The sequence below is a fragment of the Salmo salar genome, chromosome ssa10 (assembly GCF_905237065.1).
Source record: "Salmo salar chromosome ssa10, Ssal_v3.1, whole genome shotgun sequence".
In the NCBI taxonomy this organism is placed as follows: Eukaryota; Metazoa; Chordata; class Actinopteri; order Salmoniformes; family Salmonidae; genus Salmo; species Salmo salar.
In genome coordinates this window covers 88,649,830-88,763,891 of record NC_059451.1, presented here as the reverse complement: position 1 = coordinate 88,763,891, position 114,062 = coordinate 88,649,830, and the positions used below count along the sequence as shown (strand labels likewise).

At 41.0% G+C, this 114,062-nt stretch overlaps 9 protein-coding genes, 1 long non-coding RNA gene and 1 pseudogene across 28 annotated transcripts; 5 read left to right on the top strand and 6 right to left on the bottom strand.

Annotated features, from left to right (window-relative positions):
* Window positions 1-917: 917 nt before the first annotated feature.
* LOC123724611 (uncharacterized) lies at window positions 918-2,415 on the top strand. The gene is made up of 2 exons (XR_006757157.1): window positions 918-1,163; window positions 1,464-2,415. It is a non-coding gene; the product is annotated as an uncharacterized lncRNA (long non-coding RNA).
* Window positions 2,416-3,032: 617 nt separating this feature from the next.
* Window positions 3,033-7,228, top strand: fam169b (family with sequence similarity 169 member B). Of its 9 annotated transcripts, none has more exons than XM_014124126.2 (9): window positions 3,033-3,220; window positions 3,500-3,642; window positions 3,907-4,009; window positions 4,112-4,197; window positions 4,536-4,710; window positions 5,121-5,303; window positions 6,072-6,197; window positions 6,459-6,524; window positions 6,909-7,228. In XM_014124126.2, the coding sequence occupies exons 1-8, from the start codon at window positions 3,184-3,186 to the stop codon at window positions 6,506-6,508; spliced, it is 903 nt and encodes a 300-aa protein (XP_013979601.1). In that variant the 5' UTR covers window positions 3,033-3,183; the 3' UTR covers window positions 6,509-6,524; window positions 6,909-7,228. The 9 variants fall into 9 exon arrangements, with proteins under 9 accessions (XP_013979601.1, XP_013979599.1, XP_013979600.1 ...); XM_014124124.2 differs by having other exon boundaries at window positions 6,882-7,228; XM_014124125.2 differs by having other exon boundaries at window positions 6,838-7,228.
* Window positions 7,229-8,868: 1,640 nt separating this feature from the next.
* arpin (actin related protein 2/3 complex inhibitor) lies at window positions 8,869-11,782 on the top strand. Of its 4 annotated transcripts, none has more exons than XM_045688208.1 (6): window positions 8,869-9,172; window positions 9,464-9,539; window positions 10,040-10,223; window positions 10,464-10,670; window positions 10,790-10,953; window positions 11,121-11,782. In XM_045688208.1, the coding sequence occupies exons 1-6, from the start codon at window positions 9,081-9,083 to the stop codon at window positions 11,127-11,129; spliced, it is 732 nt and encodes a 243-aa protein (XP_045544164.1). In that variant the 5' UTR covers window positions 8,869-9,080; the 3' UTR covers window positions 11,130-11,782. The 4 variants fall into 4 exon arrangements, with proteins under 4 accessions (XP_045544164.1, XP_045544163.1, XP_013979611.1 ...); XM_045688207.1 differs by having other exon boundaries at window positions 9,989-10,223; XM_014124136.2 differs by having other exon boundaries at window positions 8,870-9,172; window positions 10,091-10,223.
* A 36-nt stretch (window positions 11,783-11,818) lies between these two features.
* anpeplb (alanyl (membrane) aminopeptidase-like b) lies at window positions 11,819-27,741 on the bottom strand. Its single transcript, XM_014124135.2, has 21 exons — window positions 27,070-27,741; window positions 26,923-26,961; window positions 25,482-25,624; window positions 24,248-24,390; window positions 23,801-23,927; window positions 23,393-23,547; window positions 23,144-23,257; window positions 22,875-23,018; window positions 22,669-22,734; window positions 22,394-22,459; window positions 22,100-22,248; window positions 21,588-21,673; window positions 16,546-16,679; window positions 16,102-16,157; window positions 14,153-14,300; window positions 13,954-14,033; window positions 13,756-13,866; window positions 13,345-13,512; window positions 13,111-13,251; window positions 12,674-12,755; window positions 11,819-12,458 (listed from the first exon to the last, which is right to left on the bottom strand). Exons 1-21 carry the CDS (start codon window positions 27,657-27,659, stop codon window positions 12,297-12,299), a joined length of 2,904 nt encoding a protein of 967 aa, XP_013979610.1. The 5' UTR covers window positions 27,660-27,741; the 3' UTR covers window positions 11,819-12,296.
* Window positions 27,742-29,173: 1,432 nt separating this feature from the next.
* LOC106560811 (uncharacterized) lies at window positions 29,174-35,023 on the bottom strand (annotated as a pseudogene).
* A 60-nt stretch (window positions 35,024-35,083) lies between these two features.
* Window positions 35,084-41,960, top strand: kmt5b (lysine methyltransferase 5B). 6 transcript variants are annotated; one of them, XM_014124131.2, is made up of 12 exons: window positions 35,084-35,208; window positions 35,398-35,449; window positions 36,155-36,381; window positions 36,730-36,915; window positions 37,077-37,224; window positions 37,443-37,608; window positions 37,703-37,812; window positions 37,924-38,090; window positions 38,199-38,218; window positions 38,314-38,450; window positions 38,557-38,753; window positions 39,072-41,958. In XM_014124131.2, exons 4-12 carry the CDS (start codon window positions 36,783-36,785, stop codon window positions 40,943-40,945), a joined length of 2,952 nt encoding a protein of 983 aa, XP_013979606.2. In that variant the 5' UTR covers window positions 35,084-35,208; window positions 35,398-35,449; window positions 36,155-36,381; window positions 36,730-36,782; the 3' UTR covers window positions 40,946-41,958. The 6 variants fall into 6 exon arrangements, with proteins under 6 accessions (XP_013979606.2, XP_013979608.2, XP_013979605.2 ...); XM_014124130.2 differs by having other exon boundaries at window positions 35,093-35,285; XM_014124133.2 differs by lacking the exon at window positions 36,155-36,381 and having other exon boundaries at window positions 39,072-41,959.
* A 182-nt stretch (window positions 41,961-42,142) lies between these two features.
* Window positions 42,143-61,015, top strand: LOC106560813 (choline kinase alpha). Of its 2 annotated transcripts, XM_014124138.2 has the most exons (12): window positions 42,143-44,204; window positions 44,624-44,732; window positions 47,366-47,419; window positions 51,530-51,643; window positions 54,301-54,434; window positions 54,986-55,090; window positions 55,394-55,452; window positions 56,342-56,429; window positions 57,849-57,957; window positions 58,061-58,167; window positions 58,588-58,669; window positions 59,090-61,015. In XM_014124138.2, exons 1-12 carry the CDS (start codon window positions 43,969-43,971, stop codon window positions 59,147-59,149), a joined length of 1,257 nt encoding a protein of 418 aa, XP_013979613.1. In that variant the 5' UTR covers window positions 42,143-43,968; the 3' UTR covers window positions 59,150-61,015. The 2 variants fall into 2 exon arrangements, with proteins under 2 accessions (XP_013979613.1, XP_013979614.1); XM_014124139.2 differs by lacking the exon at window positions 47,366-47,419.
* A 13,219-nt stretch (window positions 61,016-74,234) lies between these two features.
* LOC106560814 (synaptotagmin 1) lies at window positions 74,235-77,933 on the bottom strand. The gene is made up of 7 exons (XM_014124140.2): window positions 77,715-77,933; window positions 77,083-77,338; window positions 76,820-76,899; window positions 75,977-76,387; window positions 75,776-75,895; window positions 75,568-75,679; window positions 74,235-75,472 (listed from the first exon to the last, which is right to left on the bottom strand). Exons 2-7 carry the CDS (start codon window positions 77,231-77,233, stop codon window positions 75,165-75,167), a joined length of 1,182 nt encoding a protein of 393 aa, XP_013979615.1. The 5' UTR covers window positions 77,234-77,338; window positions 77,715-77,933; the 3' UTR covers window positions 74,235-75,164.
* Window positions 77,934-78,524: 591 nt separating this feature from the next.
* si:dkey-12e7.4 (SDR family oxidoreductase) lies at window positions 78,525-82,316 on the bottom strand. Of its 2 annotated transcripts, none has more exons than XM_014124141.2 (6): window positions 82,039-82,316; window positions 79,943-79,994; window positions 79,662-79,849; window positions 79,403-79,561; window positions 79,181-79,291; window positions 78,525-79,008 (listed from the first exon to the last, which is right to left on the bottom strand). In XM_014124141.2, exons 1-6 carry the CDS (start codon window positions 82,252-82,254, stop codon window positions 78,895-78,897), a joined length of 840 nt encoding a protein of 279 aa, XP_013979616.1. In that variant the 5' UTR covers window positions 82,255-82,316; the 3' UTR covers window positions 78,525-78,894. The 2 variants fall into 2 exon arrangements, with proteins under 2 accessions (XP_013979616.1, XP_013979617.1); XM_014124142.2 differs by lacking the exon at window positions 82,039-82,316 and adding an exon at window positions 81,638-81,980.
* Window positions 82,317-87,787: 5,471 nt separating this feature from the next.
* LOC106560816 (aspartate aminotransferase, mitochondrial) lies at window positions 87,788-93,429 on the bottom strand. The gene is made up of 10 exons (XM_014124143.2): window positions 93,222-93,429; window positions 91,519-91,675; window positions 91,195-91,323; window positions 91,042-91,101; window positions 90,533-90,694; window positions 90,301-90,405; window positions 90,038-90,188; window positions 89,753-89,918; window positions 89,513-89,663; window positions 87,788-89,365 (listed from the first exon to the last, which is right to left on the bottom strand). Exons 1-10 carry the CDS (start codon window positions 93,299-93,301, stop codon window positions 89,243-89,245), a joined length of 1,284 nt encoding a protein of 427 aa, XP_013979618.1. The 5' UTR covers window positions 93,302-93,429; the 3' UTR covers window positions 87,788-89,242.
* Window positions 93,430-98,907: 5,478 nt separating this feature from the next.
* Window positions 98,908-112,350, bottom strand: LOC106560817 (calretinin). The gene is made up of 11 exons (XM_014124144.2): window positions 112,106-112,350; window positions 108,562-108,638; window positions 107,376-107,465; window positions 107,017-107,097; window positions 105,848-105,904; window positions 105,164-105,241; window positions 102,548-102,603; window positions 102,399-102,438; window positions 102,153-102,206; window positions 99,661-99,732; window positions 98,908-99,531 (listed from the first exon to the last, which is right to left on the bottom strand). The coding sequence occupies exons 1-11, from the start codon at window positions 112,197-112,199 to the stop codon at window positions 99,415-99,417; spliced, it is 816 nt and encodes a 271-aa protein (XP_013979619.1). The 5' UTR covers window positions 112,200-112,350; the 3' UTR covers window positions 98,908-99,414.
* Window positions 112,351-114,062: the final 1,712 nt, after the last annotated feature.

Sequence of the window (114,062 nt, the reverse complement as noted above, 5' to 3'; positions counted from 1 at the left end):
GCAATCTTCCTCTGTTCTTCAGAAATGCAATTACAGTTTTTGCCGATTGCTTACACACTGAAAGTGAATGCTTAAACAAAAGCATCATGTCGTAAACAAAGGCACCACAAGTACAAATGCATTTTCTGCTTTGCACTTTGTTTGCAATTCTGCACACACTAGCAAAACACTACACACTGTTTCTTACATTAGACACTTTGTTCAAGAATGAAATCTCTTGCAATCATTGAGAAAACACTTCTATTGAAAATGCAAAACATTCCTGAAATTGGCAACACCCACACACACATGAAAACACTTATACAGTAATTGAACACCAATTAGTCTGAGCCTTAGCACTACAAATAGACCTCAGGTACACTCACCTCTTTTGTGAGAACTTTGCAAACAAGGAGGCAGTGAGAGCGAGAGGAAGAGGTAGAGGAAGATGAAGATGAAGAGGGAGAGGAGTAGGACCAGGACAAGAACAAAGAAGGGGACCAAGCAATAGACGGAGACATATTTCTGATGACATTAGGGCCACTTTGGTGGACCATGTCATAAATCATGGCCTGACGATGAGGGAGGCTGAGAGTCCAGCCCAACCTGAGTCGCTACACGGTAGCATCCATAATACACAACATTTAGACTGGAAAACAGTTATTTCTTCAACTTTCTACACTAGACTGTACCTATGTAATTGTTGCATATCATTCTGCATCACAGTACAATACAATGTAGTCCTACAATATTTAGGTCTATGCTCCTCAGTGAACAAAAAAATAGGTATAGTGCTATGAAGTACATGTAATACAGTTTTGATGTTACTGTGTACAGTATGACAGTACAGTTTGTAAAAAAGAACCTAACCAATGACATCATATTCTTGCATTTTCTACAGAACTGCCAGACGACCTCCTGAGGGTGGAAGGAAACGTCTGTTCACCCATGAACAGGAACTGGCCGTTGTCAATCTAGTGTTGGCGAACAACACCATCCGCCTACATCAACTACCAGAGAAAATGATCGCAGATCACACAACATTCCATAATATCAACCATGTCAGTAGGTCGACACTCTGCCGCATCTTGCGTCAACACCAATTTATGATGAAACAGCTGTACAGGGTTCCATTTGAGAGGAACAGCGTTAGAGTCAAAGACCCTCACTATGACTATGTGCAAGTAAGTGTCATTGTACTATACTGTAATACAGTAATGGCAGTAGATTGTGTCCTATTGGCACTGCATAGATACATTCAGACAAAGCAGTATGTGACCTAGGCAGTGGGGGAGGGGGATATGGGCAGGGGGGTGTTGTCTGTGGGGGCACCTGCCTTGCCTGTAGTTTTGACTGAATGTGCCTGACCCAACCCAACCCAACCCACCCCCTACCCCCATCCTTGTATGAAAATGTAAACATTGTAGTCCTGTGTTTTGAGTTACACCATGTTCACTGTACAGTGTATGCATTTTCTGTTACAGAGAGTCCTGGACTTTGATGCAGCTGCACAGCCTCATGAGTTTATTTCATTGAAGCTGGATTCAATCTAGCTAAAACCAGGCGTCGGGGCCGAAACGTTATAGAACAAAAAGCCGTTACGAATGTCCCTGGGCAGCGCGGGCGAAATATCCCCTTGTGTGCCGCCATTAGTCCGCAAGGAGTTCTCCATCACCATGCCACCATAGGTCCCTACAATACTGCACACATAATCATATTTCTGGATACACTACATAATGCAGCTGTACAGGACGGACCAGAGCAGCCCAGGTTTGTTGTCATCTGGGATAATGTTAGTTTCCACAGGGCTGCTCTGGTCAGGGACTGGTTCACCAACCACAATAACTTCACAGTTGTATACTTGCCCCCATACTCCCCATTTCTCAATCCGATTGAGGAATTATTTTCGGCTTGGCGTTGGAAAGTGTATGACCGCCAACCACATGCTCGCCTGCCTCTTCTGCAAGCAATGGAAGAGGCATGCGGAGACATTGAGGTGGGGTCAGTCCAGGGTTGGATATGGCACACGAGGCAATATTTTCCCTGTTACCTAGCCAGGGGTGACATTGCTTGTGATGTGGATGAAGTGATGTGGTCAGACCCTAACAGAAGGAGGGATCCATAAACCATCTACCCCATGCCTTACAATCCCTTACAATACCATTTTTTGTTTACCATTGCACTGTAATTTTACTGTAATTTATTTTGTTTCCATGAGTTTACAGTAACATATTGTATTGATTACTGTACTGCAATTCTACTTTTCTTTGTGTTTATTTGTTGTCGTAAAAACCTGCAATGGCAAAAACATAAGCTGTCTACATTTTTTTCTGAAGCCTTTCTATTTTGTGTTCATTGAAATGTGAGTAGATGTATTGCACTGGAACAATCTTTCACAGAAGCCTGTATGAGAAAATTAAAAAGGTATACAAAGTACTAAAGACAGCAGTGTTTTGTATAAAGTACATCAGTGTGTTGCTGCTTTGAAAGAGTAATTCAAATGGTGCATGTGTGTATCATTTTGTGTAAAAAATGCCATTTTGAAAAAGGATTGTTAGGTTTTGACTGCAGATTTTCATTTTGACATAGAAGTGAGATGTTTATCTCCAAGTTTTGACACAATGAGCCAAAATCCGCAACAAGTATGTAAGCAATCGCAAAAAACTGTAATCAAATAAGACCACTCCTGGTCACTCTGTGACAGACTCCTGGTCACTCTGCGCAATACTTCACAATTTTCAACACCTCAAACGGATCTCCCACATATGCATCCTTACTCAACAAACGCATCCCAACAAGAAGTGATTCATTATCATTCATAAACGTATCCTCCACTCCAATTTTAGACAATTTCCTTTTTGTTCCAGTTTTCGATACTACTGTTGTCCATTCAGGACATTCGTCTTCACCAACTCTGTTCAACGTGATGCTTGATTCGAACTCAGCATCCACTTCCGCCATCTTCTCCCCTCCTTCCGGCTTGCCAATTGGAATTGCTCTTGATCCTCCCATTTCTTAAACCCATTGCTCTCCAACCCCACACTTCTCTCACACTTCTCTCAAGTCACTCCAGCAATGCAGCTACCTATGACTCGCTTGAAGTGCCTCTAAAAAAACAATGTTTTGATGTAAGTTTTCCCTGTCGCCACAAGGTGGTAGTGTTGCATAACATTCGTCGTCGTCCAGTTGACAGAATTTTTCAAGATGGAATCCAGTCGGACCTCGCAAACACAAAAGACAGGTAAAAGAGAGTAACGGAAGCCCATTATGTGACACAAATGGCTAGAATGTTCAGTAGACGATTTATTTTTCCTTTTTTTTATACTCTTAAGATGTTGCTGACAGTCAAACACGTTACACAGTCGTATTCCAAGCGTCTTGTAAAGTTCAGAGTTCATTTGCGAGCAGTCATAGACGCTAGACAATGTTTCAAGTTACGTTTAGACCTTGCTAGAATTAAAGTCAACACGGAGAAAAGATCACATGCGGAGTTTAATGTTATGTTTTACTTTTGCCCAAGGGGAAATCAAGGAAATATATCCCATTGACCTCCCAGATCTAGATTACAGGGCACTGAGTTCAACCTCTGAAAACATATTGACCTCCCTGGCGTCAAACACCTATGAAGGGGAGCATTGGTTTATACCCTCAAATGGCTCAAAGGTATGTTTTTTTAATGATGAGTTTCTGGTTACACTCACTCCAAATAAAACATCATGCTTCTGTAGGCTACAGATGAGCATCTCCCACCTTAAAAAAAAAGATTACAGTCAGAGTGCAGTATAACTGCAGTACACTGGAAATACTGCATCCAAAATAACAGTGGACTGCAGTTTTAAAACTGCAATCTTTTTTTGTAAGGGTCTTACAAAAACATACAATGTTGGTGACAGATCTATCACCTGCCAAATTGAACCCCTTCATCAGGTGGAGGTGACACATGATAACGTGGGCAGACTCCAGCTGTTCGGTGATGATGATCCACCTTGCACTCTGCTGACTCTGCACATGCCTGCAGATGGAACTCAAGGTTGATTCCCTACAGAGAAAGGTTGCCTTTCAGATCCGCTGTGTTTGGTTGATGTTATATAGGCTACAGTATAATGTTACATAGAATGTTATGTTTTCACAGTGGTGGCCCTGAACCTGCATGGAAAGTGGTGGTCTTTAAATGATGTTTTGAAGACATCCATCAAATCCAGATCTGGTCTTGTGATGGTACGTTCTTTACATTTGCACTTGTGTCCTCCATGGTAAGAGAGTAAAGGGCATCCCTCTAAATGTAAGCCTATACCATGACTTCCCATTACCTTCATTTTGAGATGGAGTAGGCACACATAAATGAAATATGCACTAAATTAAATGTTTTTACATGGTTATTACATCTAAAGGGTGTATTATTACATGTAATAACATGCAAAGACCCCTCCATACCTTTTGATATAATTTGATTTAAATACTAGTCCCACAAATACATCCAATTAGGTTTTAAACCAGTGAATGTGGCTTTTGTCAATGTATTTAGGATAAGGCTTAGATGTGTAGGTAATTCACAGGTGCAGTCTGTTATGGAGAGAGTGATACTTTTCCTGCTTAGTCAAATCATTTCTGGAGTTTTGGAGAAGCCTTCAGGGGAAGAGATGTACTTCTCACCTCACCCAATGAGGGAATTTGGCAAAATTCTATGGCATAATGGAGAGGCAGTTGGATTCTACACCATTAAAAAGAAAGGTAAGGCATTGTGTTAGTTTCTCATTTTCTGCCAGTTGACAAAAATATTGTCTTACAAAAAGATTCTCATCTGCACTCAATTTATATTTAGAACAGGGAGGGTTGCTAGGTCAACACTGTGCATTGCAACAAAATAGTAAGGCTGCACAGGCAGAAAATCAACCCTCCAAAATATAAAAAAATGCATGCTCTCGGTTTACACAATAGGCTCTGTATTTGTATGTGTACATGTTGAATTTGGGTGAGTCAGAATTAAAGGAAAGTGTCACATTCAATCAACCCATTCCTGTTTTCAAGTCAATCATTTATAAAAGCTAAACAGTGCAGGGAGGAATTTATTTTCTTTTGGGGGTTGCATATGTTTTTGATCATTTGGTCAAAGCAACATAATGTATAATTGGCTCTTTCAGGAAGTCTGTGTGATGGATTCACTCATCGAAGCTATCAGCTTTCTGTCCTTGACACTGTGTTTGTGAGGACTCAGTGGAGGAGGAGTGGTCTGGCACTGCAGATCCTGGCAGACTTCTGTAAATCCCTCCCCAACGAGGAAGTGATAGGAATCAGCTGTCCCATATCCCCAAGCATGATTAAAGGTGGGTCAGTCAGTATTAGAAATTCAAAGGTTAATTACGTCAATGCTGGTTGTACCTGTTGTAGTCATCCATGTAAAGATTGCTGAATTTATATAAGGACAAAGTCAGATAATATGAGGTGCTTCCAGTCAATTTGGAGATGGCACACGCTATCACTTGGTTGGACGCACAACAATTTATGGTGTGTTATGAAGGACTGTTTACCTAGTCAGAGATCTATGAGCCAGGAGAGGGTGGGGTGGGGTAGGGTAGGGTTTCACACTAGCTGTACTTTATCTTCCAGGATATGATTTACTGAGTCATAATGTATGTAGCCTAATCTTTAGACAGATCCACACTTTTAGATGACACTACATTTTAAATAATGCTAGCCACCTTGTCCTCTTAAAAAATAATTGGGCAACACTTTCAGATAAAATGTAACCGCGATACCCATACTATACTGTATGTCTGGACTCCAAAACATTAATAAGGTAATGAGGTTTTTAAAATGAGAAATTTGCTGCAGGAATTGTCAAGAAATGTACCTTTTAAACATTATAATGTCATGTTTATGAGCACAATTTACAACGAAACAAAGGAATGTTACTAAAGTAATGATGTCTTATGGGCAATTCAGGACAACGTCAAAGTTGCCCCATTTAACCCACAGTGATACTGTATTCTAAGTCAAATCTCAATTCCAGTGAACTGTCCATTGTAGATCTCCAACTTCCCCTCCAGTCATTTACTGAAATGTACATGGTATGTCTCCAACTCCCTCTCCAGTGTGCAGCAAGTATCTGCTGATGCACCAGGACCAAAGGGACCGGCTCTATGAGGTGGAAGCTCCTGGAGGCTGGGGCCAGAGACGGAACATATGGCTCAACATACAGCTCAACCGAAGCACAAACAGTGAGGCCCTCCCTAGGTTTGGATCAGGGTGTACCAATGCAAAGGTTGTGTGATAATGAGAGACAGACATATCACTGTAAACATCATAACATGGTCTGTGAATTGTAAGACAAGAAAGCACATTTTGAAAGCCTTTCACTTGTAAATAGGGTTCATGTTTGATTATATGATGTCAGGATTTTAGAGCTACTTTATTTGAATGCTATTTTCATACATTTTAAATGTGAAGTACATCTTTGTAAAGTGGGATTGTCTTTGTAGGCTCAAGTGAGGAGCAATGTCCAACAACATTGAACAAGGAGAAACTATAAATAATCATATCATCAGGTGAGGTCATTTTATTTTCTATTTCATTATGGTTACGGAGTAGTAGTTAGGAGGGACTGTTTATGACCTTGTTTTAGCTTTGGTCTCAACCTCAAGTGACTTTTAGAGTCCATCACAACAAATTTAGTAACCACTGGATATTGTAACTAAGACAATTTATAATATGTAGGAGTAAAATAAGCGAACGTATCCATGGGTTAGGGAAATCAATGTGTAATCAAATATATTAAATCTGATTTAGCCTACTCACATTGTCTGAGGAATGTGTATTTATAACTGTACTATCTGCCTCTTGCCTAACCCTTCCCTCAAGATGTCTCTTGATTATTGGTTTTCTGATGGTTTGTCTGCCGCCAGTGACGCAGCATCTTGTGATCACCACAGAAGTAAAAGAGAGAAGCTACCAGCAGATGAGGCTGAAGGGAGGGCTAATTCCAAACAGGCTGGGACATGATATTAAACCTCAGACCACAGATGGATCATGGTCCTCAGAAGACTTCAAGTCATGTTTTTTTATGTCATTTGTAGCAGGACGTAGAAGGGCATTTGTGTCAGCTGTTAATTTGAGCAACTATAAGGTGCTGACTAAGGCTAGAAATAGTGGATGTTCAAATCGTTTAAAATTTTGGAACCTGAACTGCAAATAATACATATCAGTTTCATATTCTGCTTAATAAAGTGATAACATCATCACTGTGGTTACATGGGTGTCTGTTGCAATGTGTTTACTGCTTTGTAATCATTCTCTCCTTCCATTGGATGTTAAAGTAACTGCCCAGTGAAAATCTCACTTGTAAAAGTTCATATTCTGTTAACTACTATCCAAAATAATGTTGTTGACTCGTCCTATACTCGTATTGGTGGCCAAAGCATAAATTGGAGAAAAAACACTTTAAAACCCCCACCTCAAACTTGGATCTCAAACAGACCATTTAAAAAATGCTTTCCATTTCCTCATAGAAAATTATGTCATCTCCTTGAGGAGGGAGGATGAGCTGGCAAATCAGCGGCCTAGAGGAGAATGAGCTAGCCAATCAGCGGACTACTTGCGTTCATATTTTTAATGACTGGTATACGCCCCCACCCCATTCTGTTGTTGGGGTACACCCACCCCATTCTGTTGTTGGGGTACACCCACGCCATTCTGTTGTTGGGGTACACCCACACCATTCTGTTGTTGGGGTACACCCACCCCATTCTGTTGTTGGGGTACACCCACACCATTCTGTTGTTGGGGTACACCCACACCATTCTGTTGTTGGGGTACACCCACACCATTCTGTTGTTGGGGTACACCCACACCATTCCAACTCAGAAAATCTGTTTTTTAACATACTGTAATGACCTGACTAGATCATAAAAGAACAATTGTCCAGACAGAGGATTGAGTTTACGAATTGACGGTTTATTAACCCATCTTTACACAGGCTACTGTTTGGCCGTAGCCCACGCCAAATAAATGAAAGATACCCCACAAACCAACTGTGACCTTCTCTTGTGAAGGCCAGACGTAAGAGATAGAACAATGGCTAAACCTGGTCTTAACTTCCAATGCTCCATCCCCCCCCCCGCCACTCCGCTAACCACCAGGATGCCCGGCATCAGAACGTTCCAGGCATTGGCAGATTGGCAGATAGCAGGTTGATTGGCATGTCGGACCCCGTGAACACTGGTAAGTACAACACAACCCACTAATAGCCTAACACATAACACACAGCTGTCTGTGCGGGTCGCTACAATACTTAATAACTATGTTTTTGGAAGGAAAACTATTTCACTCATATTGTATTTATAAGTCATATTTCTTAGAAATCTGTAAACACTGGGCAGTTACTTTAAACGTATGTGGTTTGGCAGGGCAACATGAATACACACACAGGTACACATTTTCAAAAATAGGATACATGAGAAATAAAGAAAAATACACAGGGGGCACATGCAGAATGCTTAGCAGAACTCCAGGCCTACTGCGTAAGAAAACATTAGTGGTGGAGAGTCCTGGACCTAGGAGAGGTAGTAGGCTGCTGCCCATCAGAGGAGGCTGGTGGGAGGAGCTATGGGAGGATGGATTCATTGTGATGGCTGGAATGGAATAAATGGAATGGTATCAAACACATGATACATATGGAAACCACATGTTTGACTCCATTCCATTAATTCCAATCCAGCCATTACAATAAGCCCTTCCTCCTATAGCTCCTCCCACCAGCCTCCTCTCCTGCCCATTCACATCATCATAGACCGTTATGGGTCAGCCTATTGGAATCAGAGCCAATGGTCCAATACCAAACAGTATAATTTAATTTCACTATCAAACATTTATACTCCTGTTTTTTCTGATCTGATTGATGATTTACTCACCTGTTTTACTCAGTGCTGTTGGCCGTCAATTCCAGTGCTATGCCGTTTACATAATTTCGGGACACACCGACTTTCAAAACGAGCACAACAAAACTTTTCCCCCATTTGACGTAGAATCAGGAAGTCACGGGATAGTTTTGCTTCGGGTTTTCGAGTATCAAAACAGTGTGATTGTTGCTTTCTCTAGAGTAAAAAATGAGCCGAATTTATAACAATACGTCCTTGCAGAATAAACCTGTTCATAATGAAAAGATTGAGCACGCGTGGGCACCCTCCTCATATCAGAGGTATGATGCCGTGATGCAGACTAAAGCTATTACGCTGCCTGCGGAGAATGTGTGTAATTCTGCATAAAGATAAACTATAATACTGCATAGAGATACAATATAATACTTAAATATGCCTAATGTTCTATTAAATGCAGTAGATGGCTCTCTGTGTGTGTGTGTGTGTGTGTGTGTGAGAGAGAGAGAGAGAGAGCGAGAGAGAGAGAGAGAGAAAGAAGAACTCGTGCATATAGGCTAAACTACAGTCCTGAAAAATGGTTTACTGGAGCCTACAATCCTTTTCTCCCACAGTGGTCTAGGTGTCATATTAGAGGGAAAGTTGGTTGATGTCTCACGCCATGTTATCACTGACGTCAACAATCAGAAGGTAAACTGACATCATGGAATAACCTCTTCAATCAAAAATGATTAGGCTATTTGATTGTTATTAGGCTATTTTATTTATATTTTATTTATATTATATCATTGTTCTTCTCTGCCTAAAGTTGTTCAACTGCTGGCTAATTGTACTAAAATGAAAGTGATGACCACATGAGGAACTAGCCCTACTTGGTTTTCTAGGACTCCTAATTTAAACAATCTAGATTACCACATGTTGTGCTGTATTGGCAGGACCGTTTCTATGTCCTATACAGATTACCACATGTTGTGCTGTATTGGCAGGACCGTTTCTATGTCCTATACAGATTACCACATGTTGTGCTGTATTGGCAGGACCGTTTCTATGTCCTATACAGATTACCACATGTTGTGCTGTATTGGCAGGACCGTTTCTATGTCCTATACAGATTACCACATGTTGTGCTGTATTGGCAGGACCGTTTCTATGTCCTATACAGATTGCCACATGTTGTGCTGTATTGGCAGGACCGTTTCTATGTCCTATACAGATTGCCACATGTTGTGCTGTATTGGCAGGACCGTTTCTATGTCCTATACATCAAACCTAGTCGAATCCACCGAAGGAAATTTGATGCTAAAGGAATGGAAATTGAACCAAACTTCAGTGATACCAAAAAGGTCAACACAGGTTATCTCATGTCATCATTCAGTGAGTATTGTTATCCACTTCTTCCATATTGTGAATAGGCCTACAGTCTGTCAGATGATTCACAGATGATTTAGTTAGAAGATACCTTATTGGTAACACCTTACATTTACTCATCAATGCTTGTTCAAGGACTCTCAAAATGATGTAAAAACTTTAATTTACCACCGTACTATATTCTTTGTAAAAACAACTCTAGTGGTGCTATCTGAACTGGTGTGTTTGTTTGTTTCTACCATGCAGAGGTGGAGGCTAAAGGAGAGACTGATTGCCTCACTGAGGTCCAGCTGGAAAACCTAGTGACCAAGGAGGATCTGGTGAAAGTGACAGGGAAACACTGTCTAAGTGGGACCTATGCTTTCTGGTACCCAGAGGGAGAGATGAGCAAGACTGAACTAGAAACAGGCCAGGACATTCGACTGAAAACCAAAGGCGATGGCCCATTTATCTGTAAGTTTGATGTTCAGCAATCCCTTGAAAATTAGCCTAAACCGAAGTTCCACTCCCAGTTTGATTGTTGCTCTAGACAGGATCAGCATTATGTACTTAGTTTTGGTCTGCTCTTTCAGTTTCCTTGGCCAAAGTCGATGGAGGCACAGTGACCAAATGCAATTTTGCCGGAGACAAAGAAGCAGGAGCATCTTGGACAGACAAAATAATGTCCAATAAATCCGATGCCAGCAGTGCAACGAAGTCTGAAGGCCATGGGGAGGGAGCAGATGAGGAGGAATGGGTAAGAGGAGTGGGAGATTCCTGAGGCATGATTTTCTTCCCCTTGCTAGTTTTTTAAGAACTTGTAGAAAATGATCTACATACATTATAGCATTTTCTCTGTACTGTATATTTTTTATGACACCCCATTTCAATTTTGAAACCCCTATCACTGTGTTTCTATTTTAGGATGATTGAGGAGATGAATGGAATTGCACAGTAAAACCTCCTTATTACTGTGTTGGTTTGTACGCCACGGTTCCACCCTCCAACAATGCTTGTGCCGCATATGCACACAAAAGAGGAAGAGGGTTGTTTCATTTTTTATTCAGCACTCCTTTTGTAATATAGAGTTCTCTACAAGAAATTGACAAATCTGGCTATTGCAGTGTATCTTCGGTATAGGGGTGTACATGTATTGCTTTGAACCTGTCTTTGGTAAACGTCATAAATGCTTTACTTCTCTACTATCTCTCTATTGAAAATGTATCCTTGTTTGTAGGAGGGTACAAATGATATGTACTGCACATATTAACCTTGTAATAAAACAAATGGCAATTTATCTGATGGGGTTGTTCTAATGATGTGTGTCATCCAAAATGTAAACAATCAATTGGGTAAGAGTGGTCATGCAAGGGCAGAGTTATAACTTTTACTAGTAGAGTAGCCATTGTCTGCTAATCAGAATATCAGTGTGTGCAAATGTATGAAGTTGCCAAATAGATGTAGGCTACAGTAGGTGATTTTAAATCATGCATTCTCCCCCAAAAAATTGAAACTGTTTGGGTTGCCAACATGAATGAATACATTACTTGTGTACATGTAACAAATAAACTAAATGTCTCTCAGTTTTTCTGAGTCCTTTACTAACAAATAATACACTTAGAAACAATTATGTATATATTTATTGTTGAATATTCCTCACGCCTCCTGACATGATAGCCCAAACATTTACATTGATTTAAAAAAAAAAAGGAAAATTACAAAAAAGGAAAATGGCAAGATGCAATACTCTGGTACATAATACTTTTACAAATACATAAAGACATATTATTGCTATAGTTGCGTGTTGTTTGATAGTCTTAACAGAATAATTGTAGTTATCAATGAACCTGAGAAAGTACTTTCTTTGGATTTGACTTTGTCAGTGTAAACAATATTGGCAAGTCTCAAATATAAATGGTGGATTTGTTACTTGTTGAAATAAAACAGAATTTCCCGTTGAATTAAAAGTGACGTAATTCCTTTCAAACATTGAAATATACATATTTATTTTAGAATAATATTGCATGTTGATTATATGGAACCTGTTTTCGCATGTAATTAGAATGAAATAAAATCTGTTTTTCATCCCATCAGCTCAGTTCAGCTGCTCTCACTTGATTCTTTTCTAAACCACTCCAGAACAGTCTGCTTGTTTTCCTTCACCCATTTAATGTTGGCCTGGGTTCTCTCAATGGCTTGCTCTAGGGCCCTGCTCGCAGAACCCAATTCCTCTTCATTATAGTTGCTCTGGAACTGCCTCAGCTGCACAATAACAATCAGGAAAAAGTTAGAATTAGGGCGGAAACCAGTAATTAGTGCTATGACTCAAAATTCAAATCCCACCAGTTGAACCTAGTCTCTCATCCCCAGACATTACAACTTAATCACTACATTCTATTTAGTCATTGAGGCAGAGGAGAGGTTTGTGACTCAGATATTGTTTTAGGCCTGCCTGTTACCAATAGGGAGAAGCTCACCTCTTGGAGCTCAAAGTCCGTGGAAAATCTCTGCGTCACTCCCTCAATCAGGCGGCCAAATGACATGATCCCTCCTCCGTACCTGAGGAAGAGGGCAGAGGTGAGATGAGCATGTTTGCTCAGCAAGCAGTTTGATAGAAGCCAATTTAGATGACTCCCTGGCAACTCCAAACAAATGGAAGATAAATTAGAGCAGAGGTGATTTCCTCTGATTGCCCAAGGAGATCTTAGTACCAGACATGGTTGATCGGTGTACGCCTTCCTTATTGGTATATTGCTTGAGGTTTATTTAGGTGATTTTTATGAGACACCATAAAAAAAACATAAGCTAGTAGATCATGAGTCCACTTTTTCAGTTGGAAAGGAACTTGGTTCTCTGGCTTGTTTGTCGTAACATTAACCCTATGTACAGTACTTAACAACAGAAACAAACATACTCCAAGCTGATGTATTTCCAGTTGGCGCGTACAAAATTCCAGGCTATTGCTTGCCCTGCCACATTCCTGGCTATGTAGTTGATGGTAGAAACGGCATCCATTTTTCTTATCAAGTCAGGGTTCAAAGTGTACTCAAGGTATCTGCAAGATAAGAAGGAAATGTCTGTTAAATGGTTGCACAGTAACTAAAGTTAATGTCCCAGAAGAGGGTGGTACAGAGGGAAACAATCTAACCTGTTCAGGAGCCAGATCTTCCTGGTGCATGAGAGGGCAAATCTTAATTTGTCTTTCTCCGATGCTGTGGTGGCATTCTGGAACATGCCCCAAGCGAATTCCCATTCCTTCTCTCCCCCAGCAGCTATAGCTTGGCAGTAGATGGTGGCCTTCAGGTTGGGTTGTATGCTGTGACAGAGGGGATAATCATAGAGAAACAGTATCTGTTCATTAAAGTTAAAAGGATCAATACACTCAATATTTCAAAAATAGCATATAACATTCTGGTATTATGTTATTGAATCAATATCATGCATATTACAGGTTATAAATGTGTTATGTTTGATGAATGATATGACTACCCCATTCAACTGTGGAATACAGTGCTAAGTGCATCTGGCTATGTTGGTTTGATGAAACTCAATTCCTTACGGATTGCTAGTTTTGTTTGTCATCCAGTTGTCAAATAGCTTTTTTGTCATTTTTTGGCAGTCTTCAATGTCATTGCTGCATGCGACTGAGATGGCATTAATCTGGTTGTACCTGGGAACAAATAAGATCATACTTACAGAGAGGAAATGTTCATGGGAATGCAATATCAGATGATTATGGGAGAAGAAAAAATCTCACTGTTCAGAATGATCCTCGGGGACTGTAGTGACATTTTCAAAATGTTGATATAGGCCACCAACTTGCTTTCGCATGTATGCCTGGGAAAAGCATGGGAAAAATACTATTACACTCTTATTTGTCACTCAACTGTGTAGTAATACAGTTTCCTATGATAACAGGGTGCTTTAATGTACAGTATCTGTATTTGAGTACTGACCTGCATTGGGCCATAGACCTCGGAGCGATCAAACATGAGAATGAAATAGTCCAGGTTTCTCAGGGCTGATTCCCATGGTATGTACTCTGTGTCATTCCGGAGGTACTTGGTAGTCCTCAGAGCCAGTGTCACATTAATATGTTTGGCCCTAGATAAACATTTAATACATCATATACAGTTGAAGTCGGAAGATTACATACACTTAGGTTGGAGTCATTAAAACTCGTTTTTCAACCACTCCACAAATTTCTTGTTAACAAACTATAGTTTTGGCAAGTCGGTTAGGACATCTACTTTGTGCATGACGCAAGTAATTTTTCAACAATTGTTTACAGACAGATTATTTCACTTATAATTCACTGTATCACAATTCCAGTGGGTCAGAAGTTTACATACACTAAATTGACTGCGCATTTAAACAGCTTGGAAATTCCAGAAAATGATGTCATGGCTTTAGAAGCTTCTGACAGGCTAATTGACATCATTTGAGTCAATTGGAGGTGTACCTGTGGATGTATTTCAAGGCCTACCTTCAAACTCAGTGCCTCTTTGCGTGACATTATGGGGAAATCAAAAGAACTCAGCCCAAAAAATTGTAGACCTCCACAAGTCTGGTTCATCCTTGGGAGCAATTTCCAAACGCCTGAAGGTACCACGTTCATCTGTACAAAAAAATTGTACGCAAGTATAAACACCATGGGACCACGCAGCCGTCATACCGCTCAGGAAGGAGACGCATTCTGTCTCCTAGAGATGAACGTACTTTGGTGCGAAAAGTGCAAATCAATCCCAGAACAGCAAAGGACCTTGTGAAGATGTTGGAGGAAACAGGTACAAACGTATCTATATCCACAGTAAAACTAGTCCTATATCGACATAACCTGAAAGGCCGCTCAGCAAGGAAGAAGCCACTGCTCAAAAACCGCCATAAAAAAGCCAGACTACGGTTTGCAACTGCACATGAGGACAAAGATCGTACTTTTTGGAGACATGTCCTCTGGTCTGATGAAACAAAAGTACAACTGTTTGGCCATAATGACCATCATTATGTTTGGAGGAAAGAGGGGGAGGCTTGCAAGCCGAAGAACACCATCCCAACCGTGAATCACAGGGGTGGCAGCATCATGTTGTGGGGGTGCTTTGCTGCAGGAAGGACTGGTGCACTTCACAAAATAGATGGCATCATGAGGGAGGAAAATTATGTGGATATATTGTAGCAACATCTCAAGACATCAGTCAGGAAGTTAAGCTTGGTTGCAAATGGGTCTTCCAAATGGACAATGACCCCAAGCATACTTCCAAAGTTGTGGCAAAAGGGCTTAAGGACAACAAAGTCAAGGTATTGGAGTGGCCATCACAAAGCCCTGACCTCAATCCCATAGAAAATGTGTGGGCAGAACTGAAAAAGTGTGTGCGAGCAAGGAGGCCTACAAACCTGACTCAGTTACACCAGCTCTGTCAGGAGGAATGGGCCAAAATTCACCCAACTTATTGTGGAAAGCTTGTGGACGGCTACCCGAAACGTTTGACCCAAGTTAAACAATTTAAAGGCAATGCTACCAAATACTAATTGAGTGCATGTAAACTTCTGACCCACTGGGAATGTGATGAAAGAAATAAAAGCTGAAATAAATCATTCTCTCTACTATTATTCTGACACTTCACATTCTTAAAATAAAGTGGTGATCCTAACTGACCTAAGACAGGGAATTTTTACTAGGATTAAATGTCAGGAATTGTGAAAAACTGAGTTTAAATGTATTTGGCAAAGGTGTATGTAAACTTCTGACTTCAACTGTAAGAAGACCTTAGCAGTCCAAAGAGGATATTAATTGCATCATGAAAGCATGATTTCCATAAGATTTCAAACCAGGAAAATGCAATCCCTGTAATGTGTAAGACATGTGTACCAGGAAAACCATGAATTTATCAGTCTTAGATGAGACTACCTTGCCAGGTTGAACGCATCATCAATAAGCTGTCCCCGGTTGATGAGTGGAATTTCCTGTGAATAAATCAAATGAATTCTAATTATTAAAGCAAACTACACAAGGGAGCTAGCATATTATCTTATTTGACTTATTAAGGGTCATGCTCCATGGTCTGTGACAAGGGGTTTCAAATAGCTGATGCATGCCAGGTGTCCGGCATTCTTCAATGTACTCACAAGAATGTACTTACAAAACCTTGTCCAGAACATTCTCTCCAAATATTTCTTACCATAACAAAATATCACCTAGTCTCCTTAGAAAATGCTACATTGTTTATTCTGTCAAGGACAGTTCATGATTGTACACAAGTGCAGCCTTCTAAGCACCTGCAATAATGTGCTGTTTTGTGTCTGACTAGGACTGTATGAACAATACTGTTCCACACAAATGAGGAAGACTTACATGAATATTCGTTTCCAGCTGAGAGAGCAGTCTATCCCAATTTGCTGGATCGTAGTTGACTCTGAAATATCCCATACAGTTTATGTTGGCAAGCACCCACTTGCCATCTTCAGACTTGAACGCTGACTTCCGCTCTGTTGAGCAAATACAGAACATGAAAGTAACATTTTGCCTCAATTAGGTTTTTATTGACAGAACTACTGACTAGCACCATTTAATTAGTTGGGTTTGCTGTTATCATACAGTATACAGCAGTGTTGTGCTCGAGGCCACCTAAAGGGAGACCAATTCAAGACCGAGACGAGGGGGTCGAGAACGAGTCAAGACCAAGGCGAGGGGGTCGAGAACGAATCAAGACCAAGGCGAGGGGGTCGAGAACGAGTCAAGACCAAGGCGAGGGGGCCGAGACCGAATCAAGACCAAGGCGAGGGGGTCGAGAACGAGTCAAGACCAAGGCGAGGGGGCCGAGACCGAATCAAGACCAAGGCGAGGGGGTCGAGAACGAGTCAAGACCAAGGCGAGGGGGCCGAGACCGAATCAAGACCAAGGCGAGGGGGCCAAGACTGAGTCAAGAACGAGGCGAGGGGGCTGAGACCAAGTTAAGACTGAGACCAAATCAATGCGAGTCCAATTTAAGGACATGATTGTAATTGTTTCAAATCACCTCCATAATAAGAGTCAGAATTCCTAGTATTTCAGTGTTCATATTTCAGAAGAACATATGGATTTTTTTGACATTCAGAATGGTGAAAAAATGCAAGCAGATGGAAAATAGAGAGCCACTCTACAAACAATCACTAACCCAAACGGGTCTCTAAATAATAGATAAAAATACTAAATATGTAACAACTTCCTCGTTCTACCCTTACCAGTGGCGACCTGTCAATCAGCCCCACATTTTTAGCACAAAAAAATCTATCTATATATAAAATCTATATATTTTTTGAGGGGGTTAACCTGTTTTGCGTGTTATTTTGGAATTAATTTGTGTCACATATCAGTTTGCAAACAATGTTAGCCAGCAGAAAATACGGAGCATTGCGCTGTGATTGGCTCAGTGTTCTGTCACTCATTGGAACAATACGTCACTGCCAAGTCTAAGGGTATAGCTAGAAAATCCAAGTCCCTTGGGTGCTGCCATAGAGTTACATTAAAAGTGCCCATCCAAGATGGCTCAAGATCATCGGACACAGATAAAAGGATGTCAAATCACATTATGTCTACAATAGCTTTGATTGGACTGATCATGTCAAAATCATACTTTCAAAACCTTAGCTAGCAGTCATCATCATGAATCAAGTTGACAATCTACTGGCAAATCCTTTCAATCGTTGTCATATGCAGATAAATAATGAAGAGAAATTATAGTTAAAACGTATCGGTGCTCATCAGCCATTGCACATAAACATTACACAACAAGTTGGAAATCGCAAATTCAACAGTGAGTGGTTTGGAAGGAATCAGTGACAGTAGCTGTGTGGTCCCAAATCTGGGTCTCTTTTCCAAGTTTGAAATTATAAATATTCAACATTGGCCATGCTGTCAATGAAGCATGATTTGTGCCACGCTCAAAACAACTGTTAACTCGGAACTGTGAAAACTTGACTTCAGTGTGTTCAAGACAACTGGGAATTCAGGAATAAACGAGCTCCGACTGGGAAAATACATTTTGAACAGTCATCCAACTCGGAATTGTAAATCTGGCCTCTTTCTAGAGCTACGACCTGAAGATCAATGACGTCATCATGATTTGACCTTGTTTTTTTTCAGAGTTCCTAGTTGTTTTGAAAGCACCATAAATCTAGATAATGCCAGACTTTGATGACAAAATTTGCCCATGAAGGACTGCCACGCCACCTTCCTGTTCAAGTGAGCATAGCACAACAAGGTGAGTCCAAAAATGTATTGTATGCTGCTGCATAAATTCTGTAATATGCCAGGGAGATATGTATACTGTAACTAACAAAGTAATACTAAGTGTATGCTGTGAAGTAAGATGTTAGTAGCCCATGTGCCTCACCCTAATAATTTGGTCTATTTACCCCTCTTAATTTCACCTACTGTTCTGACTTGGTGGTGCACATGTAGTCTATAACCTGTTTTAGAGAAATGCAATCATCAAATATTGTAAGAGCTTTCATTGTCTGCTTATATGCCCCCTTTATTTATCCAACGGTTCTGACTTGGTGTACAGGGAGAACACTGTAAGAACGGCTCATGTTCTGAATTCTGTCTCTGTACATTTCAAAAGTGCTAAACAAATAGTTATATTAACTACATCAGTCCTAGCTCGCTCATTAATGTCTTAATCTAAAATATGGATTGCCCTCTTATCTGATTCTCATCCCCTTGCGCCATAGTTTGTACCGCTCAATTGTCATTAAAAACCACATTTGTTTAAGCAAGTCAGCCATATCAGCCATGTTTTTTTAAAGGCAGTAAATGAGGCTGAATGAACTGTTTCGCTGCCAGACAAGGCTCTGCTGATAGCCAGGTGTAGCAGTGGTAAGATGTTGGGACTGCTGTTGGGACAGCTTTATGTAGGCCCTAACAGTTTGTGGGCACCGTTTGTCACCGTTATAGTGCAATTAATGTATTGTTTAGTGTTGTGGCTTTTCTGGCATACATCCCACTTAATTTTTTTTTGGACCCACCAAGATGTACAGTCGTGGCCAAAAGTTTTGAGAATGACAAATATACATTTTCACAAAGTCTGCTGCCTCAGTTTGTATGATGGCAATTTGCATATACTCCAGAATGTTATGAAGAGTGATCAGATGAATTGCAATTAATTGCAAAGTCCCTCTTTGCCATGCAAATGAACTGAATCCCCCAAAAACATTGTCACTGCATTTCAGCTGTGCCACAAAAGTACCAGCTGACATCATGTCAGTGATTCTGTCGTTAACACAGGTGTGAGTGTTGACGAGGACAAGGCTGGAGATAACTCTGTCATGCTGATTGGGTTCGAATAACAGACTGGAAGCTTCAAAAGGAGGGTGGTGCTTGGAATCATTGTTCTTCCTCTGTCAACCATGGTTACCTGCAAGGAAACACATGCCATCATCATTGCTTTGCACAAAAAGGGCTTCACAGGCAAGGATATTGCTGCCAGTACAATTGCACCTAAATCAACCATTTATCGGATCATCAACAACTTCACGGAGAGCGGTTCAATTGTTGTGAAGAAGGCTTCAGGGCGCCCAAGAAAGTCCAGCAAGCGCCAGGACCGTCTCCTAAAGTTGATTCAGCTGCAGGATCGGGGCACCACCAGTACAGAGCTTGTTCAGGAATGGCAGCGGGCAGGTGTGAGTGCATCTGCACGTACAGTGAGACGAAGACTTTTGGAGGTTGGCCTGGTGTCAAGAAGGGCAGCAAAGAAGCCACTTCTCTCCAGGAAAAACATCAGGGACAGACTGATATTCTGCAAAAGGTACAGGGATTGGACTGCTGAGGACTGGGGTAAAGTCATTTTCTCTGATGAATCCCCTTTCCGATTGTTTGGGGCATCCGGAAAAAAGCTTGTCCAGAGAAGACAAGGTGAGCGCGACCATTAGTCCTGTGTCATACCAACAGTAAAGCATCCTGAGAACATTCATGTGTGGGGTTGCTTCTCAGCCAAGGGAGTGGGCTCACTCACAATTTTGCCTAAGAACACAGCCATGAATAAAGAATGGTACCAACACATCCTCCGAGAGCAACTTCTCCCAACCATCCAGGAACAGTTTGGTAACGAACAATGCCTTTTCCAGCATGATGAAGCACCTTGCCATAAGGCAAAAGTGATAACTAAGTGGCTCGGAGAACAAAACATTGATATTTTGGGTCCATGGCCAGGAAACTCCCCAGACCTTAATCCCATTGAGAACTTGTGGTCAATCCTGAAGAGGCGGGTGGACAAACAAAAACCCACAAATTGTGACAAACTCCAAGCATTGATTATGCAAGAATGGGCTGCCATCAGTCAGGATGTTGCCCAGAATTTAATTGACAGCATGCCAGGGCGGATTGAAGAGGTCTTGAAAAAGAAGGGTCAACACTGCAAGTATTGACTCTTTGCATCAACTTCATGTAATTGTCCATAAAAGCCACTGACACTTATGAAATCCTTGTAATCATACTTCAGTATTCCATAGTAACATCTGACAAAAATATCTAAAGACACTGAATCAGCATACTTTGTGAAAATTAATATTTGTGTCATTCTCAAAACTTTTGGCCATGACTGTACATGCTAAAATCGCTACTGGCCCTTACTAATAGTTATCCCATACTTCCCTACTAGCTGCGCAGGTGACTTTTATTGTAATGAATGTTGTCCTGGAGGCAGAGCTAAGCGATTTCCACTAGATTGGCCAGTGGCAAAGTAAAAATTGTCTTTATATACAAAAACTTCATGAAAACAAACATTTGATTTTTGGTCTTTATTTAAGATCAGTGTTAGGCATAATGTTATAAGCGTGGTTAGGTTTCAAATCAGATTGTATGACTGTGCCAGCTATTGACTACCCTGCAGAGCTTCCTCCAGTACATGAGTCATCCCAACAAATGCCAACCTGCATTAGCGGAGCAAAGAAATTCGGTCCGTGCTATAACAGAATCCTTGGGATGTTCCACCCCCCATGTTCCATTAGGCGACAAGATATTAATGTATCATGAAAGGAGTGTGGATATTTGACCTGTGGAAGCGTTTTAATCCGTTGACTGAATGGGAGCTGAAAATTATGCGTTTTCTACTCTGCTGGTCTCGGGAAGAAATAACGAGTCCTCACGGTTCGAGACCGAGTCAAGACAAGACCGAGACACTCAATATGTGGTCTCGAGACCGGACTCGAGACCCACAAGACTGGTATACAGAAGGATATTTGCCATGTTCAGTCTATCTATATTAATGGAGAATTACTGTACATAACATAGCTCATCCGATCAGATCTCTCAATTACCCTGGGGAAAAGGTTATTCATTAGGTGATACTAAGAAATACATATACATAAACAATTGTACATAAGTTACGTAAGTTAATTCAATGTAATATTGCTTACCTTTAGGAACAGCCAGTACTTGTGTATCTAGTGCTGTGGGAGCTAAACCTTCCTTCATCACTTTGATTGGGACATGCCATGTAAAACTAATGAAAGAGATAAATTCATCAAAATCAATGGCATACTATTATGACCTACAGCCATTGATATTTACATATGCGAATAAAAAGCTTCAATGTAGGCCTAATTCATTACTATGTCATCCAATTTAAAGGATAATAATATAGTAACGTCTTATTTGAAATATACATGAGAACAGCATCATAATATTGTCATAAACATGTCATAACTGAATGTTAAGGCAGTGTCATTTTGCATGTATTAGAAATAGTTATGACAGGTGTTTGGACATATGTTGAATTTTTTGTTACAATTTAAGCTACAATTTTTCAAGTTACGCAACATAAACTGGGGGGCTATATAAGCATTTAATTCTACATGGAGGAGATGATTGTTGGTTCAGGAAACCTCTTCCATTTGTTTTCTCTCTCTGTGGTGTTTCTTGGCCTTACTTGTAGTCAGATGGTTGAATTAGGAGGAAATGTTCTTGAGAAACGTCCCCAGTGGTGGTGTTGATGGTGATGACTGGGTAGCCCATTTGCATTGTCCAAGTTTCCATGACTTCAGCAACTTTAATGTGGCCGCTGTCGTTGTCCACCGCCTAGAAAGTTATTGTCATTAGCATTTTAGACCACGTATTCATACCGCTAAAGCATTCTATACTTTTTTACGTGCTTGAAAGCACAGCAATTCATATATGAGTTTTGTGTTAATAGGCCTAGTAAAACTACTGTATCATCTTTTACCTCTTGTAAACATTCCCACAGGTCCTTGTGTACAGCATTACTATACTGGAAAGCCTGAAGGTATTTCTGAAACAATTTGAAACAATATTATTTACACACACTCTTAAGAATTGGATACAAACATGTAATTGATTATTGATCCACAAAAGGTTCCCATTAGTTTTGATACATCCATATGGAAAATTGCAAAAAAACAAATATACTAAAAAGATGTTCCACACACTGACAATAAGTCATTCTACACCTTTAATGGACAGAGACATATTTTGACTTACTTTCAGACCATCCATAAACACCTTATCCTTCAGATAATCTGAAAGCATTCTCAGCACAGCTGCCCCCTGAAGATTGGAAAGATATGTTGCTATTCATAGAGTACATGAACTCCTTGCATCACTATATAAAACATTACTGTACAATGTTAAACAAAACATTTTTGATATCGTCTCTCTTCCCCCATTGGGCTCGGTCGCATCCAGACCTTGCTGTAGGTGATGGAATCAAAAAGCTCAGTGATGTCACTAGGAGTTTGAACATCGTCCTCATTAGAGCTTAGAGGATGGGATGAGGCCAACGAATCCACTTGAAATGCAGTCTGGATGTCATTTAGAACAAACAGATCTTTCTGAAAAAACAAAACATTTGAAACCTCTTCAGAGTGTGACCACAATTTCCAATCTTATGCAATAGATGCAGAACAAATACACTGAGAATGGGAAGTCAAATTATTAAATGTTGATGGGGACATACTATGTTCCATTTTGGCTCAATGTGATCCACTCCCATATAGGATATATATGTTGCAAATCCCTCATTCAGCCACAGGTCATTCCACCATTTCATTGTCACCAGGTTTCCAAACCACTGAAAAAAATTATATAAGTGGTGTTACAGTAAATGCCACTACATTACAAGATCATGTTTTAATGAATTGTAGTTAACTTTACATTATACATCTTTTACTACATTTTGACATACAGTAATTACGAGTTTTCATACCTGATGGGCAAGCTCATGTGCAATAACTGTGGCAATCCACTCTTTGTTTGATGTGGAAGACACCCCTTCCTCATATAGCAGAGCTGTCTCACGATATGTTATCAAGCCCCAATTCTCCATGGCACCTGCACTGAAGTCTGGTAGAGCAATCTGATCTAAAGTAGATATGAAAGAGGTTATTTTATATTGCATTAGTTGTACATAACCGTATGCTGTTTGAATACATTTCAGCTGATGATTTCATTGAATTTCACAACATTATCAGTGTTCTTCTTACAATGTTTTAGACAGGTAATTTATGGAGTAAAGAATTAAATTGTTTAGATGGATTTTATCAAAATGAATCGTTGAATAGTGATGATATACCCAGGCTTATTTTAGATTGTTATGGTGCAATAGTGCACATACCTAGCTTGCTCAAAGGATAAATCATGCCAAATACTTCTTTACTCTCATAGAACGCCAGTATATTTCCAGTGATATCGGCAGCATATTTTGCATGTCCAGCTTTTATGGCCTCCGGTCGAGCATATGTCTTTAACAAACCAAACAGAGAATAAAAAAGTGAGTTTTAGTATCATATCAATATGATTTGGTGAGTAAACACATCTCTACCATGAAAGTCAGCAGTGTAGTCTAAACTGAATACATATAAATAGCATGGTGGTTTGCTTGAAATGTAGCTGGAATTGACATTCATTTTTAATTTACTACAGTATCAACTTTCTTTGACATGGCCATTGAAATACAAACCTTTTCACATGGTCCTTGTTATACCTATGTTACAAAATACAAGTCATTTTGTTTATATCATATAATACACTATTACAGCTATGATTCAACAACTATACATACCTTAATGTCAACTCTTTCATGTGTAGAAACTATGGAATCAAAATCAGACACTGTGAAAGCTAAGAGGTATGTTGACATTTTCTTAGTCGTTTGAAAGCGAGTGACTTCCCAGGTCTCTCCATCGATATCCTCAAGGGTTGTACCTAAAAGTAATAAACAAATACTTATTGTTTACTTTGAAAGTAAGAAAGAAAATAGCTTTGTTTTGACACAATCTACAGCAAATAGTCTACTCAATGTAAGCAAAAAGAATAGGAACAGTATATGCATGCATTAGCCTCATAATTAGTGAATTAATAGCTACAGTAGGTGACACATTTTCATGGGAATATCAATCAGTATTCTAAAACGCGCATTTTCCCACCAGTGGTGTTTCCACCAAATGGACTTGTTGAGGATAAAATGGACTCAGTGATGACATAGCAGACACAAACTGTACTTTTCCGCTTTCGTTTTCATGTGCCGAATAAAAATCTAAAGTCCAGTGTGTCTCCAACGCATTTTAAAAAGTCTAACGATAGCGTTATTTATGTCACAAAAACTGTTGTGTTAAATAGCAAATGTGCCTACTCTGGAACGTGCACTCTAGCCAATAGCTCGCAGATACAGCGGGTAGGCTGGGCGGGTAGGCTAGTCTACATGATGAGATTATTATGGATAAGAGCAAAACTGTTTTATTTGTCAAACGGCAGTCGATCAATATGTCACCAGAATTAGAAAGGAGCATCAATATCACTGTGCACATTCACCACCCTGTGAAGTTCATAAGTTATTTCATCTGTAGCGTAATAAACTGTGGAGTCGTAGTGGGAGGACCACACCAGGTATCATCGCGTGACTCCCAAGTTTACTTCGATATGATGGTTATTATATCAACATTTGCGTATAATAGCTTTCCACCACTATTTCTCGCATAATACATTTTAACGAAACAAAAAGATCCCATCTTGTCTAACGTATTTAGTTTTGTCAGCATTTGTAAAGTATACAGAAAAATGTGCTGTTTCCATCAGGCCTGTCGTGGATTTTCTATCTGATAAGTACTTTACCCGCATAAAAAGGTTGGATGGAAACCTTGTTATAGTTTACAAAGTCATGCATATAAAATGATGAATTTATTAAGAAGTCATAAGTGTATGTCTATATTGTTGAATATACAGTATAGCCTACATACGGTATGAATGTAAGACAACGTTTGGCCTTTTATGACAATAGAATGAAATGTGCTTCTCACCTGTGACTTTCCCATTTGCTAGTGCGTGCGTGCTTAACCTATGGATGATAGTGACTTTAAATTCAGCCTTCATGGCTGGCTCATCGAAACAAGGAAATACTTTCCTGGCATCTGTTGGCTGCATTTGGCTAGTAGCAATGAATCTGTGTGGAAAGTATATGTTGAAAAACAGGATAAATATTACAATTAAACAACAGCAATACAATACAGAAAATAGTTGCTTGTTATTTCATTTTGATTCGATTAGCTTTTCAGTTTTTAAAGTACCCAAGCATCCAATGTCTACAGTATAAACTGTGATGGACATTTATTGTGATAAAGTAGTGTAATTGTAAAGCCAATGAGGAAGTAACAATTTGTGTCAAATGACTGTCCTGATCTATTCAAGGAATGAGAAGCAAAGCTGTTGCTGAAGTGAACAGAGGAAAAATGTGCAACATTCTCTCAGGGGGTCTTTTTACAATAAACACTTTTAAGTGGAGCATATACTGTAAATACGAGCCAGGACTAACAACTGCTGGGTGATTTGATATGTCAAGAAATAAGGAAACATATTCCCATTTCTAGGGACATGTATTTCCCTAGAAAACATGACACCTTGACACACAATATATGATCGTTACCATGCTGTAAATCAGTGACCTGCTAGTTTACAGACCACTGAGCTTGAACAGAGAGCAGACAACGTTTCTCATGATTTTTATTCTATTGTACTCTCATGTTCCCCTAAAAAACATGATTTGCTTGCAGCTGGAGCTCCTAATTCTTATAAAGAGACAAAATGGTTTCATCAGAGGACATGGGAAAACCCATACCTGTACATGTATCCACTGAAGAGGCCACTTGGGGCTCTTTTTTAAGAAATTGGAATTCCATCTGCAAGCAAATCATGTTTTTTAGAGAAACGAGAGTACAATAAAATACAAATCATGAGAAACTTTGTGTCCACACTGTTCAAGCACTGTGATCTGTAAACTAGCAGGTCACTGATTTACAGTATGGTAACGATCACATATTCATGTGTGTCAAGGTGTAATGACCAAGTGGTTTCAGAACCATTAATACATTGAGGAAGCACTGCATATTAAAAGAGTAAGCTACTACTGCCTTACCTAACCCGTCAGGACTTAAGAGACAGAAACAGAGTAATCTTTCATACTATAGACTCCTAGATGTAACCATAGAACAGCCTTCGCCAAGAGGTCTGGATCTAATGACACAGTAGGTCAAAAGGTCTGGACATTTTACAGGTTCAGGAGTTAAGTGTGCTTCTCTTATAATCAGAGTCGCTGGACAACTATTACCTGTAAATTGCCTATGCCTTTATCATACTGAAAGCTCTATCCAACCAGAGCACTGTTTAGGGTGGTGGTTGGCGATCAATCCAGTTATGTAATGCAGTAGATGTAAACATATATTATCAGATTTGTACAAGTCTTACCTTTCGTCAAGATCGAGAGTTGTTTCATTCCCTAACCCCCTGTAAATGGGTTTTCATATGAGTCAAATCTAGCATTCTTTTCATATTTGTTTGACAACAAATAATTGATATTTTTCATTTTTCAGCAGTTATCAAAGAAACACTTACGTTTTAGTGTCATCCTTTGTGCGTGGTTCTTTTTTGTATGAACTCATGTAAAAACCAGCCAGATCATTAAGGAGCTCTCCCTCAAATGCAGTAAACAGACTGTAGTTCCCATCTTCCTCTAAAACTCCTTCCAGTCGAATCTCTAAGAAGTTGCTTTCATTATTATACAGTATGGTGTTCTTAACGTTGATGGTCCTTTTATTGTCAAGATCTTTCACTGTTACATCAGTCACATTCTGTTTACTGTGAAGGAAGATAGCTTTGGTTTTCTCCACACATCTAAAATACACAGTGGAGTTTCCAGTGAAGATGAGAGATTGGTTGGTAGCGTTGGGTATAACGGTGTAGAGGTGAGGCTGTAGGACGATGTCATAGCTCTCTGGAATCAGGTTTCCAGGGAGTCTCAGGTTGGGTGGTGGTCCAGTTGGATACAGAATAGTGGCATTAGGTGTTGGTGGTGGTGTGGGATTTATCTTGATTCTTTCGGTCTCATACACAATCATCATTGTAATTATTCCTCCAATAGATGAGACGGTCATTACCACTGTGGCTATGGCCAGAACCTTTGAGATATACACTCCTATGGCCATGTCCAGTCCTTCTGGGAGAGCCTCCCGCCTCCTGTTGTGTTGGTAAAGCTTGAAACTCAGAACTGAACTTGAAACAGAACTGAGCTGCTTTTAATTGGCTCTGTCTCCCTCTGACCTCCCATAAACATGCACACGGCTATGGGCATGTGCTAACCACTTATTGCTCATAGATTAAGCATTAACTTGCCATTGCGAGCAAAGAGTAAAACTGAAGGAGGTCGATGTTCATTTAAATGAAATCAGTCAGATTGTTCTCCCACACATCTGGCATTGGTTATCCTCTCATACCACCAATCCTGGGTTAGGTGAACCTCAAAAAAGGGACCGCTTTGTCTCCCAACCATCCCAACCATCTCAATAAGTGCTGGGTACAAAAAGTGATACTTTATAACGCGTAAGCTCCTCTCAAAAGAAAAAATGGCATTTAAGAGCAAGAAAAAAAGCATGTTGGCCCTCTGGTGTCTATGTTGATCCTCACGGTTCTAAGTAATGATAGAACCAGCTGTGTGGGACAGCAGCAAGAGCTGCAGCCCTCTAAGTCCTGAAGAGTTCCCTACCAGTCTTCCAAACAACGTCAGAGTGTTCTGGTGGGTCTGTCCCACCAGCACTGGATTACTACGTATTCAGGGAAAATTAGGAGCATGTGTTTGCGCGAGGAGGGTGAGTTATGGGGGAAGGGATTTTAGCATATTATTATTTGGAATACACCCCCCCCACCACCACACATTCTTTACCTCATGAGAAAAAAAATGGAAGAAAACAAAACATTCTGGGAAATTGGGTCTGTGACAAATATAATTACACTGTAGGAAATCTATCTGCGTGGTAAACCAAGATTCTACAAAAATAGATGCATAGGCCTACTGTATATACAGTTTATAGATTGAAGTACCTGTAGATGCTTTTATGATAGCAAATCAAAGAAAGCTTGTAAACCCTCAGACTATTTTGAATATTATTGATATAAACTACTTTGTTTGTATCAATACTTGAGATTGTTTTCCTCCTTTCCCTGACCAAATAAATCCAAGCATGACAATACCTTGCCAGACATTATGGTATGTGTTTACAATGGTTTCCAGTAGTAATTCATGTTTGTATCTAGTCATGGTAGAAAGTTTAATGTGCTTGATTCAGAGAAACAACTTCCTGCTTTTTTTTTTACCAGTTCCTGATCATTGCATAGAATAAAACAAAGAACGTGAAAAGGTTCCCAAGTTTACCATTAATATATTCTTTGCATTCTGCATTTTAAAAGTTAAAATACTGTATTTGGACACCCCCTTATTCAGTGTTGTCTTACTGTGAACAAGGTGTCTTATGTTAAGCTGTGAGAAACATTGCCATTAGGCATTTTATTTCCCGTGACAGGAAAGGCTCACTTTCAACTAACCAACCCTACATTAGTTAATGGTCCTCCTTTAAGTAAAATATCCCTAGGCACATATGCAATCACACATACGGTAAATGATATTCCCTCCACCCCCTTAAATTACAAACAATAGAGCAGAAAACACTGTACATGGGTCCTTTAATGGATCCATATTCTAAAATCACAGCAAAGGAGTTTTATATCAACAAAACAATGGTAAAAAGGAAATGTCAGCATACAATTCAGTGACTTGTTGGAACGTCATTAGCCCTCAGTAAATAGGCTTAACAACATTTCTGGTTACAACCTGATTAACGAGAGCACAGGCATTACTCATTTGCCCTAGATTATGTTTTACAAGTGCAGTTGGAAATACAGGCAAATTGCACCTTTTAAGATAAATCTTTAGGGTTAAATGAAAACATTACGGATAAGGTCGTCTCATGGTTAAGGGAGGCACTGCAGCATCACTAATTCCATTCTTGAAATAATTCATATTTGTATTTACTGTACTCTGCACGTTACCTAAAAAAATATATACTTGACAACATACACCGAGTATACAAAACATTAAGGACACCTGTTCCTTCCTTGACATAGAATCAGCAGGTGAATCCAGGTGAAAGCTATGATCCCTTATTGAGGTCACTTGTTAAATAAGGATCAAAAATGAAATGCACCATAATTTGGTGCAATGGAATGGTGAGGGAATGAGCTATAATGTTCCAGCTAACATTGGATTGGAGCCTGAGCATTTCGTTTACCAGAGCCAACTGTCCAGGTGTTGGAGGCAATAGCAGGACTGCTGGAGGATAGATGACAGTTCTCTGGAACTCTGCCCTCTCCAATCAGGAAGCAGTCGCTCATTGTTGAGGGCCTGTAGCTTGGTGGTCCCCTCTCTTAGGACCTGGTACAGACAGGGCCACCTGCTCTGTATCCTAAGCCTGGTTTGACGGTCTAAAGTAATGCCACGGGCAATCTTTTTGGCCCTTAGCTCCCGTAATGCTGGCAGATTAAGACGGGAGAAGACTAGACCATGACTAGGTGATACATCCAGGAACTCTAGAGACATGGACTCCAGCATGTAAGATATGCCAAGGTTTCTAAACGGCAAAAATATATGCAATGTCAGGGACTTAAGGTTGGGCAGTGACTTGGTCAGGATCTGCAAAGTGCTTGGGCTCATCCCTTTGAAGACCCAAAAGTACTTGAGTTCAAGGACACGGAGGTGCTGGAACTGAGTGAGGAGTGACACTGCTGTCTCAAACCAGTCAAAGTGCAGGCACATCTAGGTGATCTGAGGGCAACTGTGGGACAGTTTGTCCAGTAGTACCTGAAAGTTAGTGAACTGGTCCATCTTGATCTTGGTAATGTTGTGGTGGGAAATGGAGCCAACCCGCAGGTCCAATGGCTCCAGTAGTGCGAATGTCTAGTTCAATTCCAGTTGGCTGAGATCCCTGCTGTGGACATTTTATAGAAGGTCAGAGAGAAGCTCCCACCACTTGTTGCACTGGTCCCCCAGGTCAAAGCTGGCTTTTAGGGTGAGCAGGCTTGCACCATGGGATATGAGGTGGTGGGTGTAGTGGTGAACCCATGCCTTCCAAAGCTCAAACTCTCTGTTGGACACCAGCAGTCCTACCTGTCCAATGTTGAGCACTCCATGGCGAGAAAAGTCTGCCACTCTCCAAAGCTTCTCTGATCGCACAAGGCAACTCCAACTGAAGCATACAAGCGCAGAATTGGACTTGTCAACCTCAGGAAGGAAAGCACACAGAGCTGGCATTCCACTGGCAGAAGATTGAAAGGGAAGAAGTCGTCCCCTGCTTTGGCCATTCTTCTTCTACTGACAGGGACAAGCTTCTTCCTTGGGGACATGGTGTTCACTGGTGAAGGTCAAAATCTCCACAAGTCTGATATAGCTAGCTATGCAATAAATATTCTGGTCCGGTTCTTCTCAGAGCTGAGAAAGAGAATCAAATGTTTGTCAGCAATCATCTATAGTATACTAACTATTGTAACTATAACATTAGTCTTAACTTAACAATTCAAATAAAATGTTATTTGCCACATCCACATGGTTAGCTGATGTTAATGCAAGTGTAATGAAATGCTTGTGCTTCTAGTTCCGACAGTGCAGTAATATCTAACAAGTAATCTAACAATTCCCCAACAACTACCTAATACACACAAATCTAAAAGAGGTGAATGAGAATATGTACATGTAAGTATATTGAAGAGTGATGGCCGAACGGCATAGGCAAGGTGCAATAGATGGCATAAAATAACAGTATATACATGTGATATGAGTAATGTAAGATATGTAGACATTATTAAAGAGGCATTATTTAGAGTGGCATTGTTTAAAGTGTCCAGTGATCCATTTATTAAAGTGTCCAGTGATTGGGTCTCAATGTAGGCAGCAGCCTCTCTGACATAGTGATTGCTGTTTAGCAGTTTGATGGCCTTGAGATAGAAGCTGTTTTTCAGTCTCTCGGTCCCAGCTTTGATGCACCTGTACTGACCTCGCCTTCTGGATGGTAGCGGTGTGAACAGGCAGTGGCTCGGGTGGATGATGTCCTTGATGATCTGTAGAAGTGTCCGGTTACTGGGTTCATAGGTTCTATGTGTTCATGGAATAAAAGTCATATTCCTGCGTTTGCGAAATAGTACATCCTAGCTAACCGGCAGCACGAGAGCTTGTATAAAAGTAGTAAGTTCGCTAGATAGCTTGAGAAAAACACCAACGTAAATGCCTGAGCTTGTCATCGATGTGGAAACGAAAGAATGGAACAAATACGTTTTTACCTGCTCGAAATCTAACGTTATATAGCTAGCTAACAACTGGTGTGTTGTATTGAACCGCTTGTTAGCTAGCGTTATTTAATCATGTAACTTAGCTAGCTAGCTTGAAATTGTATGCAAAAAGAGACTTAGCTAGCTATAATGCTAACGTTAAAGAGCAACCTTGGTAGTTTGTCTTGGTAGCTAGTTAATTATATTACATAGGCTGCCGATATCAAATGTGTAATTATAAGACCAATTGGATACCAGCTAAGTCAAACACAGTAGTTAGCTAGATACAGTAGCTAGCTGTTTGAAAACTGTGAATGAGTTGGGTCAGGGCTAAAAGGGATACCAATTTTGTAAAAGTTACGTCATAGTCCCGTTCACTACAACGAGAATGCGTCTTACACAGCGTCGAGTTCTACCGCAGACTGGACTTGATTTCCATTAGCACTTGCTGGCTAGCTGAACCACTGGGGAAAAGCTAGCTACAATTCGGCAATAAATACCATTCTACAGAGCATTACATGATGTAAATACAAACATGAATTTCGCTATCAGCTAGTAATGTTGCCCTCGTAGAACTTAAGAGGACAACTGCTAGAGATCCGTGTATGGAGGTTCTGAGTAGTGCTGTTTTTCTGTTTTACTTGACAATTAATTATTGCACCCACGTGCTCTACGAGTTATTTATTTTCATACTAACTGGCCACCAGACTACAGAAACTATAGCAATGGAACTGAAGTAATGGAATAGCAATAAGTATAATGTTAGCAATGTGAATATATATTTTTTATTTAATTAGGCAAGTCAGTTAAGAACAAATAATTATTTACAATGATTGGCCTAGCAGGGAAGAGTAGGTTAACTGCATTATAGCGGAACAACAGATTTTTACCTTGTCAGCTCAGGGATTCAATCCAGCAACCTTTTGGTTACTCGCCCAACGCTCTAACCACTAGGCTACCTGCTTCCACGAGATAGGAAAAAAAACGTACAAAGTCATTGGCTGCTTAATTTCATTTTTATTTTTCCCCTTTAAAAACAACAAATAACTGGAAGTCTTTAAAAGAGTGGAACCCTCACTCTCCTAATATAAAGTCGTACCCTATCCACCCCTATTCTCTTCCTTTTTTCTCTCCCCTCCCCTCTTTTGACTCACCACTCCTCTCCCCTAAATGTTCTCGCCTTTCTCTTCTGAAAAGTAAAAAATGTGTGTGAGGATGGATATGTTAGAACTACCCCCTATGCACTTATGGAGATTTTTTGATAGGTGTAAGTATTATGATAATGGTTGATGAAATCAAAGTTTATTTGTCACGTGCGCTGAATACAACAGGTGTAGACCTTACAGTGAAATGCTTACTTACAGGCTCTAACCAATAGTGCGAAAAAAAGGTATGTGTGTGTAGGTGATACAACCCTAACCCTTGTTTGATTGGTTAGAGTGTAGTCCTAGACGTGTTTTATCTGCTGTATTTAGAGTGGTGTTTTGTATGTATGTTTGGATGTGTTATGTATATTTAGATGTGTGTGTGTGTTAACTCCCACTGAAGTTCATTTTTTATATATTATCCTTACCTTGTTCTCAGCCTCTTGGTTTTGTGCTTTTCTTCTCGGCCTCCTGTTCTGAGACAAACCATAATACAAATACAATATAATTTTGAGTTTTCTTTGTCAAAGGCCATATTGTAGAATGGAAATGTTAAATGTACCGTAGATAATCATAGAAAACAATCTTTATTTTGATAGTATTCTGGAATAATCTCATTGTCTAGAGTATGGGCTGGTTTCCCAGACTCAGATTACACCTAGTCCTGGACAAAAAAGCATGCTCAATATAAATTCAATATAAAATAGTTTGTGCCCAGGACTGGGTTTAAAAAAGGAGAGGACAGAAGAGGAGAGGAAGAGGGTAAGATGGAATACTCAGTATTTAGCTTAGGTACAAGCATGCTAGGGAGTGTGGGGAGGGGCTATGGGTAGGCATGCCCAGGGTTCTCAGCCAGTCCCGGTAGGCTTGGGCCAGACACTTTCGGGAGTTATTAGATGTAGAAAAGGACAAAAGGAGGGGGTTTGTGGGAGCATGCTTAGGTACATCAGATAAAGACAGTACAGTACACCAGATGAGACAAGCTGACCATGGCCCCTAGGCAAATAAAAACTGAGTGCAACAAGCCAGGGACTCAGCCCATGTAATAGAGTCAGTGGTATGGAATCCCAGTTGAGAGTGAGGAGTCAATCAAGCAGACAGCAAGGATGGTTCATCAGTCCAGTACCTTCGGACCTGATGCCTCTCTGTTTGGTTCTCAGCATTAATGAATTAGGGAACTAGCGTCCTGTCCAGGGGGTATAGGCTACTTGTACCTCAAGCTGCCTTATGTGACAGAAACAGAAAATAGGCTTCTGCCCATATGGGTCGTTCATGCTCAGACAAGGATTATTTGACCAAGGCTTAGCTACAAGTTACTTACTTTAACTTACAAGACTGAAACCAAGTATGATTCTCTCAACATAAAAGAGGCGCTCTGTAGCCATCTGTTTTCTTAGATATTGGGGGAACAAGGAGTCATGCATCTTCTGTTTTCCCTTTCTAACACATACCCTTCTCAACCGACATCCCCTCCTCCCAATATCAGTCAATCATAATCACCTTTATTGTGCATCTTTATAAACATTAGCCAATTTCCCATTTCTGCTTCCCTCTTCTTATCACGCGCATGTTTATCCTCGCCCTGGTGTCAGGCGTAGGTTCTCCTCCCGACCACTAGGAAGGGGGTTCCGTCATAGAGAACATATTTTAGTTCCTAATGCAACTTTTTTCATGATGCGAGATCTGAGAAGTTAAACAAATGACACAAGTTAGAATGGCAGTTCATCTCTATAGTTAGTTTGACATCAATTAACGTTAATAAACACACACGTCTCTCTACTTACAGCGAACTAGCTTTCTAACTAACGTTACTAGTCAACGGAGTTTGCTAGCTTGCTATCTAGTTTACTAACGACCTAGATTCATATCACTCCTTGATTAAATTCGAACTCACCCTTCTGTGCAGACAGTTTATCATTTTTGTTTACAACAAATGTGGTCCTTGTCTCCTGTCTATAATGGTTCAGACTGTCTTCTAAATCTTGTAGACAAGTGAAATACTATACCTGATGCAACTCGATTGGCACAAACGGAACTGTGACGTCACTTTTATAAAATCGTATCCATTCTAGCAGTGACCGGTGACGTGGTGTTATTGTTGACAACGTCATCAAATCGCGCGCCAAGGTTCTCTCAAATGTTCATGTGTTTCAAGTTTGAGTAAGCAGTGCGCAGGCTACTTCAATTTATAAAGCGTCGGCTACTGTGGTGTTTATTTTATTTTTTACAATTTAGTTAGGTAATACAACAGTTATTAAACTTCATGCACTCATGGATTAATCTCAGAAACTGTCGTAACATCAAACAAAGCCAATTGTATGTCCAGACATCTTTATTCCCATCTTCCCCTGACCGCCATCTTGAAATGTAAATGTTTGTTTCCTCTGATTGACGTTTAAACTAAAGGTAGCAATTTATATTTGTTCAGATCTCGTCGTGCAGGATGGATCACATAGTAGTACAAACGCAAGAATAACAAAGTGAGTATTTTGGACAGTGTGTCTCATCAGCGACACTTTTTTTTACGGAGATTTCATGGCCTTTGTTTTGGTGGAATAACGTTAGCTAGCTAGCTGTGGCATTGTTCGTTATGTCTTGGCCCAAGCTTTAGCATTCGTTAGCTTTCATTTATATATCTAACGTTAGCTAAGTGGGAAGCACATATTTTCAAAAGCAGAGTAAGTACTAATAACTGCATGTAGCCAGCATGAAGCCCCAGCTAACTTCGTAACTAGAACGCGCATAGCTTCTGCATCAGTCCCGAGGCATGTGGTGTTAGCATGCTAACGTTAGCCTAGATTTTTATTTCGAGTGGGATCTTGCATTAGCTAGTTGAGTTGATTGTTGTGCCACGTTACACTGGCTAAGACGACCCTATGTGTGTAGGTGTAAAGTTGCCTGTCGAGAAAGACGAAATTAATAAATAGACCAGATGAAATACTATGCTATGAAAACTCATGAAAGTTGACATGCAACCACAAGGTGTCAGCCTTTGATAAACCATTAGCTACCATCTGTTCAGGATCTTTGTTAGGCCCCACTTTCTGCTTAGTTGATGCGCTTGCAGTTTCTCCTTCAGGAGTAACTATCGATAACTCAAGGGGCTTACAGTTAAGCATTTCACTGTACTGTTTACAGCTGCTGTATCCTGCGTATGTGACAATAAAATGTGAAACTTGTCTTAGGTTCTCAACTGATGGTATGGAGCAGGGGTTCCCATACGTTTTCACTCAGGCCTCCCTTCCTGAATTGGGGAACATCCCGCACCCCCCTTGTGCGCACCACGTCTATTTCTATGGGCATAAACACTGTTCATGACTGATTGTTCACACCCCTCTTGTTGGCGGAGGGCAAATGTTGCAGGTTTAAAGCTTATTCCCTGCAATTCTACACATGTTGTCATGTAGTGCAGGTAATTGTTTTTGCAGTCTTAAAGCACATTTTCTTTCTCCATGTATAATGTGTATTTATGAGATATTTGAGTGACTCCAACATTACCAAAAAATATATGGGCTAAAAACCTAGCTAAAAATCGTTAGTTGGCTAGTTAATCAGGACATTTCTGACAAGGTATAACTAGTTCTCTAAGGTATGCAATGACTGACATGACGAGGAAAATTACACCTTGTACATTCTACTATTACAACTATCAACTGTCAACTGTTGTTTAGGTCCAGAATGCATAGTGCTCAATCCCTGTCAGTATCAAGATAAGATTCAACCACCCTGGCCTCCTAACCTCCCCTCATCCTCACTGCAGATCTTCAAGCACAGACTAGGGTAAATGCTGCTGGATCTGGCGTAATGAGGTAGATGGGGGAATCCAAGAACATGGTGTTGAATGGCAGGCGGCATTGCAGCAGATTCTCCAGTGATCGATCCATAACCTCGGCCAGGTCCCTGCGACAGAGCAAGGGCTCCTTAAGAAGTAGGAGATGTAGTCAACGTAAGTGCTGTTCTCTGGCAATGCTCACCACAAAATGACAGAACCATAAATGACCCCCTTCAGCTTCATTAAGAAATTACACTGCACTATTGGCAGATTTTTTTTATTGTACATTTTTTTGGGGGGGCTCAATCATTTATTTTTCAAATATTTCACCTCAGGTGTCATCAGTTCTACCCTTGAGGCAGAGAGACGTCATACCCCGTCGTCGGGTATGACTCCAAAGGAACTCTGTGAGAATGATGACTTGACTACAAGCCTTATTCTAGACCCCTACCTTGGCTTCCAGACCCATAAGATGAATAGCAGGTTTGTCTCTTTCTGGCTCACAATTGTCCACATTTGTCATAATAGCTTGTGCATAAGTCAGCAGCCAAAGTTTCACAACATCTGGGGAGGCGGTTTACTCGTATGCCTCAGACGAACTTGCCTATCACGATAGGTTATGACTCGATGCACCAGCTGCATAACATTTGTATTGAGAATGGTTTGGAAAGTGGTTAAAAATTGACTGATGGTGTGCTTAGGTTTCGACCCATCAAGGACCGACAAGGACATTTGAAGGAGGTGCTAGAGTGCTTTAAAAAACATGACAACCTCGAGAAGGCCTTCCATGCCTTGACTGCTGGGGACTGGTCAAGACCCCACTTTCACCACAAGACGAAGGCTCAGGGCAAACTCTTCAAAGAGCATGTAAGTTATCTAGAAATATCCGTTGTTGAGCAAAAAGCATGAACCATCAAAACAAAAATATGTGAAAACTATTATTTTGTGTGTGTTTTGGCAGGTTTTTGTTTACCTACGAATGTTTGCAACTAACAGTGGGTTTGAAATACTTCCCTGCAATCGTTATTCCTCTGAGCAGAATGGAGCCAAAATTGTAGCAACAAAAGAGTGGTAAGGATCTGAATTAAATTGTAGTAGGATACATTTTGTTTAAAGAAAATGTTGCACTGAGTATATAGTCATTTTACAATCTCAAAAATCCCTCATTCATATTTTCCCAAGGAAAACCAATGATAAGATGGAATACCTGGTGGGCTGCATTGCTGAGCTATCACAGCATGAGGAAAGCATTTTACTGCGACATGGTGAAAATGACTTCAGTGTGATGTACTCCACCCGCAAGAACTGTGCTCAACTGTGGCTGGGACCTGCAGCCTTCATCAACCATGGTATACATCCCCATGCACTTGACAATAACTATCTGCCTCATTCAACCCACTTATGATAGAATTCAAATACCTATATTAAGAGATTAAACATATCTGTTTGTTTTCCAGATTGCAGGCCAAATTGCAAGGCAAGTAATACCAATGCCTGAAAATCAAAAGTATTGTGTAAAATGAAGTGAATTGTACAAATGGCTAACAAATGTTTATGTATGTGTTATTACAGTTTGTTTCCACTGGGCGAGATACAGCATGTGTCAAGGTTCTGAGGGATATTGAACCTGGGGAAGAGATCTCCTGTTACTATGGAGATGGCTTCTTTGGGGAAAATAATGAACTCTGTGAATGTTACACCTGTGAAAGGTATCATTTATTGATTTAATATCAAACTTGTAGTTACTTTATATGTATAATAATGAGTCCTACTTTGGCTAGGATTTTGCTATTTCACATCTTCTGGTCCCTTCAGACGCAGTGCTGGTGCTTTCAAACCAAAGACCGGGCAGTCTACGGCCACTCCTATTATCAACAGCATGTATGGCCTGAGAGAGACAGACAAACGGCTCCATCGACTTAAGAAATTAGAAGACAGCAAATGCTCTGACAGTCAGTTGGACGGCTCTAATATGGATCCAGATTCTCAGGAAAATCGTGACACACATTCATGTAAGTGCACCTTTGAGGTTGAGCAGGGATTGACGTTAAGGTTTGCCATATTGCCTAGGCTAGGGCGAGTAAACTGAACGCACGTTGAGCCTGCTCTGTGGTTGCCCCATTGAGCAGGTGATTTCAACAATAAAACTGAAAACAACCAAAATGCAAAGAATTTCAGTGGCCTTAAACTGAGCTTTTTAGTTTCTGCTACATAATAATATTCTAATACATTGCAATTTTGCAATGATTGTCATTAGGTTTAGTAATGTTTGTCCAAATTTCTGATGACTGTTCTGCTGTTATTTCTTATTTTTCCGGTCCACATCTTAGCAGTAGGGTGGACAGCCTGCTCCAGTGTGACAAGGCTCAGTGACGCACAAGCCCTAAGCAGGCAAACTCTGTCCAAAATGCCTATGCCTACCTCATCATTCAATCAAAGACACTCAAAGAACTCCAACGTGCCAGAGAGACTAAACTCAAAGTCCGTAAAGCCTTTGCACAAGCTAGGAAGAAGGTGTCAGGTAACTGCTCACAGGTTCCCCATTGAGATGGAAGCTATGGGTTTGTGCCTTAAGGACCCCACAGAATTAGTCAGTAACAGGGTCTCACGAAAGAGTGCGATGGATAAGCAAGGACCCATGCAAGTGGTGGGAACAAGGGGTTGTCTTGTGCACTACACTGTGAAGGAACACAATCAGAACTCAATGAAAGATGGTAGTAGGTGCCCAGATGGTTTAGCTTGCACTCACAGAACTCGCAGTTCAACCAGAGCATCAGTTGGCACCCAGGGGTCTGACAACATTAAACTTGAACCAAACTGCGGTGTGGTTAGAAAGACCAAGCCTACAGACCTCGGAGAGTATGTCACAGATGGTCACTGGATAATCAGCCCAAGCCTGGATATCAAGTGTCCAAGTGAGACCTGTCCCAGACAGAGGCAAATGATAAATCAGGAGGAGCAGCACTCTTTCAGACCAGCATCCCTTCTCCAGGAGGGGGTTCCAGGCCTGCACCATGCAGCTCGTACCCCAGACATAGCTGAATGCAGGAAAGAGTTGCAATGCCTGCCTGATGGTCGTGAGTACTACAACAATCTGTCTAAGGGAGACAAGCTTCTCCACCTTGGCAAGGGGAAGAAGAAACAGCAGATTACGCGCTATGATTCCCAGCTGATCCTAGCCAACAACAGCTCAGGCATTCCCAAGTTAACCCTGCGGAGACGAAGGGACAGCGGCAGCAGTAGGATTGAGCCTGGTGAGTCTGACCCTGTCAAGTCCTCCAGCTCCACAAAGACCAGCATGAAATTTGGGAAGAACCATCACCATGCAAAGACCAAGAGGAGCTCTTATGCAGCCAGATGGAGTAATGGGACTTTCAGTCCTGCTCACCACATCCGCTCCTCCAAACATGGCCTCAGTCCTGTGGAACACATCCGCTCCTCCAAACATGGCTTCAGTCCTGTGGAACACATCCGCTCCTCCAAACATGGCATCAGTCCTGTGGAACACATCCGCTCCTCCAAACATGGCCTCAGTCCTATGGAACACATCCGCTCCTCCAAACATGGCCTCAGTCCTGTGGAACACATCCACTCCTCCAAACATGGCCTCAGTCCTGTGGAACACATCCGCTCCTCCAAACATGGCCTCAGTCCTGTGGAACACATCCACTCCTCCAAACATGGCCTCAGTCCTGTGGAACACATCCACTCCTCCAAACATGGCCTCAGTCCTGTGGAACACATCCACTCCTCCAAACATGGCCTCAGTCCTGTGGAACACATCCACTCCTCCAAACATGGCCTCAGTCCTGTGGAACACATCCACTCCTCCAAACATGGCTTCAGTCCTGTGGAACACATCCGCTCCTCCAAACTGAAGATTCAGCTGCAGCATGAGTGGGACAGCAGGAGGCTCAGCCAGTATCGCCATGGTAGTGGGCCCTTCACAGGTATAGTAGAGAGGGAGGCAGGGGAGGTCTTTGGGCCCACAGTAGCAACATTTGGAATGCATGATGACACAGAGGAAGACTCGTCCTCTTCAGAAGAAGAGGATGAAGATTTATCTGACCATGAAGAGTTTGACGATGATTTTATTCCACTTCCACCAACAAAACGCCTCCGGCTCATTGTTGGTAAAGACTCTATAGATATTGATATCGCATCAAGGAGACGTGAAAATCAGTCACGAACAGTCAATGCATGAGCTCTATGAGTCTTTTTTTAAGTCAATAAAAGTAAAATCACATGCTGTTGTAAAATGTTAACTATTTTTGTACATGGTGGAACTTGGTTCGTTATTCATATTGTAGAATGTGTACATTTTACATGGCATACAATGTGTTGGCAATTATTTTTATATCTTCAGCTTTATTTTGTACAATTGTTAATTATATTTAAAGCATTTTTTAGTTTGTGTTGGTAAACATGCTAAATGTCGCAAGAATGGAACCTTTTAGGAACACACTGCAAACAAAATGTTCTTTGTCAACATGGCAGTGTATACATGCATATAAAATAATATGTATTTTATATATTGTTTTGAGAGCTTTTAAAAGGAACAGAATTCTTGTTTCTTGCTGGAGGTATGTGAAAATGTTTGACTTCCAGTGATTCCTGGGAGCTGGTCTCTGATGTTTTAGTCCCGTTGTAATCACTCATTCCTTAATCAAAATGTGTTGGTGCTTGCATAATGATTCTCTTGTTAACTTTTTAGTTTGTGCAGATGTGGTTATTTTGGATGTTATTTTATTTTTTGATCACATTTTTATTTTTCTATTCATTTCACTTAAGTCACTCAATTCTCCAACTGTGTAATTTCTCAGTATTTATTTCGCAATCACAAATTCAGAACTTACTTGGTCTGGCTTAGGTGGTGTAGATATTCAAACACTTTTCTTACTTTGCTATTTTGTTCACCATTTGATCATCAGTTCACCTGAATTACTTTGTCTGCTGTGTCTGAATTGTGAATGGTGTGGTGCATGTCTCAACTTTTTAAATTGCTCTTTATATACAGGACCAGTCAAAAGTTTGGACGCACCTACTCATTCCAGGGTTTTTCTTTATTTTCTTTATTTTATTTTTAGCGGCCCAAATAAATGCTTCACAGCGTTCAAGTAACAGACACATCTCAACATCCAACAGTTCAGAGGAGACTGCATGAATAAGGCTTTCATGGTCAAGTTGCTGCAAAGAAACCATTACTAAAGGACACCAATAAAAAGAAGAGACTTGCTTGGACCAAGAAACACGAGCAATGGACATTAGACCGGTGGAAATCTGCCCTTTGGTCTGATGTGTCCAAATTTGAGATTTTAATTCCCACCGCCGTGTCTTTGTGAGACGCAGAGTATGTGACGGGACGATCTCTGCATGTGTGGTTCCCACCGTGAAGCATGGAGGAGGAGGTGTGATGGCGTGGGGGTTCTTTGCTGGTGACACTGTCAGTGATTTATTTAGAATTCAAGGCACACTTAATCAGCATGGCTACCACAGCATTCTGCAGCGATCCGCCATCCCATCTGGTTTGCGCTTAGTGGTACTATAATTTGATTTTCAACAGAACAATGACCCAACACACCTCCAGGCTGTGCCAGCATATGTGAGAACTCCTTCAAGACTTTTGGAAAAACATTCCAGGTGAAGCTGGTTGATGGAATGTCAGGCATGTGTAAAGCTGTCATCAAGGCAAAGGGTGGCTACTTTGTAGAATCTGAAATATATTTTGAATTAACACTTTGTTGTAACTACATAGTTCCATGTGTGTTATTTCCTAGTTTTGATGTCTTCACTATTATTCTACAATGTAGAAAATAGTTCAAATAAAGAAAAACCCTTGAATGAGTAGGTGTATCCAAACCTTTGACTGGTACTGTATATTTTTTATACTAGGTTGATTTAAAGTCTGTTGTACAACTTTGGACCTGTCACTAGTACTGTGTGCTGTCATATGTAGGCTACTGTCTGTAGTCTTGATTAAGCTACCTTTTTTGAGTTGCTTGTATAATGTTGAGAATTACAGCTGAATTTGATAAAACATGGCTGTGTTTTCTATAACTTTGTTTTTCTTAACATTCATCTACTTTGGAAAAGAAAAACAATAGTTAACTTGTGCTTATTTCTGGTGAATGTTTTTATTTTACAGTTTGAGTACTCAATTTAAAGTTTTCTTCCAAATGTAATGTCTTCGTGACCTGATGCACTTCGCTGCTCTTTAAGAGAGACGTGGTCAAATCCATGAACTTTCTGGAACTTTAGTTTTCATTCTTAATTGCTGCCCTCACATAGATCATGTGAATTCCCTGAATTGTAGGATATGTTTTATTTATTTAACCAGGTAAGACCCACTGAGGTTAAAAACCTATTTTGTGAGGATGACCTGGCAAGGCAAAACAGATATGGCTGCCCTACATTCTTTGTAAACTGTAGGGGGTGTCTTGATATAGTATGTAGTATTTTTTTGGGGAGACGTTGATACTTGAGAATGGGTAATGGGACAAATAGCATTTGAACTCCTTGGGTACACAGACTCGACCTCAGCTTTTGCCATATTAATTGACCCTTTTGTGCACACAGATCAACACAAACATTACATAGTCAAAACATTTGTTGGAAATGCATTGTGAAAATATGAAATTCCCAGAAGTCTCCCGTTGATGTGTAAACTGTTTTATGGAACGTCTTGTTGAATTAGATCTTGAATAACAAAAGCATAATTCATAGCATGGCATAAAGTCAGTTGTCTGCCCACCACTCTGGCAAACAGAGAATAATTGTTTTTCACGGATAAAAGCAATAGCAAGAGGACAATGGTTTGCTATCTATCATGTGTGAAATAACTACAAGGAGGCTTTCATTATGCATGGGACATGGTGCTGGGTTGGCTTTGTTTGCTCGTGAAAGGACGTGCCCGTGCCAACCAATGAGGGGAGAGAATGAGTGCGGTAGTATGACGTGTAGATGCAAATCCCCTCGATTTCAGCCTATTGCCTGACTCAGCCAGTGTGTGTCTTCAGTCTTCATTCCTTGCCACGGAACGGACCTGTTTATTCTGCTGTCTGAACAAAACGGACGCGTGTTATTGTTTTGCTGGGGATTAAAGAAACATTGCTTGAAATCAAATCGTATATTTTTCTTCCTCAACGCAAGACTGCTTAATTATAAATTTACTTTAAAAAAAAATAATATTCATAACTGTACGCTATTTAGTATTCATTTGAAGACAAAATGAAGACAAAATTTATCAACGGGGTGTCATCCTCCCCTTCTATGGCCTTGGGTTTGTTGGTCACTGAAAACGCACTTGAGGTCCAGCCAGACACTGAGGATGAATGCAAGGAAATCATCCGGCCGGATGAGCCCGACCAGGACACGAAACGCAAGGCGTATTTATGGTGCAAAGATTTTCTCCACGGTGCGTGGAAAACGGTGACAGAAGAGGATTTTCAAATCAGCATAATAAGGTAGATATGTTCTTTGAGGACATCCACCATTATTTATCACAATTTATTTGTCATATAGCCTACTACCCAGATAAACAGTTGCTGCGTTTGCAACTGCATATAGGCCACATTTTCTCGCCCTATAATTTAAATGAATGGTCATGATGGTGCCAGTGGCATTATGGGGTTAATAAACAGAGAATTTGATACTGGGTTACACCTAATGTTATTTAAAATTACAATGGTAGCTTTGCCTTACATGGGATTGTATTGTGTGTGTTTGTTTTTAAAGCATTACTTCTTATTTATGGGCTTTCTACCTTAGAATAAAACCGTAATTTAGGCCGCCACATCCATTGGTCTAATGTGTACACGCTGGAGACAGTGAAATGTGACGCTTTTATGAGCTTCATTTGTTTTTTTTTGTGACGTTGTGACAGGGGTGGCCTCAGCAACAAACTCTTCCTCTGCGCCTTACCCGACATCCAAACCAGTGTTGGTGATGAACCTCGCAACGTCCTCTTGCGTCTGTATGGAGCTATTCTACAGGTGTGTATGACAACAGACAATGCAATGTTGAGTGAATCAGTCCCATCTTACCTTTTTTCTCTTCAGTTTAATTGAAAACGTCCAGGTTCTGAATCTGAAAATGTAATCAATGTTCTTTAGGCTAAATACGTAGCCTACTGAAAGGTCCACTCTTGGACCCTTGAAAGTACAATTTGATTTACTCAGATTTTCTGGTCATGCTTTAGAATATAATAGAATGTGATAATATAAAAGTTTAGGAAAAGACATAGCTTACATGTATTCCCTGGGAGGTTCTGAACAGGCTGAAGGGGTCTTTGCTTTGCTGCTGGAATTTGGGGTTGGACAGAAGAGAAAGGAGATATATCTTCTTCCTCAAACATCTTTGAAATGCCCTTTGTGGCAAATACCCACCTGATGGCATGGTCTAGGGTGGCTCAAGCTGTGTGTGTGTGTGTGTGTGTGTGTGTGTGTGTGTGTGTGTGTGTGTGTGTGTGTGCGTGCGTGTGTTTCTGTTGTTGTGGTGTGATGTACCACCATGGCTGTACATGCGTATGTTTTTTGCCGTAGGCCTTCCAAAAGGAGCGTGCCTTGAGCACACTTGTTTCCAGGTGATTCCACCATACCATACACGGTACAGTATGCGATCCCTGAAGTCTCAGTATTGTCCTCAACAAAGTTCACCCACATTGTTATGGAAGTCAGCTTGTGAATTGATGCACTTGTGAAGATATGGGGGGAATGTATTTTTTGACCTCTCCTATCATTTTATTTTCATATTGGAAATAAGTTGTCAAATACTATAGATGTTACAAAGGAGAGAACTCCAGTTGAAAATCAATAAATTAATTGGAGCAGCAATTAAAATGTGAGGTGTTGCGCTGTAATGATAACAGCTAGTGATGTATTTTGGTTTATTGTGTGCATCATGAGCTACAGCCAAAGGACACAGGATGATATCATTCCTGATGATGTGTCAGTAGGTCCAACCTACATTACTCATAGGTCACATGATGGTAGGCTAGTTAGGGCAACCCCAAGTTAACCTCCTGACTAAAATTAGATGACCAGATAATCCAGGTCAAGATTCAGTCAAGCTGACAAAGAACTGGATGTTCCTGTAGTTGGGGATGGGGATGACAAAAGCAACTGCTCTGTTCTAAAACAGTTCAGTGATAAATTATTGAAGTAACACTATGAAATAGAAAATAAAAAGAGACAGGCCACATTTCTAGTAAGAAGTAATACACCATTTGGAACTGGAGGACCCATTAATTAACCATTTACAATAAACCAGGAGATGTAAAGCACCCACGACTATTGTAAGAATCGAATAGAATGGAATATTAATATCTATTCATTATAGACTCAAGTAGTTTCTGAGTTTTTTTAATTGATAATACATGTGGTAAAGAGATCAATTGAACTTGACCAAAACAAGGAAAATGCCATGGAAACGCATGGGGGAAAGATCCCCGAATCTCCTCATTGCCCCCCAGCAAAATTAGCCTACATTTAGGCTATTGTTTATATGTCTATTTCACACTATGTTGAATAGTATAATGCTTGTATAGATGTCAACCCCAATACATGTTAATGTCAACTTCATTACAGTTAAAAATGACTGACTACCACCACCGAATTATGTATGCTAGCTATGCTACCAGTTTATACGAAAGGGAGTTAGCATTTAGCAGTTATTTCTTCTAAACCTGTAAAGAGAACACTTCTAAATGTTATGCAGTGAAACCAGACAAATATATCCAAATCGGACTTTAGTTACCACATTGTGGGCCTGTTAGAATACATGAAACATGATGGATTTGACGAATATCCACTTTGTTAGATCAGATTTGTTGAACGTGCGCCAATCCGGCGTATGAGTGGTTACCTGGTTACATGCACACAATAATGTGATTATTGTGGATAGTCAGATTAATATCATAGTTCGATTAAACCGTTTACATGCTTTGCAAGAAGAACGATTTCCCTAATAATCCTGTTTACATGGACACATCTGAAATTAGGCTACCTGGTGGCACTCTGATAAATGCAGAACATTGGCAATCAAAATAAACCTTCTTCCACATCGACAAGGTTATTTTTGGGAAGAATATTTGATTCTGAGTTTGGACATGTAAAGTTTATATGTGAAAACGATTTCTAAGACGCACGCATACCTTCAGTCGCGCTATAGAGGGAGGCTCGCTAAACTGGTGCTAGCACATGCACAGATAAAATACACTGCTGTATTATCAAATATCTAATTTAGTTAATAACTCAGAAATTCGTTGAGTAACTGAGTTTCCGCAGAGGAAAAAATATTAAAAGTGCTAGTTCATAGATAGGACAACAATGTCAATACCAGCATTTTATGCCAAAGCATACAGTCAGTGCCAGCTGCCTTGATCAGGAGATAATATATGCCTTTCAGAGATAGTGAGAGTTTCTTTCTGTTTCTACAACTTTACTTTCTCAACAAGAAGGTTGTTAAAGGCACTGAGAGTTTTCCTATTGCCTTTTTGGCCGTCAGACTTGGGGACTATACTGTACTCTGTCATTGTCTCTTTGTGAGAATGCTATGTAGCATGATGTGTCTTTTGAGAAAATACATGTACTCATGGTTAGTTTCTTGCTTTTTCTTTCATTGATAGATGTCCTGTAATAAGGGGGAGCCCAGACAGTCAAACAAAGAAAATCTCTTTCAAGTAAGTAACTAATGGCAAAGGTGATTCACCCAGACTATTAGTTAGATTTGCTATCTGATTGTGAAAATGACCCCACAGCATGTGTCATTGTTCTAGCCTCGAAACTATGTTTTTGTATACATTTTCTGGAGTCTGTGATCAAATTAGTCTGTATAGTTTAGCATCAAAGGTTTTAGTAATTGCCAATGGACTTAGTTATCACTTAGAAAAATGTCAATCCCAGACCTTTCTCCCAACTGGATGGTGTAAAATGGTGTAAAAAATAGCACTGTTGAGTCATCTCTTTGGATTGAGGTGACCTCTGTTAGTCAGTTGATGATAAGGGTAAACATTAATATTCATGATGTTATGGCGTAAATCTGCAATTACTATCTTTTGCATGAGAGTCACATAGAGTTTGATCCCATAGAGGCTAATCCTAGCTTGGCTAGCCAGTCTGTCCCCTCGTAAACCTCACTGCTCCTTAGCCTTCATTTGCATGTTTATGGCCTTTTCCCTATATTGTCTTGAAACAAGTTCAAATTGACAACAAGATTGCCCATTAGGTTTTCAAAATACAGTTTGAGACCAACGTGGCATACTTCACTATAGACTCTCACCTTTATATGATGACTAATTCCAGTAATAGTGAACACACCACTCATAACCAATGTTCCCTCAACATTTTCTCAGCACTGAGCAAATTTGAGATCTGCTGAGCGCAAATTTGAACGTTGTGAAAATTCTGTGCAACTTCCAGTGCGCGTTTACTGTGAACACTGAGGCTGTACCCACTTTAAGTTACAGTTTTAACAGTGGCCAAGCAGGCTACTGTGGCTATTTGATCATAATGTAGGCCTAAACCATTATTACAGAGAATCAGACAAATCATGCTACCCTCTGCCTATTGGCTACTTAGCTTATTCAAGCCTGTGTTAACATACAACACTGCCCCTTTAAGACAAAAAAAACTCTTTAACTGACTTGCTTTTCAAAGATGGCTAGAAATGTAGCAATCACTCCCCTATTGCTGACTACAAATGATCTATAACTGGACTAATAACTCACTAACTACCAAAGGATATTAACAAAATGTGCACAAGTGGCTACATGCACCTCTCTCTTTAATCTCAAAACAAGCGTCTCTACTCAGGACCACTCATGCTGTAAACAGTCCAGTTCAAAGTAAATGTCATAAGACCATTTATGGCACTGGTCTATTTGCATATAGGCCTACTGCAGCTCTGATTGGTTATGCCGCACCGGTCTGTGTAGATAGTATGGGTAGTAATGAATTCTACTCCGATGCGTTCTACCTACAACAAAATCTCTTGTATAGTTAGTTTTGCATACTAAGTCTTGCATAGTTCGTCTCGTTTCGGTATGTTACATTGAAAGTGGCGAATATTGCGTTGATTTGATCACAATTTCCACAGTAAAGGGAAACGTTGATAGTGTTAACTAACAGGGAAAACTCTAGAAAGTTGAGTGAGGTTCAATCTTGTGCTTCTCTAGGTGGTCTGATATTTATTCTGCTTGCGCACAGTAATGAGGGAACATTGCTCATAACTGGAGCTTCAACTGGAAAATCCCCACAGCTGCTGTGCCATGGTCATGTGACCGTAGCCATGGTACACAAGGGGTAGAGGGAGGGGAAGTGGTATTCAGGGGATGGTACTGTGACATTGAACCTACTGTTAATGTGTTTTTAGCAGAACTTTCAAATTAGCATTGAAACTATTCATGCTTCATTTATATTACAGAAGGTGAGAGCATTGTGAAACTAAGGAGTTCATTCACACATTTGTCAACAATGATTTTTTAAGGTGGTGGAGTATGATTAATCTTATTTTCAGTCAATGGAGGTACTCATTACCCATGGCCATGGGTACTACTGATTGAGTTCATTATTGCTATCTGTCTTGTTATCCGAATGCACAGATATCCAGGTCTACAGGGAAACAAATCTAAGGCTAGACAAGTGACATGATTTTCCAAATACATTGTTTTGTCAACATTATGAAACATGGACCTCAGTAGTGTTTTTGAGGAAGTGTGATTTCCTTCCATTTCTCAGGATAGTAGTGCTAACATTAGGACAGGCCACAGTGGACTATGGGATCCTGCTGAAAGGGACACTTCAATGTTTCCCTTCCTGTTTCACAGAATAAATGTAATCAAGTTTTTAAATTTACAAATCATATATTGGGTTGCAACAAAGGAAGTGATAGCTATTCAAAACATTTCTTTTTCTTTTTTTCAACAATGAGGAAGGTTGGCGGAATGGAATGTTGAACAATTCCACAACAATGTCAACAGACCAGTAGATAGCATTGCTGATTATTAACCTGAAAAGTAGGCTACTTAGCCAGTTTAATTTGTCAAGCCTTGACCAGCAACCTGTTAGGGATGTAGGTCATAGAAATAGGTCAAAGAAAGTTAAATAAAAGTCATTGGGAAACTGAGGCTGGCTGCTGACCCACTTTTAGAGGGACTTTCTGGACATAGAAATGCACTGAACACATAGATGGCATACAGGCTGCAAGGCCACGGTGTGTGTCAGGATGATCATGATGATCAGGATGATCATGGTAACAGAGATAATACGTTGAGCAGATTTGCATTTGGCATCCATCAGCACTACAGAGCCCATCTGTAAATGTGTCAATGTATATGAATATTTTGCAGAGTTTGGCTTAGTTTTTTGGCGTAGTTTTTTTTTTAGGTCTGCCAAACCAAGGGTCATTATGGTTTCATATATGTATATTGTCTATGGTTGATGGATCTCACCCCTTTTAAGGCAAGACATCCACACAGTGGATATACTGTACCTAAAGATGATCACAACATCTCTCTTGACTAGAGGGAAAGCTATCTTAGATGAGGACTATAGAATATCCCCATGCTGTCACTGATTATTGACTAATAATGTTTTTCCAAAGTCTATAGTCATATGAGGTCAGTCCACAGTGCATACAACAGGTCATAAGCAATGCACTACTATAATCTGTTTTCCTCCTATCTGGTTTCCGAAAGGAAGCGCCAAGCCACTTTGAAGTGCACCACTTAGCACATTCCTTGGCCAACTGTCAGAGTCCACAGGTCACTGCCAGCTCATAGCAGGTTACACTAGACCTAGATAAGGGCACCATTTGGATTGCACCCAGTGCTATGGGTTATGATTTGAGTTACTACTATACAGTGTAACATTGGAAATAGTTTTTATTGGCAATAGTTTTTAATGTACTTTCATTAATAACTACACAGAAACAAGGACCCTGTATTTCTAAGTGTTAACATAGATTTATTTGTAAGTTAACATTATTTTTTGTGGGCCTATCTTTTGAATGCTAGCTATATCAGAGCTCTGGCCTCAGATAATTGCTCCTGCCACCATTTTTGCTCCCCAGTAGAAAAGCCCAGGTGTCTTCTTCGGTTAAGCAGCCACAATTACTGATTGATGCTATTGGCAGGCTCTGCCTCTCTCAATACAATTGGCCCCTTGTTTAATCATTCTCATCATGTGGAACGCAACACAATTCTCCCGTGTCTGGTCCAAATCTGCTTATAAACCTACCACCGGGACGGACAAAAATATTCACTGACAGAGTTGGGAATGTAATTTCTTTAATTGAGGTAGCCATTTTACAGTTAACATGCCTCAAAGATCTGGATCTGAATCTGGATCTGTGTATAGTTGATTTATCAATTGTGAATGCTAGATCCCTGGAAAAAATACTCCCATCTCTTCCAGACAGCCGTAAGGTCATGTGCTCATCATCAGCTTCCTCTGTCTAAGCTGTTCCTAATTTAATGTTATGGAATTGAATGAGTTTCTGTCCTACACCTGATGGTGGTAGGTGGTAGGTGTGGACAGTTCCAGCTAACAATGGACCACAGTTTGGCTGCAGTCATCCAGCTCATCCTATTAATTGTCATCACGTCCGGTTGCCATGAAAACATTAACCAATGACTAAGTCATTTTACCTCATCATTTCTAAGGACGGGGTTGATTGTGCAAGGCAGTGACTGACAGTCACAAGGTTTAATAGGAGAAGTCAACAACCACAACTTTCTCTCATTCACCTATCTGCTTGTGTGCATGCTAATTCATGTTCTCTGTGTATGCAGGGTGCTGAGGCCATGGTGCTGGAGAGTGTGATGTTTGCCATTCTGGCTGAGCGGGAGCTTGGGCCCAAACTCTTTGGCATCTTCCCTCAGGGCAGACTGGAGCAGTTTGTCCCTGTAAGTTACTCTGTTGAGTGATAATCATTGATAGGGGGGGAAAAAATTATTAATGACTATGTGATTGCATGCTTGCTTGTGTGCATGCGTGCATATAGGTGTCTGGATCTGTGCATGTGTCTGTGTGTGTTTTGTTCAATAATGTGTGTTTAATTGATATAACAGGGAATACATGAACCATGCTAAATTTATTCCCTACTTAAAGTGGCAAAAATAGCTTGAAGTTATGTAATTTAACACTTTGTGCTAGCGAGAGTATTCTTGGTCAATTTAATACACGCCCACGTTGCCCAGGCATTCTCCCATAGCGAGAGTTCTCTTACTAAATTCAACCCATGCCTAGGCTAGACAGTTAGAATTTAAATCGGTACAGCCCATCAGAATAGTCATGTTCTATCTGAATCACGAGTTTTGCTTGTATGATGTACAGGTAACTGCCAAAATAAAATAAACACTAACACATGCGCGCACACACACACACACACACACACACACACACACACACACACACACACACACACACACACACACACACACACACACACACACACTGTAAATCCCCTATGCTCCTTTGAGAGTCACTGAGATTTCTTCTTCTAGCCATGGTAGTGAAAATAATGGGCAACTGGGCATTTTTATACATGACCCTAAGCATGATGGGATGTTAATTGTTTAATTAACTCAGTGACCACACCTGTGTAGAAGCACCTGCTTTCAATATACTTTGTATCCCTCATTTACTCAAGTGGGTAACGATTTACTTTGACTATCCATAACACGTTTATTACATATCTATAGGCATTTCATGAACGTGTTATAACAGGTCCCAACCCCATTATTAAAGGTTAGTTAAATAAATCCATAGCATATCTATAGCTCAGGCATGTCATGCTATGCAGGAGCTCATATTTAGGTATCTTAATAGATAGTGTCATCATTATCACTGTTCTCAACAGTGTTAGTGAATAACAGTGTTAGTGAATATGCCAAAAGGCCAAGCCACGTTTAGAAAATTAGGCTAATATACAGTACTAGTCAAAGGTTTGTTACACACCTACGCATTCCAGGGTTTTTATTTATTTTGACTATTTTCTACAGTGTAGAATAATAGTGAAGACATCAAAACTATGAAATAACACATATGGAATCATGTAGTTACCAAAAAAGTGTTAAACAAATCAAAATTGTAAAAAATCAAGACCTTTGAAAGTTTCTTCGAGTGCAGTCACAAAAACCATCAAGGACTATGATGAAACTGCCTCTCATGAGGACCGCCACAGGAAAGGAAGACCCAGAGTTATCTCTGCTGCGGAGGGTAAGTTCATTAGCGTTACCAGCCTCAGAAATTTCGGCCCAAATAAATGCTTCACAGAGTTCAAGTAACAGACACATCTCAACATCAACCTTCATTGTCAAATTGCTGCAAAGAAACCACTACTAAAGGACACCAATAAGAAGAAGAGACTTGCTTGGGCCAATAAACACAAGCAATGGACATTAGACGGGTGGATATCTGTCCCTTGGTCTGATGAATCCAAATATTAGATTTTTGTTTCCAACCGCTGTGTCTTTGTGAGACACAGAGTATGTGAACGGATGATCTCCGCATGTGTGGTTCCCACCGTGAAGCATGGAGGAAGAGGTGTGGGGGTGCTTTGCTGGTGACACTGTCTGTGATTTATTTAGAATTCAAGGCACACTTTACCAGCATGACTACCACCATATTCTGTAGCCATACGCTTAGTGGGACTATAATTTGTTTTTCAACTGGACAATGACCCAACACACCTCCAGGCTGTGTAAGGGCTATTTGACCAAGGACAGTGATGGAGTGCTGCATCAGATGACCTGGCCTCCACAATCCCCCGACCTCAACCCAATTGAGATGGTTTGGGATGAGTTGGACCGCAGAGTGAAGGAAAGCAGCCAACAAGTGCTCAGTATACGTGGGAACTCCTTCAAGACTCTTGGAAAAGCATTCCAGTTGAAGCTGGTTGAGATAATGCCAAGAGTGTGCAAAGCTGTCATCAAGGCAAAAGTTGCCTACTTTGAAGAAGTTTTGATTTGTTTACCACTTTTTTGGTTACTACATGATTCCATCTGTGTTATTTCATAGTGTTCATGTCTTCACTATTATTCTACAACTTAGAAAATAGTAAAAATAAAGAAAAACCCTTGAATGAGTGGGTGTTCTAAAACTTTTGACTGGTAATGTATAGCATGTGACTTACCTTCTTCTCCTTCCTCTTCTTCTTCTTCTCCTCACTGAGGTCAATGGTGCATGAAGATCCCCACAGGGTTAATGAAATGGCCTGTATATTATGAATCATTTTTGAGAATAGCAGTAAAAATGAAACATTTTAGTTATTCACTAGTACTCAGACCAAGAATCCACAGAGGTCAAGCGAGTGGCCTTTAAACATCTTCCTCTTTGATAAGATCTTAACTGTCAGGTTGACAGTGAGCCAATTAGAGGGCCTTAGGGCAATGGAACTGGTTATGCCCTCCATTCTTTTGACAACACTGTCAGCAGTCAATTGGTAATGGTGTTTCTGCTTATTGTTGCAAATAAAGCTGTCAGCGTGAGGGGAATGAAGACAACCTGTATTCAGCTAAGACTTGTAGACCTTACTTCCTTGACCTCTTTGTGTTAATAGAGTCGCAAACTGGACACGGGTGAGCTGAGCATGCCTAGCATATCTGCTGAAATAGCTGAGAAGATGGCCAAGTTCCATGGTATGAGGATGCCTTTCAACAAGGAGCCCAAATGGCTGTTTGGAACTATTGACAAGTGAGTTGGTATCTTATTAGAAACTGTAAACCCTCTTTGCCTAATTTGACCTCACTGAACGCTCCAAACAAACATTAGCTGTCACACATATCTCCTCTTACAAAATGGTTAGCTAGTTTGCTTTTGTTGGTCGATTTTCATGTCACCTGGTTTGAGGATAACAGAGAGCCAAATTATGTTTTCCTATGGCATTTGTAAAGTAAAACTACACATCAATAACAGTCTTGGTCAAAACATTTTGCCCCCTCTTTGATGTGTTTTATGAATGTCTTCTTTGCTTACACTTAAAACAGGGCATTTATGTTGTTAAAGAGTTTCGCTTATCAGAGTGACCTGCTTCGTGGTCTGAGGATAGTTTCAGGTAAATCACAGGGGAAAAGTTGCTTGTCAGCAAAATAATGTGTGATTTGTACGAGTGCTGTGTAAACAAGAAATGCATCGCTGTGATAAAATAGTGATCTGTCTTATCTAGAAACTCTACAACGGCTTGTATCCCAGTGTTCCCATACATACAGTACCCTGACTGTCCTGTTGTTTTCCCCCATCCACAGGTACCTGAACCAGGTGATGAGACTCACCTTCACCAGGGAGTCCCACATGCTCAAGTTTGCCCGTCTGATGAGCTGTAACCTGCCCCAGGAGATGGAGAATCTCAAGTAAGGCCCACATCACATCCACCCTGGTCCCTGCATTACGTACACAACAGTATTTAGACTAAGCACACATGAACGGACATGATTACATGTATATGCAGTAATTCAGTTATGTAATAGTCATATGGTGTTTTCCACTAAATTGGTGTGGAATCCAGTCAACAACAATAAACCAATAATCATATTAAAATATGGTTGAAATATGTTCTGGCATTTTGCATCCTGTTTTGGGGGGTAAACAGTGAATTAGTGGACTTATATCTCCTGCTTTTTACCTGCTTAAATATGGCTTGTTTGTCTCTGTAGGTCTTTGCTGGACTCCACTCATTCCCCTGTGGTTTTCTGCCACAATGACTGTCAAGAAGGTAAGGGGTCTGAAGGATTCTGCACGCTTCGGTTTGTCTGGCACCTTGCCGAACTCCGCTAGGCGAACCGAACGAGTGTGCTTGCATACTCCCTTAAAAGACCGTCGCTTGAAAAACAAGGAAAAAGCAACAAAAGTACTGTTTGTCCATATTGAGACTGTGTAGCCAGTATACACTTCCTGAAAATAGTCAGAATGAATCTAAGATAACTCAAGAAATCTGTCATAAATTTGTACATTTTTGCAGAGGAGATCTTAGTCGCAAAATTTTACATCTAAATAAGATGTTTGGTGAAGTATTTCTCAGGTGAAAAAATTTGCATGAAAACAAGTTGTCTATCGTTGAATGGCAACAAACACCTCATTGAAGAATCCCTACTCTTGACCAATGACTGACGAAGGGGTGTAGATTTCCGGCTTGCCTTTAGAAAAAGTGTAGTGTGCACAAACAGCCTAAAAAAACCTGGCCAAAGACCAAAACCAACAAAAATGTCACAAGATGTTGTCATAATATATGCACTAATTGTTCTGATCTGTTTCGGATGGGGGGGTGTGTACACTGGCATAGCACACACCCCCCCGGGGCCAACCCTATGACAGGAATTAGCTTTAAAGCTGCTGAATTTTCTCTCAGCCTCATGGCAAAATGTGTAGAATAACATGACTTTAGCTATAAAACTGCACATTTTTCTCTATGCCCCATAGAGGGTTAGGGTGGGGGTTTGCCCTTGGTCGAACCTTACGGGGACCCCGCAAAACTGCTCGGACACTGTTAGGCATAGTATTGCAGTTTGTATAAAGCTAGTGAAGAAAATCTTTGAAATCCCTTGCTAATGTGTTGTACTGTGTGTATGTGTGTGTGGTGTAATAATTATTTGCTCATCCTTTAGGAAATATCCTTCTCCTCAGTTGTTGTGAAGGTACTGACAGACAGAAGCTCATGCTGATTGACTTTGAATACAGCAGCTACAACTACAGGTGTGTTCATGCTCAGGGCGCTAGTCAGTGTAAACTGTAATCATCCCCTTTACAACCAATTCAAACACTTTGGTCACAAATTGTAGTGAATGTACAACATTCTGGGTGTCTAAGAGCCAGTAAACATTGACCACACTGTACGATGTGGGAGGGCTGTGTCTATCCAAGGTGACACTGTCTCGGCAGACGGTAAATCATACCCCCCATGGCCGGTCCATTGTCACATTCTGAGCCAGACAACCTGTTCAATCTAATCATCCAGCTAGCTTTATGAACAGAATCTAACAGTGGAATCCCAAAGCTCCCCTGACTGTTCTCCAACCATATTCCTTCACATTCATAATTCACAGTTTCTGCCTCATGAAATATTCATAGGAACTCTATTGTAATGTCTGCTGCAACACAGCTATTGATGGAAGGAATTTACCCTTGTAATTTGTATTTGTCATGTTTTTAAATGTAAGACAAGAATGTAGCCACACATATTTCAGATAGATTCATTTAAAATCTATAATGTTTCGGCAGCAAGCTGTCTTCATCTGGGTTTCTGAGTTTTATTTCAGAATCAAACATCTTACTGTATGTTTTCCTGTACCACTTAGCCTTATTTGTAAAACATGGAATTCTTGAGTGCCCTATTTCTCATGAAGGACCTTCACTGTTATTGGCCTTGGCTCAGAGCCAAGTTAGTTCCGTCAAAACAGCCTACACTCTGTCCTGACCCTCAGGCTCCCTCAGTCATTGTACGTCACCACATGTGCTCGTCACTCTCAAGACGGATCAGGTTTCACTGGATTCTCCTCTCGTTCTCCAAGCTCTGATAGTATGGTGGGTAGAACAGGGCATCATTAGGAAGCTGAGTGTTCATACCATGGACTTCTGTACACAATGAGAACAGTCCAAGGAGCCCCATGTCAAACTCATATTTTGTTTGTTTTCCCACTGTTTTCTTCCCAGTTGGTTTCCTTAGCAGCTGGTGTGGCTCGCTTGAAAAGGTTTGAACTGTACAGGTTTTCAGCACTGGCCCATAATGCCGCAGCCAGGGGTAGAGAAATGTTGGAAAAGAGTTTAGCCTCCAAGTTGTTCCTTTTGTCTGGTTTCCACAGTAGCAGCTGTGGTTCCCTTCACAAAGAGCTACCCATTTGTGTTCCCTTTGTGAGAAATCATCTTATATTTCTCTTCCTTTGCTATGGTAACGGTTTACTGCAGCCCTAGTTGTCATTTGGGCATACAAGGAAAAGAGCCCAAACCATCATAATCCTCAATCCATGTGGCAATGCAATGTACATTGCAAGAATGTTCAGTTCTGCAACATTGAAAATAAGCTTATCAAATATCAGGTGTAACTGACAGGACTTCTGACCTGGCAAATGTGATATCATTGTTCATGTTTTTTCTCTCCATATTTTGTGTTTTCAGGGGATTTGACATAGGAAACCACTTCTGTGAATGGATGTATGACTATACAAATGACAAGTTCCCATTTTTCCATGTCAACTCAAATAATTATCCCACTAAAGCCCAACAGGTGAGTAAGGATGCCAGTATGATGACTTTCTGTCCTCTGAATCTGAATGAGTGGCTCTCTAGGCAAAAGACAGTCAATAACATTGTGATGTTCTTCTTTTCAGCTACATTTCATTGGAAGCTACCTGTCAGAGACTGAGCAGGGATTTGAGAATCTGAGCGCTGAAGACCAGATGAAACTCAAAGAAGAGCTGTTTGTGGAAGCTAACAGGTGAGCACCAAGTTGAAGTGGCCAAGGCTTTTCGCTGGAATGTGAATGAGGGGTGAAATTGCTCACGTGTCTCTGACACACCCTATGAGTCATCATGACACATGAGGACAAGTTGACTTTTTTTTACAACTCTGAGGACACCTGTGGTTTAGTACTTAGGATGTGCCTCCTGTTGAGAGAGCAGCAGTAAATCATAATAATAATGAACCCCTCAGACTGGGCCTCTTAGTTACTGTAAAATTCTCCCTGGGAAATAAAACTGCAATCAGTCCAGTACTGATGAAATAACATATTTCCATGTGGCCGTCGCTGTGGACCAAAGGTTTTCTCAGTTCACCCAGATGTATGTTTAATGGACCATACTGCCATTGTGCTCGTCCACGGTTTTATTGAAACATTTGTCTGTTGGTAATTACACAGGTTTGCTCTGGCTTCGCACTTCTTCTGGGGTCTGTGGTCGATGATCCAGGCGAGAATCTCCACCATTGAGTTTGGGTACATGGTGAGTGTCCATTATCTGGTTGCCATGCCTTTGTTTTACACATTTATATGTGTTACATAAACAACACAGCCATTCTCCCTCAAACAAAATAAATGAGAAGTGCATGTTGCATAAGACAGGAAATGGAAGCATACAATTTATACCCAGACAATCAGAAAGCAAGCAATGCAGGTGTTCCTTGCTATGTTTGGTCTCACAGACTACTCTGAACTATACACAAATATTTTCCATGGTCAACCTGATAAAGATTATCTCTGTTATATTTCCTTTCTTTGCTGAAATATATATAACTGACACACATACTGTGCGAGGCGGATTTTCATTTTGATTCCTTTTCTCTCTCTCTCTCTCTCTAGCCATTGTCTGAAATCCATTCTGTGCAAATGTTCCAATATTTTTCTTTCCTTTGTCTGTCCACAGGAGTATGCCATGGCCAGGTTTGATGCATACTTTGAGCAGAAGCGGAGCTTGGGGGTCTAAGCGAGGGACCACATACTGTAACAAAGAAGTGGAGGATGAATGGATTAACAGAGCTTAATTGAAAATAATGCAGACAGGCAATCAGGGTGTAGGGCCATGCTTTAATGGGGAACCTGTGCTTTGGGAATTAAACGCTCGCTACAGTTGGTATCGCATGGACCAAAGTGAAACCATGAATATCTGGTTTGGTGTTGAATTATGCCCCATGCATTGCTGCTCAGTGTTTGCACAATACTGCACTCCTAATATTACACACGCTCACAGGGTCAAGATTGTTCTTGGCCTGTCTTTTCTTCAAACAACATCAGGAAGATTAAGACAGGGATGAAAATCTTCATTCTGAATGGAGGTGTATGTTACATCTCCAGGAAGTCCATTCCTGTTTGGAAATGTTCTGGCGTAGCTAAAAAGAACAGAAGTCTCAATGAGCCTTAAAAATCCATGCTTATTGAAAACCCAGTAATCTCTTATCTGTGACCCAACGGCAATAGTACTGTGACATAAGAGCAAGGTTCAAAACATACGCCAAATAACTAAACTCTCAGTTTCAATTGATTATGTTAGTTTTTTTGCATCCATGCTATACAAGTCAGTTTTCCTTCATTCTTTATCAACAAAAATTCCTCTAAGATGACTTGCATATGGAAATATCTGGAGCCACCAATTAGATGGGTGCATCTCTGGCCAACAGCATTCCCCACCTGCAGGACTGTAAATATAATCTGATAAATGTGACCTGAAACACAGTATACTCTTCGAAAAAAGGGTTCTTCAAATGGTTCTTCTATGCGGACAGCCGAAAAACCCTTTAAGGTTCTAGATAGCACCTTTTGTTCTAAGAGTGTAGTAATGGTAACCTCACAACCCTACTCTGTACTTACCAGTTCTGGGGATTGTGTAGAGTAAGAGTATCAGCTCTGAAAAGGTCATTGAAATGGTATTGGTATTCAAACAGATATATTAATAATGAAAATGCAGGTGCTTCTACACCTGCATTTCTTGCTGTTTGGGATTTTAGGCTGGGTTTCTGTACAGCACTTTGTGACATCAGCTGATGTAAGAAGGGCTATATAAATACATTTGATTGATTAATTGAATATATCACAGATAGTACATTGGATAAGTAAGGAAATGGCAAACAGGAAAGCTCTCAGCTTTAACTCAAACAGACAAACTATAGAGATGTCCTATTCAGCTGGAGTAAACAGTTGCAGATGAAGTTGTGAGAAGAACTGTAAATAAGTTGTTAAAAAATCCTCATGTAGAGGTTTTTAATGTGTATAATGATATATTTAGAATGTGTTTGGGGACTGGAAATATTTACTTTACTTCTTTCTTTTTTTTGTGAAAAATTCATAACCAAACTGTGATAATTAGTGCTGTTTTAATATGAATTTCTATTCTGTATTTCATCATTCTATTTGTTTTATGTAAACATGTTTATTTAATCTGGTTAATATAATATTGAAACAAATATGAGCCTTCACTTTGAAATTACATTGTTGCGTAGTCTACAATGTCAGTGGCACTTCCATCTCATTCACCAGACACTTTTTCCCAATGCTCATACGCTATTAGCCTGGGAGCGAGATTAGTGGCACTTTCCTGACCAGTTGCATTTTTAAGGATAACGTTTTAAATGTTTTCCTTAAATGGAATATGTATTTTTCTTAATAAGAAAGTTGTCTCTTTCCTTGTTGAAACACGTCTCACTCCTGTTTTCTCAACACCTGCTACATCATTATTGTGTGATCAACTACATTCCATTTTCAGGTATATGTTGTGTATATTTGTATATACATTACACCTCTCTTTCATGCTATATTATTAGTTTGAGACAATAAAATAAGAATTGATCCACTGTCACATACAGTTTTCTGAGTATATCCTTGGTGTATTTCATGTCTTGCCATTCAATACAGAGATCAAATAAAATGTAATTGATTATCAAAACATGAGGGAAGAAGGAAGTTCTCTACATTACACTGAATATTGTTGATTATGTATATTGTAATCTTATGGATAATTGAACTGAATGTCCAATTTGTATATGCTGTGAAAGGATCCCAACTACTCTATTTTGTGAGTGCAAACATTTAGCCTTGCTTACCTATAAAGATAGCTATGCAGATATACACTAAAAGAATAAAATATGTACCGTATAAATTCTTCCCTTGCAAATAGCAAGGGTAAAGTAATTTGAAAATGTACCACTATGGCAAGTTCATTATATACATTTACTGTACCTTCTACTGCTTTGCACAAGTACTACAATAAAGGTAAAGAAATAAAACGTGTATTCTTGCAAATCCGTCTGTATAACTGAGGGGAAAATATGATTAACTGTGACATTGTACCGTAGATTTGTGCCAATCACATTGTTTAATCTCTTTCAAAAAAGACAAAGAAGGAGAGATGACATAATAAGAAATACTGTAGTTCCTATCATAACTGTTGTTATGCGTTGTGTGTGGCTAGCACCATCATAGTCAATTACTGGACCTGATGTATGTTAATAAGTAGACAAAGTGCTGGATCAATGATAAGTGTATGAACAATTAGAGTTCACTTGGATGACTGGATAAGATTACTCAGAATGGGCTGACAGTCACATGCTATGTCATTCCTCTAAACCTTGCCTTCCTTTCACAAAGCAGTTGTACATTCACTTCCAATGACACATCTTTCATCTTGTTGCTTTCACCAGTTTATGGCATATGCCACGTTATCCTCGACGATTATGTAACTACTGTGTTTTTTTTTGTGGTCCTGTCACCATCTCCTCTCCCCTTCTTTGTTTTTTTGCACATTGATCTCTCTGATGTGACAAATGGGGTTAAAAGTATTATATTCTCCAGGACACAGATGTTTGACTATTCTAATGACACTGATAAAGACCTTGATCTACGTTCAACCAGTTCAAACTAACGCTACAAAGGAAACATCTCACAGAGCTGCCAGAATATCGGTGGGAGAATGGCTCTAATCTACAGCTGGGAGCAGAATAAAAAAACATTTGCTCCAGGTGGTCCTTGTTGTTTTAAAATACAACTCCTGCCTGTTGACCTTAGCTAACATGCCAGCACCACATCTGATCTGGCCTTGTCTTTTCTTGTTGACCCCATCATGGTGTGACTACTGGCCACATGCAGGGTTGAGCACAGAATCACATTCCTCAGCTAAAAACATGTTTGTGTTATCATTTAAATGGGTGTAGTTTCACGATAGACACAAGGTCTCTAGAAACTTCGAAGAACGGCAGAGCCTAAACAGATGAAGATTCATACTCCTGCCCTGTGGAATTGCAGTGTATCTATGAATACATTTTTACGCCAATCTATATTTCATCATGTTTATCTGATGTACTTTACAGAGTATGTTACCGATGAGTTTCTTTGTGTTACATCTGGTGCTCTTCAAATGCCTTTTTCTCTGTCTTTTCTGCCAGGCTAATTGGACATGTATCTCTGGCCAATTGGAAGTCCTTCTATACAGTTGGAGGGACGTCTGAAGGGCAAGTGCTGTGCTGCAGTAGCAGAAAATATTAATCAGGGAGAATGGAAGGCACAGAAGTGAGCCAGAGACCTGTCCTTGACAAAGACAGATTTTATTGTGGTGGAGATGGGTCTTTGGCTCGTCTCTAACTCTGCCTCAAAGATGGTAATGTGTGGGATTTGGAAAGTGTTCAACAGGGAGGATAAATAAGAGAGAAGACAGAACAACGCAGTGAGAAAAAGGGACTGATGTATGATGTGTGATGTGTAGCCCTCAGAATAACCTGAGGTCTGTCTGCCAGGGGCTTCCTGATGGACCGCCCCTAGGTGTTGAGGGTAGGCAACAACACATCCGCCACGCTGACCCTCTACACACAGCTGCACCATTGAGAGCATCTTGACTGGCTGCGTCACCGCTTGGTATGGCAACTGCTTGGCATCCGACCATAAGGCGCTACAGAGGGTAGTGAATACTGCCCAGTACAATGGGGCCAAGCTCCCTGCCATCCAGGACCTCTATACCAAATGGTATCAGAGAAAGTCCCCCCAAAAATGATGCTGTTCTGCTCTTGAGCAAGGCAGTTAACTCCCAACAACAACTGCTCCCCAGGTGCTGATGACATGGATGCAACTCTCTGAGTCAGAGTGATTGGGTTAAATGCAGAAGACAGGTTTTGGTTGAATTAGTTTGAGCAATTGTATAGGTACCTCCCTTTGCATGCACACACATGCATGCTGACACCACATATGCTACTGTCTATTATCTATCCTGTTGCCTAGTCACTTTACTCGTACCTATATGTACTGTACATAGCTACCTCATACCCCTGCACATCAACTCTGTACTGGTACTGCCTGTAAATAGCCATGTTATCTTTTACTGATTATTTTCATTAGTTATTCACTGTGTATTTATTCATTGTGTCACTATTTCTATTTATTTTTTATTTGTTGATCTTCTCTTTAACTCTGAATTGCTGAAAATAACCTGTAAGTAAGAATTTAAAATGTAGTTCCATCTGTTGTCTACAAAGCATGTGACAAATACCATTTGATTTGATTAGGGCTTGGTAGAGTCTAGAAGTTTCTCCTTTCTGCCAGGGAGAACCTCTCCCCAAGGGAGAATGTGGGAGAAGCAGAATGGAATGAGTCCATTCTTCAGCGGGGAGGGCTGACAGGCAGAAGGCCACAACACCAACTTCCCACAACTCCAATAATGCCACACTAAAAGTAGATATTTGAGTATATTTTTGTTGTCTCTCAACGTAGTAACGCTCATACCCCACCTCTGTTGAGTCTTATGTTTGTTATTTTATCTTTAATTGAAACGTTGTCCCAAAACTAAGAATGGATGATACTACATGGTAAATTCAAACAGTTTAACTCTAAAACTCAGGAAAAAATGTAGTTCCACCCAGCCTTTTTCTGTGTATCCCTGATGTAACTCAACAACAAGGCCCCTCAGAGGGCGGATATAAGAGCCAATTGACATACAGTAAGAACATGCACTGTCTGTACTGTCTGTATATCAAGTGTAAACCATATGGAATTTACATGCTTCTCTCAGACATATGGTTGGCTGCATGTTATGAAATCATCAGTGGTGCCTGACAGATATCCTCAAGAGTCCTGTAAATCCGGAGTCCTGTAAAGTCCTGTATATATTCTGCTGTAGCTTGCAGTAGCTCAGAAATAACACTCTGCATTGTTTTTGTTTCCAACCACGAGACTCCACACTCACGTTTCAAAGCCAAGCTTTAAAATACACATATACCATCTCTGACTATTAGGCTGTGCACTGGAGGAAAAATACATTCTTCAACTTTAAATTACATCCCGTCATGACATTTATTTATAATTGTTTTTTTGTTATTCTACACTGACCAAAAATATAAATGCAACATGCAACAATTTCCAAGATTTTACTGAGTTACAGATCATATAAGGAAATCAGTCAATTGAAATACATTCATTAGGCCTTAATCTATGGATTTCACGTGACTGGGAATACAGCTATGCAAAAAACGAAGATAGGGGCATTTACCAGAAAACCAGTCAGTATCTGGTGACCACCATTTGCCTCGTGCAGAACCATTTGCCTCTCCGTTGCATAAAGTTGATCAGGCTGTTGATTGTGGCCTGTGGAATGTTGTTCCACTCTTCTTCAATGGCTATGCGAAGTTGCTGGATATTGTTGGTAACAGGAAAACGTTGTCGTACACGTCGACCCAGAGCATCCCAAACATTCCCAATGGGTGACATGTCTGGTGAGTAGGCAGACAAGCTTCCAGAATTTGTGTACAGATCCTTGTGACATGGAGCAGTGCATTATCATGCTTAAACACGAGATGATGGCGGCTGATGAATGGCATGACAATCGGCCTCAGGATCTCGTCACAGTATCTGTGCCTTCAAATTGCCATCGATAAAATGCAATTGTGTTTGTTGTCCGTAGCTTATGCTTGCGCATACCATAACCCCATCGCCACCATGGGGCACTCTGTTGACAACGTAGACATTAGCAAACCGCTCACCCACACAACGCCATACATGTTTACTGCCATCTGCCCAGTACAGTTGAAACCGGGATTCATCCGTGAAGAGCACACTTCCCCAGCGTGCCAGTGGCCATCGAAGGTGAGCATTTGCCCACTGAAGTCGATTACGACGCTGAACTGCAGTCAGGTCAAGACCCTGGTGAGGATGACGAGCACGCAGATGAGCTTCCCTGAGACGGTTTCTGACAGTTTGTGCAGAAATTCTTCGGTTGTGCAAACCCACAGCTTAATCATGAAAATGGCCCCGGAGGGATGGCTGCCGTTTTACAGGCTCCTAACCAATTGTGCTATTCAGTGTGTTTTTTCGATTGTTTGTGACTTTTGTTATTACATAATGTTTCTGCCACCGCCTCTGATGACCGAAAATAGCTTCTGGACATCAGAACAGTGCTTACTCAACTCAGACTGGACAAAGATTGTTCTTTAATGAATCGAAGGCGAAAGATTTACATCTCCTCCCAGACCAGGCACAAATCCCCGTCATTCGCATGAAGAGGAGACGCAGATACAGGGGCCAAAAATCTGTATGCTTGGTGAGAATTCGTTGGGGAGTGGATAATTCGCCTTAACAAACCATCCTTCCTATTTGCGAACGTGCAAAAACTGGAGAATAAACTGGATGAGATCCGTTCAAGAATATCCTACCAATGGGAAATTAAAAACTGTAAAATTGTATGCTTCACCGAGTCGTGGCTAAATGAAGACATGGATAATATACAGTTGGCTCGGTTTTCCGTGCATCGGCAAGACAGAACAGCAACCTCCGGTAAGATGATGGGTGGTGGTCTGTGTCTATTTGTCAACAACAGCTGTAATATTAAGGAAGTCTCTAGGTTTTGCTCACCTGAGGTATAGTACCTCATGATAAGCTGTAGACCACGCTATTTACCATGAGAGTTTTTAGCTATAATTTTCAGAGCTGTTTATTTACCACCACAAACCGATGCAGGTACGAAGACCACACTCAATGAGGCCATAAGCAAACAAGGGAATGATCACCCAGAAGCGGCATTCTGTAAGCGGTGCGTAACTGGCTGCAGGGAAGTCAGGCGCAGGAGAGCAGAAATGTGTAACAGCCGGAGCACTTTAATGATGCAAAAAACAAACGGCACCCAGAACAGCAAAATATGGGTTGAAATAACCCGTGGCAAACCAGTCTAAATTGCACAAAACACTTACAACAAACAATTCCACACACAGACATGGGGGAACAGAGGGTTATATACACGTCAAGTAATGAGGGAATGTAAACCAGGTGTGCGGGAAAACAAGACAAAACAAATGGAAAATGAAAGGTGGATCGGCGATGGCTAGAAGACCGGTGACGTCGACCGCCGAACGCCACCTGAACAAGGAGAGGAACCGACTTCGGCTGAAGTCGTGACACGTTCCTAGTGGCAGGGGACTTTAATGCAGGAAAACTTAAGTCTGTTTTACCTCATTTCAACCAGCATGTCACATGTGCAACCAGAGAAAAAAAAACTCTAGACCGCCTTTACACCACACACAGAGATGCGTGGAAAGCTCGCCCTCAATTTGGCAAATCTGACCATAATGCTATCCTCCTGATTCCTGTTTACAAGCAAAAACTCAAGCAGGAAGTACCAGTGGCTCAATACAGAAGTGGTTAGATTACACGTATGCTAAGCTACAGGACTGTTTTGCTAGCACAGACTGGAATACATTCCGAGATTCATCCGATGGCATTGAGGTGTATACCACATCAGTCACCGGCTTCATCACATCAATATGTGCATTGACCACGTCCCCACAGTGACCGTACTTACATATCCCAACTAGAAGCCATGGATTACAGGCAACATCCGCACTGAGCTAAAGGCTAGAGCTGTTGCATTCAAGGAGTGGGACACTAATCCGGACGCTTATAAGAAATCCCGCTCTGCCCTTCGATGAACCATCAAACAGGCAATGAATGCGTCAACACAGGACTAAGACTAAATCCTACTGCACCAGATCTAACGCTCGTCGGATGTGGCAGGGCTTGCAAACTATTATGGATTACAAAGGGGAACCCAGCCGCGAGCTGCCCAGTGACGTGAGCCTACAAGATGAGATAAATGCCTTCAATGCTCGCTTTGAGGCAAGCAACACTGAACCATGCATGAGAGCACCAGCTGTTCCGAACAATGGTGTGATCACTCTCTCCGCAGCCGATGTGAGTAAGACCATTTAAAAAGGTCATTCACAAGGCAGCAGTGCCAGAGAGATTACCAGGATGCGTTTTCAGAGCATGTGCTGACCAACTGGCAAGAGTCTGACATTTTCAACCTCTTCCTGACCGAGTCTGTAATACCTACATGTCCCTGTGCCCAAAAACCGCAAGATAAACTGCCTAAATGATTACCGCCCCGTAGCACTCATGTCTGTAGCCATGAAGTGCTTTGAAAGGCTGGTCATGGCTCGCATCAACACCATCATCGCAGAAACCCTACAATTTGCATACCACTCCAACAGATCCACAGATGATGCAATCTCTATTGCACTCCACACTGCCCTTTCCTACCTGGACAAAACACCTACGCGAGAATGCTGTTCTTTGACTACAGCTCAGCGTTCAACACCATAGTGCCCTCAAAGCTCATCACTAAGCTAAGGACCCTGGGACTAAACACCTCCCTCTGCAACTGGATCCGACACTTCCTGATGGGCTGTCCCCAAGTCGTAAATGTAGCCAACAACACATCTGCCACACCGATTCTCAATACGAGGGCCTTTCAGGGGTGCAAGCTTTGTACCGCTGTACTCCCTGTTCACCCACATCTGCGTGTCCACGCACAACTCCAACACCGTCATTAAGTTTGCAGATGACATGACGGTGATAGGCCTGATCACCAATAACGAAGAGACAGCCTATAGGGAGGATGTCAGAGACCTGGCAGTGTGGTGCTAGGACAACTTCTGCCTCAACGTGACAAATGAGACAAATGAGCTGATCATGTACTACTGGAAAAGGAGGGCTAAGCACACCCCCATTCACACCGACAGGGCTGTAGTGGAGTGGGTCAAGAGATTGAAGTTCCTTGGTGTCCACATCACCAACAAACTATCATGGTCCAAACATACCAAGACAGTCATGAAGAGGGCACGACAATGCCTTTCGGAGACTGAAAAGATTTGACATGGGTCCTCAGATCCTCAAAAAGTTCTACAACTGCGCTATCGAGAGTATCCTATCCTGACTGGTTGCCATCACGTCTTGGTATGGCAACTGCTCGGCATCCGACCGCAAGCTGCTACAGAGCCCAGCTGTACGGTCCAGTACATCACTGGGGCTGAGCTTCCTGCCATTCTGGACCTCTATACCAGGCGGAGTCAGAGGAAGGCCCAAAAAAACGTCAAAGACTCCTGCCACCCAAGTCATAGACTGTTCTCTTTGCTACCGCACAACAAGTGGTACCGGAGCGCCAAGTCTAGTTCCAAAAGGCTTCTTAACATACCCCCAAGCCATAAGACTGCTGAACATTAATCAAATGTTATATTTGGATAGACCCCCTATTTTACGCTGCTGCTATTCACTGTTTATTATCTATGCATAGTCACTTTACCCCAGCCTACACGTACATATTACCTCAATTACCTCAACTAACCTTTACCCCGCACATTGACTCAGTACCTGTACCCCCTGTATATAGCCTCGTTATTGTTATTTTTTACGGTAAGCTCTACACCTGTTGTATTTGGCACATGTTACAAATAACATTTGATTTGATTTGATCAACTGTCTGGGTGACTGGTCTCAGATGATCCCGCAGGTGAAGAAGCTGGATGTTGAGGTCTTAGGCTGGTGTGGTTACACGTCATCTGCGGTTGTGAGGCCGGTTGGAGGTACTGTCAAATTTGGTTGGACATAGTGCCAAATACTCTAAAACGACATTGGAGGAAGCTTATGGTAGAGAAATTAGCATTAAATTATCTGGCAACATCTCTGGTGGACATTCCTGCAGTCATCATGCCAAATGCGTGCTCCCTCAAAACTTGAGACATCTGTGGCATTGTGTTGTGTGACAACACTGCACATTATAGAGTGGCCTTTTATTGTCCCCAGTACAAGGTGTGTAACAGTACAACATGTGTAATGATCATGCTGTTTAATCAGCTTCCTGAGATGCCACACCTGTCAGGTAAATGGATTATCTTGGCAAAGGAGAAACGCTCACTAACAGGGATGTGAACAAATTTGTGCAGCAAATTTAAGATAAATAAGCGCCTATGGAAAATGTAGGGTGATTTTTCTTTTCAGCTCATGAATTATGGGACCAACAAGCGTTTATATTTTTTTCAGTGCTATTTTCTTGGTTATGATGGAGTTGTCTCGCTATAGCGGGGGGGGCCACATTTTCTGAGCAAAATAAATAAATAATTGTCACGTCCTGACCAGTATAGGGGTTATTTGTTTTTGTAGTTTGGTCAGGACATGGCAGGGGGTGTTTGATTTATGTGGTTCAGGTTGTGTTTTGTGTATGTGTTTATATAGAGGGGTATTTGATTTATTAGTCCGGGGTTTGTTAGTTATTGTTCTCTGTTAGTATAGTTCTATGTTCTATCTAGTTTTTTGTATTTCTATGTTTAGTTAATTGGGGTTGGACCTTCAATTGGAGGCAGCTGGTTATTGTTGCCTCTGATTGAGGGTCCTATAATTAAGAGTTTGTTTTCATGGGTTTTTGTGGGAGATTGTGCTTGTTTAGCTGTGTGCCTGACAAGATGGTCCAGTTTGTTTGTGGTTTGTATACGTTTATTGTGGTTTCCTTCTTCACCAAATAAAAAGAAGATGAGTATATATATTTTTCCGCTGCGTCTTGGCCTCTACCCTACGACAACCGTGACAGAATCTCCCACCAACCACGGACCAAGCAGCGGAGAAGGGAGCAGCAACAGTGCCCAGTAGAATCATGGACATGGGAGGAAATTCTGGATGGGGCTGGACCTTGGCACCAGGCTGGGGAATATCGTCGCCCACCGGAGGAGATAGAGGCAGCCAAGGCGGAGCGGCGCTGGTATGAAGCCTTGTACGCGCCGAAGGGGAAGCACGAGAGGCACCCCAAATATATTTTTTTGGGGGGGCACACAGGTAGTTTGGCGAGGCCAGGATTGAGCCGCAAGCCAACTCCACGTGCTTATTATGGGAAGCAACTGGAGTGGAGAGCGCCGGAGTATGCGGAAGTGCACACAATCTCGCCCGTGCGCACGCACAGTCCGGTGCGAGCGATCCCAGCCCCTCGCAAGTGCCGTGCTAGAGTAGGCATCCAGCCTGGAAGGAGGATGCCTGTACAGCGCATCTGGCCACCAGTGCGCCTCCTAGGCCCAGGCTACCCTACGCCTGCTCTACGCACGGCAACCATCAGGCCTCTGCACAGCCCAGTTCGCCCTGTACCAGCAGTCCGCTTGTGCAGGGCTGCTATTTCCCTCCAGCCAGGATGGGTTGTGCAAGAGGTGCGCTCCAGACGTCCAGTACTTACCCATGGCCCGGTATATCCAGTTCCTGCTTCTCGTGCTGACCCTGAGGTGTGTAGTCTGGCGTCTCCTAAACCAGCACCAGGCTTCCAGTGCGTCAGCCCAGTCCAACTTGTCCTGTTCCTGCTCCCCGCACTAGCCCTGAGGTGCGTGTCCCCAGTCTGGTACCTCCACTACCAGCCCCACGCATTAGGCTTCCAGAGTGTCCGGCAACAGTACCTCGTCCAGAGTGTCCGGCAACAGTACCTCGTCCAGAGTGTCCGGCAACAGTACCTCGTCCAGAGTGTCCGGCAACAGTACCTCGTCCAGAGTGTCCGGCAACAGTACCTCGTCCAGAGTGTCCGGCACCGAGTGAGACGCCCTACAGTCCAGAGCTCCCAGAGCACAGTCCAGGGTTCTCAGTGACTGGCCTCTGGCAAAGGTATGCAGTGGGGGTGGTTTGGTCAGGTAGGGGATTAAGGCCTGAGCCTAAGCCACCTCCACTGTAGGAGGTTTGGGGGGGTGTAGCACAGGAGCCGTCGGTGACGGCAGCCACCCTCCCTTTAGTTTTGGGATTTTTGTTTTGTTTTGGGGGTTATTTTTGGTTATTTGTGTGGCGCATCCGGGGTCTGCACCTCCTGACCAGTATAGGGGTTATTTGTTATTGTAGTTTGGTCAGGATGTGGTTCAGGGTGTGTTTTGTGTATGTGTTTATATAGAGGGGTATTTGATTTATTAGTCCGGGGCTTGTTAGTCATTGTTCTGTTAGTCATTGTTCTGTTAGTCATTGTTCTGTTAGTCATTGTTCTGTTAGTCATTGTTCTGTTAGTATAGTTATATCTAGTTTTTTGTATTTCTATGTTTAGTTAATTGGGGTTGGACCTTCAATTGGAGGCAGCTGGTTATTGTTGCCTCTGAGGGTCCTATAATTAGGAGTTTGTTTTTGTGGGAGATTGTGCTTGTTTAGCTGTGTGCCTGACAAGACTGTCCAGTTCGTTTGTGTTTTGTATACGTTTATTGTGTTTTCCTTCTTCACCAAATAAAAAGATGAGTATATATTTTCCCGCTGCGTCTTGGTCTCTACCCTACGACAACCGTGACAATAATTTGTATTTTTAGTGGATGTAAACAAATTTGTTCACAGAATTTGAGAGAAATATGTTTTTTGTGTGTATGGAACATTGCTGGGATATTTTATTTCAGCTCATGAAACATGAGAGTTTATATTTGTGTTCAGTATAAAGAAAAAATACATTTCTATTGAACATGATAGAGGAGGCCACAGGTGAAGCGAAGTCCTCAACTGTATTTAGTGTTGGCGATCCAACGAGGAAAGGGCTTAACAGCGGTGACTAAATGTTTACTTCTAATTTCACGCGGAGCAATAAACAAAATGGCAGAGCAGCTGATGACAATGACGTAACATAATTATGTTTACTATTTTGAGACAGATATTCTGTATCGCTGCAGTCTGAATCAATCAACATTATGAGAGTAACTTTTCATTATTCCTAGGGAAGGGAACGATGAAATGTAGAGCTGCAGGTCCACTTAAAACCTATTTGATTTAAAGTCCCCTATGGTTCTGGTAACAGTTCCGACCGATCTGTGGACACCGTTGATTGAAATGGCTTGCATAGAGCAGTAGCCCTTATTCTAATGGACACAGGAGTGTCTCTACTGACTGAATGAAGCAGGACGTGAAGTCTGACACCACTGGAAGATGGGATGAATAAGGCATATGTTTGGAATCCGCAGTAGGAGAGTGGTTTTGTTGGTGAAGCACTTTCAGAGATTGATTTATAGCTAGTAGGCTAATCTAAAAATAATTTATAGATTTAAAGCAAATAACACTTTCTGTTTGTCATAGACAAATGAGTTCAGGAAGCTAAGCTAGAGCTCTGTGAGATGGGGGAGACGTTTGATCAAGAGAGACCTTTAGAAAATATGCACATTTTCTCTAACACTAAATATTCAAATGTGTTCTACAGTTATAAGGAAGGTGAAATCTTATAGTTGTATTAATTGATTTAGAAAAAATGTCATTTCAAGCCTTATTCATATAGTTTTGTTGAATAGGAAATACATCATATAATCAAATTGTATTTGTCACATGTGCTGAATACAACAGGTGTAGACCTTACCGTGAAATGCTTACTTACAAGCCTCTAACCAACAATGCAGTTCAAGAAATAGAGTTAAGAAAATATTTACTAAACAAACTAAAGTAAAAAATTAAAAAGTAACACACTAAAATAACAATACAGAGGCTATGTACAGGGGGTACCAGTACCGAGTCAATGTGCGGGGGTACAGTTTAGTCGAGGTAATTTGTACATGTAGGTAGGGGTAAAGTGACTATGCATAATAAACAGCGAGTGTAAAATTAAAGGGGGGGATGTCGAGCAGTTGCCATACCAGGCAGTGATACAACCAGTTAGGATGCTCTCGATGGTGCCACTGTAGAACTTTTTGAGGATCTGGGGACCCATGCCAAATCTTTTCAGTCTCCTGAGGGGGAGAAGGTGTTGTGCCCTCTCCACGACTGTCTTGGTATGTTTGAACCATGATCGTTTGTAGATGATGTGGACACCAAGGAACTTGAAACTCTCGACCCGCTCCACTACAGCCCCGTCAATGTGAATGGGGGCATGTTCGGCCTTCCTTTTCATATTTTCCTCATATTTGTGCTGTGTAGTTGAGCTTGTCCTCAAAGGTGCCTAAACCTCAGCAATTTATAAAAATAATTGTAACCTTTCTTGGAGTATGCAGCATTACTAGTTATTGTTTATGTCCGTCTCATGATAAATAATTACTTTGGGGGATTACGTGGATTACACTTACAATTACATTTAGTTACATTTAAGAAGTTTTAAAAAGCATTATGGCTGTGTGCATATTGTGCATTCCACTGTGCAAAACCCTTAGTAGAATAGACAGAATCCTCCCGCTGCGGCAGGTCACTGACCTGCATAACCCCTGAGAGCTGTACTTCATTAGGAGTGTGGACACTGGACAGTAATTGCCTGTAGACTGCAGCCCCTCTAAAGGCATGGCTGTAAGTCCCTTCCATCTCAAGGTCTCTAAGTTTATTTTCTCAAGCCTCTGCTTGTTCACATTAGGAGGTAGTAGGCAGGGGGGTGGCAGCTAGCAAGAGCTAACAGCACATTGGCCTGGAAAAGGGGTGGGCACCGCCTGTGAATGGCCTTGAGAGGGTGAGATGCAAGTTGACCACTAATCTCACATCAACAGCTCACAGTGTTGGGAGAGGTTTTGTAGTTTCATTTTGTGATTGGGAAAGCACATGTTTTGGGGTTGCGGTCTGAACTCAGACAACTCTTCTGTTTTTGCATTTTTCAAACACCTGAGAATTTTGCATTTTTCTAACACGTGAAACACGCCTATATTTTCTGCATAGTTTATCTTAGCTAAGATAGTTAGACAAGCTACTCTAACTTGATTGATAGCTTGAAATAGCTTGGTAGTTAGTTATGAGGTTGGGAGATAGGTTCCCAATCTAGCTGGATATCTAAAGCCAACTTCATCAAATTGTTAGGTGGCTAGTATTACAGAGAAACAAAACAGTTTTGTTTTATTTATTCATCAAGAAGGCATCAATAGGTTACATAGCTTGATCAAATAATTTACAAAGATACTTCCTGCCCATCACTGGCAGCTAAAATCAAATCAAACGCTGTGTGTGTCACTCTACTCTCTCTCCACTGGGCACACTGGGTGAATCAACGTTGTTTCAACGTGAATTGATGTCTATGCCCAGTGAGTCTCCCCTCCACTGACGATACTGCATGCACTATCTAGCATCCTGCCTAGGCATCTTTTTGCTTGGAAGGAACCACTTGGAAGGAACCACTTACCAGGGAGAATGGGGGGTATTCTTTGCCTGGTCCAGTCAGTGTGTTCCCTCCACAAAATACAGCTGACAGATCTTTTTATAAATAATTATGATAAAATGTGGGCTTGAAATTTAGTTTAGAAATTAATTTAACATCTTAAAAAAACAAGATGCCCCCTATGGGCATGACGCCACTGTCTGCACCAATTTTCTAGAAGAAATTGAAGTACCTTGAAAGTGCCTAAACTGCTCGTGGGAGTCCGACTTCAGAGCCGAGATTGTATAAATATGTGAATGTTTTTACTCAACCTCTTTGCCCATAGATTTCGTCAAGAAATGAACTACTGAGTATAAGTAGCCTCTAGTGTTCCTAAAAGGGTGGGTGCAGCGCAACGTTAAATACTTAGCCTACTGGTAATACTTCTATTATTCACAGGTGATCAGGCACTGCTCATATCAGGTGAGCAGCTGGAATGTATTATTTATCCACACAATTTCAATATAGTAGTCTATATTTCATAGATAGGTGATATCAGTTGTGAGAAATAGCTTGAAAAACGAAATGTCAGTGTAAATCCCTTGTAATGCTGGTCCTCCACACATTTCCAATATGCTGTGCATCACAAGAACATAGTCAAAGTAGGTGGACTGGCAGCTGATCAGATTAACAGCTGATGCCACTTTGCTATTGGCTGACGAATTGATCGCATCATCAAACTCCAGTGTTCATCCTCTGAGCTCTTTCCCTTTCCAAAGGTGACCTGGCCAAACAGGCGTTTGGATGACTTCTTGGCTGCAGGGATCTCGTACACAGAGACCACAATGCAGCACTCCCTGATCTGTGGGTCTGGCAGCGTGAACATCATGACTTCGTTGAAGACGGTCACTTTCCACCAGGTCTTAACAGTGGACTTCTGGTGCCGTAGCTTGAACTGGTTGCAGAGGACACTGATCTTGGCATACAGTGCTGTGAACAGAGTCAACAGAACCTTTATCTACAATGCAACAGTATGCAACTTCAGCTCAATAATGAGTTTATCACACAAGAAAAGTGGCATTTACCCTGATTTTCTTTACTTGGCTGAGGTGGTGCCCTGATTTTCAGCAGACCAACCTCTAGCCTCTGGAGGGTGGGGAGGTACTTCATAAAGAGAAGCACCTCTCCAACCAGGTCCTGGAAATTAAAATAATGTATTACTGAAGTCAAGACAGTACACAGACAGGCTGGATATAATTTTTTACACATAGATCCAGATAGTGTATCACCCACCTTCTGTGGTGCCTGTAGGTCCTTGAGGACTTCAAGAGGGTATGAGATTTCCATATCGCACAGATGAACTCTGACCTCTCCCAGGATCCTATGCCTGGAGAATTTATCAAAGTCTTTAACCTGCGGAAAAGAGGAAAATATGTTGTAATCTGATCTAATTAGCTTGTCAATGTAATTCAAATAATTCTCTCAGTTATGTACCTCAAACCTGATGGTGATGTGAGGGACATCATCCTCCTCCAGAGAGCAGGAGAACTGGTCCCCAAACGTTGGGCTGCTGCTGTCCTTCACCAAATGGGACTGCCACTCATGGAGCACACACTGCAGTGAAGGAGAGGACTGCTCCTCCTTCTCCTTCTCCTGCCCGGCCCATAGCAGCCGGACCCTCACAAAGGGGTCCACACTGCGGCTGAAGTCCCTCACCGGCAGACCCCAGGCTTCCAGAAGGGTGACCACCAGCCTGGACTGCAGCTGGTCATAGTAGAGGGAGAAGCGCAGGGAGCCCTGCACCATCACTTCTTCCTGCTGGTCCTCCAGGCTGGGCAACTCCACATGGCTGCCCATGGACAGGCAATTGCTCAACCTCCGTGCCTCTTCATGGAGCTTCTCCACCTGGGGAACAGATATGGTCCTACTATCTGTTTCAGTGTGTTTAAGAGTGAGTTTTTGAAATGTAAATGCACTGCATTCATTTGTTGTTGTAGACTGTAGGGTTATTTCACAAAAATGCTACAGTCCCAAGCTAATTCACATGACTAACCCTAGTTTGTGAACTCTATCTCTCACTGTATATTACAATGTGTGAAAACTGACTATGGTAGGCAACACTGAGAGAAAACTCTCTAAACCACAGCTCACTGAAATATGCCCTCTGTTTGATTTACATGCATCCAAGAACAACATGGGTGGAAAGATACACACAGATATTAGTAGAAGCTTGTTTCTCAATGTGTCAGTGATAGCAATGTAGACAAATGAAATGGGAGAGCGTTCCTTGTGAGTAAGGAAAGGAATGAATGGTTACAAGTAATAGAGAGCTCTTACCTTAAAATTAGGCCTCTGGGTTTCTGTGTGGAAGACTCCAGACTTTGCTGGCTTGCCATCAGATGAAAGTAACTCATCAACTGCAGTGAATAGAATTATAGCAGCATGAGCCAAAGTCTTATCCCAAAAATGTAGGAGTTTGCTATACAGAATGTTTAGTACTTGAATTATTACTCAATCTAATTCTACTGTATATTGGTGTTTGACCTATATGGTTTGACCAAAAGCCAACTGATAACTTAGATTAGTTTTAGTTAACTTACGAGGTTTCCTTGGAGCATATGAGCGGTATCGGTATAATTGCCACACCAGAATGCTCAGAGCAATCAGGAAGAGGGTTGCAGAGATTCCCAGGATACAGTACTTGACCTCTTCAGTGAAGGGCATATGTAGGTCCCCAATGGACAGGTCCATGGTGGCAAGGAGTTTTTCTGTCTGTAATAAAGCCCTTTTGTCGGGAAAAACTATTTCTGATTGGCTGGGCCAGGTTGCCAAGTGGGTGGGTCCATGGCTGCACTCCTGCCCAATTATGAGAACGCCATAGATTAGGGCCTAATGAATGCATTTCAATTCACTGATTTATATGAACTGTAACCCAGTAAAATCTTTGAAATTGCTGCATGTTGTATTTATATTTTTATTCAGTTTAAATTAGAGAAGTAAACTAAAGATATATTTCAAAGCAAGTGGCTCCCCAATAGCATGTTATTACACATTATTTACAAGTGTAAATACGAAGTCACCAATATCCTTAATCCTTATTCACTGTATTCTGTCCATTCTTTACAATTGCTTGATAGAAATACAGTGACACACTCTGGCAAACATAATCTGAGAGATGTACAATTATAAAAGACTAAACAGAATGTGATATTTGTGAAATAAGAATGAATACCTTATGACACAGCCTGTCTGTCCCTCTCTTCTATTCACTGTCATCTGTGTGTTTACATTACCATACATTCGTTCTCTGGCGGACTGACTCACTGATCATTACAGCACCTGACTATCCACCACATGGTTAAACAGGTCTGATCAGTTTCTAATGATGGTCCAAGACTGGCTTGTCTTATTCACTTCCTCCAAAAGCAGCCTTGACATTTGAAGCTATTCCTCTCTGGCTCATTGTTCCACCAGCACGATTTGCAAAGCAACAGCTAGGTGAGGTTTATCACATGTAGTACCCAAATAGCCAACAGATGAATAAGATAGTATGCACATAAAACAGGGTTGAATTGTTTCTGCAGTCACCTAGTAGTGTTTTGATGTTTAAGTGATCATATATAATTGACTTCTGAATTGAAAATGTCTTAATAGTGTTTGTTTTGTGCAGAGACATGCAGCTCTCTGAGATAACTAGAGCAAAGAAAAAGCATTCCTAACATTTGGAAGAGAAGGTTTTTAAAATATACACCCACTTCCTTGTTCCTCATTTCTCAACACTTTTGTGCACAACTTTTATTTCAGCTACCATCAGACAAACTCCTACTATGCGTAATAGGGGAAATAACAGAGGATAAATGTTATTTTCCAGGATACTGCATGTTACTATATTTTCTAAAGACACAAATAAATTCTCTTCGTTACTATTGCTAACACCAAAAGTTTCATTGGAAAAGAGAGCAGTAACATTCATTATCCTTTCAGACTTAACAGTGGGATATTTCTTCATAATAACTTAAGGAAGTGCCAGAACACTCACTGCTCGGAAATTAAACAATATCATTTAATATCCTCTTAGAGGTTTACAAAGATGTCTGGGAAGATACTTATCCTAAGCTGAAAGAACAACTTCCTTCAATGACAAACAAAAGACTGTCCACTATTTGCTTCCTTGCCACTTCAACCTGTTGCACATAGGCCTACTGAACAATTAACTTGCCTCGTTTTAATAACATAGGCTAGGCATACAGTGTCAGTGTTACAGCGAATAAAACTTAATGTCATATAGAACATTACATGATGCATTTTTTCATGCATAACTGCTATCTAGGTAGTACATTGAACTTTGCATAGTCAAAGCATAAACATATGCAAACCAACAACTTATAAAATCATCCATGGTGATATTCCAATCACCAGGGTAGTGGCTCCCCGGTGTAGTGTAGAAATGACCCATGATCCTTTTCAGTCAATCCACCAATTACTGACAACACAGAAGATATGCTCTCCTCTGGACTCAAAGGTGCCTGGAGGCAAAGGGGAAATTATAAAGATTATTCATTATCAATGTTTCCCTAAAAAAACAACTATTTATTCTCATGGGGCTATTACTAAAATAAACGAGTATGGATGTAGGGACAGATATTGTGATGCAGTGTGCATTATGTTCTCTCTGCTGAGAAGAGAATAGAGGCTTACCTCTGGTCCGCCCATGTCAGTGCGTACCCAGCCAGGATGGAGGCCCATGCACAGGATGCCATCAGCCTCCAGATCCACTGCCATGCATCGGGTCACCATGTTCAGAGCACTCTGTCAATACACAATAACTTGTTGTCAGAGCCATGTCACTTACCTTAGTCTGTCTTATATCTGCTTGACACCTGTCCACATTTATCAGGTTGTCAAATGACCAATGAATACCTTGGATGTTCTGTAAGGATACCACTTGAAGTTCTTGGCCCGGTCACCCCAGTTGAGCTCGACTGACCCTAACAAGGAAGTCATGTTGATGACCGCAGCTCTATGGATGCCCATCCCCGTGCCTTTGGCAGCTGCCCTCTTCAGCAGGGGTAGGAGAGCCTGGCAGAGATACAGAATGTGAGAACATTTCTATTTCTCTCATGCAGGTGGACTATCATGCATTTTTGTTTATGCAAAGATAAAAATTAACAAATGAAACCTTAGTGATCATAAGGGGGGCCACAGAGTTGGTGTGGAAGTTCTCCAACATCTTCTCAGCCGTGACTGTCTCAAAATTGGCGACAACATTGATTCCAGCATTGTTGATTAGACAATTGAGGCCCAGCTCCTGAACAAGCAGGTCAACGTCTTGTGCAGCTTTCTCTATGCTCTCCTGACTGACAACATCTGGAGAGGAGGCAAAGTCAGTAAGAAAACAATATGATTTTTTATATAGCATTATATCATGCATACAAAAGTTATTGATTTAATTATTCTTACCAAGTGTTATTATATGGATGTTTGGATGTCTTTCAGCTAGTTTCTGCAGTTCCTGCAAAACACAGAGGATTATTTCACACAACTACATTGCACATGACAGGTGTGCAGATCGGCATTCACCAGTGACATAGACTAGACATAAAATAGTAAATCTGGGACACTGAAATTAGTATGATATGTTACGTTTGGTTTGGTTACATAAGACAGATCGTTACTTAAGGAAAAAACACAGAAGGGTGGATGGGTAGGTGTATAAGATTGTCTAACAACCCAAAGTTTGCTTGTTCGAATCTCATCACGGACCACTTTTGCTACTTTGCAACTACTTAGCATGTTAGCTAACCATTCCCTTAGCCATAACCCTTTAACCTTACTTAGTATGTTAGCTAACCCTTCCCTAACCTTAACCCTTTAACCTTAACCCTAGCTAGGTGGCTAACGTTGGCTAGGCTGGAGGTTAGGGGTTAAGGTTATGGTTAGGAGTTAAGTTAAAGGGTTAGGGGAAGGGTTAGCTAACATGCTAAGTAGGTCCAAAGTAGATCAAAAGTAGTAAGTAGTTGCTGCTTAGCTAAAATGCAAAAGTAGTCCGTGATAAGATTCGAACACGCAACCTTTGGGTTGCAAGATGTTCGCATTACTTTAAGCCTAACCATAACCCCTTACCCCTAGCCTAGCTAATGTTAGCCACAACAAATTGGAATTTGGAACATATCGTACGTTTGGCAAATTTGTAACATATTGTACGAATACAAATTGGGCTGTTTGAGAATGTATGAGCAAATGTTAGCCTACATCAACATGTAAAAAAATATTGAGAATATGCAAATGGCCTATATGACAGTCCTTACATGACATGACATACCCTCGTAAAACTGACCATCCTACCGATCCTCGACCACTCTACTCAACGAATTGGATGCAGTCTATCACAGTGCCATCCGTTTTGTCACCAAAGCCCCATATACTACCCACCACTGCGACCTGTATGCTCTCGTTGGCTGGCCCTGCTTCATACTCGTCGCCAAACCCACTGGCTCCAGGTCATCTACAAGTCTCTGCTAGGTAAAGCCCCACCTTATCTCAGCTCACTGGTCACCATAGCAGCACCCACCCGTAGCACCTGCCCCAGCAGGTATATCTCACTGGTCACCCCCAAAGCCAATTCTTCCTTTGGCCGCCTCTCCTTCCAGTTCTTTGCTGCCAATGACTGGAAGAAACTGCAAAAATCACTGAAGCTGGAGACTCTTACCTCCCTCACTAGCTTTAAGCACCAGCTCACAGATCACTGCACATAGCTCATCTGTAAATAGCCCATTCAATCTACCTCATCCCCATACAGTATTTATTTATTTATCTTGCTCCTTTGCACCCCCGTATCTCTACTTGCACATTCATCTTCTGCACATCCTACCATTCCAGTGTTTAATTTCTATATTGTAATTACTTCGCCACCATGGCCTATTTATTGTCTTACCTCTCTCATCCTACCTCATTTGCACATGCTGTATATAGATTTTTCTATTGTATTATTGATTATATGTTTGTTTATTCCATGTGTAATTCTGTGTTGTTGTATGTGTCGAACTGCTTTGCTTTATTCTTGGCCAGGTCGCAGTTGCAAATTAGAACTTGTTCTCAACTAGTCTACCTGGTTAAATAAAGGTGAAATAAATAAATAGATAAACATCCACCAACCCCAATAAAGAATACTGTAATGAAACAGGCAGGGAGCAGGTCTCGAACCCTCAATCTTCTAGCTCCGAAGTCCATCGCGCTATCGACTGTGCCGCAAAAGCACGCTCGTGCAGCAAAGTCGATTTCCGTGCTTATCGACCCAGGGTCGTTACACTACTCCCTCCTTTCAAAGAGCGCGTCCTCACGCTAGCTTGCGACTCTACGTCTTACAGGAACTCGCTCACCAGCCAAGCACAGGCACTGTCGTGGATGCAAGGTCCGATCACTTCTGACAACCAATGTAATGAAACAGCAAAGTCGATTTCCGCGCTTATAAACCCAGGGTCGTTACAATACTGTAGCCTAGGATACGCTCAAAACACAGCACAAGACGTATAACATTTTCGCATGTGTTTATTTACCTGGGCCCCGCTCGGGTTTCTGGCCGTGGCAATAATAATCTTATCCGGATCAGAGCTCCCTGCCACCAGACTTTCCACTACTCGCAGACCGAGGCCTCGGCTGGCTCCTGTCACCATTACCGTTCGGCAATTTTTAAAAGCGCTACTCATGGTTATTATGAGAAATTTGGATTGGTTGTGGGCTATTTCTTCGTATCTAATGTAGTGAGTAATCATACCATGACTTACTGAAGTGGCTTAGCCTAGTCACATGATTTAAAGGCCCAGTGCAGTCATAAACGTAATTTCCTGTGTTTTATATATTTCCACACTGAGGTTGGACTAAAACTGTGAAATTGTCAAAATTATGATCATGTACTTTTAGTGTAAGAGCTGTTTGAAAAGACCTGAAATTTCAGTCTGTTTTGGTGGGATGGAGTTTCGCCCTGCCTGGTGACATCAAATTAGTTAAAAGACCAATAAGAAAGAGAGTTCCAAACCTCTGTGCCAATAACAGATAGCTTCCAGTTTTCCCCTCCCCACTCAGACCACTCCTAGACAGTCCTAACACAATTCTTGCTTGAGAAATTGCTATTTGCTAAGAAGCTGTTTTTGTTTATTTTGACTACTTTATTTGAAAACATCACAGTTAGGTGCTTTGTTTCATTTGTTAAGCAGAAAGGATTTGATATTGAAATAAAAACGGCTGCATTGGACCTTTAATGGAAAGTGCTTTTAGCTGCCTCTGTGCCTCTCTGTCTTGCAATGAATACATTTTAGGCCTATTATAGCACATTAGGAAAATAAATGTAACGTGTGTAATCATTTAGTAAAAAAATATTACTAGGCCTATAAAGCTATTAAATTAAATTAGGGTAGCCTACAATTAGTAGGGTAGGCCTAATATATACAGTACAAGTCAAAAATTTGGACACACCTACTCATTCCAGGGTTTTTCTTTATTTTTACTATTTTGTACATTGTAGAATAATGGTGAAGACATCAAACTATAAAATAACATCAGTCCAACTACCAACATGACATTAAAAACTGTAATATCTTATGCTTCACGGAGTCGTGGCTGAACGACGACATTATTTGTAAGTCGCTCTGGATAAGAGCGTCTGCTAAATGACTAAAATGTAAAAAAAAAATGTAAATGTATTATCAACATACAGCTGGCCATGCTTCTACACCTGCATTGCTTGCTGTTTGGGGTTTTAGGCTGGGTTTCTGTACAGCACTTTGTGACATCAGCTGATGTAAGAAGGGCTTATAAATACATTTGATTGATTTACGCTGTATCGGTAGGATATAACAGCGGCGTCTGGTAAGACAAGGGGTGGCGGCCTATGCATATATGTAAACAACAGCTGGTACACAATATCTAAGGAAATCTCAAAGTTTTGCTAGCCTGAGGAAGAGTATCTCATGATAAGCTGTAGACCACACTATCTACCTAGCGAGTTTTCATCTGTATTTTTCGTAGCTGTCTACATACCACCACAAACCGATGCGAGCACTAAGACCACACTCAATGAGATGTATTCCGCCATAAGCAAACAGGAAACCACTCATCCAGACGCGGCACTCCTAGTGGCCGGGGACTTTAATGCAGGGAAACTTAAATCTGTTTTACCAAATTTCTATCAGCATGTTAAATGTGCAACCAGAGGGGAAAAAACTCTAGACCACCTTTACTCCACATACAGAGATGGTACAAAGCTCTCCCTCGCCCTCCATTTGGCAAATCTGACCAAAATTCTATCCTCCTGATTCTTGCTTACAAGCAAATATGAAAGCAGGAAGCACCAGTGACTTGGTCAATAAAAAAGTGGTCTAATGCAGCAGATGCTAAGCTACAGGAATTTTTTGCTAGCACAGACTGGAATATGTTCGTGGATTCTTCCTATGGCATTGAGGAGTACACCACATCAGTCATTGGCTTCATCAATAAGTGCATCGATGACGTTGTCCCCACAGTGACTGTACGTACATACCCCAACCAGAAGCCATGGATTACAGGCAACATCCCCACTGAGCTAAAGGCTAGAGCTGCCACTTTCAAGGAGCGGGACTCTAACCCGGAAGTTTATAAGAAATCACGCTATGACCTCCGAATAACCATCAAACAGGCAAAGTGTCAATACAGGACTAAGATCGAATCGTCCTACACCGTCTCCGACGCCCATCGGATGTAGCAGGGCTTGCAAACCATTACAGACTACAAATGAAAGCACAGCCAAGAGCTGCCCAGTGACACGAGCCTACCAGGCAAGCTAAACTACTTCAATGCTCGCTTCGAGGCAAATAACACTGAAACATGCATGAGAGCACCAGCTGTTCTGGATGACTGTGTGATCACACTCTCTGCAGCTGATGTGAGTAAGACCTTTAAACAGGTCAACATTCACAAGGCCGCAGGGCCAGACGGATTACCAGGACGTGTACTGCGAGCATGCGCTGACCAACTGGCAAGTGTCTTCACTGACATTTTCAACCTCTTCCTGTCCGAATCTGTAATACCAACATGTTTTAAGTAGACCACCATAGTCCCTGTGCCCAAGAACACTAAGGTAACCTGCCTAAATAACTACCGACCCGACCCGTCTGTCACCATGAAGTGCTTTGAAAGGCTGGTCATGGCTAACATCAACACCATTATCCCAGAAACCTTAGACCCACCTAATTTGCATACCGCCCCAACAGATCCACAGATGATGCAATCTCTGTTGCACGACACACTGCCCTTGCCCACCTGGGCACAAGGAACACCTATGTGAGAATGCTATTCATTGACTACAGCTCAGCGTTCAACACCATAGTGCCCTCAAAGCTCATCAATAAGCTAAGGATCCTGGGACGAAACACCTCCCTCTGCAACTGGATCCTGGACTTCCTGACGGGCCGCCGCCAGCTGATAAGGGTAGGTAACAACACATCCACCACGCTGATCCCCAACAGAGGGGCCCCTCAGGGGTGCGTGCTCAGTCCCCTCCTGTACTCCCTGTTCACGTATGACTGCACGGCCAGGCACCACTCCAACAACATCATTACATTTGCCGATGACACAATAGTGGTAGGCCTGATCACCGACAACAACGAGACAGTCTATAGGGAGGAGGTCAGAGACCTGGCCGTGTGGTGCCAGGACAACAACCTCTCTCCCAACGTGATCAAGACAAAGGAGATGATTGTGGACTACAGGAAAAGGAGGACCGAGAACGCCCCCATTCTCATTGACAGGGCTGTAGTGGAGCAGGTTGAGGACTTCAATTTCCTTGGTGTCCACATCACCAACAAACTAACATGGTCCAAGCACACCAAGACAGTCATGAAGAGGGCATGACAAAACCTATTCCCCCTCAGGAGACTGAAAATATTTGACATGGGTCCTCAGATCCTCAAAAGGTTCTACAGTTGCGCCACCGAGAGCATCCTGACTGATTGCATCACTGCCTGGTATGGCAACTGCTCAGCCTCTGACCGCAAGTCACTACAGAGGGTAGTGCGTATGGCCCAGTACATCACTGGGGCCAAGCTTTCTGCCATCCAGGACCTCTATACCAGGCAGTGTCAGAGGAAGGCCCTAAAAATTGTCCAGCCACCCTAGTCATAGACTGTTCTCTCTGCTACCACACGGCAAGCGGTACCGGAGTGCCAAGTCTAGGTCCAAGAGGCTTCTAAACAGCTTCTAACCACAAGCCATAAGACTCCTGAACATCTTATCAAATGGCTACTCAGACTATTTGCATGCCCCCCTTTTACGCCGCTGCTACTCTCTGTTATTATCTATTCATAGTCACTTTAATAACTCTACCTACATGTACATATTACCTTAACTAACCGGTGCCCCCGCACATTAACTCTGTACCGGTACCCCCTGTATATAGTCTCGGTATTCTTATTTTACTGCTGCTCTTTAACTACTTGTTACTTTTATTTCTTATTCTTATTCGTATTTTTTAACTGCATTGTTGGTTAGGGGCTTGTAAGTAAGCATTTCACTGTAAGGTCTACACCTGTTGCATTCGGCACATGTGACTAATATAATTGAATTTGATTTGAAATTGGTTTCTAGAGCTCCGAGACCGCTACTATCTCCAAGCAATAAGACTGCTGAGTAGCTAATCATTGGCTGCCCACCTACAAACTATCTACACTGAGTCTATGCACACTCACACACATTCACCACTTACTCTGCTGCTACTATTTATTATTTGTATTTATTCTTCTGCCCAGTCACTTTTACACTGCCTACAAGTACATATTTACCTCAACTACCACTATATCCCTGCACATTGATATGGTACTGGTACTGACCTTGTACATAGTGTATATTCTTGTGTTTTATTTCTCGTGTGTTTAAAAAAAATCGGACCTAGTATTGATGCCGTGTTTTTTTAATTAAAGGTCCTATTCTGGATGTTTTATTTACTAAATTTGATATTGAACACTGCATCGTCGAGGAAGAGTTTGTATGTCAACATTTTTGTTGTACTATTATTTTTTTTAATTAACTCTGCACCTCTTCAACTATTGACTTTTTCACAGCTGCTACCAGTTTAGCGCCAAAACATTTACAACAGACATGATATAGCTAGTAAAATAAATACAAGTGTGTAAAAAATATAAGGGTTATGTCATGCTGAAACCCTTTATAGCTTTGTCAATTCTATTTTTTATTTTAAAATCATCTTATTTAATGATTTGATCTATTTTTATATGTAATAGGGCCACACCGTAGACTTAGATAGACATCGCATCATTGTGTCTGTCCCATTATGGCATCTGCGCAGCACTGAAGATATGTATAACTAACCCAAGATTGTTCATCTGTGTCGTTTACACTGGGAGCAAATTAAGAATATTCGGCAGAACCAGCAAGGAGGTGGGCAAAGCCAAGCACAAGCTAGTGAGATCCTATTGGCGCGTTGTAGCAAGTATTTGCATATTTCCGTTATGAAATGCCTCCTCTGTTCTCCTCCTCAATTTTACCTTGCACCCCTAAACAGCAAAAATGGAGAAAACGTAAATGGATGCTTCAGCTTTGTAGCCCCTGTGACTTGTCTGTGTTTCCCCTTCTGTCGCCATTGAGCCCTCCATTTTTAAGTAGTACATTTTCTTCTTCTACTACTTCTGAGTTGGCAAACAAACTGAAAGGGTGCACACTGCCATCTAGTGTGTTGTTTGAACAGGTATAAAGCAAAGTTTGCCGGTTTACTGCCACCTGCAGTCATAGAATGTTTCCTCATGAGTATAATTCATTTGCTGATCTGTATGGAATTATGTGAGCCTTCCTTAACGCATAGGAAGTCCCACCCAGTTTACTACTTCAAAATGGTTAAAGTCGTCAATGGTGCTGCCCATTATAAAATAAGCTTTTGGGCACTAGAGTTCTCTATCTCTATGGGCCACAGTGGGCCAGAGATAATTACAGACATGTGATAATCTGAACTATCCAAAAAGGCCACTAGAGCTTGTGATAAATTTCATAAAATTCTGGTAGTTTACTAGTAAACTTTGAAAGTTACCAGTAAAATACCCTCCCTTTGCAACCCTACTCAAGGTATTTCTACCTAACGTTTACAGTGTTCTGCAAGCACTGAAGAGGAGTGTCCATATCTCGGTAAATTCTAGGCCTTTCTTGAATTAAAACAATTTTTGCACTTTATCCTTTCCCCGCTGCCTTACCGATCTTTTTACTAATACACAGTTGACATTTTTAATGCTTGAGTAATTGCTCAAAATTAAGAAACTGACATTTACAAACTGTGCAACCATCTTTATTTTAGTGACAATAACACTGGTCAGACATAAATAATGAAATGAAGCTGACTCAAATCTGAGAAACTCAGAAGATTACAGTACACAAATCATGATCAGATTATTTCAGAGAATTGAGTACCATTCAAAAGAACATCAGATTAATTTGAATAGTGACATTGAAAGAGATGACCGTTCCACTAGTTAAAAATCTGTGTCTAATAAGAACAAGCAGATGCCTCCACCAAAAGAAAGGAGTTCCCACTCCTGGGACCACATGGGGCCAGAGATCTGCAACGTCAACAGAGCAGGTAACTGAAAGGGTAAAACTTCTGACATGCTTTAGAATGTTTGGGGCCCTGCAGTCCATAATCTACAAGGTGGAACCCACCAGTAATCTTTCACACCACAAAGTAAAAACCCTAAGATAGTGGTTGGCTTGAGGGCAAGTCTGTGTTAGAGGTTGGCTGGACTCTGCTTTCCATGGCCCATCAGAAATGTACACCACTCAAAGTCAGAGGGCAATCTTAAGGTGCAATACATTTGACTTTCAATGAAGGTGAAGCACATGAGGGGGCATGTGTACAAGGCAATGTGCAAGCAGCAAAACTCACATCATGCTCCTGAAATTGAGTCAAAACAGTATACTGTGTACAGCCCATAGATAAACATAGTTCTATTAAATTATATGGTACAGCATTAGTGTGAGATGTGGCAGTTGATTGGTAGATGGTGGTCATCCGTTACAATAAATTACAACAGCAGAATTGTATCCTTAGCACACATTGTGGCCAGTTGATAATCACAATCGTTGACTCCATGCAGCCCATATCATCCCTCATAAGACAAGTGCCATAACTCCACCAGAATTACCTAGGCAGGGTTCCACTGACAAAGTTTTTCAGCACCTGATATCTTTTTGAAAGATACTTTAAGTTAATCATTAATAATTCAGAGACGCATATTTCAATACAATTACCTGAAATAATTGTCTTAATCCTTATTACTTTGGTGTTTCATGTAACAACCAACAGTTGAGCACAGTTCTTTTGGAGACAGGGTGTGTTCAAACTAAGTGAGAGGACTTGCTGCAATATAGACACGATTCTAAACTTGTGCTTTCATTGGGAAGTGTGATCTATAAGATATTTTGATGTCTGAGGGGGGATCAAAAAGATTCAACAGTTCCTTGATTTCTTTCCCCAGGGAACCCACAATTTTTCCAGGGGACTCACAATTAAAAGCCTAGTTAGATGGTCCAACATACAATATCTAGACAATGACAACAGAAAATGACAACAGAAATAACCCTATGGTATCTTCTTACTTTTGAGTCTTTCCCTAAAGGAAAGCTGAGGAGAGAGTTGATTTTCATAAGGGCGTATTTTTCTTATCTGACTCTACCGCCCCTCGCTGTCCTCTGATGGTGACTACGGTGTGTGACTCCTGGTCGACCACCTCACTTGGTCACTGCATGGATACCTTGTGCAAGGTAACCCACGTTGCCAGAGGTGACACCAGCCATGGAGATACGCCCATCCTTTGTCATGTAGACGGAGAACTCCTTCGTAAGGCGCTCCACCTGCACAAGTTGAAATACAGTTATACTCATGACTCATCTGATACTTATAGTATAGTCAATGTTTCATTTGATGATTCCTTTACAAGTAGGTGACCCGATGGAAATCACATACTATAGTATAAGACCGTGTAGAGACAGTTACTCTACCTGTTCAGGCTTCAGCCCTGTAAAGCAGAACATGCCAATCTGGTCGATGACGTGCTTCCAGTTCCGAGTGGAGCCCTCCTTCTTCAGGTTGGCCACCAACAGCTCCCTCATTGTGATGATGCGGTTGGCCATACCATGCACCTCCCCAAGCCTAGAGAGAGAACAGTCATGACTCAACTGGGCCCATATTTATTGCTGTGAGACAATTGAAGTATGACACTGTGGATGACTGTTACTCACCACTCTTTGTACAGGTCTGGTGTATTGAGGATGGTGGCAGCAATGCGTGCCCCATTCATGGGAGGGTTGGAGTAGATGGGCCGAATGAGGATCTTCAGCTGGGACTCCACACGCTTGGCCTCCTCAGCATCCTTACACACAACAGTGAAGCCCCCAACACGCTCACCTGAGGACATAACACACCACCACACAAGGTATGTTGCTTAGCTTAAATAAACACAAAATAATTGGGTCCCCCCCCCAACATTATACTCAAACATGACCAGTGTGATTATCATTACTCACCATAGAGACCCATGTTCTTAGCAAAAGACTGAGAAAGCACAATGTTGTGACCTTGCTCAATGAAATAACGCACAGCCCAGGCATCACGGTCAATATCACCACTGGCAAAGCCCTGGTAGGCCATGTCAAAGAACACCAGGAGGTTTCTTTTCTGGAATAAAGAAAATGATAATAGAACTTGTTATATATTTATTTTGGCCTGGTTGCCAGATTGAATGAGGTGTCAGAGGGCTACCGAGAACTTTATATTCAGCTGTGTTAACCTTCACTACGTCAGCAATCTCCTTCCACTGCTCTGGCCGAGGGTCCACTCCTGTGGGGTTGTGGGCACAGGCATGAAGCATTATGACACTCTTCTCAGGGATTTTCTGAATAAGAGGAAACAATAACAATTTTTAAAAATCTATAATACATAGACATACAATTATCTATCAGTTTAATGTACTTTCTGTACACATTGGCAGGGGGAGATTAGGCTTCTGTGCCATGTCTTACAGAGATGTCATTCAGGGCTCCCTGGAAGTCAAAGCCACAGGTCTTTGGGTCATAGTAGGTGTATGCCTTCAGTTGCATCCCAGCGTCTCTGAAGATGGGTGTATGGTTCCCCCAGGAGGGTTTGGGCAGGTACACGTCCCTGGCTTCTGTATGGAAACGGGACTGAGAGACGGTGGCGGAACGAAGAAAGTGGGGAAAAGAGACGTTCATTAATAAGCCTGTGTAGATGCAAAGTTTGCTGTTTGTGCCGTCATTCTGTTACCACAAACCATCATTCTGTTACCAAACGTAGCATCTACAATGTTCTTCAAGTAAATGTGTTTGTATAATTTTCTGTGGAAATTGTTAAAAGTATTCCTTGTGCATAAAGTTGTCTGGTTTGTTTAACTTTACAATCATTGGTTTTTGTTTAACATACATTTTAAAAAGTGTAAAATCCGAGTCTCAGCATCACTCTGTTACCATGGAACTACCCATATGTAAAAAGGCAAAAGGATCAGGGCTCTTACCAGGAAGTTGGCTCCGATTCTCAAAGACCCAGTTCCAGAAATAGTTTGGACAGTGATGCTCTGTGAACAGGGAATAAACAACAAACTGTAAAAAGAAGTCTTCTAAATCTGTGCTGTGGAATCAGGATGTCTGAGGTTCCAGGAAAGACTTACCTTGCCACTCTTGATAACCTCATTGTCGGCTCCCAAAGCCAGCTTGGCGCATGCCTTGGTAAAGTCCCCCAGACCGCCAATAGCCAGGTATTCTTTGTCCAGCTTCTTTGCAGCAATCTGAGCTTCAGCCTAAGTATACACAGGGTCAAAGTCAAGCCAAGCCAAGGTTTTTAGTTAAGTCTGTTCTCAGTGTCAAGGTGATTATAGACAGCTAGGCTGATGTCTGTTTAACTTATAGTCTCTTGTGAAAGTTGGGAGTTTCTCATGTTATGATAGATATGATGAGATCCGTTATCATAAACATTAAGCAGTGATTGAACACACCTTGCGAACACAGCTGAGGACATATGGCTTGCCCTGGTCATCACGGTATGCTCCTACACCCAGGTTAATCTTCTTGGGGTTGGTGTCCCGCTTGTAGGCCTCCGACACCCCCAGGATGGGGTCAGGGGGACCCATCTGCACCTCAGACCACCATGAGCTGAAACAGTCAGGGAGGGAGATTGAGACATCCAGTAGAAGATAGAGACAGAGACAGTATATCACAGACAGTAAATCACAGACTTGCATCAACTCGATTTACACCCAATTAAGTTGTCTGATACCTTTGCACTAAGGAGGATTCAATCCAAATTAGGTGGTGGTAATCCCCTAATAATCTCAATTTGATTAGGCTGAAGTCTGCTTTGACACAGGAATACTCATACTGGATAGTCTGTGTGGCAGCATCAACAACCAACCACTAATGTTGCAAGGATGACATTCAGTAATCCTGCAATATTTCTGCCCATAGGCCTACAACATTTATTGCGTCAATTAAACTTAATTTCATGGGCCTAGCTAGCTATCTTTTAGTGGGCAGCCAGTCACCAGCAGTGCAGTAATGAAACATGCTTGACCAGTCACGTGGAGGGTGAACATCACTAGCTATGATGGCCAGCCAACTAGTTTCTAGCGTTTTGTGACCTTAGCACAGTCATATAAATCTTTGCGTGTAGCAAGCTAACAAGGCTGTTTCAACTCCTCCAAGTTCTTGCTCTTTTGCCAACTCTACTATAATCATAAGAAAGAATATGAAGTATTGACACTTCATGTATGTATTCCGCTCTCTCCACTGGCTTCCAGTTGAAGCTCGCATCCGCTACAAGACCATGGTGATTGCCTACGGAGCTGTGAAGGGAACGGCACCTCCATACCTTCAGGCTCTGATCAGGCCCTACACCCAAACAAGGGCACTGCGTTCATCCACCTCTGGCCTGCTGGCCCCCCTACCTCTGAGGAAGCACAGTTCCCGCTCAGCCCAGTCAAAACTGTTCGCTGCTCTGGCACCCCAATGGTGGAACAAGCTCCCTCACGACGCCAGGACAGCGGAGTCAATCACCACCTTCCGGAGACACCTGAAACCCCACCTCTTCAAGGAATACCTGGGATAGGATAAAGTAATCCTTCTAACCCCCCCCTTAAAATATTTAGATGCACTATTGTAAAGTGGTTGTTCCACTGGATATCATAAGGTGAATGCACCATTTTGTAAGTCGCTCTGGATAAGAGCGTCTGCTAAATGACTTAAATGTAATGTAAATGTATGGCTATCAGCTAACCACTTAACGTTACCTGCTAAAACACATCACTGGATCCTAGTTACCTTGACAACGTTACCTTTAAATTTATCCAGTCACTGGACAACCTTGGTTTGTTGTGAGGTTGCAAATAGCCAACCAGCCTCACAAGGCATAATGAAATCCGCTATAACATTGGCAAGGTAAATGATAACTACATGGACATGGCTGTGAAAACTAGCTAGCTAGCTAACATGCTAGCTGTTCGTATGTCTTGAGTTGGCCAGCTACAGTAGCCTGCTCCCTTTGAGGGGAAAGTCAAAGGGTCGTCTACTAGCTAGCTAGAACTAGTATGCTTGCTAGCTCTGCACTAGTTGTCTATCTATTGTTGTCAGCCTAGCTGGCCGGCTGACTAGTCAATAAAACAACAATAAAGCAGTAACGTTACTCTAAGAGCAGATTATTTACCTGGCACGAATGGAGAAGACACCCAATGGAGGGTGAACCCCGACGGTAGAAATGATCTTGCTAGATTTCAACAGGGCCATTGCTGATACTCGAGACGACACGCACGGAAAGCTGTCTCCTGAGTTCTACCACACTGGACTAGCTAGTTGAAGTAGCTGTCAAAACCAGCACACCCCCACATGCTCGGCAGCGCAGACTGGTCTCATAGACTAGACGTAATATAGTAAACGTAAATCCGGGAAATTCAAATTAGTCTGATGTATGTTTGTATGTTACGTTTGGTATGGTTAAATAATACAGTCCAGGATTCAATTTAACCTTTTTATGTGAGTAAAGTACTTGTCGGATAAAACATGTATTGACAGGCCTGATGGAAATAGAACATCTTCGGTAAACTGTGGACAAAACAAAATACTCTACATAATGTGGGATCTTTTTGTGTCTGTAAAATTAATTATGCGAGAAATGTTGGTGGAAACATTTTATGCACAAATATTTATATAATAACCATCATATCAAAGTAAACTTGGAGTCATGTGATGACATGTTGTGTGGTCCTCCGACTACAACTCATCTGGAAAGCATGCATTATGCCATGTTCAAAACAACTGAGAACTGTGAACCTGGAACTGGAAAATCTCTGACTTCCAACTTCAGCGCATTCAAAACAACTGGGAACTCGACAAAAAAAGAACTTTGACAGGTAAATTTGTTTTGAAAGGTCATCCAACTCGGAACTCCATGGCGGGATCTCATGCCTCTTTCTAGAGCTCCGGCTTTCTGACGTGAAGATTACTGAGTTAGTTCATGATTCAAACAAAAAATGTTCAGAGTTTCCAGTTGTTGAAAGCACCATTAGGCTACAGATGAAATAAAATATGATGAACTTCACAGGTGGTGAAAGTGCAAGGTGATGAGCTTGATGCTCCTTTACAATAAATATTGAGGGTCTTATTCTGGTGGCATGATAGTCGATGCTTGGGTGCTTTTTGAAAAATACAAATAATCTAGCTCTTTTGTCCATAATAATCTCATCATGTAGGCTATATGTGTGCTCTAGCCAACAACATGCAGATAGTGCTGTTGGCTAGAGCACTCATGCCAAAACCAGAGTGGGCACACATGCTATATAATGTTTTTTTTTACATGAGAAAACCATCAGTTGAAAATGCGATGGAAACTCATTTAACTTGTGTTTTTTATTTGGTACATGGGAATTTAATGAGTCAATTTGATGGAAACACATCTCTGGTGGGGAAATGTTTTTATGCAGATTTTAGAATATTTGCATGAATATCTGTCACCAATTGGATGGAAACCTAGGTATAGAAGGTTACTGAAGGCAAAAACAAAAATAAGGTGGCTGGTCGGGCTGGATAGGTGTGCGTATAATGTGAATGTCTATCAGTCCAAATATTTAATGTTGGAATCTTATCACAGACAACTTTAGCTACTTTGCAACTTCTTAGCATGTTAGCTAACCCTTCCCCTAACCCAAACCTTAAGCCTTTAACTAACTCCTAACCTTAACCCTAACCTTAACACCTAACCCTTAGTGCTAGCTAGCATTAGTGTTAGCCACCTAACCACTTAGCTAACGTTAGCCACAACAATTTGGAATTTGTAACATATCATACGTTTTGTACATTCCTAACATAGTGTACTTTTAGCAAATTCATAACATATTGTATGAATTGCAGTTCGTAACATATAACTCCGTTCATCCACCTCTGGCCTGCTCGCCTCCCTACCTCTGAGGAAGCACAGTTCCCGCTCAGCCCAGTCAAAACTGTTCGCTGCTCTGGCACCCCAATGGTGGAACAAGCTCCCTCACGACGCCAGGACAGCGGAGTCAATCACCACCTTCCGGAGACACCTGAAACCCCACCTCTTCAAGGAATACCTGGGATAGGATAAAGTAATCCTTCTAACCCCCCCCTTAAAAGATTTAGATGCACTATTGTAAAGTGGTTGTTCCACTGGATATTATAAGGTGAATGCACCAATTTGTAAGTCGCTCTGGATAAGAGCGTCTGCTAAATGACTAAAATGTAAATGTAAAATATAATACAAAATGGATGATGGACATCAACAAATTCATACATAACATATGAAATGTTAATGTCATACTAAATTAAGTGTCTAGGATTTACAGGCAGAATAATACAAAATGCTCTGAGACCATGGATGATGCACAAACACAAACATAATTTCAGCTGAATGCATGCAGTTGTACAACTGGCTAGGTATCCCCTTTCCCTTCCCTTCCCTTCCCTAAAGGAGTGTCACAGATTTACGTACAGAATAATACGAAATGCTGAGACCACGTTGCAGAAGCAGTCTGAGTGCACTGCAGGTTTGGGAGTAGCATGTAATATACAGTATTGGCCACTTGGAGGCAAAACAACATCATTGTACTTTATCAAAAACAAGGTCTATGCAGAAGATTTCACAGTCAAATATATATATTTTTTATGCTATTGTATTTATTATTTATCAGCCCACCCAGTGTAATTACTTTAAATGTTGACATCTTAAATAAGTTGATAATCATCTCTTTATTTTCATTAAATTTCACGTTCAAAGATTGAGTAGGCTATACAGAGCACAGCCCCGCTGGAAATCAAGCACAGCCTTACCTGGAATGCTTTATTTGTTGGATGCATTCACTAAAAGTGTTACCATTGAAAATAAGTTTTCTACCAATGCATGGAAATTATTACTGTATCTTACCATGTCTGGTATTTGCACAGTGTCTTTTAGTGCTTTCTCACCCCATTTTACAAAAAATAAATCCTTATGTTCAAGAATATTAGATGCAATATTAGTGCATAGTTTATAACTATAAAATAGTTGTGTGTGAATGCAAAGATTCCCTCAATTAATGGAAGAGATTTACATTTTAGTCATTTAGCAGACACTCTTATCCAGAGCGACTTACAGTAGTGAGTGCATACATTTCATGCATTCTTTTTTTTGTACTGGCCCCCCGTGGGAATCAAACCCACAACCCTGGCGTTGCACACACCATGCTGGCGTTGCAAACATCATGCTCTACCAACTGAGCCACAGGGAAGCCAGAGATTTTTTGGAGGACTTTTTTTATGCCTGAGTGATGACATTGCAGATTCAATTTGCATGCAGGAAGGCATGCAAATTGCAGGCAGGAGGTGCATTCTGCTGTGTATACCAAACGTGATGTGTGAGTTAAGGTTGGTGTAGCAAGAGTGATTGTACCTCTTACTCTGAGAAGCCTTGCCCTTTCGTCTCCCATCTGTAATTCTATCTCACCATCACTCTCACAAATTCCTCTCATGTCTTCTCTCTTCTTAGTCTGCTTCTCCTCACTGATTCAAACAGCAAGTCTGTTGTAAAGGCTTGTAGGTTCCCTAGGACATGGAAGCCATTTTAATTTTGTCATCTATGATCTGTGTGGAAAATTAAATGGATCTTAGTAGGAATAGCCATGGAAAAGCCCTGATACCACAATGAATGTGTAAACATAATCTATGTTGAGAGAATATACTGAATGTGTTGACAGTGGTAGGCTATTCCTTTGATATAATTGGATTTCCTTATTGCCTTTGTTGGGCACCATTATTATTTGGGATATTGTATCTTAACACACAAGCAGTTACATATATAGGATCTTAATTTGAACTATATTGTCACAGCAAAATAATCCTGCAGCAACAGGATTTGAACGTTTAAACTAGGGATATTCCACTCTATTCTAAGAGGTCCGGAGCCTGCTGGTTTTCTGTTCGACCTGATAATTAATTGGACCCACCTGGTGTCCCAGGTTTAAATCAGTCCCAGGTTTGAGTTTGAGGGGTTTAAACCATATTATTTCTTGATCGGTAGTTAGGATATTAGCTGGCCAAAAGTAGGCTACATCAAAAGTGCAATACTGTTAATATAACAGTGTGCTAATGTGGGTTTTCAGTGAATTTATGTAAATCATGCAGCTCATCTGCATTTTCTGCGCTGCAGGAAAATTCTCAGAAACGAAAGAGTTACCAAATTAACATCCTACATTTGCATGTGTTGGGATGGCCTAAGTCTTCCCCACATATTGCATGACATTGCATTATGGGTATGTGGGAGCATAGTCCCTTAGGACAAAGACTGGGTTTGCCTATGTGCAGTCATCAAAGTTGCAGTGGGATGCTTAGAAATGCCTCTGTTATGTACTGATGGCATGTTGGCAGTGTAAAAATAAAACGATTGACTTAATTTACAGTTTGTTAGTTCTCCTGTGTCGGTTCAGTGATTAAATGGGCCAGGCCTCAATCTTTTCCCAATATGGTTTTGTTTTAATTGGGCATTGCCTGCGTCTGTCTACCAGCTTGCCTCTTCCCTCTACATCTGTAAATATTTCATTATTTTAAACCATCATGAAATGTACCAATTGAAACTTGTTTGTATTTCTCATAGGGAGGGCCATCTACAGTGATGTGCAGAGAGAGATTATTATCTACTGTATTGTACAGTGAAAAGCTCATTTGTAAACAAGCTCAGTATTTATGTCTTAGTCACCAGTGTGTATTGGTGTTTGTGTGTGTGGTGCTCAGTGGATGTACTGTAGGGAATTTAGGCAGGGACATCCATTCAATCACTATTTCATTCTTAATAACTATATTTAAAGAGTTCATTAATAAAACACCAGGGTCCATTTCATAAAGTATACTGTATGCATACATCATGAGTCTCTCTTGTTCTCCCCGGCATGTGTCTGACATCTAGTCATCATATCAGTTATTATTTAAGATCAGGATGGTGAATGCAGATTCAATGAAGCTAAAACATGTCTATTTGAATCTTAATGATATTTTAACATAATAGCATACAATAATATTGTATCATCATTTATTACTTTTGGTCACTCTTTTCATTGACATCCCTACATGTGAAAACTATACAAAGATCAACCTGGTCATCATGAATTTGGAATACCTTTTTGCAAAGGGGACCTTGATGGGAGGTGCACATGCAGATAGTAAATTGAGGTAGCACTCTGACTAAATATAGACTAATATGGTTAGGGAGTGAGGAATTTGTATCACACACGTTTCTCTATTTGCAACAAGTCTTTGTTAATATGCATCTTATAGAAATTACTACAACATAACACAAATGCTCATCTCTGTGCATTGCACATTGGATGAAAAAGCCAATCTTTTCTTGCAAAACCTATCTTTCAATTAAACATTGAAATAGTAATGATTCATTGATAGGTATTTCTACAAGCTTGGATGTGCGAGAGGGAAGTTTGACTGCTGAATTATTGAGCTCGTTTTAAAAGAATCTGCACACAATTAGAGGGGATTTTACTGGAAATATGTCCTACTTCAGAAATACCCATACAGGGAATTTAGGACTTGATGGAGGTATTCTCTTATAATGACAAAAATGTTTGAGTGTTTCTGTGTGTGGTCGCAGTACCGTTCACTGTTATCTGGTTTGACAGTAGGGCTCTCCTTATTTTCTACCCACTCTCCACCCACTTCATCTTCATAAATACTAATTGATACTAACATAAAACAGAGGTCATCTCAAAGTGTTTTTCCAAGACACTTTTTTCAAAGCAGCGTGTCAATATTCAATTGAATGGATTATAAATTCTAAGCACAAGGAGGGATAGCGAGCGAGGTGAACACAATGTGAAAGTCAAAATGAGAAAATCTTAATCGTAAGATATCTTTAATTAATGCTTTCGATAATATCCTCATTATAACAGTATCAGCCAGAAAACCCAACATCAAAAATCTAAATGTAACAGGATAATAATTTAACGATGAAACACCAGATCAAACAGAGAAAAAAGAGAGGAGAAAAGTCAAACCAAGCATTCAGAATAAATAATCGTATTATATTCATTTTCATTCCTCTCCTGTTCACATTGCAATCATAATTATCAGAAGTACCTTTATTATCTTTATTCATTTTGTTAAATGTAGAATTTGAGGGGCAACGTAAGAGCTGGGTCAGTCTGCAGGGACGAGTGGGGACAGGGGTCATGAGGGAGAGCTGGTTTGTGCTTCTCAGTTGCACATTCATTCAAAACTCATGAAGGGAGTGACCGGCACATGCACCAGGTTACAGTCGTCAAGCAGCTGGAGGTGGGTGTGATCTGGGGATGGGCAGATAGGGTCATGAAGGTCAAAAAACAGACAGCGATGGTTGTCAGGGTTCACAGCATGGGCTCCCTGCAGAGCACAATCTCCAGCTCGGAGCGGTACAACTTCCCCCCGTCCGACAGGGCCATGATGCTCTTCTTGTAGTCAATCAGGTTTTTGGTGTCCACCTCCTGAGAGAAGATTAGAGAAGACAAGACACCATTAACTATACAGGTGCTTCTGTAATGACACATTATAATGATAAATTCAGCGTTATGTGGGAATGAGAGCTAAGCTTCAAACCTTCCATATTATCTCACCTTTTTGTTCTTTTCATAGAGGTCACGCAACAGAGCATCGAGCTCCTGCTCATCAATGTAGCCGTTTCCATCCTGGAAGAAAGAGCGGTAAAATGTATCATATACCTGCATTAGAAATGTTTTCAATTCCATACTTTCAATGGAAGCTTAAAAAAGTACATTTCACTTATGAATAAAACATATGTACTGTATATGGCTGCTTTAGAGCAAAAGCTTTAAATGTATAAGGAGACATTGTAGAGGGGAAGGGCCATGGTACTGAAGTTACAGTGGTGGGGTGTTTCTTTGAGAAGGCAGGGAAACAGACTGTCTTGGTTGCGTGCTGTCAAACATTTTGTATTTTTCAAAGCTATGCACATTTTAATTTTGGCACTGTGAGCAATGTTAGTGTTCAGTTGACCTGCTCTTTCCATTATTTTTACCCATAATTCCATAGCAGTGACAGCAGCTGCCAGTGATTCAGCTGCAGGGTGGAGGTTGAAACAAACGCTGAAATAATTATGCACGTAAATGTTAGCATTTGACACACATCATGTGTACATGGACTGCGTTTCATTTATAATTGAGCGTCTGCCCCAGTCCTCTCAGCAAGCATCTAGTCCAGACATAGGCACGCAAAAAGCCCTCTGCTCTGCTGAAGCATTTCAATTTTACTCTCCATCATCACTTTCATTTCAGTCCACATTCCAAAACTTTCAGCATATTTTTTCAACTTAAGTCACAGGCTCTATCCTGTCACTCAGAGAGTCTGTGAGCTATTGGAGCCCTGCTAATAGTTGTCTTGTGGATTGTTAGTACGCTATTGTGAAACTGTTGTACATCTAACCCTCAATAGAGAATAATGCATGCTCTTTTTGGAAAATGGAGCAACATACTTTAATTCAATAGAGAATAATGTATATGTAATGAAATATGTATCACAATACTGACATGTATGTAGCCTACAAAGCAATGACGACAGGAAATTAGCTGAAATACAGTGCTGGTTTTGAATTTGGCCAATCAAATAGTCCATACATCACAATCAATTCTAGGCGTATCAACAACACGCAAGTGATACGAGTTAGCGTTTTACTTGTTTGAAGTCAGCTCCCTATCCACTACATGCCAAGCCAGATGTAATGCTATTATCCTAAGACATTACTACATTCCACAACAGCAGTTTGATCCTGAAATCTGGCATCACCTGTCCACAAATGATGGAATACATGTTCAACCAACACTCAAACAAGAACAGCAGATGTACCAATCAAGCTTATTTACCTACCCGGATGAGCGGAAAGACCACTGCTTTGCAGAGAGTGAAATCAGTCATAACAACAACTCAGAGTCATCCACCAAACCTGATTGAAAGTTAAATACTGTACCTACAGCCAGTGGAGACCCACATTTTTAGCCTTTTTTGTTTTCTTGAGTAAGGCAGCTCCAAAATGCAGATGTTTCAGCCTAGCTCAGTGCTTTCTGTGGTAGTGGAGCGGGCCAGCAGAAAAAAGGAGTATTTGCGCCGTGATTGGCTCAGTATTCTGTCACTCATGGGGACATTGCGCAATTGCCTAGCTTCAGTCCTTTAGTAAGGGTAGACATCCAAAATGTCAGCCCTTTGGGTCCTACCATAGAGTTCTATTACAAGTGACCTCAAGGCTCAAGGTCATTGGCCACAGAACTTATGTCAAATCACATTATATGTACAGTAGCTTTGATTGGATTGATCATGTCAACATCATACTTTCACAATCTTAGCTAGCAGTCATCATTGTGAATCAAGTCTACTGGCAAATCCTTTTTAATCCTTGTCATATGAAGAGAAATAATGCAGAGGAAATATAGATAAATCGTATTGGTGCTCATCGGCCATTGGACATAAACATTACACAACAAGTTGGAAATCAACAATGAGTTGTTTGGAAGGTATCGGTGACAGTGGCTAACCGCAAGCATTGCAACTGGGAAGTCAGACTGGGAAAATACGTTTTGAATGGTCATCCAACTTGGAATTGTAAATCTTTTTCTTTGATGACAAAATTTGTCAACGAAGGACCGCCGCACACAACAAGATGAGTCCAAAAAATGTCTTACATGCTGCTGCATAAATGATGTAATATGCCAGGGAGATATGCAGCCATATCAGCAATGTTTTTTTAAAAAGGCAGTAAACGAGGCTGAATGAACTGTTTTGCTGCCAGACAAGATTCTGCTGATAGCCAGGTGTAGCGGTGGTAAGGATTCACTCCATGGTGCTGGAAAGAAAGCTCTGCTGTTGGGACAGCTCTATGTAGGCTCTAAACATTTGTGGGCACCGCTTGTCACCGTTATAGTGCAATTCATGTATTGCTTAGTGTTGTGTTGTGTAGTGGCATTGCTGGCATGCATCTGCAAATATTTGGGGGGGGGGGAGTTTGCCCCACCAAGATTTAAATGCTAAAACCGCCACTGCCTACAGTATATAGCAAACTGTATCCTTTTACAATATCCAATCACATATCTAAATGTACCTTGTCGTAGAATGCAAAGATAGCATTGAACTGCTCAGAGGTCAGTTTGATACCCTGTAAAACACATTTTGAAATAAAAACATATTATAACAGAGCAGCATGATGTTACTGAATTAGATTGTGCAAAATTAATGATTGTGTTCTGAAATATCAAATTATCAAATTGCTGGTATTTTTTCAGCCAAAATTACTGTGGAAAAGGGATTTGTTTGAAGGAACTATCAGTTCCTCTTGCACACTCCTCACCTGGAACTTCAGTAAGAAATTTTCCTTAACTGGGAGAAGCCTTAAAAGAGAAGAACAGAGAATAATTTCCATGAAACACTTGTTAGGAGTATCGGATGCTGAAGGCACACATGAAATAGAAACATTTCTTCTCAGTTGCTGACAGTCACCTCGCCATTTCTGACAGGCCCAGCTTCCCATCTCCGTTTAGATCAAACATCTTGAGCTACAGAGAGAGAGAGCGAGAGAGAGAGAGAGAGAGAGAAAGACAGGGAGGGAGGGAGAGATAGAGACATTAAAGCAAGGGGCCCTTCACCAGTTGTGATAACAACATGTATTATTTTTTTTAGAATGCTACTCTGTTGTCAATCCGTTGTACATAGAAGTTGCTACTCAACACTAAGACTAAACAATACAGATTGGTTTTCTCCCAAGAGTAATTCAGGTCAAGCTTTAGGCCTTGAGGTTCAAACAGATGCTTGAACATCTGCTGTTGGAACACACAACCCGTAGGACATTGTGAGTCCCACTCCCAACCACATGGCAGCCACCAGCATGATGGGACAAGGGATACATAGCTCCCTTGTTCACATATAAAGTATATTATACAATACCTACAGACAATGACTACAGATGTAGGATTTTCATTTGATCACTCTTTTGTTGCTGACAATTTTCCTGCACCGCAGGAAATGCAGATGAGAATCGTGATTTACATAAAGTCACTGAAAACCTGCACTAACACATGGATATATTAACAGTTTTCCACTTTTCATTTGGCCTCATTTTGACCAGCTAATATCCTAACCACCGATCAAGCAACATTATGGACTAAATGTTCAAATCCTGTAACTGCAGGAAGGCCAGCATCCCGGAGTCGCCTCTTCACTGTTGACATTGAGACTGGTGTTTTGCGGGTACTATTTATTGAAGCTGCCAGTTGAGGACTAGTGAGCCATCTGTTTCTCAAACTAGACACTCTAATGTACTTGTCCTCTTGCTCAGTTGTGCACCGGGGCCTTCCACTCCTCTTTCTATTCTGGTTAGAGCCAGTTTGCTCTGTTCTGTGAAGGGAATAGTACACAGTGTTGTACAAGCTCTTTAGTTTCTTGGCAATTTCTCATATGGAATAGCCTTCATTTCTCAGAACAAGAATAGACTGATGAGTTTCAGAAGAAAGTTCTTTGTTCTGGCCATTTTGAGCCTGTAATCGAGCCCACAAATGCTGATGCTCCAGATACTCAACTAGTCTAAAAAGGCCAGTTTTATTGCTTCTTTAACCAGAACAATAGTTTTCAGCTGTGCTAACATAATTGCAAAAAGGGTTTTCTAATGATCAATTAGCCTTTTAAAATGATAAACATGGATTAGCTAACACAACGTGCCATTGGAACACAGGAGTGATGGTTGCTGATAATGGGCCTCTGAACGCCTATGTAGATATTCCATAAAAAATCTGCCGTTTCCAGCTACAATAGTCATTTACAACATTAACAACGTCTACACTGTATTTCTGATCAATTTGATGTTATTTAATGGACAATTATTATTTTTTTCTTTCAAAAACAAGGACATTTCTAAGTGACCCCCAAACTTTTGAACGGTAGTGTACATGCGAGGATGTGGTCCATGTGGATCAATATACTCTAAAAGGCCAGCCACAGAAGTGTAGTTATTCCCCTCACAGTTTTGACTTTCACCTTGTGATTCTATATTAGTTATATTAAATCGTTTTTCAACATACTTTGGTGCAGGATGTGTTGGTGTTGGTTATTTCTCAGATAAGTCTGTGAGGAAGGTCGATGGAGGTAGATGGGGGTGGAGGTTCAGGGACTGGGGAGATGCAGATCATTTTTTGCCCAGGCTGAAGAAGTCTAAATCGGTCTGCTAATACAGGACTAGTAATGGCCCAGTGCACTACTTTTGTGAAAGAAAATGGAACTACATTTATTTGACTGTTTACCAGCATTTGTAACTTGAGTCTGATAATTATCTGTACAAAACAGGTAATCTGATAATACTTGTGAAATATAAAAATACTTGCTTGATATGTTTTCCAGTTTCTTGAAATACTTTGCTAATGCAACTTATTTCTGTGTGAAAACTGAAATGGTGTTTTCATTCCTTTTCAGTGAGTGAGGAATAGAACCCACAACTGCAGCATTGCAAGCGCCATGCCCTGCTAACTGAGCCACATCATCACAACCCACTTGATGTCTCAATGTACTCAATTCCTGTATTGTGGATTGTTTTTCTTCAGTCTTTTGGTACAAACCTAGATGACCAGCCTATGTACAATACAGTAATGTACATTTACATTAAGTGGTTTGTAAGGATGGTAAATTAATATTGCACAAAAAGTGGTTGTTTTCCATGTTATTTCATCAAGAAAAATATTTAATTTGATGTGAATGTTGTGTATCTTTGCCCATAACTTTGTACCTTTTGATGTAAATGTTTGAGGACAGGGTTTTATTATTTCTAGATTCCATTAGAATGATGATCACAGAGAAAGGGACAGGTCAACAACTCTTACAATTCCAACTATTGAATCCTGTAAGATACTGTTCTTAATTATACAACTACCTTTTTTTGCCAAAGCAGAGATGCTGAAAATGTTTTGTGCCTGTGCTACAGCCATCAATTAATATATATACTTTTACATTTTTATTGTATTTCCTTTTTTCAGATTTTTCAGGGTGTGCAGCAACCCTTCTTCCCGCGTCTATGGATGAAGGGTTTGGGAACGATACAGGAAGTGATTCATTTAGACTGAAAAGACTCACTATTGTCTGTGTGTACTCGTGAAGCTTCTGGTCATCGTAGTGTCTGTTGGCTTTCTTCAGCAGGTCTGAGAGGAATCCCTGTGGAGTTGAGAAAGGTGAGTAAACTATAATCCCCTAATAGGTCAACGAAATCCTATAATCTTAGAGAGTCTGGCTCGTCTATACTTTAGCGCTGAGGCCCCAGTTATTGGTTTTTGTCAGTCATATAAGTATTGGCTTACGCAGAGTTGCAAGTGTCACATATATTCTCACATCCTTCATTGACAGAAAGGACCATTCTATCTATCACTACCAGCCTGTGTTACAGTAAAACCTGCAGTTCCCTGCAGATAAGACAGCAGAAAACGCTTTAGAAATTAACCAGTGTCAGACAACCGCATAAAGGATGGTATTACAAGTCAGGATTTGTATAGTGTCCTTGTCTGACAGCCGTTGAGACGAGAGAAATTTGCATCGTCCCCATTTGCCTCACTGTATCAACACAACAACTATACCGGCAAGTTTTTGGGTGTTGGCTTCTAAACCTTCATTTACATTGTAAAGTATAATAATGCATCTCCTTGCCATCTTATATTGAATGACAAGAAGAGTTAGGAGACATTGGTTGGAGCTCTAGCATAGTTTGTACAAAATACATACTGTAAACATGTCTTACATTGATGGTTAACAAGTGAGGAACCATACCTTCAGTTCATTAGCTTCAATGTACCCACTGCGATCTGTATCGTATCGTCGCCAAGCCTATATATGCAAACACAACATCACACACATTAGAAATTAAAAAATAGACATACAGCCAATCACTTGCTCCCACAGTAGTACCAATCACTTTATAAATGAGCCATCTCATTCCTCCACTCACACTCAAACACCCCCATATCCAATGTCCTTTAACACCAAAGCAATCAAACTGGATTATATTAATGGGATTGCATGTGACATTCATGAATTACTCTCTGGAGGGACAGAGATCACTTTCAAAAGGAGAGGAAGAGCACAAAAAAATCATATCCAATTTATGTGGCTGGTAATTGTTAGTTTTTTCTTCCTGTAATCACACTAGGGTTTTCATTATACTTTCCAGATTTCTAAATCCTATCTCCCACACATTGTGAGAGGGGAAGGAGAGAGAAATGCATTTTAATTAATGTTTTAATCTAGCAGCTGTCCCTGTTTCCAGAAAGGGCTCTTATCAAAGATAGATGCCCTCCCTCTCCAGGTCTGTTGAGAATTACAGCCGCACATCTATAATATATGATTCTGAAAATAGAAGTTTGTACTTCCTCATTCAATCCCTTTAAAAGTCTTCGCTACCACACCGGGTGATTAAAAAGCCTCATTTTCTCTTTCTCATGTAATTCTTCCTGCTCTTGACATAATAGGAGTGTAGTGGGTGACTGGATGGTCCCTCCTGGTATCACTGATAATCAAACTCTCTCCATTTACACTGTATGAGAACTAATCTGACAGAGCTGTCAAGTGTCTCTGAAATGTAATCTCCTTTACCAGTGATTGATTGTGGCTTTTCTCTTGGCAGAGGACACATACATGACAGAGAAAAATAACCTGTGAGTAGAATACATTTTGTTCAGAGACTTTTCTCTCAAATGATGTATTACTTGCAGTGCAATTCCCTAATATGATTTGGGTATGATTTGGGATAGGCAATGATTCCAAAATGTGGATTGTTGTGTGTTTTAATTGCTTTGTCTAATTGTTTTTTTTAATTCTACCTTATTACAGTATCTCTGTATTTCCAATCCCACCAACACACATTATAAACAGCCTGTACGAGTCTTCACATTCTTACTCAAACCAAATTAATACTCAAACCATCTATTTTCACCACTTACCGCCATGAACTCAGAACTGGATCCAACAAACTCTCTGAAGCAAAGCAGGAAGTTCTCCTCCGTGGGCAAAATCTGAGCCAGCTGGAGAAGTATAGAGATAAATGAATTAGGGGGAAAAAAAGATAACCTGTGTTTGATTGTGTGAAAAATACTGTTTAATAATAGAATCTTCTCTTCGATGAAGATTACTCGAATGAAGCATAGATCATCGAGTCAATCAACAGTTTCAGAACACATCTACTATAATAGTGTCTGATTATTTCTGCATTGATATGCAAACTGTCTGAGATCATTGGTAATAATTCTCACTAGCATAATCAAATCCTCATTGATCTGAAAATGAAGAAATGTCAACTCACCTCTGACATCTCAATTCTCCCATCTGCGTTCTTGTCAAACTTCTGCATAAACTCCTTCATCTTCTCTCTGAAAGTGGAGTTTGATGGGTCCTGTAACACATGCACAAATACACGCAAATATATGTTTGTCATGACACAAACATCAGTAAAGATCTGTTGTTATTTTGTTATGCAAACCGTCCTCTTGTGTTATAGGACTGTGGTCACACACATTGTTGTGACAGAGATAGTTTTAGATGTTAGTGGTTGCTACACTGGGCAGACAGAGAGATTGTTTCTCTAAAACAGACAAGCGTCTTCTCCCCAGCTAAAGGGCTCATCATCTTCTAGTCACAGACTTTATGCAGCTACAGGGAGATTATATGTAACATGATTACTGATGCTCTCTGATTCCTGTGTTCTACACACACAAGATGTGGTGACACAAAGATTATTGCACCGACTCCTCCCAAGAAAGAGGATATCTTCCATCTGTGGGAGAACTCTCTGGAGAAATGTGTTGTTCTGATGTTGCTTAAATAATTAATTAGCTCCTGATTGGACAAATCAGTGGCATTTTAATTACTGCCAGTCCTAGACAGACTGGACAGCTTAGAGACATGAGTTCATATCTATAGGGCTTGTTCCGGAACTCAATGAACCACCTACCAGAATAGGCCACAACCTTGATTAGTGAGAAGATGCCAACATATGTCTGTTGGATTAAAGAACAAACAAAATACTACCTTTACTATTGTCAGTGAAATTTGGAAAGTTGGTGGTAGAATTACTTTGTACCTTTGTACCTTAAAGGAAACTCATGTTACACCAATTACTATGTCCAATATGTGTTTGCATGAGGTTGTACTCCTTTGGTTTCACCTAATAAAACCCAAAACATATTTACTGTTGTATTTAATGATCAGAGCCATGACACTTTCATTGAAAGTGGTCAGTCAATCCAGCATTACAGTATATCTGCTGTAGCATACATTATTATACCCAAATGGAAATAATGTTACAAAATGGTATTGGATTCAGTACTGTGAAAAATTCCACAAAGACCCATCAGAGACAGAATAGGTCTGCGACGTACACGTAATGTATGTGGGCAGTAGTTATGTAAACATAGATATTGTATAAACATTGCTATGACATGTTTGATTGAATTGAGCCCTTAGTCAAGGCCCAGGGATCATTCCCTTACCACTCCGGCCCCTCTCCGTGCAATCTCCAACTCCCTGAAGAAGTTCTCCAGTTCCTTGCCCTCAATGTAGCCATTGCCTGCAGCAGAGGAAACAGAGATTTGACAAATCAGCCCAAGACTATCTATCATACAGGCAGTGACTGTGAAGCATCAAAGATCCCCATGTAATGCATAGAAGTACCACTGTGAATGTGTGACTCTTGAGAAGTGAGATTGTACAAATTTGACAGCAAATTAGGCCAATGCTTCCCTGTTTTACAGTAATACTCCAGAACTAAGTTTGTCTGGCTTGCTTGCTGGCAGATTGGATGGCTGGCTCAATGACTGACATAATAACTAACTAATTTGTTGTCCAGATGGTTAGCATGCTGCGAGGCTGGCTCTGGCTGACGTGATTTGTGAGATAGCTTGCACTCAAACGTTGGAACCTGCTTAATTAAATCCCTTGAAGGGGTCTCCCAGTCTTGAAATGCACTGCTACTCTCTCTTTCTCTCTCTCTCCCTCTAATTGAGGCCTCCAAGGCCTTTTAAGTCCAGTTATTTAAAAAGACAATGGGGAAATTTCTGCCTGGCATGACAGTGTAAGAAATCGATGCAGGAATCCCAACTTCAAATAAATGTGCCTAGTTGCACCCTTGCCAGGATTATTTGGACGTCTATAAATAATGGTGAAGGAAACGCTAGAGCTTTAATCTTAATGTTGCTAAATCGAGGGAGACTAGTGAGATGATTATTATGGTAACTTTTGACAAATACCAACAAGCCTTTCCATCAGCTTCACGATTGAAACGTCTTTCAGTTGCCTATGTATTCATTTGCCTGTGGATCCTAGTGACATTTGCACGGACCTGAGTACCGGAAGTCTCTGGGGAAGCACTCAGTTTGATATTTACCAGACGAACAAGTACATATCATTATGAGCAAAGCACATTTGCGTTTGATTACACAGAAAACATAACTTGCTCTATATAGAGCGGATGTAATTCTAGCAAAATCATCATGATGCAATTTTATTTTATTATCTTTTATTTTATTGACATATAGGTTTGTATAATAGCTTTACATATGATTTAGTTTATCATTACATGTTAGTATGACCAATATGATCCAGTGGTTTTATATGCTCGTTGTCTATGAACTTTGTATGAACTTTGTATACGTGTTAATAAATCCAAAACAAGCTGGAGGTGTGCATGTATACTGCAGAGTATGCTGTGTATGATGATATGACATATACACTAGCCCACAGTAGCCTATGTACTGGAGTCTCCAATTCTTTTTCAATTATCTACTCATTTACTTTTTTTTTCTATTTCATTGGAGAATTGCAAATAACAAATGAATCCTGCTTGTTATCGAAACACTTGTGGCAATAGAATGTGGCCTACTGTGTTAGTTTATGTCCCATTTGCGGTCAAAGACAATAGCCATCTCCAACATTATCTGATATAAGCTACCTATTTATTATTAAATGTAAAGGTATCCCTCAGAAGGCGACAACTTAAGAGTAGCATACTGTCAGCATACTGTCATGCAATCAGAATGCATTATGTGACTTGTTTTAGGCACATTTGACCTCTATGGCTTATCATCTCAATATGATCTTGAGTTAGCCTATACCATCAGCCATTTTGAGTTAGCCTATACCATCAGCCATTTTGAGTCGTTTTTGACACATAATTATATTCTAGGCTGATGTGAATAACAAATCCTGATAAACATTGGCAATCATTATGGTGTTATTTATCTCATACCCCCAAAAATGTATGAACTGTTAAAACAAATACCAGCTGATTGATAACCTATTCCCCACAAGACAGGGAAAAGGTACAATACTAGAAAACATTATCAAGGGACAACAACATGATCATGCCAAGTCTTTCAATGCATTATAACTGCCTCATAAGTTATGCATTACTGAAATGTCAATATCAGACAGACATTAGTCAGCTATCTCTCTGTGTGTTCTCTATAGCAAAATGTTCATCAACATCGTTAATTCGTCTAATCATTTCAGCACCATGGTCAGCGGCAAAATTGGTAGGTCAATCCCATGATCTGATGCTCTGGCCTAGCCTATTTGCACAAGAGCAGCAATTCACTGTGAACCATGTTCACATCCCTATGTCATGTTGTCTTTGCAGAAAATGCTTAATCCATAGAGACAGCGCAGTATAGGCCCTATTGGGTGGACCAACAGCACCAATCTCTGTTTGTGCTCAGAGAACTAAACACCCAGAGGGAACTAGTACTGTAATCCGAGAGACTCCTCGCGCCTAGAGTATTATCATTCCGCTTCAACAAATGGCCGGGACGGAATGTGCAGTAACACTATCAATAGGGGAAACCAATTATGCCTAGAGGATGCCCAAGGACAATGCGCGTGGAGGGGCGTGGGCTCGTTCGCTCGAATTGAGCCGAGAACTCGTCATTTTATAGCATGTAATAGGCTACTGAAAGTAGATAGTTGTCTGTCTCCTCTGAGTTGGGGTTTCATCTGTATAGTGAATTACATTCATATAATACTGGAATTCGATTGACAAACTCCCTCCTTACATTTTAGACGCACTTTTTAAAGCAGGATTCCAACCATCAGTTATGATGCCTATGGAAACTCTTGAGTCTGTCCTGACATCATCCAGATGTGTTTATTTTGTTTAATCGTACTTTATAAAACAATACAGTGGAATAATATTATTACAATATTTAAGTATTCAGTCAAGTTAGTGAAGCCTCATTTTTTGATAGGCCTATACAAAAATGACACTTATTGTGTGGTAAGGCTACATATACGTTTTCTATGGAAGACCACACCGCCATCCCTCCTTTAGCTCACCGTGCACTGAGGTATAACCTAGACTTCTGATGCCTTTTGATCGATAGACTAATCTACGTTGTAATACTGATGTATTATTAGTATCTGAATGGGTTCTTCTAGTAACTGAATAAAAGTCATGCATCCATTCAACCAACCTTTTTAAATCAAATATTAAATGGATCAATTAATACACAGGTAGTCTATTCGAACCTTTCTAAAGATACAATATTTAGTGCCCACAATTAATTACATTTTAAAAATGTATTTTTTATCATTAGATCGAACAGAAACCTCAACAGTAACACCAGGAGTTATCCAGCTGCTTTTCTAACTGCCAAGAAAGTAAATGCACTAGAATACTTATCCAGCATTTTTTGTCAAACACTTTTTGTCTTGTCCAATCAAAATTCTAAGCATCCAGCAGTTTATAGCCCACGCTTTTTCCATCATGACCAAAAGTGAATTTCAGTTATGATATACACTTTTTAGACAAAGCTATCGCAATATTCAAGCGGCATCTTTGAAAAAAAAAAACGAAAAGTATTGAAGGTACGCCTATGATATGTTTAACTTGTAAACTAAAATCTGTGATAGAGTATACGTAACCTAGTCTATTCGACATGTTAGCTTACATTTGTGTCTGCATTTGAAACAATGACTCGTTCAAAAAAGTGCTGCGTAAAATTCAAGGTAACATTTTGGATAACTTTGTGCTCCGATACTAACCGTCCGTATCGAAATGGTTCCAGATGTCGATGAACTGGGTGGCGCTCAATTCCGCCAGATGAAGGTGAGGAGGCTGCTGTGGTTTGTTTGCCATGTTCTCAACGACTTTTCCTCTTGTGCGCTAGAATATCCCCTGCGAAGTTTTTATCTGTAGGACCACAATCCACACTGTAACCCCCCTGCGTGTTGCCAGAGCTTTTAAACCAAAGCAGAGACTGCAGTTCCCATGTAGCCACGCAGGTGGCGCAGTGACACCAAGTTCAACGCCCTCACACCTCCATTCGTCTGCGTTCGCCTTCTGATGCGAGGAATCGCGCAAGGCACAGGGACTCACTGTTCCATGCGGAGAGGGACGTTCAATAGTCGGAATGCATCCAAAGAACTTCAATGGACTGAACCGTCTGTTGCTGTTCAGGCTTGAGCTTTGCCATCAAGAACCAGATTTCTAGACTATGTGGCTTGAATTATGTAAATCACAATGAGATGCGCAGGAATTGTCTAGCTCCATGAGCAAAAAACTGCCGGTGTCATTTCCTTCCTTTATTTTCACTGTCAATTTGCATTCATGGAGAAGATGGGGATGGATTGGCATTGGATAGAGTGTTAATCCTTACTGTGTTTAAGTGTGTTCAATGGACTACATGGACACCTCTTAAATGTGTTTACAATCACAGTAAGAGACACTGGTCTCCAAGGAACTTCCCAAAGGCTTGGGTTAATTATCCTTTGGCGTTCATGCATTGAGACTAGCTCAGTAAGGAGAACAAGAGCCCAGGGAGGAGTCGTGCCTGTGCCCTGGGACTGAGGAAGCACAGCAGTAATTACTGTAGTCCTGCTGCTGCACAGCCACTGCACTGCATGGAGCTGCTGCATGCACAACTCACTCAGCTTTAATTAATGCCAATTACTCGGGCTTCAGTGAAATGATTCAACCAACGCCAGATTCATTAGAAATCCACACTCTAATCACATTTTATACAGCCCTAGAGGAATCTGTGATTAGGCTGCATTCTTTGAGGACCAGAACATCCAACCAACATTACAATTATGAAAAGGAATTTACCATGCAACTTATAACATACACTACATGACCAAAAGTATGTGGACACCTGGTCGTCAAACATCTCATTCCAAAATGATGGGCATTAATATGGAGTTGGCCCCATCTTTGCTGCTATAACAGCCTCCACTCTTCTGGGAAGGCTTTCCATTAGATGTTGGAACATTGCTGCAGGGACTTGCTTCCATTCAGCCACAAGAGCATTAGTGAGGTTGGGCACTGAAGTTGGACAATTAGGCTTGGCTCGCAGTTGACTTTCCAATTCATTCCAAAGGTGTTAGATGGGGTTGAGGTTAGGGCTCTGTGCAGGCCAGTCAAGTTTTTCCGCACCGATCTCAACAAACCATTTCTGTATGGAGCTCGCATTGTGCACGGGGGCATTGTCATGCTGAAACAGGAAAGGGCCTTCCCCAAAATGTTGCCACAAAGTTGGAAGCACAGAATCATCCAGAATGTCGCTGTATGCTGTAGCGTTAAGATTTCCCTTCACTGGAACTAAGAGGCCTAGTCCGAACAAAGAAAAACAGCCCCACACCATTATTCCTTCTCCACTAAACTTTACAGTTGGCACTATGCATTGGGGCAGGTACTGTAGCGGTCTCCTGGCATCCGCCAACTCACATTTATCCGTCGGGCTGCCAGATGGTAAAGCGTGATTCATCACTCCAGAGACCGTGTTTCCACTGCTCCAGAATCCAACAGCGGCGAACTTTACACCATTCCAGCCGACGCTTGGCATTGCGCATGGTGATCTCAGGCTTTTGTGCGGCTGCTCGACCATGGAAACCCATTTCATGAAGCTCCCGATTAACAATTTGTGTGCTGACGTTGATCCAGAGGCAGTTTGGAACTCGGTAGTTAGTATTGCAAACGAGGACAGAGGATTTTTATGCACTA

What these genes read in the sequence shown, in the direction of transcription:
- LOC106560813 (XM_014124138.2), top strand. Translation starts at nt 43,969, where the DNA reads ATGAAGACAAAATTTATCAACGGGGTGTCATCCTCCCCTTCTATGGCC. An exon ending in TGTATGGAGCTATTCTACAG is followed by an intron (nt 44,733 to 47,365) that starts GTGTGTATGACA and finishes TTTCATTGATAG; the next exon opens with ATGTCCTGTAATAAGGGGGA. An exon ending in GACTGGAGCAGTTTGTCCCT is followed by an intron (nt 51,644 to 54,300) that starts GTAAGTTACTCT and finishes TTGTGTTAATAG; the next exon opens with AGTCGCAAACTGGACACGGG.
- LOC106560814 (XM_014124140.2), bottom strand. Translation starts at nt 77,233, where the DNA reads ATGGACCTGTCCATTGGGGACCTACATATGCCCTTCACTGAAGAGGTC. An exon ending in ATATGCTCCAAGGAAACCTC is followed by an intron (nt 76,900 to 77,082) that starts GTAAGTTAACTA and finishes TATTCACTGCAG; the next exon opens with TTGATGAGTTACTTTCATCT. An exon ending in GCCAAGTAAAGAAAATCAGG is followed by an intron (nt 75,473 to 75,567) that starts GTAAATGCCACT and finishes CTCTGTTCACAG; the next exon opens with CACTGTATGCCAAGATCAGT.
- LOC106560816 (XM_014124143.2), bottom strand. Translation starts at nt 93,301, where the DNA reads ATGGCCCTGTTGAAATCTAGCAAGATCATTTCTACCGTCGGGGTTCAC. An exon ending in AGGTTATCAAGAGTGGCAAG is followed by an intron (nt 91,102 to 91,194) that starts GTAAGTCTTTCC and finishes CCCTGTTCACAG; the next exon opens with AGCATCACTGTCCAAACTAT. An exon ending in CAGGGCTGAAGCCTGAACAG is followed by an intron (nt 89,366 to 89,512) that starts GTAGAGTAACTG and finishes CAACTTGTGCAG; the next exon opens with GTGGAGCGCCTTACGAAGGA.
- anpeplb (XM_014124135.2), bottom strand. Translation starts at nt 27,659, where the DNA reads ATGGCCATAGGAGTGTATATCTCAAAGGTTCTGGCCATAGCCACAGTG. An exon ending in AGCAAATGGGAAAGTCACAG is followed by an intron (nt 24,391 to 25,481) that starts GTGAGAAGCACA and finishes TATTACTTTTAG; the next exon opens with GTACAACCCTTGAGGATATC. An exon ending in CCCGAGGATCATTCTGAACA is followed by an intron (nt 13,867 to 13,953) that starts GTGAGATTTTTT and finishes ATTTGTTCCCAG; the next exon opens with GTACAACCAGATTAATGCCA.
- kmt5b (XM_014124133.2), top strand. Translation starts at nt 36,783, where the DNA reads ATGGGGGAATCCAAGAACATGGTGTTGAATGGCAGGCGGCATTGCAGC. An exon ending in ACCCATAAGATGAATAGCAG is followed by an intron (nt 37,225 to 37,442) that starts GTTTGTCTCTTT and finishes TGGTGTGCTTAG; the next exon opens with GTTTCGACCCATCAAGGACC. An exon ending in GAATGTTACACCTGTGAAAG is followed by an intron (nt 38,451 to 38,556) that starts GTATCATTTATT and finishes TGGTCCCTTCAG; the next exon opens with ACGCAGTGCTGGTGCTTTCA.
- fam169b (XM_014124123.2), top strand. Translation starts at nt 3,184, where the DNA reads ATGGAATCCAGTCGGACCTCGCAAACACAAAAGACAG. An exon ending in TACCCTCAAATGGCTCAAAG is followed by an intron (nt 3,643 to 3,906) that starts GTATGTTTTTTT and finishes CCCCTTCATCAG; the next exon opens with GTGGAGGTGACACATGATAA. An exon ending in CAGGGTGTACCAATGCAAAG is followed by an intron (nt 6,242 to 6,458) that starts GTTGTGTGATAA and finishes TTGTCTTTGTAG; the next exon opens with GCTCAAGTGAGGAGCAATGT.
- LOC106560817 (XM_014124144.2), bottom strand. Translation starts at nt 112,199, where the DNA reads ATGGCAAACAAACCACAGCAGCCTCCTCACCTTCATCTGGCGGAATTG. An exon ending in ACGAGTACACACAGACAATA is followed by an intron (nt 102,604 to 105,163) that starts GTGAGTCTTTTC and finishes CTCTCTCTGTAG; the next exon opens with CTCAAGATGTTTGATCTAAA. An exon ending in GGCCTGTCAGAAATGGCGAG is followed by an intron (nt 102,439 to 102,547) that starts GTGACTGTCAGC and finishes TTCTCTTTTAAG; the next exon opens with GCTTCTCCCAGTTAAGGAAA.
- si:dkey-12e7.4 (XM_014124141.2), bottom strand. Translation starts at nt 82,254, where the DNA reads ATGATTACTCACTACATTAGATACGAAGAAATAGCCCACAACCAATCC. An exon ending in CATCCATATAATAACACTTG is followed by an intron (nt 79,850 to 79,942) that starts GTAAGAATAATT and finishes CCTCCTCTCCAG; the next exon opens with ATGTTGTCAGTCAGGAGAGC. An exon ending in CTGACATGGGCGGACCAGAG is followed by an intron (nt 79,009 to 79,180) that starts GTAAGCCTCTAT and finishes CTTTGCCTCCAG; the next exon opens with GCACCTTTGAGTCCAGAGGA.
- arpin (XM_045688207.1), top strand. Translation starts at nt 9,081, where the DNA reads ATGAGCCGAATTTATAACAATACGTCCTTGCAGAATAAACCTGTTCAT. An exon ending in GCACCCTCCTCATATCAGAG is followed by an intron (nt 9,173 to 9,463) that starts GTATGATGCCGT and finishes TTTCTCCCACAG; the next exon opens with TGGTCTAGGTGTCATATTAG. An exon ending in TTATCTCATGTCATCATTCA is followed by an intron (nt 10,224 to 10,463) that starts GTGAGTATTGTT and finishes TCTACCATGCAG; the next exon opens with AGGTGGAGGCTAAAGGAGAG.